This window comes from Trachinotus anak, unplaced genomic scaffold (assembly GCF_046630095.1).
Source record: "Trachinotus anak isolate AG129_WGS33_773 ecotype Australia unplaced genomic scaffold, CSIRO_AGI_Tana_v1 ptg000028l, whole genome shotgun sequence".
Taxonomy (NCBI): Eukaryota; Metazoa; Chordata; class Actinopteri; order Carangiformes; family Carangidae; genus Trachinotus; species Trachinotus anak.
Genome location: NW_027273879.1, coordinates 7867873 through 7989320, shown reverse-complemented (window position 1 = coordinate 7989320; position 121448 = coordinate 7867873). Strand labels below are relative to the sequence as shown.

The 121448-nt window shown below is 41.0% G+C and overlaps 5 protein-coding genes across 16 annotated transcripts; 3 read left to right on the top strand and 2 right to left on the bottom strand.

Annotated features, from left to right (window-relative positions):
* Window positions 1-786: 786 nt before the first annotated feature.
* On the top strand, window positions 787-62436 carry LOC139611923 (inactive phospholipid phosphatase 7-like). 6 transcript variants are annotated; one of them, XM_071466960.1, is made up of 36 exons: window positions 787-998; window positions 1756-1951; window positions 2101-2255; window positions 3142-3340; window positions 3438-3508; window positions 3617-3686; window positions 3893-3996; window positions 4486-4592; window positions 4745-4811; window positions 5404-5527; window positions 8401-8559; window positions 9474-9915; window positions 10004-10164; window positions 10354-10442; window positions 11380-11463; window positions 12106-12255; window positions 13350-13508; window positions 13644-13747; window positions 13833-14012; window positions 14446-14534; window positions 14624-14707; window positions 15265-15573; window positions 15732-15899; window positions 16302-16413; window positions 18449-18512; window positions 19301-19370; window positions 19594-19678; window positions 20286-20338; window positions 20452-22032; window positions 23176-23243; window positions 23357-23534; window positions 23714-23866; window positions 26335-26506; window positions 28572-28717; window positions 29408-29441; window positions 60858-61011. In XM_071466960.1, the coding sequence occupies exons 1-36, from the start codon at window positions 957-959 to the stop codon at window positions 60868-60870; spliced, it is 6042 nt and encodes a 2013-aa protein (XP_071323061.1). In that variant the 5' UTR covers window positions 787-956; the 3' UTR covers window positions 60871-61011. The 6 variants fall into 6 exon arrangements, with proteins under 6 accessions (XP_071323061.1, XP_071323059.1, XP_071323062.1 ...); XM_071466958.1 differs by lacking the exon at window positions 60858-61011 and adding an exon at window positions 31500-32339; XM_071466961.1 differs by having other exon boundaries at window positions 788-998; window positions 23360-23534; window positions 60858-62435.
* fam78ab (family with sequence similarity 78 member Ab) lies at window positions 41398-53702 on the bottom strand. 2 transcript variants are annotated; one of them, XM_071466966.1, is made up of 3 exons: window positions 53167-53702; window positions 51979-52282; window positions 41398-46482 (listed from the first exon to the last, which is right to left on the bottom strand). In XM_071466966.1, exons 2-3 carry the CDS (start codon window positions 52239-52241, stop codon window positions 45957-45959), a joined length of 789 nt encoding a protein of 262 aa, XP_071323067.1. In that variant the 5' UTR covers window positions 52242-52282; window positions 53167-53702; the 3' UTR covers window positions 41398-45956. The 2 variants fall into 2 exon arrangements, with proteins under 2 accessions (XP_071323067.1, XP_071323066.1); XM_071466965.1 differs by lacking the exon at window positions 53167-53702 and having other exon boundaries at window positions 51979-52365.
* A 4333-nt stretch (window positions 62437-66769) lies between the features above and the next one.
* prrc2b (proline-rich coiled-coil 2B) lies at window positions 66770-92172 on the top strand. 6 transcript variants are annotated; one of them, XM_071467033.1, is made up of 34 exons: window positions 66770-66935; window positions 70974-71151; window positions 71265-71439; window positions 71671-71773; window positions 72051-72114; window positions 72302-72445; window positions 73024-73337; window positions 73516-73640; window positions 73737-73900; window positions 74454-74541; window positions 74648-74816; window positions 75750-76095; window positions 76212-76402; window positions 77086-77287; window positions 77388-77592; window positions 77784-79832; window positions 80852-81015; window positions 81140-81255; window positions 81352-81493; window positions 81910-81986; window positions 82180-82467; window positions 82663-82764; window positions 82955-83147; window positions 83243-83340; window positions 83421-83548; window positions 83688-83928; window positions 84024-84191; window positions 84346-84425; window positions 84563-84644; window positions 84985-85194; window positions 85775-89542; window positions 90449-90587; window positions 90683-90787; window positions 91607-92172. In XM_071467033.1, exons 2-31 carry the CDS (start codon window positions 71037-71039, stop codon window positions 85940-85942), a joined length of 6711 nt encoding a protein of 2236 aa, XP_071323134.1. In that variant the 5' UTR covers window positions 66770-66935; window positions 70974-71036; the 3' UTR covers window positions 85943-89542; window positions 90449-90587; window positions 90683-90787; window positions 91607-92172. The 6 variants fall into 6 exon arrangements, with proteins under 6 accessions (XP_071323134.1, XP_071323132.1, XP_071323130.1 ...); XM_071467031.1 differs by having other exon boundaries at window positions 77385-77592; XM_071467029.1 differs by having other exon boundaries at window positions 71262-71439.
* A 230-nt stretch (window positions 92173-92402) lies between these two features.
* Window positions 92403-95205, top strand: edf1 (endothelial differentiation-related factor 1). Its single transcript, XM_071467034.1, has 5 exons — window positions 92403-92654; window positions 93518-93569; window positions 93814-93974; window positions 94407-94500; window positions 94618-95205. The coding sequence occupies exons 1-5, from the start codon at window positions 92577-92579 to the stop codon at window positions 94677-94679; spliced, it is 447 nt and encodes a 148-aa protein (XP_071323135.1). The 5' UTR covers window positions 92403-92576; the 3' UTR covers window positions 94680-95205.
* Window positions 95206-99521: 4316 nt separating this feature from the next.
* LOC139611449 (inactive tyrosine-protein kinase PRAG1-like) lies at window positions 99522-118382 on the bottom strand. Its single transcript, XM_071466146.1, has 6 exons — window positions 118213-118382; window positions 114223-114558; window positions 112374-114127; window positions 105945-106090; window positions 103979-104745; window positions 99522-102268 (listed from the first exon to the last, which is right to left on the bottom strand). The coding sequence occupies exons 2-6, from the start codon at window positions 114481-114483 to the stop codon at window positions 101108-101110; spliced, it is 4089 nt and encodes a 1362-aa protein (XP_071322247.1). The 5' UTR covers window positions 114484-114558; window positions 118213-118382; the 3' UTR covers window positions 99522-101107.
* Window positions 118383-121448: the final 3066 nt, after the last annotated feature.

The following is a 121448-nucleotide window of genomic DNA, read 5'->3' as shown; positions in this document are numbered from 1 at the left end:
TGATTTCTTTAAATGCAATACAGAAAAATCTGCTTTCTAATAAAAGTTCTAACTTCACCATAAACTGTCCTCTTCTTTCTTTTGTCTCTGTTTCAATCTTATTAACTTTTTTTTTAACTGTGTTGAGGTACCAGTAGAGGACACGTAAAAATGGCCATTCTTACAGCAAGTGCTATTTTGTGGTGTAATCCTTGTGAAATTAATGACGTCACTGGAATTCCCACAAAGACAAGTGGAGCTCTAAACACACTGCCAGAAGTTTTATTTCATGTGGAAACTGTGACTTAACAGACCTCCAATTTGTGATGCAATTATAATTGAAAAAATTCCCTTTAGGTATATGAGAACCTCTGGGAAGATATATGAAAAATGGAGATGTGATTTCAAAGTGGTTCAGATGAATTTACTGTAAGAAGTTTATTCAAAGAGAAATATAGAAGAGAAATAGAAAATAATAAAAAGAGTACATGCATCTTTGTAACTGTGATATCTTGCTAGAATGATCATAAACTATGATTAAAAATATCTCACACAAATAGGCTACATTCAGTTATACATAAAATATAGCAGGACACAGGCATGCAGCATGGAAATCATAATTAATTTTTAACATTTATTTATTTATTTATTTATTTTTAATGCTATTAAGTGACCACATTGTCATTGCAAAGCCTCTTGCCACTTATATGAATAGACTGATAATAATCACAGCAGCTAAAAGTATATTTTTTGTTGGCATGAGGCCTCGGTGTTGTGATCTCTGTGCTCTGGTATCTATTTGTCATCCTACGCAGCTGTGACGTTGTTCTCTTCGCCAAAATCGCGCCGCGGCGTGAGTTCAGCTGTGCTCACAGTTCAATGTGGCTCACCAGAAATTTGCCTCAGATAGAGAGTAAGAAAGAAAATTAACAAATACAACAGGTCGACTGGAAAAGCAACGCCGTCTGTCCCTCAAGATGAGTGACGACCCGGACTCCCCTCCTGAGAGGGAAATGAAGGTAGGCTCTGTTGTCCACAAAGTTATGTTGACAGGTTAGCATGTCTGAGCTAATGTTTGCTAGCCCAATGCCAGTTCATCATCTGTGGTTTAGGTTAGCTTAGCGTTAGCTGCTGAGATAGCCGGTTGAGTTTAGGTTATCTCTTTAGTTAACCTTAACACATAGGTATTGACAGAGCCACGTTTATAGACGAGGCACAATTAAAAGAGTTACGAGCTCAGTAATCGTTTAAAAGCCTCACAAGAAAAGGCGCGTATATTTACTTGTACCCTCTCAGTTTGTATGCTAGCACGGTCGTAGCTAGTAGTAATGAAAGTAAATGTGCTTTTTGACAGTTTAATGTGAACTTGACTATAGGCAAACGAACACCCGCCTGCGTGTGAAATATAGTGATCGGATACTTGTGATGGACCAAAACAGTTTAGCAATATTACCATCGCTAATGTGACACTACGCACTTCATCTTTTACCCAAGATTTTAATCTTCGATTTGAGGGTTTGCGTACCTGTAGTGTCAACAAACTAACTGGGTCAAGTTGACAGTAACCAAATATTTGTTTAAAGGCCACCATGTTTCACGAAGCTAAAGAAAATTAGATCTTGTGTCTTGTATCGCACAAAGTACATTACCAGGCATGTTTACAGTATACTATTGTTCAGTTTAAGTTTCATTTTTTTAAAAACTGGGCCCACTTTTGTTTACCACCCTTGACAGGTCACTATGAGGTATCAAACAGTGCTTGTCTTTGTTTTGTAGGATTTTCAGTTTCGTCAGATGAAGAAAGCAAGAGTTTTTGAGCCCACAGAGGAATTGCCAAAAGAAAGATCTAGTCTGCTTACCATCTCAAATAAATTTGGTTTAACTTTCGTTGGGCTTGACAGAAGATTCAAGGTTTACCTAACTCAAGATATACTGGCTGCTGATAAAGCTGACGGCAACTCCAACGAAATAGGTATGGGCAGTGAAAAAAATGTGAATACTTATCCATTCACCTTTACACTGCAATGTCATGTCCTTCACTGTTACTTGCATACATTTTACATTTAATTTCCTCTCTGCTCTCCTTCCCACAATTCACTCCAATTTTCCTTTTTGTTCTAGTCAATGGGATAGCAGCCTTGGCGGAGGTGACTTTGGAACTGGCTGTGCACCACTTGGCTCTCAGTTGTGATGAACTTACTTTGTCAGTATGTGGCATGTCTGAGGGGGCAGGTTTGTCCCTCACATTCTATGATGTCCGCACCTTCATGAACAAGGTGACTACCTTCATCAGTTTACCTTATGTAACAGTGTGTTAGGCACATGTAATCCTCATTTCAGCTTCTGGGGGCTGTATAACAAACATAAAGCACAATTTAAAGAGTGATTTGACAGTTTTGCTGTAGTCTACGTGATCATGTTGCTCTAGGTCTCTAGATTTTTAGATCACTACAGAACCCCACGAAGTACTGTGCAGATGGCTGACTGAAATGAACAGGGAAATTGCTGATCTCTTATCGTAAAAATGTTCACAGAGAGCTCTACACAGTAGACTCATTCAGAACAGGAAATGTCTGACAGGATTTTGTTATCTACTTATTTTTTCATGTGACCATTTAGTTATCAGTGCAGGGACATTTTGGTTTAAAAAAATATATATATTTACCAAATTCTAGTTAAGCAATTGACGTCTGAACCAAACTATGGATTTGGAGAATCATTACACCCTGAATGCAGTCTCATCTGTGGTTCTGAGTTAATGCTTCTCTGTGCCTTTTTGAAGCTTACATTGTTATTCACTGCTTTAGTGATGACAGCAGCAGACTTGCAGAGACCCCTAATATGAAGAAAATCTTGACATGCAGCCGACGGTTAATTTTTACTTGCTAATCAGCATAATTTGTAATTAAGTTCACCATAAAGTCTCCAAATTCATCTACTTTTTTGTATTTTCACCTTTATAAATACGCTGTTTCTAAACCTCTGCTGCAGATGGGCATTGTCTGACAGTTATACTAGGAACATAATAAAATAGTTTTTTGGAAATGGCAGCGTTGTGGTTTAAATTTGATGACTTTTCTTACCCAGGTATTCAGCTATCAAATGCTCTAGTATCTAACATTTGTAGTCACTTTAAGCATTGACCTGTTGATTCTTTTCCAGGCGAGACCACAGAAGTTACCTTTTGCCTCACTGCAGCCAGCCGTACCCTCTGGCACTTCAGTGCAGGACCTGAAGTGGAATCCCGTTCAGGTGTCCACTCTGGCTGCCTGTCTGTCCGATGGCAGTATGATGATTTTGGATGTGACTGACAGTGTCAAAGTGCAGGCAGAGCTACCTGCTTCAAGTGGCATCACATGCAGTGAGTGAGACTTAAGTACAAATGTTGAGTTTACCTGTACTTCATATCTTCAGTGTGACTCAAATGTAGTTCATGTACTTTTTTTTTTTTCATACAGTTTGCTGGAGTCCAAAAGGAAAACAAGTTGCTGCAGGAAAAATGAATGCCACAGTCAGTCAGTATACACCAGTGAGTGAATCCAATTCATTGTAATCAAAACTGAAACGCTTATTGCTGAGAACTGCATCACCCAGTTACTGACACGATGAATAACTGATTTTCTCCTCTGTTCAAAAGGTACTAGAAGAGAAGAAAGTTATTGCATGTCCACACTTCTACACTTCTTCCCCTGATGAACCTGTCAAAGGTAAGATGGCCACCCCCACATATGTAAAATTAAATGGGATCTGTAATGTATGGCCTTACACTGATCTGGATGTTTAATGGCATATAATGACAGAGTTAACCTGCCACTACTATATTACATATTCTAATTTACTTGCATTTTACTGTCATTACTGTGCTTTAATCCCATCTGTGACTAAAGGCTTTTTTCCCCATTGTCTCTCACAGCTCTGGATGTGCTGTGGCTGAAAACCTTTGTGTTTGCCGTGGTCTATGCTGCTGCAGATGGGTCCCTTGAGACCCCTCCTGAGCTAGTGCTGATATCCCTCCCTGTGAGTATATCCACTTAATTCACTTAATCAAGTTTGGATTTTTGCACTCCTTCTTACTCCTCGTACTCATCCCTTCAGTAGATAAATGCTACCATATATTTTTTATGAAACTCTCACAAATGTTACCTGAAGGTCAAATTATGCCTCTGTATTGTGGTAAAAAAAATTTGTGCAGTGGCTCTGTGGTTACATAGAGCTTCCTACTGCAGTCGTCATGCACATGCTTATCGTATTTTATGTTATTTGACTTAAGAAGTAGGTTATCACACAAGCGCTTACGTTTATCAACTGTGTCACAGATAATGAAATTTTACTTTGATATTGATATAGTATTTGTCAGGGCGTTTTTCTGATAATGATGATAAAATAATCAAGCAGCTAAAAATATGCTTCCACCATACAGAACTGTCATCATGTGTTCCATCTTGTTAATGTATTTAACCAAATGAATGTGACAAAGTGTGAGTTTTATTTATTTTATTCTTACAGAAAAAAGATGAGAAAGTGGAGACAAAGTATCTGAACTTCAGTGACACGGTGTATGGCAGCTGCACTGAGCGACTGCACCACTACTTCCTCAGCCATGTAGAGGACTGGTAAGACTGATCACAATGTACAGGCATTTGTGTTATAGTAGGCACTCAAAAGCCTTATCACTGTCGACTTTAAATGTGTTTCTCCAGCTTTGTTTTATTATAACGTCATGTTAACTTGGTAACGTTTTGCTTTGCTTCATTGTTTAATCTAGGGACCTTGTGTTTGCGGCATCAGCAGCTTCCATCGAGGTCAGCGTCATAGCCAGACAAGATGACAAGGTACCTTATCAAGGGAACATCTGGAGATGTTGATTTCTTATGTTTAAATGACATCCAGTTTAAAATATAGATAGAAATGAAAGGTGTTCCTCACTATGAAGGACTTCCATTTAAAACCAAACTATAATTTTGAAAGAAAAACACAACATTGTAATTGTTTGAGATGCTCCAAAGTATCAAAGAGAATTACATAACTGTCAACACTTTTCCTTTTAAATCATTTATGCAAGCAGAACTCCCCCTCTGCAAGTCAACAAACCCTAATGCCATATGCTTAACTAGCCCATGTGATGATAGTTAGGGCAGCTTCTGGATATATGTTTTTTTTAAGTGCTTTATTAGTTCTGCAGTGCAAAATGCATAATGTCATCTTGTGTTAATTTTGTTTAACCAACTGAGAGCTTCTTTTCAAAAGTAAAAAAGTACAGCTGAAGACACAAAGTTCTGATGCTCTGTGTTTTACAGACTAAACAGATTTTATTTTCATTGTTTTAATTAGCTTTAATTTACAGTTTGTTTAATGCTGAATAGATGGTGTGAGGAAAACCCACCAAACGTCTGTAGACTGACCCACAAATTATTGTCCTCTTAGATCTGGGAACTTTGGATCCTGGAAGATGCGAGTAGGGCTGAGCTTCCAGTGACCGAGACAAATGAAGACACTCTGCCACTTGGTTTAGCCATCGACTTCACCAGCCAGCAAGAGATCCACATCTGTAAGTGGATTTGGCTTTCTGTGTATTTCCTCTGCTTGATGCACCCTAATATTTTCTGTTGAATGTTTAAAGCCAACACTCAAAGATGGTTGTCATTCTGCACATTATCACCAACATTAGAGCCACTGACCACTAGAGTTATCTGTTTTAGAAAAAAAAAAAGTTACATTATACTTATTTTGTTTTTTGGGGGATTGCATTTGTGCAAAGGTCACAGTTATGTCATTTCAATCTAGTCAATCAAGATTTAAGTTCTACCAGAACCCAATTTGAATAGGGAGAAGTTATCTTACAGCTAACCCCAGTGTTATATCATGTCTATCATGTGGGATAGTGTTTTAAACCAGTGTGCAGGACAGCTTTATGGCAGGATTTGTTCAGTGAAGTGCTTTGATTTTACCACTTTGTAAGTCAAAAGACAGGCACTACCATCTGACTGTTTATCTGTGAAGATTATTCTGGAAAACATACTACAGCCCAATATAAATAATCTCTATCGTATATGAAATCTCATATACTGTCACAACGTAGGTAGTACTTAGATTTTTGACATATTGCATACTCTGTTTGCGGCCATAATTCAACTGACATCTGAGAGATTTAGAAGATATTACATTAGATCCCTCCTCCTTGCAATTGCCATCTATATGTTTTTGGATATCACTTTTATTTCACGGTGCCATTAATCCTAAGTAGTGTTGCATTTCTGAGGTGAAGCTTGCTCATTGGTCTGGGTTTTTGACAAAACAGTTCAATGTCAGTGTGGATGGTGTGTGGTGTGTTTAGGCAGGCTTGTACACAGTCTGCCACCCGCGATACTGTCCACCGCAATAAGCTTGTTTTAATGAGAATACATGCTACTTCATACTGAAACTGGTAAGACATACAGTGGAGTCCAAAAATCTGAGACCACTTTCGCATTCAATTGAATAGGAAAAGTTCAAAGCACCGTAGCCTTCTCAGTTTGTCTTCTCAAATTTCTACAAACTAATGGTTTCTGTGAAGTTCAGTTTTTTTTATAGGCTTATTTATGATCTTGTCTAATGGAAGGGGAACCAGAGGGTGTCTGTCATATTTAAGTTAACTCTCTATTTCAGTTTTCTTTATGCATACAGCATCCACTGCAGTGTTCTATTGCAGCATGTGTAAAGAATAGTGATAAGCTACCGTCTCAGTACACTGTTTTATCCTAACTGGCCCAGTCTGTCAGACATTCACGTAGAGCTGCTATTGCTGTCTAGTCACATCTCTCCCCCGCTCATTCTAAGAACTCTCCCCCTCAAGAAAAAAAAACAAAAACCTGCAATTTGAGCAGCATTTCTGACATGATTGTAGTCTGATCAAAACCTTTATCCGAAGCAAGACATTAGATACGGAAAGAGAAGGAAAAGTAACAAGAGTGTTATCTGTGGAGAAAAAAATGCACTCATTAAAATGGCTCAGACAAGCTAGAGGACCACAACAAACAACAAAGCCCAGACAATCCTGTTGCAGAATGCTGATGAGGTGTACCGTGTGCCTCTCCCTTCTGTTCACTCTCTCTTTCACCCTATATCTCTTTTCTTCTCACTATCTTCCAAACTATGCTTTCATAACTGAGATGAAACGAAACATTAGATGCTGTATTTTTGTGCTTTTGTTGTTCTCTGCATTTTGTGTTTATTTTGTGGAGAACTTAGGATCACTGTATTTCTGGAAAGATAATATTTGGTCAAATGTATGTTTCTATATGTATATTGATTGTGTAATTGTATGTTTGTGTGTGGGTCTATATATCAGTAGTAGATAGAGATTTGAGTTCATGTAGACAGTAAAGCATTAATATGCAGTCATAATAAGGAATATACAGATGCAAAATGTAGGATAATTGTCAGTGGTAATTAATGAGACACTGAGATGCACTGAGAAAGAACAGCCGCTGCTGTGTTCCCCTGATGGCAGTGAAAGTTGCACTTGAAGAATAGTTTTAAATGAGACACAACTGAGAGAACAAAGAGAACAGAGTGTTCAGTATACATTCCTGACTTATCTGAAATGACTAGTATCACCTCTGACTAATGTTTCTTTAATTTGGGGTGTGAATACTCAGTTTCATCCTTTAAATGTTAGTTTAGACTGGATTTGCCATTTTTGTCTGCAGCCCACAGCACATTGCGTGATTTGGAAAGTGCAGGAAAGTGGGTGTGAAGAGCAAGGAAGAGTTTTGGGGCTTGGCAAGAGGAGTAATGTTCTGGACTGTGTTTTACGAAATGAGGCATCTTAGGAATGTTATCTTTGTACATGACTACAGTGTGTCTTTTTCATCTGAACGCTGGTTGCTTATTTTAACCACTGGAAGGTGGAATGAGTCAAGGTAAATGAGATGCATACAGCACTAACATAGAGGCTTTGAGCCCAAATGCCGTCAACACTTTAACGATTAAAGTGACAAACCACGTTTTGTCATCATGAACAGAGAAAGCACAGTGGGCAGACAGCATTTTCTGGTAATTGTTTCTCTTATGCAGTGGTGTGAGTTGGAAACACAGAGCTGTGCAGAACGCTATATAATGTCTCACAGAGGTCTATTGCTGTCCAACATGGATGTGGCTCTCAATTAATAAGCTGTCTACAAAGTTTCCTAACAGAGCTGTAGAGATTCTCCCTGAACTGTGGAAGGTTGCAAAATGTATCTAAGAGGGAGGAAATAGGGGAGTTACGCTAGGGAGGAAGATGGACTGTGTATGCATGTGGGTGACAGTGATGTGTTTGTTCTGTTTTGTGAAATTGTTGTTAACATATTTCTAAGTCTTTTTCCACACATCATGTAAACAATTTCTCTCTGAATGTCTTTTTTCTAACTGTTTGTGTTCTGTTTTTCCACCCTCTCAAAGCTGATGAAAAGATCTTACCCCCTGCACCCACTATGCTCATGCTGTCCACGGAGGGATTACTCTGCCCATTTGCTCTGCTCAACCTCAATCCTGGGGTTAAGCAACTGGTCTCACCCCCCAATGCCCTTTCCTTGGAGGGGGAGAGACTGGCCAGGCCAGGTAAGAAAGCTGGTGAATTGAATTTTAGATCAAAAAAGTTTTTGACAGAGATCCAGTAATTTTAAAATTACACATTGCAATGATAATAATAAAAGTGATAATTATCTAGTATTGTGTTTGCGAACCAGAACTTCCCATGGTCTGGTGTGATTTCATCATAGGTTGTTAACAGACTTGACAGACATATGATTTTACATGTCATCCATTTATTTCTAAAGGGACATTTAAGTGTGGAGTTCATTATCAGCCTCTTTTTAGTTGTCTGTGGAGTTTAGTCGGACCACACGAGTTCAGCACCTCAGTTTAACAGCCTGAGTCAAATAAGTAAACACGCGTCCAGATATATCCCCCATTAGGATCATATTAATGTCTTAAGATAATAACATAGTTCTTAAACTACAAATAGACTTAAAATGTTTGGAGGTCTTATCCCAGTTTACATCATCGAATAGGGCCTACAAGTTATTTTGAAAACCAGTTGTTTTCACAACTTGTAGGTAGCAGAAAAGAATTGGAAATGTTTTTTTAATTTTAGTAAAACAAAATGCCCTTTACTGACAGTCGTTTTATATTTTCATTTTCCTGTTCCTGTTGCTGGAGTTTTTTAATCTAATAATTTTGTGTTCAGACGTTTTTTCACTTCACACTGACTAACATTTATTGAATGAGATGAATCATGCTGTCTGCTTTGACGAGACTGAACTTTTTTATGGAGCTAGAAAACCACTGTTTTTACTCAGTCAAACTCCAAAACAAAGAGGCTCCAAAACATTTGTGCAAGCTCCTTTGAAGTCTGACAGAAACGTGACTGTGAGCATCTAACCAACCATGTAAAATCGCTCATTCTTGTCTTTAAAGCTAATTCAGTTGCTCCAAGAATTAGATAGGGCACCTAATTTATTTTCTATTCACAGGTTCTTTGGCAGCCCAACAACCCAAAGTTGCTGCCTCCATCCCATCTGCCCCAGCAGCATTCCCAAACCTTGGTCTCACTTCAGCAGCTGCGTCCACTCCTCCAGCTCCTGCTGCCTCTTCCTCCACTGCTCCATTCAGCGTTGTTCCTTCAGTTCCTGTCTCGTCATCAGCATCAAGCTTCAGTTTCTCAGTCCCATCCACCTGCTCCACCTCAGCCGCTCCAGCTTTCTCCCTGGGGGGATCCACACCTTTTGGCTCAGGATCCTCAGTCTTCTCTTTTGCCTCCAAACCTCCCTCTGACACTCCATCAGCACTTTCAGCGTTTTCTTTCAGCACCCCTTCCATCAAACCATCAGCAGTGGCAGCCACAGCTCCAGCTGCAGCACCACAGAGCCTTGCAACTGCCTCCCCACCTACGGTGAAACTGAATCTAAATGAGAGGTACTGAAATATTATGTATAAGGCTGTTCTGACTGAGGTTTTTATACATACAGTCAAATACATACAAATCTGTCCGCTCTTTCCTAAGGTTTTCAGCTGTGGAGACCCCAGCACCAGCCCCAGCTCCAGCCCCAGCCCCGGCCCCACAGTCTTTCTCTTTCAATTCTCCTCTACCTAAAACCGTTGTCTCCAACTCCAGTACTTTGACCGCCCCTCCACTCTCAACCACTAAGCCACCAGCTGTATTAGGTAAGAAAGTCCTGCCTCAGGTCCTTAACTATTATACTTTACTATTTATTTTTAGGTTGGTCACTATAATTTCATTTTATTTTTTTTGATTTTTATTTTTTTATCAGAGGCAGTCATTTCTTTATCAGTTTATCAATTCTTAAACTTTGAGGTGTTCATGTGATTCTAATATTGTTGATTGTGCCTCAGCTCCAGTACGTCCAGTTCAAACCAGCACACCACCCACAGTTGTCCAGAAGCCTACTCCATCTGCCCAGGGCCGTGTCCAGACTCCACAGGTCCTGTTTGTTTATTATTGTTCTGTTGATATTAAGCTGAAAAATATGCCAAAAGATAAACATGTCCTCTACAGGGACCCACGGAAGGCAGGGAACCTCCATCTGATTTTTAAGAACAGTAAAATACTCAGCAACTTATATTTCTCTACTGTTTTTATCATGAGATCCCTTTCATGTAGCTTTGGCATGACTGTAAAATATTTTATTTGGAGAATACTACAGTTAAATTGATAAATATAATTCCCCTGCTCTCATTGTGTGTGTGTGTGTGTAGGTGCACAGTTATGCATAAGTGAGCTAAATGAAGGACCAGTATGACCTTAAAAGTTTTTCAGTCAGCAGTGATACTGATTGCATATTAGAAAAATGTGAGACGCCATAAACATGAGCTGAGACCAGAAGTCTTATCACATTAAGCATGAATTATTGGAGTTACAAGAAAACCAAATTAACTTTCGCATTAAAGTAGCTACATTTGCTTCTTCCTGTCATTTAATATTACAGGGAGAAATGGTAGATCAGTCCACATAGAAAATACAACACAGTCTTGTTTTTGTAAAATATATATACATACAGTCCACTTAAGAAAAATCAACAAATTCTAATACACTGTATTAGCAGCATGTTAGCCTCAGACAGCTAGTAGCTAACATTATACATAGTAAACTGATAACAGCTATGATAAAGAGTACCTATTTCCATGGTAACAGATCTGACACAATAGTGGATATAATGCCAGTTGAACTGTAACTGCTATAGAACTGCGCTGACAATGGTTGCTACCTAGCAACAGAATATTCCACTGCTGGTGGCAGAAGGAAATGTTATATTAACTAAGTAGATGACAAATCTTTGAAGGTGAGTGTAGGTTTTTTTTGTTTTCTTTTCTTTTCTTTTCTTACCATCTTAGATTTTGTTGATGTATTTCTCGATGCAGGCAGCTGTTAGTGTGAAGGCCCTGGAGAAGCAGCTTCAGCAAAAGAAAGACTCGGATCACATTATGGCTGGTATACTGGAAGAGGTGAGACATGTCAGACAATCAACACAGGAGTACCATGTACCACTTCTAATTGGTTAAAAAAAAGTGAGAGCCTCAGGGTCCAAATCATATTGGGGAAATAAATGTATTTGATAGATGCTTATGTTTATGACTAAACACTGCAGATTTCCTTGTTTAATTTAACTTAACTGTACTGTTGCTTAATTCTGTATTTTAATAAAAGATACACATGACTTTTTAGAGTAAAACAGATTGCACCACAGAAACTAGTTACCACATAACTGCTACCATATATTTACACCCCATTAGCTAACTGAACTAGCTAGTTGACAGAACTGATGTTAGTTGGCTAATACATGATATATATGTATATACACATCTACCATATATAAATATACTTATTATTTATACATAAACATCTTAATTAGCAACGGCATTTCTTAGCTCTAATTGTGCAACATTACATTTAGTTAATCACTAGTTTGAAACTAATTACTGCAGCAGTTACTAAGAACTTAGAAAGGACTTTGAATAAAAGTGAGGGATTTATGAATAACTGATACAACTCAGTGCTGGTTGGTATTGAGAGAGTTGAAATGAGTCTGGACAAATTTTCCTCAAATTTTTTTTTAGTAACTAAGCATGTCTCTGGCTCATCATCAGATTGCGCACTTCCAGAAGGAGATGGATGACCTTAAGGCAAGAAGTGCAAGAGCTGACTTTAAGGTTGGCACCAATGAGGAGATGAAGGAGTTGAGGAAAGAGTCAGAGGACCTCCATATTTTCACTCTGGAGATCAAGGAAACTACAGAGGTAAGACCATAGTTAAAAAACCAAAACTTGTTCAGATATTGTTTAAACAGTGTCTCCTCTGTATGCATTCAGCAGCAGCAGTAGTGTGCAAAACAGTTGCTCCAACCATTTTTGAGAAATTGAATATTAGAATTTGGCTCATGGAGTGGTCTTATTCATTTGTACATAATTTGTGCATGTTTGTACGAGCAGAACAAGCATCTGTGCTTCATTATTTCTCAAGTTATCACACTGTATTTATCTGATGTATAATACTCATAACTTGAGAATTAATGGAGCATACAGTTTGTTTTGCTTGCACAAACGAATGAGTCACCACTTTGGAGTCTTTTGGTTGCTGAGGCCTTAGCTCTGAAGTATAATATTTAATTTCTCAAAAACGATGCAAGCACAATTTTTATTTGGTCTGCACAGCCTACTCAAAATTATTTTTATTAATATCCTGATCATATGGGGTACCAACGTAGAATAAACTGGTGCAACATTGTCCTGTACCCTTATCTTGTTAGTTAAATTATATTTGAATTAAATTTTCAGATGAGTCTGAAAGAGTGGCCCATTAATTTTATATTTTATATCTCTATTTATTTTTAATAAAAATTATAAGTAAAAATAAAGTCGTAAGTATCTGGGCCTCCAGAGTGCCTCAGGTGTCAAAAACTCTCAAACACAACTCAAACACAACAAGGCGAACATGAATAACCCTATCTATATCGATTGTAAGGTTGTTTTAAGCTATTTCTCCACAGACATGCTCAAATACGGGTCCAGCGTCACGCACGGCACTGCTGCTGGTGATTGTAGCCTATATTCTGCTCTTCTCCCCTTTAACGTTTGATATTGTTTGAAGAGCAACAAAAATAGTGTTACAAACAAATGTAACAAAGTATATTGTGACTCAGACTTTTTAATCTATTATTCGTATCTATACTTGTTTGTATTTTCAGAATTATGACATGAGCTTTGCCCAAAACTGCACTGTCGTATACGTGTAGTTATTTTGTTGATTTAGAAGTTTGATCTCCTTATTGAATTAACCTAACTATGGCATGGCAGTCCTCTTTCAACCTTTTTTTTCTTTTTCTCGTTCTCAGTCTCTCCATGGGGACATTGGGACTCTGAAGACCACCTTGTTGGAAGGCTTTGCTGGGGCAGAAGAGGCCGTAGCCCAGAGTGAGCTGAGCAAAGATAGACATTACAGACAGCTGCTGTACAAAAAACCTCTGGACCCACGCAGTGAGGAACAGCTCAAGGTGAGACACAGAAAGACAGATGATTCAAATAATGTTTGCATGAGTGGATACTGAGAAGTATCATAAAGCCTTTGAATGTATCACCTACCTCACAGCATTTTGTCTGTTTTGTTTTAATGTTTTTCATTTATCCAGGAGATTCGCAGACTGTACCAGTATGTCATGTTTGCTGTGGAAGATGTCAATGATGTGTTGGATGTGGAATGGGAGAAACACCTGGAGAAGAAGAAAAAGCAGAAGTAAGCACAAACCATAGGAGTATTTGATACTGAAAAGATTTTGGGTTGAGATTCATTTGTAATGAAATAATTCTCCTCTTCACAGACACATGGTTGTGCCGGGGCGTGAGGGTCTGTACACCACACTGGCCAATAACCTGTACATCATCAACCAGCAAAAGAACAGATTGGACCAGTTGGTTAAGGAGCTCACTTCACTGCGGCTCTACAACAAGACTACCACGCCAGCTATAAACCGCAATACTGCTACAGCAACAACTGCTGGGTAGGGCCAGGCAAAGAACAAGGAGTAGGAGTGGAGGAATGTGAAAACCTCAGGGATAAATGAGATTTAAACTTTGTTCATTGTGAGAAGGGAGAACCTGCGGAGCGGCTTTGGGAATCAGAGCCTTCATACTTCAATTTAATTGTGACTTAAATGGGCTACAATTTGAATCTAGAGCAGTTTTTGAATAATTAAAACTGAATAAATTCTACTTAGCAGGTTCTTTTTCATAACTGGACGGCATAAAAGCTAACAACATAATCATCATAGTTCATGAGTAACATAAAAATTGCCCTCATTTCCTTCAGTGAGGCAGCCTTTACATGATAATAACATTCATTTCTAAATGATATGTCTTAGTACATTGCAAATAGGTCTTAGAAAAGATGTTGTTGTTTGCAATTTAAAACATCCTGTTACTGTGTTTTGACAGTTTGGAAAGCGAGCTTGAGAGTTTAAGGGATGCACTCCTGAAAGCCAGACTGGACACTACCCCTCCCAAGACCAAATCCAAATCTTCAGGTACTAATCTGTCTGTGTTTATGATATAAAAAGTGTAGCACACTTCGTAATTTTAACAAATACTAACTACAGATGTTTTTCTCCATCAGTCAAGATATCACCAGTGAAACAATCCCAGCTACGTAATTTCCTCTCAAAGGGGCAGATGCCTCCTGTTCGCTCAACTGCACCAGGTAAACATCTCTAACTCAAATTATTTTAACAAGGTTAACACTAATGTCCAAAGGTGGAAATCTTAATTGATTTCTCTTGTGCAAATTTGATTTACAGAATAGACATTTGTGGTTGTATGAATGTTTACACATGTATTTCAGCTTTGTCTCAAGTAAGGGCTATGAAACATCTGCTTAAGGGCTGGGAAAATATTCACATAAATTGGGTTGTTGAGCAAGAGTAGACTGTCTATTAAAGTAAAGAGATGTAACCGTTTATTTAATCAGTTTTTTCATCAAGACTCAGACATATGAGAGCCTGCTTGAAGCTCGCAGTAATTTTATCGTAACTGCATAAACATCTCAACTTTATGTCCCACCAGGGACGAAGAGGATTAAGAGAGTAAAGAGATAAACATCTCGAAATTCAGCCTCCAAAAAATTTGTGAAACTCCATGATCCCAGTGAGATTCATGTTGAAATTCTAATATTGATGATGCTGTATAAAAAATATAACCATAATGCAGCTCTGCCACAGATGTTGGTTATTTAGACGTTCTTCATCTTTTCTCTTCCAGCCAACCTGTCTCGCTCAGCCTTCCTTTCACCTAAATACTATGAGGACTTGGATGATGTGAGCTCTACCTCCTCCCTGTCCCAGTCCTTGGACCCCCACCCCCCTCACTTGGAGCTGGAGGAGGAGGAACTACAGCCAGAGCCCCTTCCAATGACTGTCATACCCCCAGCATTGTCCAATCCCCGCCACCCCACAGTAGTGAGGACCCCATCTATCCAGCCAGGCTTCGGAGCCATCCAGTCCACCCCTTTAACCAAAATTCACTCTGTGCCGGGTATGGGCTTTGGACTCAGCCCTATTGCCAGTCCTAGTAAGTAATTCATATTAACTAAGCGTTCAGTTTTCACATCACAGTTTGGCATTCAAAGCCAGGAGACGACTGTTTTTAAATGTCATGTAACCCAGAGTGTTGAACACTAGTAGACATGATTCATTTCATAAATGTTGCTCACTCCTGTTACATTTCAGTACCAACCAATAAGATCAACCTCAGTGGGGCTGATAGCACTGCTCTTGCCACAAAGACAGTCAAACATGGAGCCCCACCAACTGAGAGGACTGTACCTGTCACCATCCCCGCCCAGCAGGCTGCAGCCACTGCTGCTCTACGCAGGCAGATGGCCAATCAGAAGACAGGTAGGAGGAACATGCAAGTCACCGGCCTTGGACTGCAATTTAAAACTGTTGTTTATTTGTTTATTTTTAAATGGTGATGAAACTTTATAAACTTATAACAGGCAACACTATGTATAAGAAGCTGTTTGTGTAATATTGTGTTATGCCCACTGTAATTCACCAGGGGGAGACACAGACTAAGAGAACAAATCATGTAACACTGACAGCTTTATGTCTCAGCTCAAAGCCCCATCACATCTGAGAAACCCTTACTAAACTGTTATAGTATTATTCAAACCAGGCTTATATCACTATGGAAACATTCATCAGGTCATCTGTCTGTTCTGTTCTATTTTTAATATAAACATTGTTTGTGCATCTCTGTCTCTGACTTGCTCACATATACATTTGTGTGTGTCCTAGCTGTCGTCAGTGCTTCCTTGACAGAGTCCACTTTGAAGACTGTTCCTCAGGTGGTCAATGTTCAGGAGCTCAAGGACAAAGGGCCTCCTGTGCCAGTTTCCAATATCATCAGGTAAAACTCAAATGATACAGATTTTTTGAATTATGCTGTGGAATTTCCTTAAGGGACAGTCTCCACTATGGATTATCCACCATTTTAACATTGAAACAGGATTACAGTGACTAATTTGGTTCAGAAAACATGTCATTTGGCATACACAGTATGCATCCAACACTGCATCATGCGTCATCTTTTTCTGTAATCAGTTAATTAATTAGTTTGCTTTGTCTGCTTTCTGATTAAATGCAGCATCCCATTCCTTAGTGCAGAAGTGTGAAAACTGCTTAACACCTAATATGACAACCGTTTTTTACGTTCTGCACAGGTAATGTCAGGAATGCTGGTATTTTGTGGTCTGGATGCATCTCTTATCATAAAGTCGCAATGATTTCACTAAACCTGTTGTGATTTATGAGCAGTACAGAGAACAGACAAGTTTATCAGGCTGTAGAAGGGCATTAGGACTGATTTTGAACCTATAGGCAGAAACTACTGTTTTTCAGCTGCAAATAAGACAATGAAACAACAACTTTAAACTATCCCGTAATATTTGTAGTTTGCAGGCACTCAGTGATGTCTCATTTTGGCAATTTGCCCCTGAATCATTGTGAACCAATTGATCCTCAGGTCTTAGTTGAAGAAGGGCGGATGGATAATGTAGGTATACTTCAAAGCTTCATAGTGAAGATCTACACATCAATAAGCTAAAAGAGGTTGTGCCTCCCAGCTAGCTTCTATCCATTGTACTTTGGATTGGAGTCTTACCTAGGTACCAATAAAGACTGAATGAGGATTTTGCAATTTTTTTTTAATACAGTTTCCTATTAGGATTGATAAAGAAGTATGTCATGTCTTGTCCATTCAACATGTCCTATCTATATCCTGCTCAATATTAAGTATATCATATAATATTTATTCCGTTAAGTCATGCCTGTGTCTACTTGGATCTATTTCAGATACAGAGGGTAGACGGTCTGTCACTATGAGTCCTCAAGGGGTCTAGTGTTTGTTTTGAGTGTGTCTCTTCGGCACAGATTTATTAGGTCAATGACTCCACCTATTCTTAGCCACTGCACACGACTGGCAGAGGCCAGCAGTCTTTGAGGACTTCATATATCTGCATCCCACCTTGTTTCCTCAGTCATTACATATATTCCATATTCTCATATTTACATCATTTTTTGAATTTAGTCTTTATCTTTTTGGAGTCAAAAATAAATTCCCTTTCTTAACCTCCCCAAAGATAATGTATGTAGTACTGTTGTATGTCACATACAACTCAGATGTAATTATTAAAACTGTGATGTGTATTTTATTGTTTTGGCTCAACTCCAGCACCAGGACCCTAGATTTTAAATGAAATACTGGTTTAATGTAAAAACCAACAAGCTGGAGAATGGAGCCAAAACAAAACCGTGAGCCTGCACTGTATGCCTCATACATAATGGTCTGTTTTCTTACCATTATCCTCTTCACTTCCCTTTCTTCATGTCTTTCATTTGGCTCTTTAATTACTACATGATTTACACACTGGCCCTTTTTGGTCCTTTGCAGCCTCCTTCACCTTACTCTTTTTGCCTCACTGGGCTTGTGCTACACTTTTGTGCTTGATATTTTGGCAGGCCATCCCACCTTGGGGCTTTTCCCAAATAAAGCCTGCTCACAATAATAAGTAAGCAAAGTATGGCATTGTGAGAGTAGGATGACTATGAAAAGAGGGCTTTTCCCTGATTCTGCCCTAACATGCTGTACCCTTCCCCTCTGTCAAACAGTAACGCTTTAGACATTCCTTCAAATGATTACCAGCCCAATATAGAGACAATATGCATATTTTCCTACAGCAAAATCTTAAAGTTGTTATAAATGTGTGTGTATTCATATACAGTATATCTTAAGTATATCAAAACTTGGTAGCAGAGACCAGGTTTTGGGTTGTCCATGTAAAGGATTTGGACACTTCATTTTAATAAACATGAATAGCTCATTATGTTTAATGTGCAGCGCTCCTGAACACTTTCTTTTCTCCTTCGTCTGCTCTCTTTCCCAGTTCATCAGTACCAGATCCAGCAGCTCAAGTCTTTGCAACAGTTTCTTCCAACCAGGCTAAACGAGTGAGTATTGACCATCCATCACTCAGACAGCTTTCATTCATCTTTTCACATCCATGTCTCACCGTATTCCTTTCAGTTAGGCAAGACATTATTCACAAACTGTTCTTAAACACACAGTGAATGTCTCACACATCAAATATTTTTACAGAATTGATAAAACAATATGAAGATTTTATTTTTCACCATATGTACCACATATTCTTAAAAAAAAACAAAACGTTTTTTCTTAGTAAAGGATTAATTGGTTAAAATAAATCTGCAAATATCAACTTTTTACAGTGGCGTGATGCAGGCGGAAATAAATGTCTTAAGTGTATTTTTATCCATTTTAGAAGCTATTATTTAAATACTTAATATCAAGAAAATTCAGTGTATTCCTATTCCCTCAACTTTCAATTTGCAGAAATTCACAGATTGCTGACAGTTTTGTATGTGGAGACAGACCTTTAACTGCATGGGTGAGAAAAGTCCCAGTGCCCTCCCATGCTGATGTTACAAATTGCAGTTGGGTGACAGGGGAACTCCTCATACAATTCTTCGTACTTGTATGGGCCCAAGTTTAATCTAATAGACATGCAAACATACTGATCTCCAGCCTCGTGAATTTTTTCACTACGTCTGTCTCAAGATTACAGCTCACTGGACCTGTGCGGTAATCTGTAGTGATGTGGAAGAAGTTGCATATGGATTTTTGAAATTTCATAACAGACATAATATTGTTATCAAGTATTATGGCCTTGCAGAGTTAAACTACAATACTTAATGGCTATCTAAAACTGTCTCTGCAGAATCCTCCCCAGGGTGTTCAGAAGATGTCCACTGAAAGTACAACCACCCCACAATCAGGCTTTTTGTTTGGTAAGCACTGTTTTGACATGTGTACTGAGGTGCGTTTCCTCTTACCTATTGTCCAGATTTGGTCACACATAAACACAGTTACAGTCCAGAACATTGCTTATGATCCTTGACCATAAGTCTACAAAACTGTGACATTTTATTTTGCTGTGGGATGTGTGTCAAAATAAGGTGATGTTTCACTGTGACAGATTTTCACTGCCTTCATCAACTTTGTGTCCTTCAGGTCAACCGTCAAAAACTGATGTTTCCGTGGTTCCTGCAAGCTCAGTGGAGCAAAGCAGCAGCAAAGGTTTCTCCTTCACTTCAGTGTGAGTCATCTTATTAAAATTTAAGAAGTATTCTTAAATAAGTAGTATTATTTTGTAAGTTATAAAGAGCGATCATGATCTTATTTATCACAATGACACAGTGTAATTAAAATAAACAACTCTACATTCATAACCACATTTTTCAATTTTTTTTTTGGTATTCATGTATCATTATCCCTCTCTTCTATTTTCCTGTACAAGCTTGAAATATTTTCTGCCCTTATCCATAAACCATAGATTTTTCCACTCAAATGTGGTTTGAGGCAACCAGCTTACTCCATTTCATTATATTAAACTCCGATTGATCGTTCACTTGACTGCTCAGAGTAGCCACTGAAGCAATATCATTGGTCAAATATTTCAAAAGAGTGTGGCTTAGGTCTAATTAATTAATTTCTCCCTTTGCCTCCTGATATAACCACATGGGTGAGCAAGGTGTCAGTGGAGGTGTATAGTTATATGCAGCTCTGTATAACTATGATTCCTCAGAGACTCCAGTGATTTCCCAGACCCCAGATATTCTGTTTCAGTCTGAAATATGCCCCATTACAGAAGCCATAGATTCTCTCACTGTTGTTTCATTGTGACTTAAATTGTTTCTTTGCAGGTCCACAGGCTTCAGTTTTGCTTCAGTTACACAAGGAGCTGGAATGTCACAAGGTAAAAAAAAAACAAAAAAACAAGAAAGCAGCTTGGTAAAGGATAGTTGTAGATATTAAACATGCATGCCCTTATCGTTTTCTATTGTTTTTTTTTCTCTTATGTCTCTCCAGTGAAGGATGTGAATAAATTTGCCTTTGGTGGAAATGGCAAGATGGCGTTTGGCCAAACCGGAGAGGAGGCATTCTCCCTCATTCCAAAGTCCACCTCCCCTGCTCTAGGCACTGGGTCCCCCACCCTGCCTCCAAACCCACCAGGAGACACAGCCAAACCCACCTCTACCACAGCTGCCCTCAGGATAGACCCACAGCCCCCTAAGACAGTTGGAGGCGAGACTCTGGGCAGTTTCTCCGGACTACGTGTGGGCCAAGGAGAAGAAACTAAAGATTCCTCTGCCAAACCTACTCCTGCCTCATTTACCTTTGGGGAGACTGGACTTGGGATGGGCAAGGCACAGTTTGGCTTTGGTGCAGGTCTGCAAAAGTCTGCAGAAGATTCAACAGGAGCAGACTTGTCTAAGGGGGCGGCTTCAGGCAGTTTGTTCAAGCCTCCTGAATCAAATACCAAGCCGGCCTTCTCTGTTCCCCAGACGGGCCAAACTGCCTCAGCTTTACCTACGTCATTCAGTAGTCTTCTTGCAGCATCGTCGGACTCCTCAGAGGAGCCAAAAGCTCCCCCAAAACCTTCAGAACCCACACCACCCCCTGAAAAAGAACCTCCTTCTGAACCAGTTGTAGAGAGCACAAGTCCCCCCATAGTAGTTGAGTCTGCAGGGGATGCAGCCACCACAGAAATCACAGCAGCCAAACCAACACCTGCAGCACCAGCACCCGCACTCGCACCTCCTGTGGCCACAACTGCCTCAACGCCAGACCCTCCCTCCTCCATCACCGCACCAACTGAAGCCACCCCTCCAGCACCAGTCAGTGCTGCTCCCACGATGGAAGCCACCACAGACACCACCACAACCACCACCACCAGTGCTCCTGTGCCCACTTCAGCGGCTGCCACCCCTGCCGTGGCATCTGTCTCCCAGGAAGCACCAGCAGCATTTCAGGTTCCCAGTTCTGACAAACCAGGATCCATTTTTACTCAGCCTGCTCCTGCAACAACAGACAGCAGTTCCCTTGGAGTCACACCAGCTATAAACACAGTTGCCCATGCAGCCACCACTCCCACCCCCACCATTGTTACCAATGCAGCGACCACTACTACGAGCACTGTGTTTGGGCAACCTGCTGCACCTCCGGCTTCCTCGGCCCCCTCAGCCCCCTCAGCCCCCTCAGCCCCCTCAGCCCCAGCAATCGCTGGATTTGGCTCATCTGGGTTTGGTGCATCAACTGGAACTGGTTTTGGCAAATCTGTTTTTGGCCAGGTGAGTGGCTTTGGCCAGCCCACAAGCAACACTGGGACATCCAGTGGCTTTTCTTTTGGCCAGTCAGCATTTGGAGCAAGTTCTAGTAGCGCAACCACTGGAGGGGGGGGTCTTTTTGGTGCTTCTACTGCTAGCAATGCAAGTTCCTTCTCCTTCGGCACAAGCAGTGCCAACACAGCCAGCAGCACTGGCTCAGGGCTGTTTGGACAGAGCACAGCCCCAGCATTTGGCCAGAGCTCAGGATTTGGGCAAGGGTCTGTGTTTGGTAGTAATACCACCACATCATCCTCTACAGGATTCAGCTTTGGACAGCCCTCAGGTGAGTGTGAGTCTGTATTTGATCTCAGGGGAAAAATACAAGAAGAGCTTGTTGCTTACTGTTTTTGTTCTCACTGTATTTATTTCCATTCAGTAATGAAACCTATCATTTCTGCTGGATACATGAGTAGTATAGCTACTAACTATAATGTAAATTACAAATGCTGGAATAATTACCTCTTAAAGACTGGTTAGATTTGTACTTTGAAAATCTTGTGACATCAGTGTAGTTAATGATAAAAACGTTCTTTTTCTTTTTTTTTTATTTCCTTGTTTCTAAGAATGTAGGGAACACTGTTGAAAAGTTTTGACTGAACTCGGTCTTCTTTTTACCTGCTGTTTATCAGCCCTATTTCTTTCTCAAGTCATTCTCACCTCAGTCATTTGTTCTTCTAAATGTGATATGGCATATATAGCTAACATGGCATATTCAGTTCACAAAATTAAATTCTGTGGCTATTTTAAGATGACAAAAATGACACCATTAGGCCTGTAAAATAATGGGGTACACAGGGTTCTGAATTTATATCAGCCATAAAAACAACTGTCCACCAAGTGATATTATATTTGCTAATCGCAGGTACATGGATACAAACAGTAGCTACCACATCTGACAATGGTGAAGCTAAAAATGTCTGACAACCACTGAATTATATTGTTATATCCATAAGGACAGTGGGCAGTGAGGGAGGCTTTGTGAAAATGTCAACTCATTTGGCTGACCTGCACATGCTGCAGTGACTGAAGCCAAATGTGACACTTGACACCTTATTTTGTCTGTAGTTTACTGCCAGCCTGAGTGGGTTGGAGGTGTGGCAGTGGCCGTGAGATTTGGGGTGGTGGGCTCTGAGTCAGGGGAGTTGTCCCATTCCCAAAGATTCTCTAAATTCTCAGTATAGGAATGTCTCTCTCTTTGTGGACAGCTGATGTTAATGTATCAGCTCAGCAGTTACACACAGCTGATGTCTACAGGCTCTGTGAGGGGGCTCCAAGTTTTCAAAGTCAGCTCTTTCTGTTTTATGACACTGGGAAAAGAAGGGGAAGCAGTGTTGCATGGTGGTGACTCGAAAATGTGCATGGCATCATTGGCCATTCAAAGAGAACACCTCAGTCGTGACTATTTTTCTTTTCCTTTTTATTCCAGCATTTGGTTGCTCTTCTGCCACCCCTGTGTTTGGCCAACAATCGAGCAGTGGGAGTGTGTTTGGACAGGTATCATCCACTGATTATTTAGTTTGATTGACAGTATTGTTTTTAAGAATTGCCTTCTAAATCAAAATATTGCCCATTCTGGAGACATGATATGACTAATAATTGTCTCCCAGCAGCAACCATCATCTGGTGGGAGTCTGTTTGGTTCAAGTTCAGCCAATACAGCAGGCTCATCAGCTGGTGGAGGATTTTTCAGTGGCCTGGGAGGCAAACCAACAGAGGAGGCTGCCAACAAAAACCCATTCGGCACCACTGCTTCCACTGGAGGGTTTGGGCAGCCTGCTCAGACAGGTAGGCCAACAGAATCTATAAAAAAAATGTATATTTTTATTTTTTACTCTATCCTCAGTTTTACTACTTACTTGTATCATACTGAAAACCAAATGGAAACCATTAAGCAGAAGTACTGGAAACAAGCCCTTATTTTGGTGGACTTTAATGTTACATTTATTTGTCTATTTCTCCTCTAGGTACCAACAGTCTGTTTGGGAATAGTGGTGCCAAGGCCTTTGGTTTTGGACAGGCCTCGTTTGGTGAGCAGAAACCTAGCGGGACCTTTAGCACTGGAGGAGGGAGTGTCGCATCCCAGGGCTTTGGCTCCTTCTCTACTCCGACAAAACCAGGTCCAACTTTCCCCATATAGTTTTTTTTGTTCTAATATTACTGTTGTTTTTCAGTCCTTGTTTCATTCTCTTGATTCTCAAGAGTTGAAAATAGTGCTTACTTGTTCTTTGCAGTTAACATGTTCAGATCAGACTTGTCTCCATGTGCTGACCACACATTATTAAGGGACGGATTCATTCATTCATTCAGATAGGGTTTTTTTGCATTTTTTTCCAGGGTCTGGCTTAGGGGCTCTGGTTCAGTGATGGTGGGGTGGCAGTGATAGAAACCCAGGGCAACCATACATTATCATATTATATTCAGCAGCCAACTCTTGACATTGCTTTCTCCTTTATCATTTACGCTACAGCAAGTGTCCTTATCTCCTCCCCCCAGTAGAGCAGAAAGCAAGGTAGTCAGATGGTCTGTCATTTCCTGCCAGAATACTGCTGATGCAATGTTACATATCAGAACTGCTAAGTCAGAGTGCAGTGAATTAAAGTTTTGATAAATTTGTTTAAGTTTCAGATAAAAAGCTTTAAATTATTTAAAATATTATTTAACATAAGAGATCTTTAACTTGAATATCACAATTCATTACAGCTACAGTGTTATGTGTAGAGAGTTTAGATTTAAATACATTTAAATACATAGTGCACTGTATGTAACGTACATAACAGTTTAAACAGCAGTTTCATTGCAGCTCATTATTTCTTTTTATTTGTGATACAGAAAAGTTCAGCCAATAATTTCTCTGAGTCGTGCCACCTCTGTGGAAGGTGTGTGAATTAGTGAAAGCAGCTGATCGGATGTTTACATATGAGCTGGTAGAGTTTTGAGATAACTTTTTCACTTTCTGGCCCCTATTAGCAATATTAACTTAAAGATGAAAGATGTGTGTTAAAAGCCGGTAAAGCTACAACACCAACCCTGTGCCTACTTCTTGAGTTAATCATGCAGCGTCATGTGTGATTAGAATATGTATGTATATATATGTACAGTTTACCTTCCTTGAGTTTTTGTAACAGTTGAGAACATGTGAAGACAGCTGGACTTAAGAGGATACTGTGCTTTGTCCTTGTTGATTTGTCACATTATGCTTTATGAGCAAGAGTTACTGTTCATCAGATAAACAACATCCTCGTGTTAGTGTATTAGGTAATTTAGTTCATTTTGGTTATGGTCTCGATGTTTTGCCTTTTACTTGGAAGAGGAGTGACTATCATGTCAGACAATCCTTACTTGGTTTCAGTTTGTGTTTGTGTGAGTCAGGTTGTCATAAGATGTCTCAGACATCTTGTTGGCAAACAGAGGGTGATAAATACTGTCCCTTTTAAAAATGGACTTTTACTTGTATACCAGGACACAAGCAACATTAAGTGCAGGCAGAGGAAGGGAGGTAAGCTTCCAACAGCAGTCACGAACTAGGGTCACAAAATATTTTTTTCTTACAGAGCTGTTTGGGAGCCATAAACTACAGCCTCTAATATTAACCATAACGAGCACATGTTCAGCTTATTAACTTATACAACAGTAAGGACAGTCCTGTCCTTAATAAAAGCACAGTTAACCTGTTTAGATCCTCCACATGGTCAAAACTGTCTACTGTGCTTCTATACACAAAGCTATATAAGACTATATAGCATTAAGAATTGAAAGTGGATCACATGCAAATGAAATTAAACATAGAGCAAGTTTAAACATAGAGAATTAATGTACCCCTACCCAGACCGATTATTAGATTGTGAAGATGTTAATTAAGCTTATTCCTTGGACTTTTTACTATCTTTTTAAGAAAAATAATAACAGCCATCTGAGCTATCCCCTCCACTCCTCTGGGATATTGGTACCACTCAGCACACTAATGCCCTATCTCTGGCCAGTGTGCAGGGAATGTAATCTTGTTACATTAGCTCAATCAATTATTTACTGAAGCATGCTGGTAGCCAGGCTGTAATTTCAGCACACCCTTTCCCTCCTACCACTAGTACTTTTGAGCTCTCACATTCTGCTGTTCCAAAAACAGTAATGAACTTTACGCAACATGTCACAATATAGTAAATGTATTCATCATGTTTAGATGAGATACAGTGGGGAAAATGGTTGTGCTTATGAGAAATTATAACAAATACTCAATTAGTACACCTTTTAACTTCCTACTACCCTGTAAGCAGTGTCAGCCCAGGTTCAGACCACATGTGGAATGTATTAGTAGTAATATTTACACGGGAGGCTGAACATAACTCTTCTCACTGATGTGTTTTTCTGTCTGTAGCCCAGAGGCTTCCCTTAGAAGACAAATACCCTTGACATAGATGAAATACCCCATGTAAATGAGCTAAAGCCACCAAAACAACATAATGACTCACATTTTTTTTATTTGTCCTTTGTAGAAACAATGATGAGGCCTATGTACCTCACTGTACTGTATATGGTCCACTTCTTTCTGTCACACATTTTAAGAACATATAAATTTTCCTCTCCACAGGAGGATTTGGCAGCGCTCCCGTCTTTGGGAGTCCCCCTTCTTTCGGTGGTTCCCCAGCATTTGGTGGCGGAGCATCATTTGGCTCCAGCCCTTCATTCAGCAACACCATAGGTTCCTCAGCTGGTAAGGTGTTTGGAGAGGGAACAGCAGCTGCCAACATGGGAGGATTTGGGTAAGGAACTTAATATGTTCTGTGCAAGGTTTGAAAAAAAAAGTGCTATGAAAATAAATAAATAAATAAATAAAAAAAAAAAAAAAAAAAAAAAAAATATATATATATATATATATATATATATATATATATATATATATATATATATATATATATATATATATATATATATATATATATATATATTTTTTTTTTTTTTATTTTTTTTTTTATTTATTTATTTAATGAATGTGTACATAGATAAACATGAGACAAAATTGGACATTCATCGAGTAACTACACAAATTTTTGAGAAGCTTATAGGTTTAGCTGCTAGTTTAGATCCTTGTTTACATACGAAACTAAAATTGGTAATGGCTGGTTAGAGTGACAATGGCAGCCAACAGCCAACAGGTTTGGCAATTGTTTGAATACATCTGGTCTCATTTTGCATCATATGCACGTGTATTTATTTTTAAATGTGTTATTGTAATGGTTAAAATCATTGCCTATTCCAACATTCAGGCCATAAAGCAGCAAATATTTTATGTGGCACAACCTCTGAGTAACAAACAGCAGACCAATAGTTTATTTTTTGGTTGTTACTTTGCAGCAGTCAGAAATCATCTAAAAATGTCAATGTCACCAGCTGTTGTGTACAATACAGAGGGGGAAGTCAGGGGAGCAGGATATTGCCTGCAGCAAGCAGCAGCTTTTTTGGAAATCAGAACATCTGTGTTCCCTCATTCAACACACCATCACGCAAGCATAACACATAAAGTAACAGAAGAGCAGCATTCACGGCATTGTTAAACACTCTATTAACATTATAGTGTTGAAATAAAATAAAGTTGTTTCGAGGCTTGCTAGTTAGCCAAATGGAGCAGGGTTTGTGAGCCCTCACTAAAGCCGTGTCCAATTATGAAGTGAGGCAGCTTGCACAGTGTTGAATCCGCTGCTATTATAAACACATTTTTTTCCTTCTGACTCCAACAGATACAATTTCAGGTGGAGTTATAAATTGACAGAAAAATCATAACTCAGGGTCCACTTCCTAGCTTTTTCTGGGTCCTGCTGCCTTTACAAGCGCAAGAGGTTTGCTCAGTATTCGTCCATCTGACGAAACTGATATGCAACATTGAAGCCATTACCACTATACGTTCGATTTGTCCTTGTTTCTGCCTTCTGCACAGTTTATTGCAATATGAAAAGAAATTAGAAGCACTTGGTTTGATGTAACCAGCCTCTCTGCTAATGCAAATGCTGAAGAATCACTGTCATTTCTCAAATTAGATTGCACTGAGGTAGAGGATTGAAATTGCAATTTTGGCATAATTAATTGTGCAGCACAAGTGTAAAGCGCTGACATTTTACTATAAAGTATAATAGACCACATCTTTACTGCCCCCAGCAACTCAGCTTTAAACCAAGTGAAATTTCCGTTCAGCTACAGAAAAAAGGATTAATTCATCTTTTACATCCTTCCCACACTTTCCACACAAGTGATTTCTCCAGCTTTATCAACTTTTGTGTGCCCACCATGTGCATGTGTTTTGATATTAGTGCACCCAAAACTCAGGAGTTCTGTGTAGGACTAGATTATTCCCCTCAGATAATCTCACTCTGGGGTCATGCTGCCTGCAGATTAAACTGGCCTGGTCTCTCTCTCTCTTCCTCTGTTTTGCTTATTCTCTCTTTACAGTGGGTGTGGGTCCTGTAGAAGGGATTACTGCTTAAACCGCTGTCTCTCAATCCTCTAGTACCATGACACACACATACAAACACACACACACACCATCTGACACCTTCTGGCTTGCTTGCATGTTTACTTGGATGGAGCTAAGCAATGAATAGATCCCAGACATAGTTCCTTTCACTTCTTTCTTTTCTTCTTGTTTTCTTTTCTTCATGCTCTTTGTCCAAATAAATTGTTGTTGTGAAGCATGGCTGTTAAATGCCATCCACCCCTATTGCACAATGTTTCCTCTCATTTTGTCTCATCAACCCCGTTCAGTGTATCTGTTTATTTTAATTTCACCTATTTGGTTTGCCTTATCTCATCCTCTGGGTCTGCTTCTGTTTTCAGGTTTGCCTCACCTCCCAACGCCCCGTCCTTTGGCGCTCTAGCTAGTCAGAACGCTCCGTCATTCGGGAGCTTGGCCCAGCAGGGGTCTGGGTTTGGAAGTCAGCCCAGCGGCTTCTCTGGCTTTGGACAACAGCCACAGGCAGGAGGTGAGACTACTGCTTAAGTTGCCTTTTTTCTATTCTTCCCTCATCATCTGCAAATGTCCTCTTGTTTACCAGCACTTAGTTAAATACTGCAGGCAGGACGGTCAGTGGTTCAAGCAGACTCAGTAAGCAGTTGTTACAGCATTGATACAGATGTCTTCCACCCAGTGTATTTTGGTTGTCATATAACGGAGGTAGCTAAAATTCCTACAACCAACATGCACTTAAACACTCTATTAACATTATAGTGTTGAAATAAAATAAACCTGTTTCAAACATGTACTTGTCCTGGTGCACAATTTGCACTGTCAGATGAAGGTTTCCAAAAGATAAATTTGATGCATTTGTTGGTTTCAGCTTCTCAAATGTGAATATTTGCTTCTTTTCTTTGTCATATCTTATAATAAACTAATTAACTTTGGATTTTGGACCTTTTCCCTCTTTTTTTTCCTCCTCAACCTATTCATCTCTCCACACCTTCTCTGTCTCTATCCTTAATGGCCCTGGGCGGCAAAGCGTCTGTGTCAGGTCATGTTAGGTACACAGCACACAGACAGACGCATATCTGTCTGTCAAATGACTTGTATGCTGTGAAATGAGAATTGCATTAGAATCATAGATTTTTTTTTTTCCACACTGAGAATCATGATGTTTTATTACTACAATTAATTTAATTCACTTTTCATTTTGAAGGATTTTCTGGAAACACCTTTGGTTCTGCAAACCAGTAAGTGCGATCAATACATTTAGCTTTATTTCATGTCTTTTGTCTTTTTTTTTTTTTTTTTTTGGGTGTGTATGAGCTGATGAATGAGTAGACAGACCCACTTTTCTCTGTTCCTCCCTGGCAGCAGTGTGTTATGCCTGTGGTGTTTGAACTCTGCTGAAGCTCACATCTTTTCTTCCACAACACTGCTCCCCATAGACCCTTTCAGATTTAATACCACCTCATCTGCCCTCATTTATTTCTGATTTCCTCCTCTTCATCTTCTCTCTGCTTAGAGTCCAGTTCTGCTTTATTGCTATTTTACTGTATTAAAATGCAGTGAAAATTCTCTTTCTGACGTTTTCAGCTTTGGATACAAACACAAAGAAAAATGTATAATACATTAAATTATCTTTTAAAAGATGATCCAGTAAATACTAGAAAAAAATCAGTGCCACACATAATAAATACACAGTCAAGTGTTTGCCAGTATGGTTCATCATTCATGGGTGGTGCACGGTTTAATGCTCTAGTAGCACTTCCTTATTCCGTATCCCTATAATTCCCCACTTGTGATTAGTTTTTCATTCCCATCCTACTGTCTCTCCTTTTCATCCCTCAATCCCACATTTTACCTCTCCCTCTCTTATGCTGCTTGTCCCTCCGTTTGCTGCTGTGTGTCACATGGCAGCCAGTGTTCCCCAGGGTGTGTTCCAGTGGAATGCACTCTGAAGTGTGCAGGAGTGTGTGGAGACAAGGTTGAGCGTATTGGACACATTCACATGCTGTTAATAATCCTCCTTTCGTTCGTTTTTGCTTTTCTTTCATCCTCCACTTCTCTCACCAAACCTGCCAACCTGTACACACTCTATGGGTTGCTGCCACATCGTCAATAGTTGTAACTTATTTTCTTGCAAATATACAAAAACCCTCTATAAAGTGGAAATAAGCTGAATGAAAACAAATTTAAACAGTCCCAGTAATATTTGCAATGAACTTGCAATTATGTGTTGAACCTTTGCAGTATTTCTGCAAAATATATTCCGATTAGAAGAATTTTCTTTACCAATTTCTGCATAAATAAAAAATGTCACAAAAAACGCTCTGCTGACAAACCAGTAAAATTCAGCAAAACCCTGATGACATTGTGAAACTCATAAAAAACAGAATAATTGAAAGACAATTGCTGTTATTGCTCATAACCAGCCGATAAAAGTACACTCCTCTGTGCACTGCTGTGCCTTTGCTTCACTGTGAAGATGCGTTTTTTCCTCTGTATCTGCAGTGTGATTACAGCACAGTGCATCACATACACATGCTTGACATAGCTACCTATAAAAAAGCACAGACAAACAAAAACAAAATACTTCAAAATCAGATTAATGGAAGTCACTGTCCAGAGTAAACCCACTGTGGTCAACAAACTGAATCCTGAAATTTTTTATCAATACTATACTATTTTATCTGTATTATCCATGGGGAAACTCTCACATATTCATTGGTTGCTAAACCTGATTCATTTGAAACTGCATGGCCATTTCATTTACACTGATATTTGATTATTTACACAAAACCTGAGGGGGAAAAAAAACTAAATATTTTTTTCTGATTTATATTCATTTTTAATGTTAAGCTGTTTGTTCAGCTTTACTGCCTGTATGTTTATTCTCATGAATCCCTTAAAATTTCCAATTTGTTCTTATCGTCCTAAAAAAAACAAATACACCTTAGTAGCATTGACAACATCTGTCTGGTTGTTCCAACACTTTTATGAAGCCTATTATTGTTATGTTGACAGAAATATTCAAATCCATTATGCACTACATCATAAAGCCACCATTACACCATTACATCAGATGGAACGTGGTACTATTAGGTCATTTTATAAACATGTTCTTTAATTCAGTATGAAATTTGATATCTTGAGCCCTGAAATGGGTTTTCAAAAAAAAAGGGTTGTGTATTTGATTTACACATTAAAGAGGTCATTCTAATACTACTATTAGTACCTTTTCAAGCATTGAAACTTTTTTTCAGTAATCTCTCCCTCTCTGCTTTTTCTGTCATTTCTTCTTCCAGATCAAGTTCACAAACATTTGCCAGTTGGAGAAGCTAGTTTTATTAAACCTCCATGAGCCACAGTACTTTCTGCAATCAAGTCCTTTGTGCCACACAATGGGAGGAGGGAAAGGGGAAGACTGTGTTGCTTTTGGGTTGAAGGGGTAAATAAAGTCAATTAGAAAACTTCTGTATGTTTTAGAAAAAAAAAATACAAGCTTTCAAAGCAGCTTGCAGAGTGCAGTTCATTCTCCACGTACTATTATCCAGTTCATGCCGTATTATGTGGTCAGAAGACAGATCAATGTGAGGTACCTTGGAAAAAACATTTTCTATAATGCTTTTGAAAATCACAAAATAATACAAAAAATTATTTTGTGATGACCTTTTTCAGAAGTCATACGTTGTTACAGATTGATGCAGATTAGACTTCAGTATCATATACTTTATCATCATAACATTCATACTAGAATGATGTTGCCTTCTGTCTAGCATTTTAAAATTTTAGTTTCTGCACTTTGAAACACCACAGTGTACATGAAGGAGCTTTATGTCTGAACATTTCACTACAGTGGAATTATGTAAAATGGTTTTAATCAGCATGGCTATATAAAGCACTGATCAATCCAGCTCTGTCTAACTGTTCATACAGTCTTGAACAGAAATTTGTCAAAAATGTACACCCACGTAGAATGTACCAAAATTTAACAAACCCAACATGTTGAACTATGATAAAAGGAATTGTGCTTTGAATTTAAAAAACGATATATTTTCCATTTCAAATAATTTTTGCAGTAAATCCCCTCTTGATGTATATTTTTACACGAAAAAGTGGAAATAAACTAAATTTCTCAAACAAGTTATTTGTCTACTCTAAATGGTGATTCTCTTAATATCACAATTTATTTGTTAATGCGGTAATGTTAACAGCTCACTGATTTGTCTTTCCAGTGAATATGTTGTGTTAGGATTTGGTTTTCCGGCAGGAAACCGAGAACAAAGGTAAAAGTTGTCTGATCATCATGTGACTTATTCACTTATTGAGTGCTTCTTTATATTGTTGGGAGTACATTTAAGCAGTAGTAACTAAAAGTTTTGGTCACAGACCTTTTCCAAAGCCTTTAATCTTCACCCTTATATAACTGACAAATTATCTTGTGAAGTAGGAAGATATTATTTTTGATATTTTATTTTATACAGTTCACTGAAGTAACTGTATAGCAAAGAATCTTGACATAGTTTTTAACAGCACTTCACACTATCACTGTGCTCAGCATTTGCTTAATGCAAAGGGAAATAAAATCTAGTATTAGCCATATAAAACTAGATAGTTTAAATCGAGGAGGCATGAAGAATAGCATGGCAGCTAGCCCTAGGCTATGTTTGGATGGTTCACTAATTAATGCTAAATCCTTCTTGATATGCAGCTCATTCCTTCATCTTCAGTAAGGAATTCATTGACTCATACAGAGCTAAATTGGGCTGTGGGAGAATGCTGATGGGGATCTATGGTTTGGATCAGAGTCTTGATGCTGTGGCATGTGGCCACCATCAACAGAATTACATCCCCGGCTTATGGCTGTCGAGCATGTCACTGTCACTCTGTCGACCCTTATCTTGCGTCTCTCGCCACACGGATGGCAGAGGTCCTGGTCGTTCTGAAGTGGCGCAGGAATGTCAGGGTCATAATGTGACCTGTTGGAGACACCTGCTGAAATGGTTGAATCCACATTCCCCAGCAGTCTTTGATAGATATAACCAGTGGACTGGAGCCACTGAGTGTAAATCAATTTTATTTTTTAATCAACAGCTTTTTTTAGTTAAATTAGTCAATCAAGAGCGCAACCAGAATACTGTATATCCTATTAGTTTTGTATCTTTGGACAAGCAACAGCATTATGTACACGATCACAATGATGTGTGATCGGCACCAGATCTATGTGATGTCGCAGGTAAAGAATTACAGTTGGACGCATTGGCAGATTACAGAGGCACGGGGGCAGTTACAGAGCCCAGAGTCTGTAATGCTTTCAGTTAAAGCGGATGAGCTTATGAGATTTTCAGCACCAACTCCACAACTGGCCTCTATAAAAGCATTAAAGGCAGAGTTTTTTTTTTTTTTTTCTTTCTTTCCTTCTTCTACTTTTATAATGGCACAAATATAACAGAAATACTTGATAGTGAAATTCAAATTTAATGGTGCTTTATTAACATGAAAGTTTAAAAAAACAGTTGTTGCCAAAGCGTTAAAATACAATTTAGCCAAGTTCACAATAACAGAAAGAAAAAAAACAACACCAAGATCAATACACAAGCACACAGGCATATTATAGTTCTTATTGATACTGACAGTACATCTCTCATGTCACTATTCCTGATGATGGAAAGTGCAGGAAAGTCTCGCACTCTGGAGGGTGGCAGCTGTCTTCATGGCATCCAGATAAAAATAGCGTAGTCCAAACCACCCCTCCCCCAACCCCGTTCTCTGTCCCCCACCCCCACCCCCCACAGTGAGTGATGATTAGCGACTCTTGAGCACATCCTACTCGTGCTTTGCGAATATATTCATCATCTCCACATGTGGCACTGGACCCCCCCAACCCCCAGTGTGTGCATCTTTTGGGCCTGAAGGCATTTCAATAAACAATGTGCTGCTCCTACATTAAGATGAGAGTTATTCCCAGACCATATGTGGACCCCAGCTACTCTGAGAGAGCATGCTACAATTTTCCCTAATGGGTAATTTTGTCTGCACAGATAATCCAAATCCAATAATCCACTAACAGACGAGTGAGACCTCTCTCCCCTCTGGACGCTGTACTGACTTTGTGGTGCACTGCGGATCACTGCCTCCACGGCCCCCCTCTAGAACGACCCCTATGGATAGCCAGTGGACCATGCTGTTATGAATAGGTTAGATTTCTTGAAATTCTTACAAAAGAAAAGTAATAAGAATGAATGATGATGAATAGGTGAAATCAAAATGAGACAAATATTTAAGAGGTATTAGCTTTGAAATTTGAATTTTTGATGCCTGTAATATAATTCCATAAATCTGCATGCTGATACTGGGCTCCTCTTTGTCTACATAATGGTTAATTGAAATAGATATATCCATTACCAAGTTTTACTTTGGTATGTAAAATATTTTCACCTGACATAAGTCACTAGTAAAAGAGGTTGTTTCAGAAACCAAGCAAGTCAGCAAGTGATAACCTAGCCGTAATTTACTATTCTTTATAGTTGGCGGAGTTTCAAGTGGGACAAAGCAGAGCAGGACCTGCACTGAGTCCTTTCCATAGTAGCACTGACGCACATTATACTCGAGCTTTTTTTTTTCTTTTTCTTTAACTGGTGTCGCGCAGTGCTGGAACTGCTGCTACCATTAGAGGAGTTTTTTTGAAGTTTTGCTATTGCTACATAGCCAGTGTTAGCATTAACAGCTGTTTACTTACCAGTCGTAAGTGCAAACGTTGCAGGTTCAACATCATCACCTTTTTTCTTGCCAAGAGCTGTCTCCACTGTTGGAAACAGGTTTTCTTTTATTTCTATGACTACTTCTTATGAAGTTAGCACGCTGGCCAGCTAGCCCCCTACTGGCCCGGCCATCTCATCACTCAATACAGAGTCACTGCAGCATCCAGTCTGCTCCCAAGTAGCAGCGCTGCTCAGAGAGTGTATTATAACCTCTTGTCTTTTAAACGCAACAATTGCTGAGGCTCTTGGCAAGACTGTTAAGTAAACAGCTGTTAATGCTAACAGTGACTATGTAGCAATTTACAAATGGCTCCTTTAAGTTGCAAAATGTGAGGTCATCATCAGTTAGCATGCTAGTATTTGTGCTTAAATGCTAAGCCCAGCTTTGAGCATTGCAGCAGCACTGACATGAACATAATGCATGATAAATAACATCCAAGCCACTGTGCCAGTAAGTCCATCCCAGCCTCCCAAGCTTTAATTACCTACCTGCCTTCGTTCCTCCTCCTCCTCTTTCACTCTCTCTCCCTCTCTGTCTTTAAGTCACTCACGGGGATTATGCAGTTCAGTTACCCTGATACTTCAAAGGAGCTTTATACTGAAAGTTTTAATTTCCGTCAAGCACCATTTAGTCTTCCAAGAATACAGAAGTGCCCCTGCAAAGGAGGTTGGTTCTCCCTTTTCTGTTCACATGTGACACAACATAAACAAGTGCATGCAACAGCAATATCAACACTTGCTTTGCATGTGAATGGATTACTGACAATGGGCTTAACTTCTTATCTAATAGACTTGATCATGGATGTCAGGCATTATCACAGATGTCAGGGGTAAGGCTTTGAGCATCACCAGAGTCGTACAGAGTTATTGAAATTTTTGAAGAAAGCAGTTCTAAAAGGCCTTTAATGAAAACTAAAGACACACACCAAGGCAACAACTACTCTTTCTAGTGTTCCTGTGAAAAGTATTTTATACTGTTGATCCCACGATCTGCCACTCCTTTCCCATTATTCAAGTGTAAACATCAGAGAACATCTAAAATGAGACAGGCAGCATCAGGAGAGGGAGAACAGGTGCCATGTGGAAGGATATCAAATATCTGCTAATGTTACCTTTGATCCAGCCATAATAACTGAGGATAGGTGACACCAGATGTATCTATGGAAGCAGACACAGGAAATCTTATACTAGTAGGTAAATCATTTTGCATACATCAACATACCTGCAGTACTATGTTTTCACATTGCTGAAAGTATTCAGTCGGCTGCTCCTGACTGTTACCATAGTGAGAGTCCTTTATCGCCGGCAGCAGTTTTTTTTTTTTTTTTCCCCAAGCTGCTTGTGCCACTGATGTGAGAAGTCCTTATTTGTTTACACTGAAGTGCACTTGAGGTTGGCCCCTTACCGTGCCTACAAAGGCTGTTTTTCTTTTAAAGCAAGAGCTGAGCCACAGCTGGCTTCCAAGCATCACCTCTGAATGTCCCACTCAGGTGAGCATTTTCTGCTTCTACAGCACTGGAATCCAGTTTGAGCTGACGCTTTGGTCCCCGTTGTCACCCTGGTTTCATCTGCTTTGTCAGAACTGATCCCAAGAGTAATTACGTTGTCAGCTAATCCAGCCTCTTGAAGCATAATTTGATTGCTGAGATTTTTTATGTAATTTATGGGGTATGTTTTGCAGCAGAGGACATGGTTAGCTCATTATTTCATCAATATCCCTCTGAGTGTTTCATTTTGAGCTCTTGAGTCTCAGTCAACACTTACTGTGGTTAATTTTCTCATCTGCTGAATCTAGGACTTGCCCCTTTTCACTAAGCAAGCATCTTGAATTTGACTGCATATTAAACACTGCTGCTGTCAGCAGTTGTGTTGTACTGGCCAAGTTTTGGGTGCATAAATTGACTAAATCCATATCCACCTGTAACATTATTCTCTTTTTTTCAATCAACATTAAAATCTAAAGGCCTGTTGTGAGACATTGCCAGTGATTCATCACAAACCACTTGGGCTATTTAGACACTGTCATGTTTGTCGTACAGCTCTCTGGTCTGTTATGACAACACTGTCAACCCAAGAGCCTATACCTTGTTATCATCATACACTTGAAGTGCATGATCTCTAGAAAATAAGTGTTACTGTATGTGTAACACACACACACAGATTTAGAAAGTTCGTTGCCAACATCTGCATGCTTTTGTCTTTATTTTTATGTAGCCAAATTATCCGTTGCTAATGGCTTTCTGGTCAGTGAGAATAAGCATACAGTAGGGATCACAGGCCATGTGCTCGCTAAGCTTTTACCTTAATTGTATCCAAACGTGCGATTGCAGATACCGTGATGCCAGACTATATCAGCAGCTTCATAAAAACCTACAGATAATGTATAGTTTCTATTTTTCAGTATGTTTGAGTGATCTGATTATTCCTATATTTATATTAATTGTATATCAAAAACAGAAATGCAATGCAAGTGATTGAACAACATTTTGAGATCTAATAACTGAAAGTTTCCCATAGAAGAAAACCCTTTATAAATTACTTAATAACATTTATACCTGCAGGAATTATGATTAAAAGAAAGTGAAAATCCCATGATAATTTATCAATGCATTAACAAATGAAGAGAAAGGTTAAATACCAGCTAATAGTATTTTTAACAACTGGGCAACCTAAAAATGTGTTGTCATTAATGGCTTCCAACTGATCTGCAAGATTAACCATCACATTAGATAAGAGCCATTAGATTAACCATTATTAAAGCCATTAGTTACAACTTACAAACCCTTGACTAGAATTTACCACATCTTGTTTATAAATGGAGGTGCTACTCATGACACAGTGGTGTGGAATGACAAGACATGACAATCCACACCCATGGATTCAGTTTAAGCCAACTGGCATCAAAGAATGAAATGTTTTGGAAGAAATTATGAAACAAAGGGAGACTCCATCTTATGTTTTATTAATATGAGTGAAGGCATTAATATTCACAGTAATTAATTATGGACCAGACAAGCACTGGTCAGATGAGGTGCTCGGTTTTACTTCTCACAAAGTAGTTCAGCGTCTAGTTGTGTAAAGGCTCTATATGCTTCCCCTCAGGAGCTGCTTGTGATGTCTGGGTTCATTACAAAAGTCTTTGGCAGTGTGGGAGGTGTGGGATCCAGCTACATCACATGCTGTAATTACACAGATGGCAATTAAAGGTTGCCCATAAGTACCCCTGTCCCAGCTTGTGGGATGTTCGACGTTTAATGGCTGTCATTAATTTAAATGGAAGATTGCATTATACTGAATAGTGAGCAGTTATTGTCAAAGCTTAGTCTGACAGTCCAGATGCAGCACTGATGTCCATGTTGTTAAATCAATCTCTTATATAACTGTAGGGGTTGCAAAGTGACTGTCTGGCTTAAGTATAACAATGATTTATCTACTTTGCTGCTATAATACATTTAAATAAGTTACATAATATTGTCTGCAGCTTTGGAAAGTCTTGAAAACCAGTTTCCTCAAAATGGCCCGAGAAGGTTTTGAAAAGTGTAGTTCTTAAATTCTTAAATATTTTCTCTTGCCGACTGAATTATTAGTAAAGAAAAAATGCAAAAAAATGCGATGTATGTTATTGCAACTGAGACATTACCATCACTACTGCTAGCTACAGTAAACTCATAGTCTCATAATGGGCAAGTGACGATTTAGCAAAAATTTAAACTGATTAATGAATCCACCCATTTTCTGCCAGTTCTCCAGGTCCACGTTGCATTAATTTAATCAATTATATCATTAGAAATTATTGTTATACGCTACTGAAAAAGTGATATAATAATAAGGTTGCACGGAAGTCAGTCCTCCGTCTCAAGAGAGAGCCAAAATATGAGGGACAAGCAGCCTGTATGGAGGACTTGTTGCAGAGAACGATAACAAGCTAGTGCTCCATGGGAATATTATTAGTAATGTCTGGTGCCAGAAGATACAGAGGTGCAGTGATTACTTGGTATTACACATAGGGACAGGTGGATGTATGCAGGGAGACACTGCAACATACTCGCAGACTCTGAGCCATGTAAATATAGCTGCGAATGTGCAGCTCAGGAATGTGACAAGGATAGCATAGACAGTAGAGGCTGCAGGTCTGGAATTGAATCCAGCAAACAGACATATTCAAGCTGCAGGACTCAGCCACGTAATATTTTGAGACAATTTTGAGCAAAACAGCCATTAAAACAAAGTATAGTATCACTTTTAATTACCCTCCCTATCCCCTCTCCTTCATTGTTAACACAGAGTTTTCACAGTTCTCATTAGAGCCACAAGTGGCTAAATCCCAAGCCTGTCTAAAAATTTGTGAGTCAATGTCCTCCATTACATCTTCAGTGATTCTCTGGGCTGGGACTGAGAGAGAAAATATCAGCTTCCCTGCTTATGCTGTAGACTAGAGATTAATTTTAAGCCCTTACCTACGTGTTTAATGTGGTAATATTATATACCAAGTGATGAACAGAAATTTAAGGAACCCACTAGAGCACTTTGCATTTCTCTGAGAACTCCATAGAGAGTTGTAATGGAGGTGCAGTGCAGACGGGGTGGAAAAAAAGACTCCTCTGCTATCATCCCTGTTCAGCATACCTGTGTACCTGTCTTGCATTTCAATTACTTCATTCAGATGCATACATTTTTATTCCTTTGACCAAATGATTGTGTGCTGGTGGGAAAGGAAAGAGTTCCCAAAGCCACTGAGAGTTAGTTATTGCTCCATTGTGCCTAATCTTATCTGATGTAGCTCTGATTCTCAGAATTTAATCTGTCTGATAACCCTTTTATCCCCTTGGATAAGACAATGCATAAAAATGTGACAGATCAGGGTCACGCATATAAACTGTCAATTTCAACTTTAGAATGTTTGAAAGGAAAGGAAAGGATAAGGCTGTGGATTCTTTTTGTCAACAAATCCCATGAAAAGACCAAAACCAACAATGAATTGTTTCTGCATTATGATGATCATGGGCAGTGTAGTTTAATCAAGTCAGTCCCCCATGCTGTAAATCCTCACTAGCACACCAAATGTGTATTAATCCACAGTTGAAAATAGTTCCCATCAAATCCGATATTCCTGTTTCAGTAATATTTGCTAAAAGTCCCAGTGCCTAACTGTTTTTGGAAATTGCTGAGCACTTTTATAAATGAATCCATATGTTAGTGACCCATTTTGAAAGATTTATGTGCCACAGACGGGGAAGGGAAATTAAAAAGTATTGACAGATGAACACATTGTTAGTTTTGGTTGTTTCATGTTGGGATTTATTGACCAAATGTTGCCATCTTTATCTGTTAAATGGAAATGTGGCTGAAAGTATGAAAATACAGAAAGAATATATAATGAAATGGACTTGAAATAATTGTCAGTTCCTGACTGGTAGAGGAGTCACCGTTTTTACGTAATCCAAACATAGTCACACACTTCCAACATCAGCAACCAATGACTTATGGATTCAGTTGTTCCACAAATACATTTTTGAAATTGCCAGTTTTTACATTCCTATGCAGAATGACAAATTTACCCGTAAAATATAATCTTTTGCAATATACAGAACAGTCGCTCACTTATTAAAGTTTCCCTTTTATTTGTATACTGACTCTAAATTGTACTGTTCTCTTTGCGTGTTTCTTTTTATATCCTCTCTCTTGATTTTATCCAGTTCTTTCACTCTACCATTCTTTGCTGTATCGTCTTTTATGGCTTTCAATCACTGCCATCAACAAAAAGAGGCATATATATATATATATATATATATATATATATATATATATATATATATATATATATATATATATATATATATATATATATATATATATATATATATATATATATATATATATATATATATATATATATATATATATATATATATATATATATATAGCAGTAACATCCCTTCTGCTGCTATAGAAGTCTCTTCAGTGACTGAGACATAGACTGCTGAGCACATGATGTCCTGTATGTGTGGCCTCGGGGAGCATCATACGTATGCGTGAAAGCTTTCAAGCTTTTTCAGTTCGGCACTTGAGACTTTCTTTGTCCGGACTCAGAGGGTATCTGGTCCTTTAGTTTGTGCAAATTCACTGAACACAGAGCCCAACATGTCTGGAGAGAAACCCACCCTCAGGTGCACAGATGTAACTAGTGGATACATAAATTAAGGAAGGAAATGTGATGTGGATCTACCAGACAGAAAAGGGGTCATTGTTGGTTTTAGTTTGGATATACAGTGTAACTCAGACCAGTAAAGTAGGCTACTGATTAAAACATCTTGAATGGAAATTTTTTTTTACCAGACCTTAAAAAAAAATCTGATAACATTAACCTTGAACATATGTGATTTTCCTTCATAAAAGTAAGGCTCCACATTTAAGCTAAAAAAAGAAAAGGAACGACGATGGGTAACATTTGCACATTTTATTGATTCATGAAAAAAACATTTTTTATATCTTTTTTCAGGGGTTGTTTCCCCAATGTTGTGCATTTTCACAGTTTTAAATATCTGCCAGAACTGACCCATTTTCAAGTATTGTTGTAAAAGTCAAAGCTGAACACAAGAACACATACTGCTTCAACTATTTCAGTGCTGTATTTCCAGAAAACAAACCAAACAAAATGAGAGACAAACACAGTTGCTTATAGTATCTTATGTACTACATTTGGGGTTGTTTTTCAAACACTGTATTATGTTAAATAATTTCTGAAATAAGGAGAACAGCAAGATGAACTGACTTGTGGAACATCAATTTTTTTTCTTTTTCATGAGATAGAACCAATAGTTAAAGCTAGGAAACGAAAGCAGATGGTCCTGAGTGTGAAGTTGGGATGTTTTATTGGTATAAATAAAAGGGATGTCTCATGGGGGTTAAATAACTACATAAAGAGCTGAAGCAAAGGTAGCAGCCCTCAAAAGAATTGTAAAGGTGTGGGTTTAGGAGAGGAGGCTTTTGATCTCTTGGCACAGCTCCACAAGCAGAAAACACAACAACAAATAATGTCCCACATGGCTACATTTACATTTGTGATGTTTCTCTGGAAATACATTTGCTAATGCTAATTTAATTATCAAAAACAACTGGAAACAGGCCTATTATTAAGTGCCAAGAGGTTTTTGAATTCACAAGTTACTAACAATAGTGTACTGCATAGTTTTGGCTTTGTCCAATTTTGGCACTTTTTGTTTTCCATACAGCAAACAAACTGTTCGGTTTTGTTTTTCTGTGGCTTAGTTAAGGAAGCACATGAAGCATATATGAGTTATTTCTGCCTTGTGAATATAAAACACACATCAGTAACACAAGGTTTACAGATTCAGACACACACAGAGAAGACAATTAGTGCCCTTTTCCTAACATCAGAGTATCATAGTTAACAGGCACCCACTCAGTGATTTCAGTATTTCAATTTCCTTTTCATAAAAAAGTCTCTGTAGGCATCTCTGTAGTTCGTCGACAAAAAGAGATACATACATCGCTTCCTGTTTATTAGTAGAAAGGTGTGTCTCTGCATATGGCTTTGTAGCATGTGCATGTGTTCAGACAGTCCACGTGCAGGCCTGATAAATGAGTTCACACTGCCAATGTGACACTGCTGTGACAATCAGATACCACGCCGGGCCTGCTCCTTTCCCCTCAGGGTGTTTGTGTGTATGTTTGTGAGGGTAAGCTCTGTCCCTGCTTTATGACAAGGGCGTAACCTTTCCTGCAATGTGTGTGTGTGTGTGTGTGTGTGTGTGTGTGTGTTTGTGTTTGTGTGTTTGTGTGTGTGCGTGCATGTGTGTGAGCGAAAGAGAGAATCATGACTCAACAACAGCAGAAATGCATCAGTGAAACTCCTCATCCTCCCTAAATCCCTCCAATGGGATTTAGCACTGAGACTCACATGACAACACACACACACACACACACACACACACACACACATACACACCTTACGAATGCGGGCCTCTGCGTGTCAGGGTTTAATTACATTACATGTAGTCCAGCTTGAATACTATCCACCATGTCCAGAGGTCATCGCAAGACATTATGAGGCAGTCCACGCTACAGAAATGTCCCCGTACTAGATTAGGTGAAAGGTCACTGAGTTCTTAACATGAGCCCCACTTTTCCAAATAGATTCAGTTTGTTGTCACCTTCATCTTCATTCCCTCACAGCCACTCGACTTAGTGTAGGAATGTGGCGGCTCCTCTCACATGGACACGTTGCCCCCTGCCCTTTGCTATTTGACCTCACTTAAACCTCACCCATGACTCTAGCTAGCCCCTGCCTTGCACAGCACGACTCGGCACAGTTCAGTCCATTTAGGGCATGTAAGTGTGTCACTGCAGATCTAATTATGACGGCAGTCCCTAACTAGCCTCTTGCTTCTCTTCTCCCTCTCCTATCACCACGATGCACTGGGACTTGGCCCAGAGCAGAGGCTATCGCGGTTACGCATGAACCGAGTTGAGCAGCAGTGTCTAATGTAGCCACGTACGGGCTTCGAATGTAATTATAATATCAACAGAGCCTTTTGCTAGCTAATTCTCCAAAGACTGGAGCGTAAGGCTGTCATTCTAGTGAACTAGCACGCCATTAGATTTACACTGGACAGTATTTCATGGTTGAATAAATATTTAAATGTTTTGGATATTACAATTTTGTTTTCTTCGGAGATGTGAGAATGGTATCAATCCACTCAGCTAACCCTCAGCAAGAAAACAAATAAGCATATTTCTCAAAATGCTGAAATATTCCTTTAAGGTCTTGGTAGATATTTCAGCCACATGAAGGTACTGCTGAGTTAAGTCACACATAAATTCTGTTTTGTAATGGTAAAACAGACAGAATATCCTAAAAGACAGAAAGAAATGTGATCTGAACCAAGTGTGAAGGGTGAATGCTTTGTTCAGTCAGTAGTAAGGAGATGCTAATACACTGAAACAGCAGCCTACAAATCTTTGTGAAATACATGAGCAGATCAGACTTGCATGCAAATTTTTTTTTTTTTTTGGATTGGAGGCAAAACACAGGGACTTGGGGAGCACAGTGAACTTGCAAAAAATGTTTGTAGCTTCTGGAAGCTACAAAGCTCTGAAAGCCTCTGAAGAACTGGCCGTTAACAGAACAAACTCTTACAGAGCTCATTAGCAGATTAAAAAAAAACAGAGTTTTTATTTTTGAGGCTGAAGCCGCGCTCAAAGATTAACATTTAAATGGGCGTTACTTCATTTAATGTTGCTGTTTAGCTGACCAGAGCTGTTTGTTTATGCGTGTTTCTCAGTCTCACATTTGCTGGCGTAAAAATAAAGAGACGAGCCCCACATTTCTGCAGCAAGAGCTACAACTGGCAAAGCAGGGAAGTGGGTCATCTATATGCCAACCGAGCAGTTGGGATCAAACTCGCATGCCTCCTGCTCTGCTTTTCAGCCTCGACAACAGATAAAAAGTGAGAGAAAGAAGAGGCGAAGGCAGGGGAGAGGAAAGGAGGAGTTGGAGGAGGAGCGTTGGTGTAGATGAAGAGGATAAGGGACAAAAAATAAATATTAAATACTATAGAGAGAAAGGGAACAATATTAAATACATTGTGTATGATTGTCAGATGAAGGGATGACTAAAAGTGGACTGTGCACTGTTCTTATACTCCAGTTATGAAAAGTTATTTCCCCTGTCTGTGACTGCTTATTAATTTAAAGTATCGATTGTTTAACGTGAGCGATGCAAACACTTGCTTTTTGTGGCAAGACAGATTAGGCAAGAAAAAAGAGAGGGGAAGGAAGTGAAAAAGGGGCCCTGAGATGGAGAGATACAGAGAAAGGGAAACTTGTTTTCTGGCATTGAATGCTACAGCCACCGCTAAGTAGAATAAAATGAATGAAATGAGTTTAACTTTGCTTTTGAGTACCTTTTGTTTAAGTTGTTATTGCACATAGAGTCTCGTGTGCTGAGTGCTATTGACGACGTTTGGCTGAACTGGTGTTCTCTGTATGTCCATCTGCACAGAGCATCTCCTCTGTTGCATAATGCACTTGAAACACAACTAGTTAGCCTGGTTGTATAACTGTGTCTACACATAATGCTGGTTGTACTTGTGAGACAATACATTTGTCAGGTAAATGCAGCTAAACATGAAAAAAAAGCCTAAATTTCAGACCCAGTGTTTCTTCTGTGGTGTCACTCCTGTCCTAAACCCACACATGCCAGCACCAACAGTCTGGAAGAGACGGGACTAATGAGCAAAATACTGCATTGCACTTTGTTTAAGGCTAAAAAGTTTGCAGTGGAAAGCAAAGTAAACTTAAGGCAGCATGGATTGAATGTCTTGCATGTTAAAAAAAAAAAAAAAAAAAATCTAATATGTCACCCAATGCAATTCGCCATGTGAAGCACATGACAACAACAAGAAACAAAATTAAATGCACTCTCTCCAAACCCATAAATAAAAACACAACTGTACATGTACAGAACATTTGTGCATATCCATGTAGTAGCATATGCGCAAACATGGTCATGTAAATACTCTAATTCACCCACACTCACAAACCTCGTATCACTTGACCCAAAGAGCCAAAATATAAAATATTAAATAAAAAAAAAAAAAAAAACAAAGTAATACCCTTGTTTATTATTTTTGCAATTACTTCATTTAGCACAGTGAGACCCGACCCAGTTTGAAGGTAGAATGGTTGCAGTTTGTTCACTCCAGTTTCAAAAGTACTGTATGTTCAACTAGCCTCCGCCCTCATAGCAACAGCTGGTCTTTTTGTCAGAGCTGGTGTCATTTGTCTCTGTCTGTTTTTCTCTTCAAAGTAGTTTTAAAATGTAAGAGAGAAGAGGAAGGAGGCGAAAACAGAAGAAAATTTATGTCAACGAAAGGTTAACGCAGTGAGAGCTGGTGAGGAGCAGGAACGAAAGAAAAGAGAACAAATAAGAGATGATACTGTTTAAGTATCCAAGGCCAGTCTGGTCAGTGAAGCAGGTCAGTATTTGGGTGGGATGACCACCACGGAGTCACCATTCTTTGGCCGCCACATCAGCACCTGGGCGTCATTGGCATTGGGCTTGACCATGGCGTTAGGGGGAATGGGCTCATTCTTGCCCAGGATTTGGGGCTGTTCCTGGGCCACAGGCTCGTTCAGAACGGCCCTGTGACCCAGAGGCTTTTCTGGGTCCACTTTGATGTGAAGCCGCATCCTCCAGCGGATTGTCTGCAGGACAAGTGTCTCTGAGGTGGCCTGGTTAATGGCCACCAGCCAGGTCGTAAAGCTCTGATCGCGGTGGATGCTACTAAGCTGAGGCACATTGCTGTCACTGACCGGCACACCCCATGTCACGCTGGGGTAGAAATTGTCATTCATACTAACGGTGAACTTGCTGTCCTTCTTGGTGGGGCCTACGATAGTGCAGGTCTCCGTGGTGTTGCCGTACCATGGGTAGTTGACACCATCCGAGTCACTGATGGCCTGGATCTTGCCATCACGCAGGTCGGGGAGCTCCCAACTCGACCTGGAAGTTGAAAGGGATCATCAGTGATAGAGCTCATAGCAATTATGTGGTTCATGAGATTAAAGGATGATTGGAAGTTATCACAAGTTGGATCATTTAGTTATAGTTTTGATCATCATTTCTATGGGTTATGATAACACTGTATCAATTGAACCAGGCAGCTCTCTGTAAACTGTCATGGATATTTTCTTTTCTTTTCCAAATACCTTATGTCTTTCTTGACCTGTCTCACTTCTTTTTAGTGATATCAACATTCCTATTACTGACAGGAATGAAAACTACAAAAGTAAGGCCCAAGTTGTAATAAACTGGAATTACCCTGAAGGTTTAGCTCTGACACAATATATCATACCAAGGATTTCTTGTGTAAAAAGCTCTCTTCTCTAATTCTGTCTTCATAAATAGCTTAGCATTTGCATCTCAGTATCCAGTAACACATGATGCAAAATGTGGGAAGTTCGAAGCTCACAGTCGGGTCTTTCCACCAATTTTTAAACTGCTGAGAAAAAATACAATACAACACTAAAATATTGTGACACACAAAGCGGGTGATGCTGAACAGCTTAACTAACCTGGTACCTCTGGTCCATCCACCAATTGATTTTCTGCCAGCAGCAGGAAAAAGATTACCTTTCTTTCCCTGAAGCTGAGGACCAGCAGAACAGTGGAGATAACAGTGTGATCACAGCCACATGACTTACTGTCCGGCCTGGCCTCACACTGTGATTTATGTATTCACCCAGGGGGTGAAATTAGCATGTCAGGCATGATATCAGCTGGCATTTGTGTGTGTGTGTGTGTGTGTGTGAGAGAGAAAATGTGTGTGCATGCATATGTACATTACTTTTTCTGAAAAATCAATCCATTCTGTCAGTAGCATAAACTCCACTACTAAAAAAACAAAAACTTTTTATTGATGAGAAAATGACTGGATAGAAATATCCTTCTTTTAATATGGCTTCACACACATCGTACTTTATCATTAACATGTAACTATGTTCCTTCATCAGATGGTACTTTCCATCAAAAGTTAAAAACCTAAATGTCAGTTTTGTTTGACAGTAAAACCGAGACATGGTCCTGTACACAAATTTCTGTGAAACTGTCGTGGTAAAACAAAGTACATCAAAAGCCAGAAGATAGCAGCAAGGGCAAAACATCAAGTAGAGTAGACTGCACACAAGTACAATGTAGAGTCATCTACCCACTATGGAACTTTGATCATGACTGCAGAATGCATTGCAGAGGAATGGCTCACTTCCTGTTTTACACAGCCAAATGGTCTGCAGTATGTGGTGTGAGTATTTGTGACAGGACCACAATGATGTTAAAAAATGATTCACTACTTCACTACTAAAAAAAAAAAAAAAAAGTGACTCCCAAGCATGTCAGTTATTGTAAATGATGTATGCACCCTAGTACAGCGAGTCCCAACAAGGGGTACCTGTTCTTACTGTTACTTCTGGAGTTGCAGAAAAGATTTAAATTATACTTTGATTCAAATTATATATCCACATATTGACCAGAATTCTATTGCAGTCGAGAGAACATGAGGCCAGTTAGCAAATGTACAGATAAGGGTATGCAGTTAGCTAAAAGTAATGGATCAATAGTTGAAATAGATAGGTAAATGAAATGTAAAGAGTTCTCTAAAATTAGTGAATAAATGGTTGAAATAAAGCATAAAGAAACGACAGTGAAATAGATTTTTAAAAAGTAAAGTAATGGATGAGTAATCAAAAACATCTAGCTTCCTCAGTATGAATGCAAAAGATAGTTGAATTGTATGGAAATAATACCAATACCATATGCATTTTTATGTACTGTATTTTTAAGTAACATTGAAATGTTAAAGAAGAAAATCAGCCAATCAATATTTGGAACATGATGGTGTTGAACCTGAGTTAATCTGACAAGGCTGAAAGAAAAGGTTTGGGAACCACTGCTTTAGCACATGATTGCAACAATTTCCTGTTCACTTACGACTTTAAACCTCGAGTTATAATAAGCCCTGTGCTGTACACATTAAAGCTACGAGCTCTTTAGCAAAGGTTTAACTGGACCAGTATCAATTTAAGCCAAAAACAATATGTGATATTTAAAATGTGAAAGCTGTAGGCCGATTGACTGCACGAAAGTTACTAGAAGTTTGTAAACAGCTTCATTGAGAAATGGTGTGTCTTACTGTGAAAGTTTGATCATGACCAAACAGAGGCAATGTGGAAACAGCTCATTTCCTGTTTCTGCAGCTGTGTTGCCTCTATCATTTGAATGTTAAGAGTGAGTGGTTTGGAGAAACAAAATTCTGTTAATAAGACATAATAAGGAATAGAAGTGAAGAAATAGGATGCAAATGCAATAAATCAACCAATTACAGCATGCTTTATCCTCACCACCAATGAGTTTGTGAGCGTGAGTACAACAGTCCCACACTGCCCCACCGAGTTTTTATTTTTAGCACCTTTACATTTTTAGGGCAACACAGCAGGCCTCGTCTAATCACAACACACATTGGTATGTGTATTAGCATGTGTGCATGCCTGTTTATAAATACACACAATGTCCAAACCTACAAAACTGTACCTCAGTGAAGCTGCGCTAAAAGACAGGGGTGGGGGGAAGAGAGACAATGAATGTGTCCAGAATCCTGAGCAGATCATCCAAAGCCAACTGAGAAATCACCCACATTCCCATCCTCATCTGTTCTGTCTGATTACGGCACACTTAAGTTTTATTACTATCAAAGAAGCTACTTAGTATGAGAGTATCAGCAGCGAGAGCAGCCTCATCTCTTGCATCCTAAGAGTGACTTCAAAAATGAACATCAAGAATAAATGGCCTTGATAGGCTCGTGAAGTTCTGTCATTATCTGCCCTTGCTGGGAAGAAAAGTTTAATGACTTTAAGAATGGAATATGATAATATATGAAATGCATTTTTGAGCATGTGAACTACAGGGGCAGACAAAATAATGTAAACACAGTACGAAGAGGGGAGTTGGCTTTGCAAACACTACCGCAAAGGTGGATGGGTGCATTCCAACACCCCTATATACAGTGCAGTGCTATATATAAACAGTATCTGTTACATCCATATTAGTTCCAATTGGAGATCACTGTTCCTCTTTGTCACACAGTATTTCCCATATGTAGCCATTATCATATGTGAAAGTGCTGCTTACTGTTCCTCTTTAATGGCGGACAAATGTGACCCACCTTTGAAGCAGCATTTGTAATTTCAGAAATGAAATCCTTTAAAGTGATGCATTCATGTTATTTTGGAACCTGGTTGTCAGTAGTTCATGTGATCTGTAAAAGAATCCCTTCATAGCTGAAATGATTAGTCGGTCAATAGGTTGGTTGATCAACAGAAAATTATTTGACCACTATTTATTTGGTGGTTCCAGCCCTTTAAATCCAGCCCTGTTTTATAACTCAATATCTTTGGGTTTTTTTACATGTGGTCGAACAAGACAAGACACGAGAAGATGCAGACAGACATTTTTTGAAACGCTTAATTGATTAATTAAGCAGGCTAATCAAAAATGAAAATAATCATTAGTTACAGCCTTAAATCTTTCACAACTGATAAAATTAGAAGAAATGCGTAATACTCTTCACTCTTCTACTGTGAGCACAGTGAAGTACAATACACTAGGAATTAGTGACTATCTCCAGTTTTTTGTTTTGGGCTTCAAAATGGGAAACTATTCAGCTTTTTGTTTATATTATGTTTCTAGATTGGATGTTTTTTGCTGATTTTCTTTGTATGGAGACAGTCATCGTTAACTAAAAAGACAGAACAGTATAACAATTTGCAAGCTAAAAGAGTTAATATTCACAATACAGTCGTGTAGTTTGGATGAAAGAGGCAATGACTGTAAATTCAAATTGCATTTTACAAAAGGCATCGATCAGTCTGGACTTTGGGAGAGTAATTGGGGGCTCTCTCACTTTCTCACCATCTCGCTCACACCGACACACACACACACATGTGGGGCCGTAATGGGGCGGGGGTGTAGGGGAGGGGACTGGGTCTCTAATCTTAGACGTGCAGCACTCAAACATCCTCTGCTGCAGTGCCTACAGATAAAGTGTATTCTGGGTACATGTCGGCTTGTGGCTTGCCCACCACAGGGTATAAGATACGCTACTTGTATAACATTTGCCCCAACACACAAGGAGGGAAAAAAGCAACAGAGACAGTGAATGAGACGGTGTCATGACCCCATTTTAAAGCTTTTGAATAACCACTGGTGCAAAATAACTGTATTGACAAGCGGAGGGATCTGACAGGTCATAGCAATTATTTTCCATCACAATGTCCTGCTCCCATATCTGTCAGGTTTTGAAGTACTTTGTAGCCTGCAGCCACAGGCCCACATGCTGCAGACAGCTGAGCTACTGATTGAATTAAAGTGCACTCACAGACACAAGTCCATTTATCTTACTTCACTGTAAACATTATCTTCCTGACGACAGATGTTAATGTGTAATATTTTGAACACACTGCACAGAGTTATGCTGGATAATGCAGATGCAACCAAGTTTCACTACTCAATAAAATGTCCACTTTAGGGAAATTTTAGCATTACATGCACTAAAAAAACAGGAACTCCAACACTCTCACAATCCAGCCCAAAGTACACTGAAATAAAGGTTCTGTTTCAGTGGGTGGACATGACTTCATTTGGAAATAAGTGCCTAATTTACTTTAGTTGGGCATCTTTTCGCCATGTCGACACTGGTTAAATTTTTTATCTGCATAGCCTAACATCAGCAACTGGTTGTGGTAGAATTTGGCAGCCTAGAATTTTAGTATTCTCCATATTTTTTTTTTTTTTTTTTTTTTTAGATGAAGCACTTTTTAATCACTGTTTTTATCAGCGCTAGATGGTATAAACATAACGTGCTAGCTAGCTTTGAACAATTAGTTTATCAACATTCAAATAATGGGCAATTATTTTGATAATTGATTAAGTAACCAAGTAATTATTCCTCTCAAATGGCAGGGTTTGCTGCTTGATCTTTGTCAGACAACAAACTGCTGGTCAGACACATGTAAAGATGTCACTCTGGGCTCTTCGAAGTCACGAAGGCACTGTTCTTCAGTTTTTTTTGTTTTTTTTTGTTTTTTGTTTTTTTACAGTTGTAGACCAATATTAATCTATTCATTTCAAAGTAATTGGCTGATTAGTCACTAATGACAATAACTGTTAATTGCAGGCGTAATACATCTGTGTGAGAATTAAGAGGATTGTCTGAGTGATCCCAGTAAGAAACTCAGAGGGAAACATAAAAAGTTTTTGGCAAACCTTTTTTTTCCCTTGTATGTTAATTCATCCAGAGCTCAGAAGGCTTCATTCCAGTGTTGGGGTTCAGTACTCCAAACATAAAACCTCTGGGGACTCCAAACCAAATGTGCTCAACACATGCTCATCACCTAACAATGATGGTCAACATCAGTAGATGCAGGAAAAAGAGCCCATGATACTCACATCCCTTTGTTTCCATACGTATTGTAGAACTCCATGTGATTACACGCTTGAATCCAGCCGATGGTCCATGTCTCTTGCCCGGCCACTGGCGGCACCAGGACCTGGGCATGAGCTCGGAAGTGCGGTGTCCGGTAGCGCAGGACCACGCTGTTTGACTCGTCGATGCTGGTGGGGTTGGAATCGATGCAAGTGTTCACCTCCAGGACGATGATACTGTCTCGGAAACTCTTGGGCTTACACCTGATACTCTGGATACAGCCCATTGCATTAAACAGCAACACAATCCACAACAACGTCCAGAGGTCTGGGGGAGAAGAAAGACGCATGGAAACAGCAAGAAAATCACCACAGTTGGATCCTCATCATGATTCCCCCACCCCAAAAAACCCCCCCCACCAAAAAAAAAACAAGAAAAGCTTACCAGAACGAAAAGTGTTTATGTACAGAAGACTGTCTCATAAAAAACCCATGCATCTTTGATCCAAAACTACTTTCAGAAGAGAAGAAGAAGAAGAAGAAGGGCTTAGAAAATCTTCATATTTGCAGAGCGCATGCTTTCCGGTGCGTAAAGGCAACTTCACCGAATAAGCGCAGGTGCATTAACTTTCCTTATCCGTGCATTGATGTTTTCATGCTGTCAGAATACAAGTCACTGCGTCCTAAATGTGCTCTATAGCAAAATGACTTGACCCTCCGGCAACATGCACCCATTGGAAAGGTGCGCGTAAAAGGTCCGGGTTAATTATGAGCTAAATAATTAACAAAATGTACTAGTGTTACATTTTAGTGTCGAACTGTCTTTTGTGTGATTCTTTAGCCTATTTCATTAGAGGCTAATCCTCGGACTATCATCTAATGGTCAAAGCTCTCTACATCCAGCTGGTGACAAATCTGACTTGAAAAATGTTAAGCCGGACAGTTATAAACGACAAATGGCAGCTCGGATATGAGGCTCACACTCAGCAGAGATGCCCAGTGTCCGTTTAATCCACAACTGTCTCAATCCAAAAGTGTATTTTAACGATTTAACACCATTACTGGACGTTTTTGTTTGTTTGTTTTTTTTACGACAATACAACGTGTGGATTATAGGTCCATGTGATGCAACTGCATGAATCGTGGTCTATTTATAACCGACAAAAAACAACATGCAAAAAAAAAAAAAAAAAAAGAAAAAGAGGAGTCTACCTATAAAACAGTTCACTGGAAAGTCTCCAGTGTCTTCAGCAGGGCGAAGTCCCAGAGAAATTGAGAGTGAACGGCTGCTCGCACAGTTCCTCGGTCAGAGAGGTAATTCCGTTATCTCCTTTCGCGCCGGCTCCCGTTATTTCTCCCCAAGTCTATCGCTGCAAATGATTTCACCGTCCCACAGAGACACAGAGGGAGAGAGGTAGCATTTCCACCCGCACTGAGACCTACTCGAGCGCCGACACATCCAGAGGACACAGCCGGGTCAACTTTAGCACCCATTTCACCGGATGCATTCTTAAAAAAAAAAAAAAAAAAAAAAAATTTAAAAATAAATAAATAGAAAAGAAAACATAACGCCTCTGTAGGATGAACCGCCAGCACATAGTCACATAGTTCGAGCGGGCTTGGCCGTCGCGGTCCTCCGTGTGATGGGATGCGGTTCAGCTTAGATTCCTGCACAAGCTGTCATTCCTCCGAGCTCGTCCCATCGCTGCCACGGCAGGTTCACCCCGATACGCATTGGTCTATTTCAGCTGCCTGGGAAGCAGCTCTATAAGTATCTTTGAGACGACACTTCCGCCCTGAGCACCCAGGCATGCTGGGAAATGTAGGCACGCATGTTCGTGTTGGGTGCGGTGAATTGTCTCAGGGCGCGTTATTGGAGCTCCCATGTTATATTAAATAAATGCACATGTTGAGCCGACAGGAGGTGGAGGAGGGTTGGCCACTGCTGTAACTCAGCTTACAAAAAACTAACACACATAAGCCCGTTCAAACAACAACAGTAGACTAATGAGCATAGGGTAATAATTAGGCTAATATTAGTTGATTATTATCATTATTATAAGCCAGTAGACTAGTAGTAGTAGTAGTAGTATGGCAGTAGTACTTTCACTTTGACTAGATCATATTCCTTACCGGGTTTAACTTGCAGATAAATAACTTAAAAATGGCTTCACTTGTGTTTGATTTTGTTTAGACTTGTGAGTGTATAGGTTCTTCAGCTGTAATGCAGCGTTGGCAATACGACTTAACATCAACATTTATGTCAGTAAAGTTTGTTTGATTTCATTTTTACTCTGCAAAGAGGTTTTGGGGCAGATCTGATCAGTGTAATGATAATCAATATGGCTTGTGGTCTGTTCTGGTGTTAGCCTATTTGTTAGGCTTGGCTACAAACGCTTTGCTTTCCGCCACAAAACAACGACAACACGTTTACTTATTCATTCATCCACTTGCTCTCTTGCTTGTGTGATTTCTGTAATGGTAGCACGGCGGTGGGATATTTGGAAATCCTGCCTCTATGTCTCCCATAATGGTGGGGAGCTCCTCTGTCCCGCTGCTGTCTGTTTAAGCACCTTGGAGAACTCCGCTCCGCAGCAGAGCGCGACGCAGAGGCTGAATCGGGACTGTGCGTAAACTACGTCAAATCCGCACGGAAGCTCCAAACGCTTCACTGGCTGTGCTGCCTCGTCTTCACCCTTTGTTGGTGGTTTTGGCTGACTCTTAACTTCTTCACGTTTTGCCTGCATCGCTTTATATAGGACCAGAGCCGCCTCTCCTCGCTGCCGGGATAATCAAGGTGTTGTGCAGGCTGCAGGCGAGATTTACAGTGATGCTGTGTGGTTCATAGCTATCCATCCCTCCGCCTGGTAAGATGACAACACCATGTCTTTCGTATTTCTTGCACCGTCTCTACACTGAGCTTGTCTTTCACAGAGACACTACCTGTTAGTTGTGTACCTGTGCAGCGCTTTGCCGTAACAAGATACGCATGTTGTTATTTTATCTCCATGCTGTAGATCGGGTTTCTCCGGATTGGCCGAGGCAAATGCCATTCAGTGCACTCTCCTTGTCCGCATGGTATAAACAGCATGGCCATCGCACATTCCAGTGGGTCTAAATATATCTATTAAGGCCACAGGAGGGGGAGGACTGGTGGTGGGGGTTTATCCTGGGACATTTTACTGTCGTGGTGAACTCGCACCACTTGAATTATCTTCCGGAGATTGACAATCGGTTACTGCACCCTCAGAGGTGAACTTGGCCCTATCCAAACATGCCCTCGAATTATAATGCGAGATCCAGGGCGCGGGAGAGAAACAGCGTCCTGAGCAGACCTGAGTTCATGTCCTTGAACCATCAGCCCCTCCAAGGCGGCGGCGGCGGCAGCAGCGGCGGCCCTGGCCCCGGCCCCGGGCCCGGGCCCTCTAAGAGCCGAGGCAGCGCAAGGCGACCGGGTCAAAACAAGCACCAAACAAGCCAGCAGAGTGAAGAACCTACCGACAGTGGCAGCAAGGACAGGAGAGAGCCCAGCAGAATGCCAGAGGAAGACTGTATGCAGCTGAACCCTTCTTTCAAGGGGATAGCAATGAATTCCCTCCTCGCCATTGACATCTGTCTGTCCAAGCGAATGGGGGTGTGCGCCTACACGTCGTCCCCCTGGGGAGGCTGCCGCTCCATGGTCGCCCTCCTAGCGCTCACAGGGCATGGCATCACGTGGATCATTGGCACTATCGTGTGTCTCACAAGGAGTAACACTCTGGCCGGACAAGAGGTCCTGGTCAACCTGCTGCTTGGTAAATGCCACATCACACTCACCAGCCTGTGCAAAACAGGCAGCTCACCCACAAAGTGCACCCCATGCACCATGGCTGTATGAAGAAGTTTACACCAAGAACCAAACCACTAGAGTGACCTGCACCCCCAACATGCTTTTTACTGATACCCGCTTTTATTCTCACCTGGGCAAACGGTCAGCTGTGGCAGTCATGCCTCATGCTTTAGCCATACAGTCCCGTTTCCTGAGAACATATTTGTTAAAACACAGGGGTATACTTAACTTCTAAATGTGCTTTGTAACATGCAGGGGTGTGCATAACACTTTATAAAAAGACATCCTTTATAAAGGGCTTATAAGTTGTAATAAAATACAGCAGAGGATCTTTACATGACAACCATAATTTTCTTCAAAACGACTTGTTGCAGTTCTACAAGTCGCTAAAATGATTTATTAACAGTTATTTAAGTTAAACATCGAAACCCATCATGAGATATGACTTACTAGAGAGTGGTTGAGTGTTTGTTTTCAAGCGCATACACTTTCTAATGCAAAGTGGCCCTTGTTAATCTTTATTATGACTGACGCATGATAAATATTTTGCAGATTCTGCCTCAGCAACAGAGAACAAAAGCTACAAATTCAGACTTAGCAAGGAGTCACAACGGCAACAGTTTGTCTGTTTTGTTCAGTGGAGTCAACATTGTGTATTAAAAAGGAAGGTTTTTATGTTACAAGGGAGTTTTTGGGTTGGTTTTTGTTGTTGTTTTGTTTTTTAGAAGTATCCATCACAGTATCCCATGCAATGCAATCCATTGCAGTGATTTTTAGTATGAGGTACATACTATATTACTGCATGTAATGCAGTGATACAATACAATTTAATACAGCAACACAAATTATTGCTTCAGGATTACAGGAACTGGCAAAAGTTGTTTTGCAGCACTCTTTTATTGAGTTGCATCACACAGGGGTTGTTGTGGATGGATGTTGGATGTTGTGCTTCATAGTTTTAGCAACAAAACAAGCTACCTTTGATCAATGCTCATTCAGAAGCCAATGGATTTGCAAGCATTTCAAGGTCCGCCAAATATATTGAGACGTTAAGCTTGTTAACGGCCCTGGTTTGATAAGGTTTTGTCCCATGGGTCCATACATAGAAAGGTCTTTGTTGTTGTTGATCCAGTTTTGAATTGTTGTTCTGTCTCTGCTGGTGGTAATAACAGTGCAAAGCAGTGGCACAGCTCATTTTATTTCAACATATTTCTGCAGCAAATAGCAGATGACATGAAATTGCATTTTTTAGAATGACTGGAGGACCTTTGTGTGTGTGTAAGCAAGTGCACATACACACGCACATACACAGTCTTGACCCACACAGATTATTGACCAAAAAGCAGTACAAATCCCCTGTCTGTGGCAACATTGAGCGCTGATTGGAAGCCAGTAAATCTCTGGATTTGGGACACCGTTGTTTTGTGTTTAGAACATTGTTCAACCCCAAATTCTTGTTGATTACGTGTTGGTCCAGGATAATTTCTTGTCTGTTGAGGTCTGTCAGGAGAGAATCCACGAACATACTGAACAGTGGGTGGGGAATTAATATTTATTGCTTCTGATTTGTTTTCCTGTAGACTGGTCTATCAGGATTGGTTTAATTCAGTCCACTACTATGACCATATGAATTGTGCAGTGCAGAAATATTTCCCATATCGTGTTTTGAAAACAGTGCAGCCACACAATAACTGGGACTATCTATAAGACAACTGAACATATCAGTGGATCCAAAAGTAGACCTTGACTGTGCAGAGGATGTTCCCACCCTTATCAGCTGCAGTGTAGTCCAGCTGTGGTGTTTTCTGGCTTCTTTGTCTGTGCGACTTAGTTTCTGCAGTGACCTAATTACTCTAATTCTCAAAGAGTCCATGTTTACTGAGAACAATGCAACTCCATTCGAAGTGTAGAAGAGATATAAACAATTGCTGAAGATGATTGAAGCATCGAAATTAAGTAACACATATCAGCAATGACTGAACACTTACACTGGAAGTCTTTATAGCTTACACTGTGTTTTCAGTTTTAGTAGCTTTGAATGAGACTTTTAATGCATGTAAAATCAGATCTGTTGCCCTTAAAATTTAGTTTTTATAGTCATTCTTTGGTAAAATGGGTTCAATATAAAAAAAAGTGTTGCTGTTATTTCATTTTTGTTTCATTCAGGAATTCAGGAAATATAAGGATAGCACGCATTAATCAACACCTCTGTTAATGTGCCAGCTGGCAAAATTTCAAACTGCTGTCCTTTGGCAAGATTTTCTGAAAACCAGTGAAGTGATGATACAGACGACACAAGAGAGGAAGGCCAGAAAGATCAACAGCAACAAATTAAACATTCTTAAGACGGTGCACAAGCCATGCATATTTAGACATTTGCACAGCGAGGAGGCGGATGTGATTGCAACAATAAATGAGGCAGAGTTTGGCGTGCTCTGAATGCCCAGCTCCCTGTACTGTAGTTGAGACCTGCATGGATGGTGACAGTAACAAACAGACATGATTACGCCGTGCTCACACAGCTGTTGTCTCTAATTAATTTTTCATTAAGCTTTGTGGAACAGATAGCTCAGTATTTAGCATTATATTTCAAGTGGCTTACCGGTGTGCATCTCTTTGCTTTCTGTTGGTTGCAAGATTTCAGCAATACTACACCTGTTAAAGCAGCGCTAATCAATATTTCTATGTTAGAAATAGATCACATGACTACTTGCATGTGGAAGGAGTCGCTCATAGTGACAACTCTGCAGCACCCCCTCAGATCCACATAGCTTTGTAGGTGCTTTTACTTGTTCTCTGGCCCACAACTGTCCTGTTCTGGGTCACAGTCCCCGTTCTTATCGCTTTTTGCCACAGCAAGCAGCCTTTTTTCAGAGAAAAATACTCTAAAATCTGCCCAGCTCAAATGGCAAACGATTAAAGGTAGTGACTAGTTTGTGAACACTGTGGAGTTAAACAGCCAAATATCTTGAACAATTCACAACCTTTGAATTGCAATTGTATCTAGATAAGTGTGCAGTACCTTCGTTTGAAGGAGAGAGTGCCTGTTTCGGATGAACAGATGGGAAATCACACATCCTGACAGGGGAATTTAAAATACTTATCATCTCTGTAGTGTTAAAATCATTACTCAAAGTAAATTACAACAGCAGCAAAAGTAGAATAGATCAGAGATGGACTGCCAACCTCCCTTCCAATCATGGCCACCTTTAAAATGACCTCTGCTTATAACCAATGTGTTCTGTCCTGATATGGCTGTAGCCCATCCACAATATTTTACTGCATATACAACTATATATCTGGCACTAATTGTGTGCAAGTTCATCCAGTGAAATGTTTCCATCAGAATCAGTGACAGCTCTGTCATCCTTGCTGCAGCAGGAAAGAGGAAACTCTGATCTAGGCAAAGCATTATTGTGCTTGGTACTGTGAAACACAATGGGCATTGTGGCATTTCCTCACAGCGCTAGTTGATCTGTGGCATCATCTCACAACCTTTGAATTGCAATTGTATTTGGTTTGATATGTTGATGATGCCTGATCAGTTATCCTCCCAAACCTGTTGCACTTCTTGGAGTTGGAGTTTCCATTTGCAGTTTCGCAGATTCCCTTTGAACAGTCAATCTGAGTTCAGCGCTTTGGATCTGACTGAGTGATGGAAATTGTTTGAGTGTTATTGTGTGATCAATAACTCTGTGCTGACTGACCGGGGGCTGACTTCCAATGTGTTATCACACATTGTGGTGACTGCAGTTGTGCTGTCTGTCCTGAAAGAATCCTCACATTCTTGAAGACTTTGGTTTGATATGTTGATGATGCCAAACAAACCTACCAGGACAAACTGAATCGTCACTGTTGCTGCAGTCAGCTGAAGGGCACCACAGAGGGGCTTGTGCTTACAGCTGATAATATGATGTGTCATTGCTTGGCTCACCTTGTGCCTCCCCTCAGTAATTTTAGGAAGTCGGCTGCCACAGGGCAACACGGGACTGCACCAATCTCATTATGTTTTTACCTTTTACGAGCAAACTGCAAACTTTCCTTTGTTCCTCTGTCTCTTCCTTCAGTGTTTGGATTTTTTTCCCACTGGCCATGAAAATGACAGCACCTCACTAGCCTGCCTTTAAGGAGCTGTAATGGAATTTAAAATAATGCCCCCGTTAGGACGGCAGCCGGGCAAGTGGAATGAGAAGTAGGGCAGCATAACCAATATGTCAGAGAAGCTGACAGTTATTTAGTGCAGGATTGGTTGAGTGTGTGTGAAGATGGCAGACCTGAACAGAAGTTAAAGATGGCGATGGGAGGGATATTTTTGGGAGTGCGATGGTGCTATAAAAGGCATCTGCAAATGTCTGGTATGCACACTCAAAGCAAATTCTACTCAGTATTGTATGCCTTATCAGTTATTCTTGGTCACCAAGATATCTATGGACATATAAGTGCTATAGTTTTTTTCTGCTCAGTAACAAGTCCTGGTAAAACCACACTGTTCCACTCTGACAGTTTGTTCATTATTTGTCTTTTGCTGTTGTTACTGTTCTGTTTTGTAGAGACTACAACAATGTTAGCAGCAATAAGGGTTTACAAGCAGACATCACTCCATTTTAATCAAAAAATAACAATTAAGATAAAAATTAGGACATGTTGTTATGGCGAAGACTAGACCGGATTCATAAAAATAGTTATTAGTGCATAACTATGCTTTGTCCATTGGTGGAAAGTAACTGTACATACATTTACAGAAATACTGTTTTACTGTTCAATTTTCAGGACTTGAGTGTTTCACTTTACTTTGCTCTTCTACTCTACTACATTTCTGCTTTCGGACACTTTTTTTAAAATTGAAAGATAGAAAATCTTGCAATATGATGCACTTTCATGGATTAAACCATTGTTCCAAACCTTTTTAAATAACAACTGTTGATGTTGACATACTTAGGGTAGCTGTCACATTTCAGATGTCTATGATTTATTAGCATTTAGCAGTGTAATGTTACATTTTTCTATTGTTTCTATCTTAATACTTTTTCCACCTCTGGTATCATAACATGTCAACTTGCTTTTTCTGTGACAGCGCTCATCCTTGATGTCATGACTGTGGCTGGAGTCCAGAGACTGGTGAAGCGCAGAGGACCCTGGGAGATGACGCCAGGCTTCCTGGACTGCGTCGCCATGGACTTCTACTCCTTCCCTGCCGCTCATGCCAGCCGAGCCGCTATGGTCTCCAAATTCCTGCTGTCCCACCTGGTCCTGGCTGTGCCACTTCGCATCCTGTTGGTGCTGTGGGCCTTTCTTGTGGGCATATCCCGGGTGCTGCTGGGAAAACACCACCTAACCGATATGGTGTGTGGCTTTGCACTGGGCATGCTCCACTTTAGCTTGATGGAAACAGTGTGGCTGTCATCAAGCACCTGCCAGACTCTTATTTCCATAAGCACACTCAGCTGGAGCCCTCTTTTCTAAACCCTTGATATAAGGCTATGCTAGCACACAAGGCTTACTTAACACACTAACCCCACAATGTCAAGGACTTAGGTAGGTAGCTGAGTTATTTTTCCAAGGTTTTGAAGTTTCTCAGTGCAGACTGTGGACAGAGAAGCATTAATATCTTGATGCAGATGCTGGCTTGCATGTAACGCCCAAGACAAGACCTTTATAATGCTTCACAAATCCTGGTATCTTCAGTCAGATCAACTCACACACTCCCTTACTGCTCCTTCATAATAAAGGGAAAAATAAAACAACTGCAAAGTGGCAACAATTTGGTGAAAATGTACATGCACGATTAAGGTTTTTGTTTTTTTTGAAAGATTTTTTTCTTCTTTTTTAGATTTTTGATTCTCATACAGCATGAAAGCTGGTATTGTTCATCCATAACAAAATCCGGTCTTAAATCTGTGTGCCTCCTTCCCTTTACCATCTTACTTCCTTTTACCTCCACTCTCTTACTTCTTCCTGTTTTCCCAGTTTTTTTTTGTAATTGTTTTGCTTTTATATTGAACTAATGAAATACTTAAACCACGTCGAACACTGAATAGAGTTTGGTGTAAGGCTGTAATATTGGATGTGATACTAAAATAGATGATTGTTGTTTGAATATTCCGCATTGTTCCTAATTGGCATGACGATAATGTTTGTGTATTTCTGATCTTTTTACTCTATGTTTATCAAATATGAGCTTATTTTTGTGTAAAACAAATGTCACACTTGCACAGACTTTAATATTTTTCTTACAGGTTCAAATATGATTTCCTTCAATGTGCCATTTACAGTATGCTGGAATGAGTTGAGATCTTTTTTTTTCATTGCTCCTCAGCTCTTTGATTGCAGGCTGCTGCAGACAGCCAAACAGATGATTATGGTCTATGCCCCATTAAACAACTCGCAAAGCAAAAATATCTGTTTGAAGTATCAGTTTTTAAGAAATTATGCCTTTATTTTCTGAATGTGTTTTTTATGGACATTTGAATGAAACCTGCTTTTTTTTCTCCTTTGTGGCAAAAATATTTCAGTGCATTGGTTTGGTGTATAAATACAGTTTTACGTACATTAGTTCAGTTTGTTCTGTATTTCATGTTTTTACGTTACTTTTCCATTTTATTAATAAATGAGGTGGACTATCAGTAAAATGTGGATTCTCTGTATTTTAGATTGGAATTTGGAAACTGTCTGCCTACCAGATTGAGGAAAAACGCTGTTAAACCTAAATTGACGAATGATGTTTATAAATCAGCTGAATCCTAGTAGAAGCTGAACTGCCCAGGTTTAAGGCAGCTTTCTACAATAAATGGCTGCTTCAAACATCACTGTAAGGTGAACTGGACTGTAAGGTATCACATGGTGCACGACTTGGTCAGCAAAAGAACAAAGAAGTGTGGTCGAAACCTCACATTTTCATTACACTGTTTCCTGCAGTGAGTTTAACATTTGACTTCTCTCACTTTCCTCTGCTTATATTTCTTATTCTCGGTTTCGTTTGAAATATACACATGTATATATCTCAAAGAAAAAGAGTGCACTTCACACGGAGCATCTACAATTACATCTTGGCAGTTCCAGTGCAACTACTCTACAAGATTGCTCTTCACTATGCAGAGTTCACTTCAGATTACTCTTCAGTGGTTGGTTATGAACAGATACTGTTTCAGTTTTTGCCTTATGGTTGCCTAGTAACTGAATCACTACGATTTCTAGATCAAGATGTTTACCTGGCTGAGATTTGATCCTAGGCAGGCGAAAACATTCATGTACTAGTGCAACAGTATTTCTGATTGTCATCAAGGCTGTGAGTCTTCACAGCCTTTGACACTGCTTTCCTGTCACACCACTCTTACCACGGGCAACATGACAGGAAACGGCACCAGTGCAGTGGTGTGTGTTCTGAATCAGTTCAAATAGCAGGAACAGAAACTGCTTTAAAAAAAAAAAACTTTCAGAGGGAGTCAGACGTTGATACTTAAAATATCTTTCGCTGAATTTACAGCTGTCAGAGATTCTTATGCGTTCCCTGGTTGCATGTGTGCAGTTAGCGATCAGAAGAAGTTGGCAAATGTCTGAGGAACATTTGGACCATATTTCTCCACCTCATTATTTTAATCAAACAGCGCAGAGCAGACATAATAGACATAAACAGGAAAGAGTGCAGACAAGACAGGCACATGCTCCTAATAGGAACCATTTTCTTTTTGCCAATGACGATACACACTGACACTGACTACAGTATCCTAAGAAAAATCAAACATCATTTCTACCAAGAACATGGATTGTAGACAGGGAGCTGCACAAAAAGAGAGAATGACACACCTGACACCAATGTAGGACTTTTTAAAAAAATGTTTTCTTAAGGTAAAATAAAAATGTAATTGAAACGGCCTTGCTCACTCTGAGGGTTTCAGCTTTCATCCTGACCACGATGATTTACTTTCTAGCGAAACGTGAGAGACATCACAGTTTGTTACGAGATCCAGGTTTGTTTAAATTTTACACCAATATCAAGGCCCCTGCAAGCCTGCAAAACATGTACCCAAAATATCCCTGTGAGTAAGTGCTGATAGTGCTTGCAGGCCTGTTTCCACATGCACCGAATCAACAGACACCACACTCCCTACTGTTGTGTCCTTATGCCCTGTTTGTGTCATGCTCTTGGTTAGATATAAAATAGATGAGAGGCAACATTAGACATCACAACCGTACAGGTGCCACTGATCTCTCACCATGCCGTAGGTGTGTAGCTCTGCGCATGTTATAGGGCCAAACAGCTATTCTGGTGATTGTCACACATTTGCATTTTCTCATCTTCCTAAGTATATGTTCCTTCATCAGGATGAAAAAAAAAAATGAAAACGCTATTTAAAAGATTAGCCCTGGAAGCACTCCAAGCTTTTAAGTGTATTTGTCACCATAGTCTGCAAAATGGCTGCATACAAATGAAATAAACATCTCATGTGCTCTGATAAACATTTATGCTGCTTACACATTTTGTTGCGTGATCATCCATTGTTCTTTTTTGTCCCCGGTTTAAATCTGTATCTGTACATCCTGCTGTGAGATCTGCAGTCTGCAGCCTTTGAGAGAATGGCTGATGAAGGGTTAGACAAGTGCCCCCTCTAGAGGAATCTGCTTGATCATACTTCAGTGCTCCAGGAACCTGTCTTGTCTGAAATTATCATGAACTCTGGCAATGCTGTTTAAAGTTTCCTTTTTTTTTTTTATTCATGTTTTTAGAATTAGGAGAGTAGAGGTGAGTAAATGACTAAATAAATAGATAAATGAAAAACTAGAATGGATCCAACCATTTTTAGTGGGTAAAATCTGGACAGGGTTCTATTGTGGTTTTAATGCAATATGAATTTGTGCATTCGTTTCATGTAATTTCTAGTTCACATTAAATTCAGGGTTGCTTCTTTATTTTCTATAGTGTACCTGTATTCCCACACTGGAGTCACAGATCAGTGGAACATTTTTAATTGATTATTAGACACATTTCTGGTAGCATCACGCAGTTTAGGATGGAATTAGTCATACTTGAAATAAGATCAAAACCAGGATATGACTCAAAACCAGGATACTAATGGGTAGGTGAACTTACTGACATTTAGCTGGGTTCTTTACTATCAGAGAGGAAACACATTTCAGAGCCCATTTATCTGTTTGCTGTACAATCAAAAGACCGTTTTGCGGATGCAGTGTTGTAATTTGGGCATTAGAGATCACAGATCACAGTTGAACCGGAGCCAGACAGTCTCACATAAACCAAAGCAGAGTGAACATTTGCTTATTCTAGTTAATTACCTTTCCATCATTCTTTTTGGACAGGAATAATAAGGGCCTTTAGTGCCATTAATTTAACTCTGTGGAAAATAACATTTCTTTTGGAAGAAGATGGGAAAAAGAGGCAGTGAGGTAGAGCTGTGGCCACAGAGGCTTAGTTATGAAATCAAAGTAAATGCACCATACATCAGCAATCAAATCTCTTTGTATGATCCCTCAAATAATTCATTCTTGTATAACAATAATAGAGCTATGTGATAATTCCATTTCAACCAAATTCGCTGAAGTGTTATTGAAGACGAAACCATTACTTATCACTGATGCACTCAGGCTCATGCAGCGACAGAGGTGCTGGTCTTTGGTTTATGCATTCAGTCATGCAGACTTGCAGGTTATTCACATGTTTGAATGTTCCGGTAAATGCACCAAATGTGGCTAAATAGATTATTTCCTGTTGATCAGAAGTAATCCTACTGACACCATATGCTTGCTTGTACATCACAATTATACTGGCTTGAATCCATCATCTGAGAATAGGTCAAACTACACTGTCATTCAACCAGCGGTAGAGAATAAAATGTATTTATTTATATGAAACTGTTCAAAATGATTTCTTCAAATACTGAAAAGAGCAGATCAGTGTACTCATGTTCTTATACATTTTTGACATTTTAAAGCTTAGGTTTTTCTCTGATGTCATTTTCTGAGTTTCCCATTGCATACTGTGTAGGCAGGTGCTTGGAAGATGGGAACATCCACAGGGTGGGTATTTCCGTTGCATGCAAAGCAGAAGCAATGCATGCAATGCAGTGTTCTGAGAAAGAGGATACATGTGCTCCAGTCAGTTCCAGGTACTTTGGTGTGTCTGTCCTCTTCGTTCCCTCCAGTATCTGTTTTTATCTCTACTTGCATACTGCTGATGTCATAGTATCATGTCATAGAAAGAACTACATATATATAGTGAGCTGGTGCTGGCTGATCTGTACTTTTGGTCATTGTGAACTCTTATCAAATTGAACATATGGACACACAAAGACAATTTAATGCATGTTTTCTCAAGACTGTTGCCAGTAACAGACATAACAGTGTCACATGAGGTGATCACAGATGTCATGAAAAGTCTAATTGCCAAAATTGTTTCTGAGTTTCCCAGATACCAGGTGAAAATAGTTATTGGTCTGTCTGGCAGCTGTGGTCAACCCTCATCAAAGGCTGTGGGAGCAGGTTGGTCATATATTGCAGGGTTGGTGGTTTGATCCCCGGCTTCTGAGCAAAATACTAAACCTCAGTTGCTCCCAAATTGCAGTGCGTTGGTGTGTGTGTCTGAATTCATGAATGAATGCCTTGGATAAAAGTGCTTTATAAATGGAGTACATTTACCAAAGCATCCCCACCCAGAATGTATTCAAACTTTATCTGAGTACCATGCCTCATTCAGGGTTAGAATAGTAAAAGTGATTTACAGATTTACAAGCTGACACTAAGACAGCTCAAATAAACTGTGAAACAAACTGAGACTAAAGAGACTAAACTCAAGTGAACGCATTCTTTATTGATCAAAGTCACCTAAGTGTTTTTAACTAAATGATCACACAGAAGTTAGTGATCTATGCATCTATGTAGTTGTTGAAATCAACCAGCAGGGGCCGCTGTTTCGTCGCTAACGTCGCTCGGTGACGTAGGACGCCCTCAGCCGAGCTGATCCAGCCTACACTCTGCCCCGTTCATTCTCAGGCCGGGTAGGACCCAAGCAACAACACTGCTATCGGTTCAACCTATGAAGATTGGGCTTTTACAATCGCCATCCATCCTTCGAGTAGACAACATTTTGTGGAAATATATCACTGTCACTAATCAGAAGATACCCTAAGTCGTTGAATCGGTGAGTTATGGACGTGGATGGTTGTACCAAATCTGCAGTTTTGCTCGTCTTCTCCGCTGCCCAGTTTTATTGTTGCTTTGTTCTGGGCAGCAGCCATTTTTAATCGCCTTGTCCTACATTCCCATCGCTGTGTAAAGACCGTTCTGAAAGCCAAGCTAGGTTAAAAATGTTAGCATAGGTCTGAGTGTTTCGTTGAAGTTTCCACAAAAATACAGTGTATTTTGTCATGTCAAGCACAGACGTAAATCCACTGGAAACCACCGGCCTATCGGGGTTGTTTTCGGACCACTACATTGGAAGTTTAACGGAATTGCCGTTTCGCTAGTTTCCTACGAGCTGCGGCTGTCGAAGCTAGCTCATGCTAAGTTAGAGCAATTGGTTGTGTTTTGTTATTTCTGCCCGATAGCATAAACAAACAGAGAAACGGCAGCTTGCCTGTATCTTCTGTCTAAAGTATAGAAATGAGAATGATATACATCTCCACAGGACCTTGGCCACTAGCACTCGATGTTTACATAGCCATTTTCCTATAGCCACCAGCTAGCATATTTTGCTAGCTGGTGGCCAGCAACTACACCAAAGGTCCTTCTTGACGTGTATCTTGTTATATTACAATTTGCAACAGTCTTTAGGATCATATGACAGGACCAAGTCCGCTTATTTGTTTTATCTGAGCTACTCACTGAAATAAGTTGTGTTTTGTTTTCGAGCAGCGGGCAGGCTGGTGTCAGTTTCATGTGCTGGAATTAGCACTAGCTTTCAGTGAGGTAACGGCACCTATAACTACTGGTAACTTCAGAGAGGTCAAACGATATCTTGCGGGAAATATACGTTTTACTTGTAGTATACACTTTCAGCACTTATATTATTACCTCTTAGTTGGATATAACGTTTAAAATGTAAACAATGCCAAGAGATTGATTACATTAGCTGTCATTGCTTTAGCTTCCATAGCTAACCTAGCGTCAACTAAATTTGTAATTTGGTGGTCCTTGTCAAGATTCTAGGTTTTTTCTTTTAAGTTAACGTGGGTGAAATGGCGTGATTGGATTTAATGCATGATTAAATGGTGGATCGATGTTTTTCTTTAGAAGTACCAGTAAAAAAAACGCCTATGCGGAGATTTAACCGAGCGGCCTCCGATACGTAATTCATTGCCTGGTTTTCCACTCAAACGACGATATTTATTTGCATAGGTTTGTGTATAAAATATTCAAAAGAGCAGCTGTGCACCGATGTGTCTTCGCTAACGTCGTATACACCCAAAAAGATGATGATTTAGCCCACTTTTTAATGCTTTGTGTCACTCGTCTTTTCGCATACATTGTTTTGGTAGTTTGATGAAGCAATCACTTTTGAAATCTGAGCGCTTGTAGCTGTCATTAAAATGTTAAGCTTTAAGACCATGTGTGGCCATATAATCACAATATTAAGCCAGAAAAACACACACACTGGGGTATGCACTCCATCCGATTTGATTGTCGTTGTCAAACACATTTTACTGAAGATAAAAATAAATTGCTTATGTATAGCAAGTTGGTAGAGCTAGTGATATTGCTATTTCTAGAGAATGTCATTTAACTATTATGTGAGCTTTAAGTGTATATTATACAAAACCCCAGAAAACTTCATGATTTAAAATACTTTATCCAAAAAAGAGATACTTGGGTTTGAGTAACTTTGCTGTCAGCTGATAAATTGCATTATTTTTGTTTATTCATGTGTCTTTGTGTAATTGTGTAGTTAGTGTTGTTAACAGTTAAGGTTGTATTTGCTGTATTTTGCTGCATTAAGTGTGTGTATGCCTAATGAGGACACAATTTCAAGTTATTGAAGTATGTGGCTTTATGGTTTTGCATATGTGAATTGTGTATAAGCACAAATTTTATATAAGCTCAGCCTGGTTATTTAAGGACAAGGTTTCAAGTAATACATGAGAGCCACAAGTCAAAGCCATTTCTGCAAACACCACATCATTTCTACAAAGTATCTCAGTAGTGAGGGAATAATAGATGGAAATGGAGTTTCAACCAGGAAAGAGAATGGATTATTGGCATGGCAACATCATGACGCTTACTTCCTGCCTACAAGAACTTGGTCTGTCATACTTAATTTTAGTGTGAATAAAGTATTAAAGATGTCAGATGATTACTCATTTAACGTATAAGCAGTAGAGAGAAAATCCACTTGCGCAGTCTTGAAATTTGCTCAGTGAACATTAAGCCGTTTCATCTTGCTCAGTCTTACTTAAGAACTTTTCCTATGGACATATGGAGAGCAGCATGTCTACAGCATTGATTTTAATCACAGCAGCCCAGTGCAGTTTGTAAGGAACTAAATACCAGTAATGCCACACAAAGAACTGTGCCTCTGAAGTGTTTGGCTACTAGTTAGCTGTGATGGTTGTCTCTGCCCTCAGGTCAGGATGTGAAAAAAAAAACCAGACAGATGTTAACATGGAATAAATCATACTTTCATTTAAAGTCAAATTTTCATTTAAGAATTGGTGACAATAACTGCTTCAACATCATTTACTTTTTTTTTCCTCTAAATGTTGTATACCTAAACACAAAAGGTATTTTTGTTCCAAGCCATACTGTGGGACACTGTGCTCAGAGCTAACATACCGCAAATGGTTTGCTGTACAACTGTGATGTTGCTGAGGTTACACGGGAAATGCGTATGGTCACTGTGTGGCCGAGGGCCGTGACATATGGAAGTGCTCGTCCCAACAAAGGATGAATGCATCACCTTGCATTGGCTCACACCTTTTGTTAAAAGCTGCACATGAACACATTGCAAAAACTGCACAGCGTCCATCAGACCACTAACATGCAGGTGCATTCTACACCTTTGTGAGGAAATAACCAGTAAGTTTGTTACTAATTTAAAAACAGAACGGAGAGTCAATCCGAACACTCTATCCAACCATATTTACACCAGTTATAATCTGATTGAATATCCTTTTCATATGCTGAGGGTACAAACAGAGCATGTCTGATTTAAAGTTGCAGCTGATTTTATGAAGCTTTGCGTTGCCTTTCTTTGCTTTGCACTGGTGTTTCCAGACTGGCTTTACTTGTGGCAAATGAAAAAAATACTTAATGGGTAAACTACTGATTGATTGGGTTAGAGTGAAAAGACATTCAGAAAGCACTTTAATCTTCTGCACAGCTGTCGTTTCAGCCACTACTATGATGACACCGATTGCAAAGAAAGTTGAACTCTCGTTAAAAGTGTCAACTGCCAACTTTGCATGACAAGATAGAGGACATTTACTTGACTCTTAATTTTAGCTGCCAGTTTCATGGCAGATTTTATCAGCTGTAGCTAAACAGTCAGCTAAACATAATCACGAAAAAGTTTTATAGTTGTGACTAGCCTCACGGATTTTCAGTTTTATGAGCCTTGGTCTCGCACAGTTTTCCTCTGAAAGTAATGCTGCCATCTCAGTGCAATGGAGACACATGGAATTTTGTTTGTGGTGCTTAAAGCCTAGAAAATGACATTTGAAAAAAAAATTGAAAATACAGTGTCCTGGCCTCTCAGAATAATTTGTGACATTACGGTACATTTTGAAAATATGTCTAAGGTAGACAGTAGTAACAAAAATATAATATGTGTGAAAATAAGTAGGCCTCACTTCTTGTTCCAATATGATATAACCAATATTTAAAACACTATTGCTGCTCAGATTACTTGTAAAATTTACTTAAATTCACAAAAAAGCTGTTTTCAGGTCTTTATTGAATCTTGACGGATTTTAGGGTTGGTATTGAAATAAACTGTATATCTGAGCGTAGTGTAGAATTTAGGGTTAATTTATAGATAGCTTTTGGGTCAATGAACAGCAGTGTCTGTTGGCTACATTGTTAAGCCCATATAACGTAATGGGTATAGTTTCTTGATTCACCCTATTGTCAATTATTTGATTTTTACATTTTAATTAATTTAATTCACTTATACAAAAACTTTATCTGACTGACTCTATGAGGTCTATACTTAAGGTGGAAATGTCTTCTCCTCTTCTCTTGGTAGAATCAGAAGGCACTGGGAAGAGGCGCAAAGAAAAATTTCCATACTCGATGACATTACATCGCAATGTCCGATCGTTTGGGGCAAATAACCAAGTCCAAGGATGGGAAAAGCAAGTATTCCTCACTCAGCCTATATGACAAGTACAAGGGGAAATCAATAGAAACTCAGAAAAACACAGGTATGGCATGTTTGTTTTTGTGTCTCTCTTAATCAGTCTCTATTGCCCTGTTTAAATTGTTTTTTTAATCTCTGTTCCCTTGATTTATCTACTTGTATCTTCTCTCCCAGTAGTTCCGCGACATGGCTTGCAGAGTCTTGGCAAAGTGGCCACAGCCCGGCGCATGCCCCCACCTGCTCACCTGCCGAGCTTGAAGTCTGAAAACAAAGGAAACGATCCCAACGTGATTATTGTGCCCAAAGACGGTACAGGATGGGCGAACAAGCAGGAACAACCCGATCAAAAGAGGTAAGGGGAGAATGTTTTAAACATGGCAAACTACCCTCTCATCTAACCATTATGTCAATGTTCAGGTAAATTGACTGTGTTACAAGTCATTTTTAAAATTAATTTGATATTTTGATGCACTACAGTGGTATTCTGACAGTATTGGTTAGTCGGTATCATGTCATAGTGCCCATGCCTGCGTTGACTAAATTTTCCAAAACTGTTTTTCTTTTTTTCCTTTCATGTTTATAGTTCTATTGCATCAATACCACAGCTGCCGGAGTTGCAGCCGCAGCTGGCTTTACAGAAATCTGTCTCCAATCTTCAGAAGCCCTCACCGGTAGCCAACCAGGAGGTGTGTATGTGTAACTATGGTTATATTCAACTTGGGGCATTCTTTTGCTAATTTTTATAACCATAAAGATTGTGTTAAAACTTGTGTCACTAATTTGCTCTTCAAGAAGCCCTGCCTCTTTAACACACAACTGTGGGTCTAGTGCAGATTTCAATAATGACTTTAAAAAACGTCCCCTCTGTGGTCACAATGCAGATATACTCAAACTATGTCTCAAATGTCAGTCAGACCCAATGCAGATGTTAGACTGTGACCCTGGTTTTCTTCGTTTCCACAGAGCACAAACACAGGTGGACCAAAGCAATGGGCCCAGCTAAATGGAAAGGCAGTAGAGCAAGATGGTGAGTCACTTCAGATTTATCTCTAATTGAGAGTTGCATTAAAGATAAAATGACATGTTAATGGTAAAGAATATGCTGTCCAGATTGTGATCCCATATGTCCTTGCTAGTTGGTACAACATTATTCTGTTTGTGTAAGTCGGGACAAACATCTTTCTTTGTGTCACTTCTTATGATACTAACATCAGGTTCAAGGGCCTCAAACCGACTTCAGCCCTTCTCTCACGAGGAATTTCCCACGCTGAAGGCAGCTGGAGAACAGGACAGGGCTGGCAAGGAAAGAAGCGGCTTCGATCCGTCGTATGGGCCCGGACCAAGCCTCCGCCCTCAGAGTAAGTCTCAACTCTGAAGAATTGGCTGGCAGTCTAATAGATAAGCTAATGTCTGCTGGAAAGCAAATTATTAAATTGGCGGCAAGATTTTTGACTGTTTCTGGAAGCTAATGATACTGTTGAAACACATTAAAAGCTTGCTAATAAACTAAAAGAAACAAATTCTAGGAGGAAGAGAGCAGTTTGCTAAGCTTTTCTATATCCCAACGCTATATGTCTTTTCTTATCAGAACCTGTGCATCTATCAAGCAAGTAGAACTCCTTGACAGACATGCTGACAGATTTTCACTGACTCAGAGCTTCCACCCCTACGTTGGGCAATTGCCTTGAGTGGCAGAGTAGAGAATGGCTGCTAGTTTTCAAGTTACTATAGACAATGCTGCATGTTTTGAATTGGCTGTTTCTTCTAGAGAGGTTGAGAGATTGACTTTGCAGCGTGTAATTCACTCTTGTCATTAAAAACATGGGGATACGTTTAAAAACAGTCCGGTATCAGTTTAAATTTCATATTTTGTCAATTCAATATAGTGCATGTAGGATTTATTAATTAGCTCTAAAATCCCTCTCCCCACTTCAAGATGTGACGAGCTGGAGGGAAGGTGGTGGCAGGAACCTTCAGCCCTCGTCCTTGACCCTCGGCCTGCCTGCAGATCCTGAGGGTAAGGTCACTGCCCTGGGTGAGACTGGCACCCCTCCAGCTGCATCTCACCCCCCCTCTGCCACTGGCACCACCTCTTCAAGTGTAGTGACGGCTCAGTCACCAGGCGCTGACCCCAAGGAGCCTTCCCTACGACCCGCCCAGCCTGTCCGCAGAACAACCGTCCCTACTGCCCTGCAGTACCAGCTTCACCACACTTCAACTGCTGTCTACCACGACATGTTGCCCGCATTTGTAAGTACTAGGTGGCTCATATGACTTCTCAGGTGCTTGTTTAAAAAAAGCTTCAAAGACAGGGTACTTGTTTTACTTGTAAATAGTCAACTTTTGGATAAAGTCAGAAACGGCTCAGATCCTTTTGTTGGCAAATTGTATTTCTGCTATGAACACTTGTTATCCTTCTATTTTTCAGATGTGCTCTAAAGAGACACGTGAAGCCCCAGGTACAGAACATGTCCCTACTACCGTAGCAGCCCCAGCCCGATTTGAAAGCAAACCCACTTTTAGACAGAGTTATGCCAAACCTGAACTTGTCAAGTAAGTACCATAACAATATGAAATTCTGTGATTTGACCAAGAGGTTCATGAATTCTGGCAATTGCTAATGTGTCTTTTTACCATCTTCAATTACAGTGGTGATGTGAGAAGAGAGAACCGCTTTGTGCGTGCTCCACCTCGACTCTCTTCTCAGCCCATACGCAGACCTGGTGACAGACCACTGCGGCCAGCCATCATTAATCCAGAAGACCTGAAGGATCTGGATGAGCTTGACAATGAATGCGAGGATGGATGGGCTGGTCAGTATTTCTTAGACCTGTGTAATTGCCTTCAACCCCCTCTTTTAGTGAAGCCAAATAAAATGGTGACTTTGGTTTTTGAATATTCTGAATATTGCATAGTTTTTGTGCCAGCATCAATTACTATTCACTGCTCTGACTCCTCTAATAACAGTTCAACTGCTGTAATGTGCAGACATATTCTGAGCACCAAACCCTGAAGTTTTCTTGTCGAACAATGTACAATATCTACCCATTTCCACAGCCTGCCTTATAGGAAGGCTGAAAGATAAAAAATATGATCACTTGAGGTTTTATCTCACATATGCAACAAAAGTTGTATTGCATAGACAGAGAAAGATTTGCCCACTGGATCCAACTAAATGCAGTTCACTTAGATCGTTGTTGATCAATAATGTGAGCTTGTGTATTAGCATTCATTCATGAGTCATATTAGGATTGCAAATGGCTAATTTCTCAAACTATCATTCTATTTAACCCCTTTATTTTCTTAAAAATACTTAATAAGTGTGTACGCCACACCACACCTGCTGATGGTTTGTTGTTTTTCCAGGACTCCATGAGGAAGTTGATTATAGCGAGAAACTCAAGTTCAGTGATGATGAAGAAGATCACTTGCCCAGTGATAAAAACAAGATGTGGTGAGATCTCTTTACCCGTAGCTCATTACTCCTCTAAACACTATGGTTGGAGTGGAAACACATACTGTTCCAGTATTGTCATTACTTAAAGGGTTCTTGGTTTCAGGACTGAATGGGAGAGGGAGAGAGAGAACCAGCGTGACTGCCAGTCCTCCCTAAGTTCAGGTGAGGCGTCTTACCCCCAGGAGGGCCCTGAGGAGAATTATTCCTACCAACATCACCATCACGAGCCTCCCAGGAAGATCAACGGCAGATATCTCTCAATGGACACCCAGGTAACTACACACGATGCTGTGTTTTCCAGCTTCATTCTCCTCTTTTGAGATTACTTATCTAAAATCAACTCATTATGATGTAACTCACAGTTAAAACACATCTTGTCCTTAAATTCCTCTTTGGTTGGAGAACTAAACAATGCACAGAGCATAAGAATATCAGTGTGCCTTCATGAGGCTGTGGTTGAGATTTGGAAGAGATAACCTTGCGGTAACCATAGTGATGTGTCTGACTATGCTGTACTTGAGAAGTCTTTTTGCTCGGCAAGTGAAAAGGATGTGATAGACATAATGGAAGGACGGATCATGTGTCAGTTTTTTTGGCCATTTTCATGTGGAAAAAAAATCTGTTAGACCCTTTGACTAAACAAGTCCTTGAAGTTTATACGTTCTTAGTGAGAGTGGGTGGACTGGGCTGATTGTTTAATTCATGGTATTCTTAAGGACTCGTGATCTGTGGTGCCTACAATGTAATGGTTATTTCCCAAGTATAAATCTGGTTTTGGGCCTTAGTTTCTTGTCATTCATTCCCTTTTCCCCACGTTTCCATAATTTAGAGGAATGCAACATCTTATAAACACTTTTCGTGAAAGGTAAACATGAATTGAACTGTCAGGGTTTGTTTTTGAAGAACTGGCCACAGGTTTGTTTAATTTTCTCTGTTTAAAAAAAGTAAATAAGTTTAGTCATTCAGAGTAAAAATAAATGTCTTGGTGAAAGCCTTTTCTTTAAGGACACATTATGGATATTTTTCAATATAATGTGTATACTATACGCTGGAGAATTTTGAGCTTGATTGATCAAAGAGAGACACACTCTAAACAAAACAAAACCTTGCATATTTGAGGGTTTAGTCCAGTGTGTTTTCAAAAACAGAATCCATTACATAAATGAACAGTCTTGCCTCTTAAACTGCCTCTGTGACATCTCCAGGCCCAGCAGAAAAACCAAGGTGAGCCACTGACTGACCAGGAAGATCACCAGCGCCAGTCTCAAACTCAGGCTCCTGCTAGGGCAAAGTATGTGTCACCCGAGTTATCAGAGGCTGTTGAGAGAGCTCGCAGACGCCGGGAGGAGGAAGAGAGGCGGGCCCGTGAGGAACGGCTGGCTGCCTGTGCTGAAAAGCTTAAAAAGCTGGATGAGAAGTTTGGGAAGACTGAAAGGCAGACATCGAGGACGGAGGAGGGCCAGAAAGAGGGAGATGGCAAAGAAGTCCCACTGTCTCCTAACAGGGAACAAAGTAAAGTTCACCCTGAGAACTGGAAATACAGCACAAAAGGTAAAAAAGAACTGCAAAAAGATTTGCATATTTAGGCCCAAACTCTTACAAACTATGAGGACTATTGCAAATTTAAGTAGCAAATTCTAATCATTTTTGCTATCAAATGGTTCCAGATGGAAATGAGTGTCCCCCAGACAACTCTCCTGGCCACAGTTACCGTGAGGAACATGGCTTCTCTACCTACCGTGGTAGCGAAGATGATGGACAGGAGCCCTCCTCCCCCCCAGGAGACTACAATGGACGTCATCCCTCCAAACCCATCCCACCACGCTTTCAAAAGCAGCCGCAGCACCACCAGCAGCAGGTGAGTGCCAGCTGATGGCCCTTCTAAGCTATAAAGTCCTAATCCCAGTCTCATGTGTCCATGTATTAGTGGCTGCTTTGTGAGAAGAGGGCTTTCAAGAGTTCACTGGGATTTTTAATGTTGGAATCATCAACATGCAATATGAAAGGCAGTGAGCCATATGTAGGGTGTTAACCTATTTGGCTTGATTGGATTATCCAGTGTTAATTCCTGTAAGGGTTTTTTGAGTGAATATGCTTTGGTTCTCCCATGTAAGAAAACAACAGGAAAATGCAATAGATAAATGGTGAATTGATAAATTTTTCAAAATTTAAAAGTTTTTGCTTTTCACTTCATCATAAGAGGTGTAGTTGAGCATAGAATGGATTGTTTAACAGAGGGCATGTCCCAGCAGGAAAAGCACAGCTATAATTAGCAAAGATCAAACATTAACAACGGGTCCGTCTTTAATATCATTACTAACACTTCTGTTGTGTGTTGTGAACAGTGCCTACTGGTAGGCTAGTTAATAATGTTTTCCTTGACTGAGAACAGCTGCTGTGACAATGAGCATGCCACGCTCTTGCATGAGAGGTGAAACACAGTGGATGAAATTACTCTTGATTTTCTCGGTTAATCTTTCATACTTAGTCTATAGTGTATGTGAATTGTTGTGGTATTAACTTTAGGTATACCTTCTACAGGAACAAGTGTACAAGATGCAGCATTGGCAGCAGTCAGGTCACCCACCCTCGTCTGGCTCAAGCCATGGCCAGCGGGGCTACTATCCCCCACATGTGCTTGGGTTTGACCCTCGCTGGATGATGATGCCGCCTTTCATGGATCCCCGCATGACCCAAGGACGATCTCCTGTGGACTACTACCCTAATGCTGTCCACTCTTCAGGTGAGCACTTCCTCGAGAAAATGAGCATGTACCTTCCTCAAATGAGACTGTTTGCTAGCATGGAAAAACTCCCAGTTTTAAAACTGAGTGTTTTCAGCAGGAATCATGAAACCCATGATGCATCAAGACCACTTGAGCAGTCCTGGTTCTGATGAGGGATGTCATCCCAGCCTGCACCAGGAGAGAAGAGCCCCTTCCACAGAGCCTTACCCCATGTGGAACCAAGAAGGCTACCCCTTGCGCAGCTTCACTCCACCTTACCAGAGACAGCATGAAAGCTCAGACAGTGGCCAAGCAGATGACAGGTCAGTTACTGCGTTTAAAGATATTTGAGCATGTGAATTTTTCAGTTCTTAATTGAAACATTCTTTCATATTTTCATTAAAACCCATGGAAACTCTTGCAATGCAGTAAAACCCTGCTTAGTGATAAGGCTTCTCTTGATGGGCTTGTGTCTGTTTTTTTAATTCTTTTTGTATCCCCATTTTTCCTACAGAAGTGATATGGCCTGCTCCCAACAGGACTCCTATGAAGAGAGGGCCAATGAGTGCTTGACCCACCCCCAAGATGATCTCCCTCATCATACTTACCAGAGCCGAGGCCCAGACAGAGCACATCATGACCAAGGCTTGCTGACCACTGCTCAGAACCACCCTCAGAATCATGGAGATAATGAATACCCAAAACAAGACTGTAGAGACAAACATCTGAAAGATGGCCCCGAATCTCACGATGAGACCTTAGATGGCTCCAAGGACAATTGGAAAAGAGATGGAGGCCAGAAACAAGATGGAGAACTTAACAATACTCAAAGCCAGTGGTCTGAACCCAGTTCCAGCTCTAGTAGTAGTGTCAGCCAGCCATCTGAGACCAGTGGGCGTACCTTGATTCGCAGAACTGGGCCCATCAAGAAACCGGTTCTCAAGGCACTCAAAGTGGAAGACAAGGAGAATGAGAAGCCTAAACCTGAGCCTGAGGAGAAACCTGTCCCCTACCGCCTGGAGAAAGAAGTCCTTACTAACGTTTATGACTTGAAGAAAGATATCCAGCCTGCCAGTAACAGGCGTGCAGCCTCGCCTGTTGTTGAGAAACAACCCGAAGAGAGGCAGCGTCAGTCACCAGCTCCCACCAAAACAGAGAGGCCTTTGAGCACCCACAGTGATGACTCTCCCAAGGAGAGCACCTGGGACAGTGCCAAGAGCCAGTCACCTAGAGATAGCCAAGAAAACCGGGAGCCCCAGGCACCACGGCGCAATAACTGGATCTTTATTGATGAAGAACAGGCCTTTGGTGCAGTCAGGGGAACAGGAAGAGGCCGCAGTCGAGGATTTAGAGAATTCAACTCTAGAGGTGGAACCCGTGGTGGCAGAGGTGGAGACAGTCTCAGAGGAACTTATAACAATAATAACAACAGCAGTGGCATTGGCACTCAGCGGACAGGCAGAGGCCGAGCACCACCTAGGGACCTTGTCAAGGTGGAGGAGTTCCAGCGGGGCAAACCCCGGAGACGAAATGTCAGTGAGACCTTGAGTGAAGCCTCTGAGTATGAGGAACTGCCCAAAAGGCGTCGCCAGAAGGGATCTGAAAATGGAGAAGGTTACACAGAGTCTGGAGAGGTCCGTAAAGCTGACAGAGATTCTTGGAGGTCAAACAAAGTTTATACTGATGAACAGACGGCCACAGATTTCAAAGAAAAGACCAAGGCCAGCAGGGGCTTTGGGGGTCGCACATTGCCTCCCAGACTCAATACAACTGGAAGTTACAGTCGAAGCTTTGGAGGCTCCAGGGACATTTCTACATGGAGGGGCCGTGGGCCCCAGTTCGGTAGCAGTGGTGGCTCCATGCAAGAAAATGGTTATGGTCCTGGTGCTGAGACTGTTTATTCCCGCAGACTTCCTGTCGACCGTGAGACTCTCAAATACACCCCTAAATTCACTGGCTCTTTGATGGAAAATGGCACAGAGGACCGTGAAGGAGAATACTACTTTGATAATGATAACCCCGACAGGCAAATGCTAAGGAGACGGCGTCCACCCCGTCAAGACAAGCCTCCACGCTTCCGTCGTCTACGTCAAGAACGTGAACCTGGCTCAAACCAGTGGACAAGTGATGAGTACGTAAACGGAGACTTTGCAAACCCCTGGCCTGGTCGCTCCAAAGGCAGTGGGGAAGAAAGCTGGCCTAGTGGCCACTACTCTGGTGGGCGTTCTGGCCAGCATGGTCAGGTGGAGGAATGGGAGACAGGATCAGACAACAGTGACTTTGGTGACTGGAGAGAGAAGCGAGGAGGAGGTGGAGGTGCAGCTACGCAGGGACATGGTGATATTCCCTCTGATTCTGGCCATAGTGAACCAGGCTCTGGCGAGAAAAGGGAACTTTCCAAGAGAAGCTTCTCTAGTCAGAGACCATTGGTAGAACGGCAGAACAGGAAAGGGGAGCCATTGCTACTGGAAGCGAGCAAGATGACACGTACACCTGATAATCCCCCCACCTCCTCCTCTAACAGGAGCGACAGTTGGCAGAATGGAGGGACTTCTTGTAAGAGGTGAGGTGAATAATATAACAAACTTAAAGTTGAGGTTCATTGTAGGTTATACTGCCCTATACCCATATGTATTGCTCCTGGGAATTAAACATCCTAAATATGTGCTTGGGAATTATATTAATGCTCTAGTGTCTTGTTTCAGGCCTGGTTGTTATAGTTGCATAGAAACAAACAACATTGTGTGTCTTACACCTACATTGTTTTGAATTAAATGTAGTCTGGCCACCCCTTTGTTTTTTTTTTTTTGCTCACCTTTGTTTGAAGAAACACCACTTTATTCAAATGTATGAAAGTGAGTGCTTACCCTGCAAAGAGAAACTGTGAATGTTCATTAAGATATCTAGCTTTCATTTTACTGGCACTGATTATATTACTAGTCTGGACTGCATTGTTTTTTACTTACTTCCATCAATTAGCTTTTGAGATCCTTTTTCCATAAGGTTCATACAATTTCGTTGTGGCCTCCTGGGTTCAGTTTGGAAGTGCCACATGCTATTCCCACTTGCTCTACCAACATTTGTGTATTATTTGACCATAACTATGCTAATTACCTGTGTATAGTTTGTTCTGTCTGCTACTCCATTCTGCTCCATTGTTTAAGGAAATCAAAAGATTATTTATAGTTTGCTACTGTTTCCCCTGCAGTTAAAGTCTGGGGTACTGAACATTTCTCACTTTGTCCCAGATGAGGATATAACTCAGTTTCATTGAGATGAATGTAGGAAAAGGTGCCTGTGGCTAAAAGGAGGATTGACAAATTGAACAACACCGTAGATTTTCCACTGCATCCCCCTTGAGCCTGAATTTTAAGTCATTCTGTTTGTTTTTTGTCTTATTCAACGTGTTATCTGAAGCCTTTGCTTAAATGGCCAAACTGAAAAATATTTTTTATGCCAAAATTAAATGGACCATAAGATTCTCAGAAGTTATGGTAATTTTGTCACTTTTTTACGTTGATGTTTTAGCAGTGCTAAGAATACCCAATTAAAACCCTTTTGTCTTCACTTTTCTACTTTGAGCAGGAGCCCAGATGAGTCCGGCCCAGTCTACAGCATAGAGCAGCAAGAGGAAAGGGAGCCCAGTGAGCCCTCAGGGAAGAAATTAGACAAGGAGCTGAAGCCAGGACCTGTCAAGACAGACTTAGCTGAACCTCTGTCCCAGTATGAACTCAGCAGTTACCCAAGTGAGTCCAGTATATTAGAATTGTTTTTGTGTTCTTCATCTTGATTAAAAAAATGAGACATCCCTGGACAATTGGTGCTTGTGCATTTCTAAGTTTCTAAAAAAAAAAAAATCCTATTTTGTAGTTGAGGGGGACACAGGGGGACCAGTTACCACCCCTGATGGATACCAGGATGCCTTGTCCAAAAAGCAAAGACGCCCACAGGAAGATGAGAGGAGGAGGAAGGAACAGGGAGCTGCTGTAAGTTGAACATATGTTCAACACATGCTCAGTCCTCATGCTGAGGATGAACAAAATGTATGTAGTATATTAAGCCTTTTCTCATTGCTGTGTTAGGTGCCAGTAAAGAACAGGACAATCACATCCAAGATACCCCCACGCTTTGCCAAAAAGCAGGGAAGCATGAGCATTGAACAACCTGAGGAGGCACTTTCTTCCAACAACTTGGGAACTGAAATCTGGGAGACCAACAGTTCAGGTAGTAGACTGATCCAATTCTGTCAAGGCTCTATTCTCGATGCTTTTGTTGGTGCTATCAAGCAGAAAAACATGCCTTGTAATAACTTGAAATTGCCTGTAAAGCATATTTGCTTAATTAGGGCATATAGCAGAATTTACCATTGCAATATTATTGCTACAGCATTGCTCATATGTACTCTTTAAATAGTTTGACATTAAAACACAGAAAAAATAAGTTAGGAAGGAATTATTTAAAATGTGCATTTCTAGTCAAAGTTTTATTTTTTGAATGGGTACATTTGGTTTTCAGTGCAGGAATATGTTTGAGACATTTATCAGTTTTATTGATGAATTTAGGTTTTTGTGAATGGGAATTTTAAGAAAAAAGACAAACTGATTGCATTCTTTACTAATGGCATCATTTATCTTTTTCAGCTCTTTCAGTACAGTCCTCAGGTGGAGACTCATGGACTAAACAGGTGTCTTACACTGGGAGCGAGCCCAACTCTGAGGTAGTACAATACAAATACAGTTGCTCATTGAAACCTCCACCTATACTGCAAATATTCTGTATCTGCATTATATGTCTTCAGTTAAAAATATTTTGACATATTTTTTTTTTACTTTGACAAATACATTTTTGCAATTGAATTAGATTACTCAAGAAACATGGCCAAATTAATACCTTTTCTTCTTCTTGGCCAGGACTCTGATGCTGGGCCAGAGCAGAGTAAAGAACAGCACAAGCCAGGGCCGATTGGAAATGAACGCTCCCTGAAGCACCGCAAGGGCTCAGAGGGTGTTGATCGGCTGGAAGGTGGCCCCATCACGCCAGTCAATGGTGTGGACCTCCATGTGGACACTGTGCTGCCTGTGCCTCCTATTGAGTTTGGTGTCAGTGCCAAAGACTCTGATTTCAGCCTACCACCAGGTTCTACCCCAGTGCCCGTATCAAATCCTGTCAACAAGCTTCAGGACGCGCTTACCACCAATGTGAGTGATTTTATCTGTACTCGTGGTGTCTTGGAAATTGAACAACTAGATGTGATCTGAATGCATTGAAGATAATTAAAATTACAACAATGCTTCAAGGACACTTTAATAATGGAAGAGTGTCCTTTGTGCTTAACAACAACAGATATTGTCTTTCAACTGATAGATCCTGAACTTCTGCTCATTTTTTAACAGACTGCTCTCAATCAGAGTATCCCCATGCTGCGCTCCAACCACCTGCAGCCTGGAATTAACCTCAATCCCATCTCCTTCCCCAGTGCTGACCTTACTCTCAAGGTATTTGACTTACAATCCCATGTGCAAAAAGCTGTATCTTTTCATACATGTTTCCAAAAAGGGATAATCAGTGTCTGTTTAGGAAATATTTTCCTGTATGGGCAGAAAATATGGTGGCAACATTAAAGGGAAAACTGAATGATTTGGTATTCAAACACGCATATTAATTTCAAATGTTTGTTTTCTTCAGATGGAATCAGCACGCAAGGCCTGGGAGAACTCCCAGTCCCTCCCTGAGCAGGGTTCTCCTGGCGGAGGTGCTTCAGGTGCTCAGCCTCCCTGCAGTGTTGGTTCATCCAGTGGTGTCAGCTACAGTTCTTTTGGAGGAGTGTCCATGCCTCCGATGCCTGTGGCATCAGTAGCACCCTCCATGTCCATGCAAGGTAAAACTGCTTATTCTTTTTTCCCCTGTTTGATGGGGGTTTAATCTTTGAGGTACACTAAACCTAAAGACTGTTGTTTTCTGTCTCTTCTGTAGGTAATCATATTCCCCCATTGTATCTGGATGGTCATGTTTTTCCAAGCCAGCCACGTCTTGTGCCTCCCACCATGACCCAGCAGCAGACATACCAACAGGTAGAGAGATAAACACATAAACAGACAAGCTTGTTTGTGTATCAGCAGAATTGTCATGTTACATTTGTTTATCCATTCAGGCGGCCGCAGCTCAGCAGATTCCGATCTCTTTGCACACGTCTCTTCAGGCTCAGGCTCAGTTGGGGCTTCGAGGGGGTCTTCCTGTTTCGCAGTCTCAAGAGATGTTCAACTCTATTCCTCCCTTCAGGTACTGTCACCTCAGTTTTCCATGAAATTCACACTAGTCCTGTTAAAGTGCCTCACTTTAATGGTATTATCTGCTCAGGCACACATGAATCCTGTTCTTTCGCTCATTCTGCTGCCCTTCTTTGTCTTCCTTGTTTTAGGTCCCAGGTTTACATGCACCCCAACCTGTCACAGCCCAGCCCAATGGTGCTGTCGGGTGGAGCCCCTCTCAAGGGGCCTTACTCGGCTTTCCCTGGCATGCAACCTTCAGACATGGTCAAGCAACAGTCAGGCTCTCACTACCAGCCAATGAATGGCAGCCAGCAACTAGTCTATGACAGCCAGATGAACCAGGGGCCTGGTATGGGTTCTTCCCAGTTAATGGACTCTCAACTCATCCAGGTTAGTTAGTTTCCCAACAGCCAAAGATACTATGTTCCTCTTGGTGCTTGTCAGATTTTCAGATCTATAAACAAAAAAAAAATTCTTTTCACCAGGTGACCATGCCCCTACCTGGCTCTCAGCTGCGCTATGGCTCAGCTCAGCAGCATCTCATCCTCCCACAGTCCATCCAGCTGCAGCAGGGACAGAACCTTTCAGTGGGAGCCCCGCGTCGAATGCTGCCACCTGGCTCCCAGCCTGCTGTCATGACTGGCAGTCGAGAGGTGTGACTTATGAATGTAATGTTACTCAGCCAAAACTGCTTAGAGTAGTATAGACCGATCTGTATAATGCCACATATTTTTAATCTATAAAACCAGTGGTCCACAGTGGTTCATATGTATTGATAGTGCGTCTTCCTTGTTGCTCTATTCTCAGGGCTCGCAGATGGAAATGAAAGGCTTCCAGTTCTCTGAGAAGCACAACCACTCCCCAGGCATATCTGCAGGGTCCTATAGGTGAGTGGAAAATGGTTGTTGAAATACTCTGTATATAGCAAACACTCCTTTGCTCTGTTACTTAGATAATGGGGTATTACAATTTCAGGGCATGGAGTGAAAACTAACTTAAGTTTCCTTTTCCCCCTCTTCATCAGGCCTGGGTCTGCCAGCCCCAGTGGCAAACCCTCTGGTCCTGGGGGCCCTGTAGGCCCCTTGCCAACACATTTTACTCAACAGGTATTTTTTAAATAATTTATTTTAAGAAGTATTTACTTTAAAGGTTAATCAGGGCATTTTTAAACATGGCCAATGACAGAGGTTTTCCGCCACCTAAGGCTGGTGAGTTTGGTATGTTTGCTAAAAGCTGCTCTCCTGACCAGGTCAAAATGATGGTCCAGGGTTCACTTCTAAAAATTAAAACTGAATAACCTAACAACAAATCTGGTAGTGAAGTATTTGGACCAGGTCTGAAAATGCCCTAAAGAATTCTATACTAGCATGCTAATTATTCGTGTTTTCATTTATTTCCCACTCCCTCATCTACTTCCCTCCCCTCCTCCTCTCCCATGACCAACAGGTCCCACCTGCTCAGGGCAGCATGATGATGCACATGCGGCCCCCCACCACAGGCCCTTTCCCCAATCCCATCCAGAGACCAGTCATGCAGGTCAACAAGCCTGTCATCATCCGTTCCCCCCCTTACCCTAATCCTGGCCGTGACCCTTCCCACTCCACCCCTCCCTCGGCCCCCGAGCCCCCTGTCAAAGGGCCAGAGGATGGCATGAAGGTGAGCCACCCACTGTAAATATAGGTAATTTAATTTAATCAATTTTCTTTTTTCTCTATTTGAATTACATGTTTCATGTTTTTTTAGTGTGTGCCTTTGACTTTAAGTATACAGTTCTAGTTAGCATATCTGAAATGTATTAATACAATATATTTTTAGTACTTAAGACTTATCTGGGATAATAAAATTCTGTTCTATTCTTGTTTATAGCAATATTAGCCATTTTATCTATAGACTATTGTATACTGTAAATATATAATTTTCATTTGAACATGTTTCTTGTAGCATTTTGCATTCTTAGGTATAATTGCAGATTAAAAAAGGTTATAATTTTGGATAATCTAATGCTGATACTCAACGTAAAGGATTTAAGTGTATTGTTAAACTAGTTGACAGGTAATCAGCAGCATGGTTGGGCTGAGAAGCAGAGAATGGTTTTCTGGAAAAGTAACTTGTACAATAGTTAGAAACTGGAAAGGAAGGAAATTGTGAAAAACATCCAAATAAGTGTTTACTGCATAAATGTAAAGCTTGCCAGGCACTGCTGTAGATCTTAGTAATGCTGCCTTTTCTTTTGCAGAATAAAACCATACGAGAAGTGCGAAAGGCAGTGGGTGAGGGCAAGACACCATCTGGGGGCATGACCAGCAAACTCCAGGAGCCCCTACCCTCTACGGGGCAAGCCAAACCAGCACGCACTGGAGCCATCAAACCCCAGGTGGTCAAAGTAGAGGAGGGCAAGGCGTAACAATGGACCTCAAAATCCTCATCACCACCCAGCCTGCCAACACAAAGCCCCTTGACCAATGTCTGAGCCTTCTGAGACCCATCTTATCCCAAGGCACCGAGGCAAGGGGCAAACATGCTGACATCACGATGAATTACCCCCTTCTTGAACTGTCTGAACTGGACACTATTATTTCACACCACGTATAGAGATATATAAATATATTATAAATATATACATAGACACAAACAGTCTTTTAAGCAGATCTCTTCAAGGTCCTCTTTAATTTATTATTAGTCACTTTTAAGGGGAGATTGGTAAAGATAAAAGTTATTTGTTTTCTTTTGTGTTTCTCCTCAAAGCGGGAAAAAAGGAAAATGGCCAACTCAGACAGATGGTTCATTTTTCATACCATTTTGCCAAACTATTAACTCCCTGTTTATGGACTGTAGCCCTTAAGACCAGGCAGACACTTGATAAAACTTACTATGAGAAGCAAAGTCTGTTCAATTTTTTTAAACAAATTTGAAATGCTGTGGGGCACTTGTTTGTTGTTTTTCATTGGCATTCTTGCTGGTAAATAAAGTTTCAAGTCATCACCCATTCATTCTATTGGTAAAGGACTTCTTTTATTAACCTGGGAAAAATCCTAACTCCAATTTGTGGACATCATTGCATGTCAACATGGCAAAGGTCAAGTGTATCAGCCTAGAATTGCATCTTCTGGGTTTCCACGCCCAGCCCATGAACTGTGGCAAAACTGCTTAGACTGGTAGAAATGATTTCTTTTTCTTAAAACTCTGTTCTTTGCTTTTACATTCTGTTGCTTGCTCTCTTCTGTCTGTAAATTGAAACAAAAAGGTGGACATTGTACCAAAATCATGTTGCTTCCATGGGAACTTCACTGGCATTGATACAGCGTGTGCATGTGATGTGCTGAATGTGTGTAAACTTGCAGGACTCCTGCCTAGAAGCTAGCAACATTTCACAAAGACTGTACCTGAACTCAGCATTCATTATGCTGCCATCGACTGTATGGATTTTGATAAACCAAGCTGGCAACAATTTTGGCCTCATTGTGAAGTTTTGTGTGTGGGGTGGGGAGGTGCTGCATTCTCAATTGCTGTAAAGGACCCCAGAAATCGCTGATTGAAATGTTTGCTTTCTTATCGCTTTGTTTGGATTGTAATGAATCAAACTGTCTGTTTACGAAGATGTGATATAAGTGATTATTTTTACATCCTTTAACCTGTGGGCGGTTTGCTTTTTTTCTTTTAATGCTCCTGAAAGACTTTGCTCTCTAGTTCCGTTCAAATCCCACTCGACAGTACTGTGGGGAATTGTGAAGAAACAAACTCATCACCATTTGATTATTCAGCATCTGGTCTCTGAGGTGGCACTAGCAATAAATGCAGCCTAACTATAATCACAATCAGGGTCCAAAAAACTATATATATTTTTTTTTCTGTTAGAAGCTAATGATCACAAACAAGGGGCGTTTAGCATTGCTTGCTCAATTAAAATACGATCTTTGACTTAAAGCTTTTTTTGTGCGCACTGCAGTTCCAGTGGACTACGAAGGACTTTTAAAAGTGTTCTATTTGAAAATGTGAAGCTGTTGGAATCATCATTTATTTTGGGGTTTTTTTTGTTTGTTTTTTTTTTTTTTTTTCTTGGTAATGGACATTCATTTTGAAACTCACAATGCCAATGTCATAACTGGTTAAATGTTACTGCTTAATATAACGCTCCATGACACTACAAAATGTTGCGATTTATCTTTATGACAATGTTTCACTGGTATATATGTATATGCATACTTAACTGTACAGTCAAGCCTCGTCAGCGAGGGGAGGCTTAAACCCACATTTCATTTTAGATATTGTGGCACTATAAAGGATTTAACGTTGAATAGGTCACTGTGTTCTCAGAATGGATTGCTTTCACTTGTTGATAGGTTTATCGGGCTTGGAGTGTTTTTGCCTCTTATCCCTTTCTGCAAAAGATCTTGATGCTTCTCATCATTGTACCTGCACCAAAATGTTGCCCTGACTTTTTTTTTTTTTGTACTTTTAAGATGCATATTTCATTTTGTCAGAGGACCAGCGCTTTCTACAGCTGATCCAGCATTCTATTTATCCTATCTGATCTTTATCCTTTCAGATATTTGGTCATTACTCTCCCTTGTTAAAAAAAAAAAAAAAAAGAGCTTATTGAAAGAAAAGAAATAAAGCAGTTGTGATTTCTTAAATGTACTGTTGATTCTGTATTCTCACTTTTTCATATTAAAATCATGCATCAAATTCTTGTGAAAGAAATCGTGGGGGAAATGATTTCCGTCGTGGGACTGTTAGCTGAGGTTTGTGGGATATGCAGTGTCCTTGATAGGAGGTGCTTTCACAGAGTTCTTAATAATTAGAAAAATCAAGTGTAAGCATAGTTAAGTTTTAAAGCTGTCACCAGCTCGGTTTCCCAGAAACACTGGTCATTCACATGTTTTTGTTTTTACATTAATGTTCAACATGAAGCCAAAGATCAGCATTTCAGTGGATTCAATTATTCTCACTCTCTAAGAAAACTGGGAACGCAAGGTTTGACTTGGTTGTGCGGTTATTTTGAAATGCAAAGAGTGTCTTTCTCCCAATAGCTAGACCTTATAGCCTCCCTACCTTCTATCAATCACTGACCAAATACAATTTCTACCTGATATCAAAAACAAAATGTTTTATATGGATGTTGTTATTACTCCAGGTTATACTATAAAACCATATAACTAGAACTAACATGGTCCTGTTTTTTTCTCTCCCAGTTGGTCTGGATTTCATACACTGTGGGCGACATAACAGAAACTTTTTTTGTGGATGTGTTTGTGTTCTCTTAGGCTTATTATTTTTAAACTTTTTGTGCCTGTTTTCAAAGTAAAAAAAAAACAAAAAACAAAACAAGCCAGAGCGACACCCAGAAAACACTCACTCTTTTATTCAACCGCTCACTGATGCCATAACCTGTAAGGAGTAGCCACAAGCAGGCCTGCATCTAATAATTATTGTCATGAATTATTTATCAATGAATCATTTATGAAAGATCTAAATATTGTCAAAAGAATTCACTGACCTGAAAGTGGTGTCTTCAAATGTCCTGTTTTGTTGGACCAAACGGCTCAAACTGATGATATATATAAATGTCAATGAAAAGCAGTAAAACATATTTTTTGAGAGCATCTATTTGGCTTTTTTTTTTCAACTAATTTTGCTTAATTGATACTCAAAATAGTTGCTAATTGATAATAGAACGTTAAAATATCGATTTATCTATCAACTAATTGATTAATCGAATTGTTGCAGCAATTTCCCAGTTTGGGATCATTAAAGTGCTTTGATTGATTGATTGATTGATTGATTGATAAAAGATTACCGTAATACCGCCATAGCAACGCACCTGTGAAAAGCAGGGTGGGTGACGTCAGAAGTGTCAAATTCCGGGGCTTGTCTGGACGAAGAAGAAAGTTTCTCCTTTGTGCCCAAGGAGAGAGGAAGTCGTGAATTTAACCACAGGACTTACTTGCTTTTCCCCCCCAAACCTCCGAGCATCCTGAGAGTTTCGACTCACCGGACAAACACGGTAACTTTCACTTTTTTAAGCTTCGTCTGCAGCCCCGCCGTCGGACAGAGGAGTTGTCCCCTGGGATGTTTTGGTCGATGCTAACGTTTGGATAAGCGTCGTTTTCAAACCGGGACAAGTTTCACAGTCGAGAAAAATCCAATGCACAGTAGATGTCATGTCGATCGATCCAGATCGATGCAAATATGTCATCGAGACAACGCTCGTTTGTTAAACCGAGCTATGGTTCGCTCCGTCAGCGTTTGTTTCTGTCGCTGCGGGTTGTTCGTCGATCGCTCCGTTAGAAATGAATCATCTGCTGTGATGTGCTAATCGATGATGTGTTATAGACCACGCGGTTAACTGATTAATCGAGAAAAGCAAACACTGCATTAATCGGCGAGAACAGTTCCCAGCTGCACTTTCTGAAACTCGTATTTTTGTTAGCGGGTGTTACTTCAGGAGATTGTGAGGGCCTAACCTAAAGCTGTTAGGACTTGCCCTTGTAACTATCTGATGCTGATGAAGACCAATATTAATAGTGATGCACAATAATAGTGATTTTTTTTTCTGCTTATTATTATTCACTTGAGAGTTTGTAATGTTTCTCTAAAATAGGGTTTATGGCGAAGCAGAAACACCAAACTCTGTGAGAACATGAATCGTCAAGTTCAATATTGTGTCCAGGTTTCACAGTGTTGCTCTTCTCATCCAGTTGCAGGGAAAGCAACATAATTTGCTGATATACTTCCTTATTCTGTCCCCTTATTTTTTTTTTATTATATCCACCACACACTGGCCTTTCACCGAGCAATGTGAAATGTATTTCTCATGATCAGTGAAGTGGTACATTCTTATAGGCCTGGTGTTATAAGCCAGTACGTTTCAGTTCAGTTTTTAAATGACAGGTGTGTTCTGGTGACTCAGGATGGCTACCAAGGGCTACGTGAGGTCAGATGAAAGCCTGATGATGATGCAGGAGCTTGATGACCGGCTGAAGGAGCAGATTGACAAACTGGAGCACGTGCGCCTTGCTGCCGTTGAACTAAAGGACAACTTGTCCGAGGTACGGTAGCCATGCCACCTGCAATGACAACTGTTCAACCAAAGTTCATTTTCACTGAGCTCTCTTCTCTCTGACATTGTTTTCTTCTAATACAGTGCAACAGCGATCTGACCCAGTCTGTTGCTGACCATCTGGAATGGTTGAATCACTTGTCAGAACGAGTGGAGACGCTTCACATGAACACAAGTGTTTTTGTTCAGGTGAGAAATGCATAGTTTCTGATGGGTGATGTGCTTGTACACCCTGCGCCCAATTCCATATACAAAAAGCTTTGTTGATCAAGCGCGCAGAGATTGAATCACTATTCAATAATGTAATCACTTGCATTGTGAAGGAATAATGAGTGACTGTCAGTAGGAAGGTCCACAGACACTTCTGACACTCCATAAAAGTAAAACGGAACAGACCTCTATGATGAGAGTCTTAGATTTGTAGTAAAAATTACTGCACATATTGTTGAGAATCAGTGATTCATGGACCAGAAAGAGGCCAGTATAACACAGGGATCCATATTAACAAACAATTTCAAAATCACCACAAATTGCTACGCAGGCAATCTAGGGCCTTCTGAGCCCCGGCACAGTTGGCTGCTTTGCCTGGTTGGATGATCCAGCCTGGAACATTGGAAAATACATGTAGTTTTGAAAGTTTTATCAAGAGTTTGATTAAAATGTTTTGAATCCATAGAAAGAGAATCCTGAGACTGACCTGTGCGTGGAATCTGTAAATAATTGTGTTTGTCCACTAGCGTTCCAGTTTTGTATTGGATTGAGTTATGTTGCAAGCAGCATCATTAAAATTTTAGATTTTCTGAAGATTCATGAATTACACCCTGTCGTACATGGTGTCGCCAAAGTGAGAGGTGAACAAAAGCCAGCTACAAGAAAAGGTTTAATCTATATCATCGTACACTAACAGTCCTCCGTCCACCCAATTACTGAGATCTGGGACTTGGGAACACATTGGACGATGTGCAGTGCATTGGCGTCTTTGCTGATTTCAGCTTTATCTGTTCCCAGATGAATCCCAAGCCTCGTGCATGGGCAGGGAAACAGGGTTCCAAACACGGCTACCGCTTGGCACGTCTTCACCAGGCTGAGGACGCACAGTCTGAGTTCGGCTGGTCCCCCATCCGCACACGACGGAACAGCGATGCCGCCTCTGAAATGTCTTGTAACTGGTGAACTGGTAGACTGTGGCTAATACACCAACAGAGGCTGCAGCTTAATGCGACATATCGTACAACTCGCTCCACCAAATTTCGGTTTGAAACTTCGCACATTTCATCTTTTTCATCGGTAGGTTTTCACTCATTGTCATGAATTAGTTTGCATAACCTTTACATGTAATTTAGTGCTTCACAGTTTTATATGCCATGTATTGTTTGAAAATGTTCAAATTTTTTCATTAATGTTTGGCTGTCTGACCCTGTTAGTATATCCACATATACTAGTATATCCATATTACCTCTGTGTGAAGTTTGTGTCAAATTCTCCAAACTATGTTGTTTTAAAGAAAAAAAGAAATACTACCATTGCATTCAATTACACATCAACTAATTACTAATAAATTCTTATTTAGGCAACTTGTTACAGCTTGGTTACTTAAGCCTGGACTTCGTAAGATTGTGTACTTTGTTCTCAAAAACAGCCAACAGACTAATATTTCGCAACAACTAGAAAAGTTATTCCCCCCCGTCTGATGTAAAGTGTGTTTTAAATGTGTAATCAGTGGATGTGGATGTGGGTCAGTTCGCTCCCCCGGCAGAGGGCGCTGCTGAAGCTCCTCCATTATGTCACACTGTTAACCACACAGTTTTAAATAAAGCTTTGGCAGAACGCGTGGGTGATGATTCTGGAAGGGGCGTTTGAGTTGCTAAAGTAGCGCTAACATCCTCCGAAAAGGACTTCACCCTGAGCACACCGAGTTAAACTTATTTTTGTATCTATATATTAACCGTTACGGGTATCGAGTGAACCCCGGGAAAACATGGCTGAAAGCGACTGGGATACCGTCACTGTCTTGAGGAAGAAGGGGCCGACTGCTGCCCAGGCCAAATCCAAGCAGGTTAGCATGAACAACCTCACTTCGTCTGTATTGTGGATTTTGGTTGTTTCTTTATGAAGCATATGCTAAACTGTCGATCCTTTAAATGGGTCCTAATGGGTTTTAGATAACAGGGAACGCTTGTGTATTATGTGTCAGTAAAAAAAGGATCATTTCTGCACATGGTTCAGGGTTGAATTATCCAGTAAATATCGCCCATGCTTTGTGGGTTAACTTAGTTTAGTTAGTAACAACAGTGAACCCCAGACGAAGCTTGAGTTCAGTTAGCCAAACAGCTAACGTTAAAAGCTCCTCGGTCAACCGTACCTCACTCAAAAAACGGTGAATTTAGCCGGAGGGGGGGAGAGAGATATCGTTAGCTAGTGAGATATTTGACGGTGACAAAAATAGCAACTAGCTAGCATTGACCAGCTAACCTGAACACGGTTACTTGGCTATAGCTAGCTACTGATACCTAACGCTAGTTTTAATTTTAGTTTTATGCGTCTGTGTGGGGCAGGATAGGATGTCGTGTTATGTGAATGCTCGTCGTAAGAAATGTTACTAAACATCACGGAGCATGGTCCTGAAACGCCACCAGGCACACACGTACTTCGACAACTGTTGTCATATAAAGTTAAAATATTGCCTTTATTGCAAGCTCATGGTCCGTTTGGGGGAAGCAGCAAAGATTACAGCCTAAGCAGTTGAAAAGTTGGCTCGATTGTGTCAGACTTAGATAAGCAGGTCCATTACTTATTAACAAGACGGTTTGTGAAAATAAACTAAAAGCCACATGAGCCTGGTCACAATGTCGTCTGCTGTCGATTAAAGTGGAAAACGCTTTGGAATTGAAGGTGTGCACATGTCCATGTTTTCTCTAGGCTATCACGGCTGCTCAGAGACGTGGGGAGGACGTTGAGACAACCAAGAAATGTAAACTTCTGTTTTCTCTAAAACAAAATTTGGTAAAGACCACAGATCATTTGAGTGTTTAGTTAATCCTCTCTTCACCCAAATTGTAATTCAGCAGGCAAAACATGACATGCACTAAATGAATTTGTCATTTTAGAATTTAAAATTCTAAATGAATTTAAATGTTGTGATTACACTGTTTTTGTACGTTTACTACCTTTTAATGATGCCCCAACTTTACCTTGATCCGCCGCTTGTCTCACAGGGTCTGCAGGGCAAAACAAACAGCATCTTGTGACAAAGAACACAGCCAAGTTGGACCGGGAAACAGAGGAGCTACACCATGACAGGGTTCCCTTGGAAGTGGGCAAGGTCATCCAGCAAGGCAGACAGGAGAAAGGCCTGACCCAGAAAGACCTGGCCACTGTGAGTGTACAGACGTCTCATATATCATATATCCATATGCACAGCATGGTGGTACTGCTGGAAAAGTTGTCTTTGTTGTTTGTGAAACATTCTTTATCATGTGTGTTGAATCAATTTGAAGTTTGCTCACACAAAGTAATGCACCCAGGTTAAAAGACACTTAAATGCAGAAAATTGATCGCAGAAAGCTAGTTGAATAACTGTGACACATGTTTTAACAGATATTCATATAAGCTTGCATAGCCATTTCCTATGCAAACTGTGCAAACCATCATTGCTTTTTATCATGTAGTAAATGAGAGACTGCACAATGTGTTCTTTCCAAAAAAAAAAAAAGTTTCCCAGCTACAAGAACTGATTTTGCATACTTAAGTTGCTGGCTTTAGGCCTTGTGGTTTAATAAAAATGTTGTATTATAAATCTTTTCCTCAGAAAATTAATGAGAAGCCTCAAGTCATTGCAGACTATGAGAGCGGGAAAGCAATTCCCAACAACCAGGTCTTGGGCAAGATAGAGAGAGCGATTGGTAAGAAAACGCTTGGCTGTTATTTTCCATAACAGAATGATCATTTTCATTATGTCTCAGTTGTCAGGTATGTTACCCATGTATTCATCTGTATGTCTCTTAATCTGCCATGCACAGGGATGAAACTGCGTGGGAAGGATATTGGCCAACCCCTGGAGGCAAAACCCAAGAAGAAATGAACACAAAGCCTCGAAATCAGCCCCCCCCCCCCCATATTTCCCTATAACTGAAACCTGAAACCCGTCCCCACACCACCTCCGAGAACCCACGAAAACTCTCCTCATCTCTCCCCCTCCCCTTCTTCTAACCTGGGCTGATCTCACCTGTGTCCTGCCTGAGGACTTGGTGTTCACTGCTTTACAGGCTGCATACTAACAAGTCATAATCAAATGAATGATCGAATGCATTTTTCAACATCACAAACTTGGAAGTTCTGTGAATTTCTTTTCACCTATGTCTGCTTAGGCTTTGGCATGATTAAATTCAACTTTTTTGATAGTGATGTAAAGTCATTTAAAGGGTGGAGTCTTTTTCATGACCAAACAGATTAGAATGACCAACTTTAGTTCTGAGCATGATGTTAAGCCAAAAGTGCTTGATTGCATCTTTTTCACACACTAAAGACAGTGGGTGGATGTCATTACAATGTTGAAATGTTTTAATGCTGTGCTTTGTTTTGATCTAAAAATAAAGTTTGGCAGGTCATGACATTTTTGGGTGTGAATTCATAGCCACAGTGGCACAGGATATTTATACCAAAACCAGTGACATTTTCTTAGACATGCCTCAAAGGTAATTCTGACAATTGTCTTTGAGCTGATTGTCACAGAACTCTGATATTTCTTACTTGTAATCACAGACAGAATTCAATATTAACGGAGTTAACGCCTCATAATTACAAAGGTGCCCAAATGAGTGTTTTGAATGTATAAAACAATCAAAACTACAGCTGGATTGTTGTAGTGTATGGCAACCTGAAATCTGAATGTAGTAGAAGTGTTACGCCACTAGATGTCAGAATACTACAGGAAATTTTCTAGGACTATTGGTCAGCCAAAAATAATCCATCAATACTTTGAGCTGCAGTTGGTACTAAATTCTGACAATATAAAAGTGGTTCAAATTCATTGATTTTTTAAGTACAGAAATGACAATATTTTATAAAAAAACAAAAGAATAAAATACATTGGCCCTATAACTTCAAACTGTTATAGCACAGGTGTATAACTCAGATGTCAATTAAGAATTAAAATGCCGTTTGCAGAGGTACGTTGAAACCTCTTATTGCATGCTTCTTTTAAAACTTTAAGAATGAACCATATAAAATTCACATGTACAACACAAATTACTCTGCTTGACGAAACTTGGCTTTGGGTAGCTGTAAATTTAATGCTTTTCATTTCCATACAGAATCAATAACCCATGGTATGAAGTATACTATGGGTTACTGATTCAAGAGTTACTTGCTTGTGGTAAGACTGCCTTCTGTTTTTATTAAAGATTCATTGACCTAATTGTTGCAGAATTACAAAAGCAGACTGGCATTGGGGAAATGCAAGTGAGGCAGAGCACATTCAAGGACTTGGACATGATGCCAACAAAAATAGCAGGAGCACTTGTATTGACAAGAGCTTAAAGGCTGGTGGAGTGTGAAGGACTAGGATGGAAGCTGAACAGGTCTAGTTCATCAGTTTCCCTTTGTCAAGCCACTGCACCTCTATACAGGCCAGGGTTGCAGAGGGAGTAGAGGGCCTTCTGCTGTATCTCGATATTCTCATCTCTTGCTCTCGAGCTTTATGTAAGATATTGTGTTTTAGGCTTTGGTAATAAAGGCACCAGTTGCAGCACTGGACCAAAGGCCTCTTCAGGTGAGACCACCCGAGAGACAAAGGAAGTGTCTACCACGAGGTCCTCTGTCCTGCATGACCTCTGTCCAGCCCTACAGTGCAATCTCTGGTTTGATGAGACAAGACCTTATGGTGCCCCTGGCACATCTAGCACATCTGTAAATCAATGTGGCCATCATGAAAGGGAAAGAAAAATACGGCAGCCCCAGGGACTCTGCAGCTGTGACTTGCTTTTTGCTTGTGGTACACAGTCCCAGGGGATGCTGGGTAACATTAAGTGTCATTTTTATCTTTGTAATTAATTTGATAGTCGTGCTGCCATGTCAGTGACAGTTACTCTTGGGTTTCTTAATAGGCCTGCCTGTGGCTCCAAGCTTTGAGCGGTGTTTCAGGGAAAAGTAATTAACCTATAGCCTAATTGTAGAATCTGTGAAGCATGCTGTTGCTTTACTAGTGTTGGCAAATAGTTAAAAACAGCAGTTAACTGGAAGCCACAACCTATGTGGTTAAAACATGGAACTAAAAGAGCAAGGACACAGATGGGGGGCATCCTAACTGTCAAATCACCCACTGGCTGTACTTTAACAATGTGAACACAAAAAACCCCAAAACAAATAGACATAACAGAGTAGAACAAAATAAAGTGACAGCTCATAGAGAAAGTGCACATATACATGCCAGTCCGTACAATTACTGAAATGTCCACAAGTGGATTACGGGTCAGAAATAGTCCATGGAACCAAGACCAAGCGTGGACGAGGGAGGGCCAAGGCACAGGCTAAAAACCTGGAGTTCAGAACAGTACAACCTGATATGATTTGTTTCCAGGTCAACACCTCTCTTCCCTAATATGTCCAATAAAGGGTTCTCAAATCTAAAGAAACTCAGAGTGGGCGTTGAAACAGAGTACACAAAGTTGCGTCAAGGTATAGAGAGGAAGCCATGTTGTTTAGCTATTTTTAATAGCAAAGAGGGGAACCTGGTTTCTACTCTGTGAGGATATTCCTCTTTTCTATGACCATACCAAGACTGAGGGCTTGTTGTAATGCGGGGGAAGAGTCAAAGGGTATTTAGGACAAGCCAATTTCACCAAGAGACCGTGAGGGATTAACTGTATATGTTTCTGTACAACTGAAAAAGGCCATCCAAAAACTCCTGTGCTTGGGACATGGCCAGAAAAGTTGGCCCAGGGTTCCATCACTACACTTAAATGTATTACAGGTGGCAGAGACAGAGGAAAAAATATGTTTGGTTTGGTCTTGGAAAGTGCAGCTGATGGATGGCTTTAAACTGAATAAGCTGAAGTGGCAGATAGCTTTCCTCTAACCAGCTGAGCCAGTCAACAACCAAGGTAAGTACGTATGTGTTAAATATGCCATGTGCTAGTTTGTGCACCATCCATTGCCATTTAAGTAAAGGTACTTGCATGCTGTCGTGCTTATGGTTTCAGGGGGAATTTTAATCCTGATGTGTACATATAAAGGTATTTTGTATCTCTGCATCGGGTGCTCCAGAAGTATTTATTTAATGTGTGTGGTGCATGTGCAAAAATAGGGGAGTAGGTGCAATTTGTGGATAAATGCAATAGCGGGAGATAGTAGCAATCACAGATAATAGAGGCAGATGGTATAATAGCATAATGACAGTGCAACTGCAAAGTAATTATGGCCGGAATCACAGAAGTGACTACAAGAAGGAGGGAAATTGGTCATTTATACGTAGGCAGTATATTCCTGTAGTAATATATTTTCACATGGTCTCGTTGTGCACATGTTTAGACATTTATCTCCGGGAATAAAAAGATACTAACAAAGAAGCAAGTGAACCTAGAGGTACATCAGCAATGGTAAGGATGGTAACTTTCAGAGTGTGACTTCAGTTGCATTTATACCACATTCATTCTTAAGTTGCAGCAGGTTTGAGTGTGGAGTCCTCGTGTTTGTCCTCTTAGGTCCTGTGCTGAAGATGGTATACTGGAATGCATATTTGCACAAATAAAGTATGCAACCTCCTGACCGGTGTTCACTCAACAAACAAAGACAGGAGCCTTGCTGCTGTTACCAGGGGGGTTATTTAGATTCTTGCTCAACAGGCTGCTTCACTTGGTGTGTGTGTGTGTGTGTGTGTGTGAGAGAGAGAGAGAGAGTGCGAGTGAGACAGAGACTGACTGCGTTCCTGGAAATGCCATTCCATTGGTCAAAACACCATGGCAACATAGTTCCACCTATGACAAGGGAGCAGCCAGTGGTTTTGAAGGAGTGATGTGGAGCAGAAAGCTACATGGGGGGAGGGGGGGGGGGGGGGGGGGGGGGAGGGGGGGGGGGGGGGGGGGAGTCAGGGGGCAGCACTGGGGGAGGGACTGGGGTGGGGGAAAGTCTGTTTTGGCCTGAGGCTCCAAACTCAAATTGAGATTCCATAACACGTACAACCTGTTGTGCTGATCCGTGCAATGCACTTTCTGTCTCCCCCATGACAGCAGATGCTTCTCCTACAGTTGGCTGATTTAAGTTTCATTGCTTTCTCTGGCCATCACTTTATGCTTGTTAATATTCCTTACCTCACATCTCATGTATAAACCATGACAAAACTCAACCTCACATAAAATGTAACCTAAATTACTGGCATAAACTGTGTTTCATGCTTCACCTAACAGCAGAAATACTAGACAAAGGAATATATTCAGTTGCAGTAACTTCCTGCTCAGAATTACTACATCGCCTGATGCTAGAGGCTTCACACATTTCACCAGTTGTTACAGGGTTACAGTTTTTCTGCCATTACAATAGACACCACAGTCTTGCATAATGCACTTTAGAGAAAAAGGAATCCTAAGCCAGAAGATAAAGACAAGAAGCATAACAAAGACTGAGTCATTTTGTATGCAGTTATGCTCCATGTTCATCAAAATAACACCCTACACTTCCTCTGTCACAAAACAGGGGGACTGTTCTCCAGTCAGGCCCCCACTTCCTCTTATCTCTCTGGAGTTCAATGTCTAGTAAGGACAAATTGATAAGATTGATTCCTTCTATGTGGTAAAATTCATCAATATCTGCAACATGAAATGCTTTTGTAGAGGTTCATTTGTACTGGAAGCCAGTAATAACAACATAATAATAATAGCTCAATCAATAAAATGGATGCATACAAAGAAACGATCAAAACACTGGATAATACTGTGAGAAAATATATGCACAGTTTATTGATAGATGCAAATAAGTGAGTCACACACAAAATAATTCAAATCAATAATGTATTAGCTGTGAGATCAGACCACGTTTTTTTTCTCTGCAACATTAGAAACATCTGTCATGGACAAAAACCTGCATGCAGGTGGTTTAATTCTTCTCTCTGGGCTTTATTAGGAAAAATTCTTTGTTGGAGATAAAAAAAAAAAAAGCTCATAACTTGAAGCTTCCTCTGCAGCCTATGCAGAACACAGGAGAAAAAAAACCAAAAACAAAAAGCTGCCCAGCTGCTGCTGTGCCGAAAAACAAAAAACAAAATTTGATAATCTACATATGAAAATAAACACAGAAATTCCAGTGACTACTACAGGATAACAAATTATATCATAAATATTTTTTAACTGCTGCTCATATTCATGGCTTTTTAAGACCTGCTTGGGCTCATTTTTTTTTTCTAATATCATCTACAAATAACTGTACAAAGTTGTTACTAGAACATTCTGTGAAAGGCCAGTTTCACCAAGGACAAATGATCAGTAATATTTACATTTGGCGTCCGAGTCACTGTAACATATACAAAGAACAAAAGGCACTGTGACAAATGTTAAAACATTTAAATATATTAAAAGTAACCATACGGAAGAACTGGGCGTTGTCCATTCAGTGGAAGAAAACGCTAACGTTGAAAATTGTTTCGTCAATCCAATTCCTATTGAGTTGTGTTAGACAGTATGGATTATCATTAATTTATACTGAGCCCACTTATTATGCCGTGCTGTCTAACAAGGCCCGAGATTACACACATTTAGGAGAGGCTGCCTCGAACTAGTAAAACCAGTATCCACAGAGGAACAGGTATTGTTCTGTGGATTTGGTTAAAGACAAGTTTGTGTTGTCTACACAGTACAGCACAATGTGCCCATGGATAAACATACGACGGAGAAGGTGCAACACTGTAAGTCTGCTACTGTCCTCATATTTTTATTAAAATATCAGGCAAATTAAAAAGTTAGCTGCACATTTAGACGAGACACAGCATTACTTTGCAAAGCTGGCTGACATTATTTTTTAGCCTGTTCTCAGTGGTAAAATGTTTCAGTTGATATTTAATAAATACACAAAATACAGTGTCAAACATGAAACTTTGGTAAGTTTATCATATGACTATGAATACTGTCCATATTCTTCCTTTTTTACTGACATATTTCTCAACACAAAGTGATTCTAGTCCGTACGTGAATGTTTCAGTGATTTCATCCATATGTCTATGACTGTTTGGCTGAGTTTTCAAGTCATTTCTTCGTTAGGCTGACAACAGGCCTGTCGCAGGATACTGTCGGTGTAAAAGGGTCAGAGTGGACGGCTAGGTTGATGCATGGCTCTCGTGCATGTAGCAGTAGCGCAAACAGGTGGGTAGGTTTCACAGTATCTCCGAAGGATCACACTGTCTGGACCCATCCATAGTGTCTTTACATTAACTTTAACATTATTGGTCTTTCTCATACACACATTCCCAAATTCGCACATAACTTTGGCTCCACTTACACACACTTTTAAGCCCAAAGTGAGCCATTACTTTAGGGAGTACAGCAGTTCAGCAGTATGACAGAGAGACAGAGGGTGAGCCGAGGAAAAGTACTGACAGCACAACCAGTCCTCCAGCTCTGCGTTCCTCTCGGGCTCCAGTGAACGCTCAGCGAACTTCATCATCAGCAGGGCTCGTTTCACATCCAGCCAGTTCAGGAGACCCTCGTGTCGGGATCCGTCGACGAAGCTTCCTCCGTGTCCATGTCTCTCCAACTGCTGCTCCATCAGGTCCTTCCTGGGGCCCCAGAGGAGGCTCTGCAGTATGCGCTTGGCCTCCTGAATGTGGATGCGTTTGATGGGGTCGGGTTGGAGCAGGAGCTGTGCCAGCCTCCGGAGGCCGGCTGAGTAAAGGGAGACAGAAGGGATTGGGGGCAGTTCCTCACACCGGTAGTCCTGTTCCTTAAGTGCTGGACTCACTTCAAATGGGTTGGGTTGGTGGAGAAGCTCATAGATCAAGATGCCTGTCTGGAACTCGTCAAATTTGCGGTACTGGGCCGCTGAGACAATTTCAGGGGCCAGCCTGGCGTGGTCACGTTTGCTGCGAGGGTCCACATTGGTCGCGGCAGCGTCCTCAGAGGAGCGACGTTTGGCCTTGGCGAAGTTGCTGATGAGGAGCCGGGGAAGGTGGCGCTGATTGTCTGCACCACTTGAACCATTACTGGTGCTGTTGTCACTGTTGGTCTGTTGGGGGAACTGGGAGGGCCTGCGGAGATGAGGCACCAACAACAAGTTTTCTAGGCAGAGGTCGCGGTGCGTGACTCCATGCTCCTTCAAGTGCTCCAGGCCATTGCAGAGCTGCAGGAGGAGGAAGCAAACGCGGCGCTCGTAGACCTCTGGCTGACTTTTATGGAATGCCTCCCACTCCCGGACAAAGTCAGCTGCTGTCTGCTGGGGGATCTCAGGGGTGATGACCACCACTCGCTCTCGTTCTACCTGTTGGCCCGGTGCAGACGTGGAGGGCTGAGGCAGCGACGAAGCAGGTGTGGCTCGCAGAGAGACTTCGTCAGAAGGCAGCATGCTCTGGGGGACACAAGCGAGAAAGTGTCCACAGTCCTGCTGGAGGTTGAAGTGGGGAGGCATGCTCTGCTGCACTGACAGACCGTAGAGATGGCCCTGTTTGGCCTCCATGGATGGACTCTTACAGATCTGGCGAGGTATAAACACAGAGGGCAGTGGGAGGAAGGTATGAAGGAAAGGAGAAGAAAGGGACAGAGAGAGGGGGGAGAGAGGGATTCCACACAGAACGGAAAGGGAGGGGAGCCAAGAAACATAAGAAAGGAATGCTTGTTAGTGAAGTTCTAAGGTCAATGCCAATTCAGTTCCTGCTGTAATTCAAGTAAAACCAGTGTCCTTGATGCAGATTTAAACTTAATTCCCAACTGAAAAGCTTTTTTTTTTCTTTTTTTTTTTTTAAAAAAAAAAAAAGCATTTTAACCCATGAGTAGGCTAGGTGAGTCTAGGACCAGACTCAGCTTGTGTTAAAGTAAACGACAACAGCTTCTCAGTGTCTGTCTTTCCTTTGTAAGCTATGGGACAATTCAAACTAATAAACAACATACTGACTAAAACAAATCAAATGTGTGTACTGGGGTCAGATGAATACATATAATCTCTTCTTTGTGATTAAGTGGACTAAAATCTTCTTTCACTGGGTCCATGTTTCAGCCAGCAACACACTGGTAGACAAACACATCACGTATAACACTAATCAATCTTGGTTTCAGATCATATCATCCTCATTAGTATTATGCTACATTGTGTGTTTGAGGTTGTGTGTGTGTGTGTGTGTTGGCCTTGGCAACAGAGGTTTGTCTGACTGTAAATCCTGCCTGGAATGTAAAGATTAATTGGGCCTAGAGATATTAAGCAAGAGTGTGGGTGCCCACGCCGTGGCACAACACATACCGTACAAACGGCTGCTGTTTTGCACACCACTAATGACTTTGGGACAAAGGTCAGTGAGATTGAATCCACACCCTTCTTTTCTCAGTGGTTGTTTACACTGCATGCCCTGAAGGCTTGTGTTGTATTGGGGACCATCCCATCTGTAGCCCAAGAACAAACAAGACCACCAAGACCAATGTTAATCTCCTCACCCTATCCTCAAACTGTCAAATCCCTGTTTAAAGGAACAGTTTACACCCACTGTGTTAATTTTTCCTGAAACAACAGAAGATGATCCTGAGTTGCTCTGCCTGAGAGACTAAACACAATATGAGAGATTTTCACAAAGTCAGAGCCTGTTTTTGATATTGTTTGATTCAAATTGGGAACGGTGCGTGTGTCATTCAGTGTTGCTGTTTTTAATTTCATCTCACTCAAATCAGCTTCACTGTTCACTCTCCTAACGTTGTATCAGAGCTGTATTAGGCTATTGTCAATGCAAACCAAGCATTTCTTACTGCTGCTGCTTCAAATTAAGAGTGTTTCAGTGGTGTGGTGGCTTTTACTGTGAAGCAGTCACAGGCGACACAATGTATTTGGCACCAAGGTTAGCAATAACAGCAACAGTTCAACAAAAACTGTCTACAAAACAAGACATGGTCTGTTTCAGCATTTTTTTAAAACTGTGGGTCAGTTTCAAATATTGCCGAGAGTAATGGAAGAAAAAAGAAAAAAATCTAACAAAATTAGGTTGTTTGGCTACATAAGGTAAAGGTAAATAGACAGACCAGCTGCTCTGTCATTCTATTTCTGAAAAGTAGCTGCTGCCACCACCGGGTACCACTGGAGTGGCCAACCCAAACAGGACCAAAATATTAAGAGTTATAACGTGTTCTAGAAGAGAATATATCAAAACAAATTGACTCCATAAAATACTATTTCACAAATTAGGCTCAGTATTTTCAAGATTACCTTGACAGCGTAGGAGTTGCTGGGGTCGGAGGCACAGGCAGCAGAGTAGTACACAGCATCTCCTGCGTTGCAGCTTGGCTTGTTAGACGTGAGCCTGAACAGAGACCAGTTGCTCTCCTCAAACCTCAGCGGGTTCTTCTGGGAGCGGGTGAAGTGATCCTCACATTTTAGAGCCAAGCGCCGTAGAGACTCCGCATACAGGCCTCCCAGTTTGGAGTACACCCCCTCCCTACTGTCTATGTTACTCAGGAGGGTCTGGAGCTGCAGGCTGGAGCCCAAATTTGGTGCCGGGCCTGGTTCTGAAGCTGAGAAGGGCGCGCTGAGCTGAGGAGAAGAGGAGCAGGTGATGCTGCTACGACAGTGCACACCCAGTCGCCCGTGAGTCTTCAGCGGTTCATCCAGTGTCCGGGACCTCAATGGTCGGCCCAGCGCGGCGTGACAACGCTCCAGAGAGTCATTGGAGGAGAAAATGGGCCGTGGGTCAACAGGGCTGGACGGTAAACTGGACCGGGAGCCGACATCAGCAGGTCGACACACATTGCTCTCTGAGCCAGTGAACGGGAGGCGTGGGTAGGCTCGGACAAAGGGTTTCCCATTAGTGCTATCAGGAGCTGACACGGTGCGATTGACCATTTTTTTCTCCGGGAGCGGAGGTGGCTGGTTACTTAAGCTGTTGAAGTAGGGTGGGTGAGGAGAACCTGGAGCTGAGACCACTGGACTTCTGGTAAATGGAGAGGAACAAGACATCCGTGTAGCATCCCGAGAATCTAAAAAAAGAGAGAGAGAGAGAGAGAGAGAGAGAGAAATTACATCACCACGTCTGCCAACTGATTATTGAAAATGGAAGGAAGTCGAACAAACTTTGAGTATCCTGACGGGTAGTAAAAAGGAAGAAAATACTGTAGTTGACAAAACCACAGAAACATTGTATATTGTTAACAAAATCAACTGACACATGTCAACTTGGAGGACAGGAACTCAGAGATACAGAAGGAAACCAAACTGCTTTTGTGGATTGACACAATATATTCTGTGTTTCTCACTGTCCCTGTGAGTGAACTTCCCATACCTGAACAGTTCACACGGACTTCCATAATTCCTGGGTGACAGCTGTGAATTTGATTTATTTACTACTCCCCTTCTGTCACTGCCTTCTGCGTAGCCTCAGTACAAACACATACCTTGTTTCCTCCAAAGAGCTGGAAATTTCCACAATCCGGGATTCAAGCTGACGCTCAAAACGTCTTCCATCCAATTATAATCCATTTGTCAATTAAAGACTTAAAGTTGGAACTTGACATTACACTAGAGGAGACAGATACTGAGATAATTGTGTGGTGCACTCTTCAATAACTGCTTTCAGAGAGGGGGGGGCAGACTATACAGGAAAAAAAGTACTCTGTAGGATGTAGCCAAGCCCTTTTTCCCTCGTTATCATACTCCATAATTATCTCTTCAAACGACATTGCCCAGGAAGTTACAGCAATTACAAGCGTCTGAGCGTCACAGAGGTTTTAAAGCTGATATGTGACGGATGACAATTTCTAAACCAAGGACAGATGCCAGTCATTCTCAGCCACATCTCAGGTTTGTTAGAGAGAAATCAACACCAGGTCTAAACTATTTGTATACGTGAACTGGACGAAAGAAAAAGAAGAGATAAGCTGTCAGACTGGTGCTATAAAACCATGCAGCACTCCCTTTCCTCTTTTTAGTTCTGTTTCAGTCTGAACAAAGTACAGCTTCATAGTAAAACATGATGAAACAGGATCTGAACAGCAAGACTAACGTCCACAGTGACTCGTATAAATAGGCCTGCAGATCAGATAATGCCCTGGCATCCCAATTTATGCATGTGTCAGTTGAAACCTTGAACTCCCTGCGCAAGTTTTTCTTAGAGTAAATGGACCTGCACCACAGTTATTTTAATAAACCTGGCCAAAACATGAGCGTGAGCAGTATTTACCGACGTCAGCAGTCAGGTTGTCAGTAGAGGCGGTGGGTAGGCTGGCGCTGCTCAGGCCCCATGGAGACGAGGAGGTACTCTCCGCTGACCCTTGTTGGCTGCAGCGGGCCAGCTCCACGTTGCTGCCACTCATCTTACTCGACACTCTGGAAAAGAGGAAAACAACAGACACAGTCTCAGTGAATATGATGGGGGAAGAAAAAGATATAAACAAACATGCATTGAAGCAATATTTTTCTGCGTCTGCATTGCTGTCTGTCTGCCTGTGTACCGCAGTGTTCCGCGGTAGTTTGTCTGCCAGTTTGCTGCAGTGGTAGAATATTTTTCATGCGTCTGTTTGGAAATGTGGAACCACTCCACTTCCCCTTGAGGTTGTCTTATCTGCACTGTGTATCACTAATAGGTTCACGAGATTGAGCACATCGTTTCATTTTAAATGACGAATGAAGCTCTGTTAAGAGTAGTTTCACTTCCTTGTTAAAGAGGCGCACTTCTCGATTCAGTGGTAACTGTGACAAACAAGCTTTACCAAATCCCCTAATGATACGGATTTAATCCCGACATTTCCCAAGATCCACTGGAGTTAGTTGCTTTAAAGACACACCGTAACCCGAGTGAGAGCGATAGGAACGCTAACAAGTCTGCTGCTGAGATACAAAACGTTTACTGCTCGTTTTAATTTTATGATAAAAGCGAAGCACAGTGCAACTTCAGCACAGGAAGAGAGCAAGCAAAATTACCCCAGCATTGTCAAATATGGAGCAATAGCTAACTTCAGTTTGCTAATATTAGCTACCATTAGCCAAACTTAGCCAAGAGAACAAGTAAAGCTGCAGCAGCAAAACCCCTGTGTATACTGAATTCAGCAAGGGTGCATCTTATTTCTAATTCATTCTACCTTTCATTTGTGAGAGAAGGATTGTGTCATTTCAAAAGTTGCATAATCAATCAAAAACTGTTCATTTCATGTAATTCCCTAAACAGAAGCTTTGCATTCTCCTGCTCAGTTTCCCTGTCTGCCGCGATGGCCACTTATAATACCAATGAAAACTGTGCATGAGGAGACTATCTAATCAAGGTGACCAATTAGGCTGAGTGACAGCCTTTCACTTGTCTCATTATACACGCTAATGGCTCAGGGAAACACCGTCCCTATCCCATCCCTTCATCTCTCCTTCCTCTCCTCCATCACAAAATGACTCCTCTATCCATTTATCTGTTGGCCCATGACTTCAATTCCACCATAAATCAGCAGAACAAACAGACGAGGAGGAGAAAGGAGAAAGGGGAGGAGCACGGGAGGGAGACAAAGGGTTAGGTATTCTCTGTGGGCAGTTAGCTAAAGGATCTGCTATCGTTTTACAGACAAAAGAGCCGTGATGAAAGGCAGTGGAAATGCTGAGGCAGAGGAGAAATGGCAATGGGTGCGGGGATTATGGCGCTCATGTGTGCACCTGTGCATGTCTCGCTCTAGATCTCTGAGATTTGTGTCCAAAACATGAGATTTTCTGTAGTGAAAGAATGCCATTGCTTAATGTCCCGTGGGAGGATGTGCGTGGCTGAATGGACCTTCTGATTAAGGGCATGCAAAAAACCCCCAAAAAAAACAAACTTTTCTCTGATCAGGACAGTATATAAGAATGTACAAGCAAATAATACATACTTTAATTACAAATTAATCTGACAATCCTTTTCTTAGGACACACAGGCAAGCAGCAAGATGATTAATCGATTACTAAAACAATTAAATTTTCTGTTGATCAACTAATGGTCTCAGCAGTGAATGCACTTCTTATCTTCAACCTGGCAGTCAGTATGAAGACAGATGATTTTGGCTTTGTATTAAAATGCATGTTATCACGACACCATTCATCAGGATTTTAATCACTGTGCTTGGAATGCCCAGTTGTAGCCTAAACATCTATTAATAAACATCTTGATTGCCTATTTCCGCGGAATAGATAAAATGACGTCTACGTGAGACATCATGATTGCCGCAGTAAACCTGTCAGACGAGGTCTGTATTCTGCAATCAGCCTGGCAACGACACTAACCCAGATTTAGAATGTAAACAATCGTGCAACAGTAAATAACACACAGGGTCTGCTGACACATATGCTATCCTGACGTGTGGTGTGTGTGTGTGTGTGTGTGTGTGTGGTATTAATAAAGCTGTGTGAGAGGAGCTGGGAGAGTTTTTAAAAAGGGATCAGACTGGGGTTACAGCTAACTAGCTACAGATAGCAGCGTGACAGTGTAAAATGAGACACAAACTATACTGAAATGTTGTTGTTGTTGTTGTTGTTGTGGACCCGGTTCACACAACTGGTTTCACTTCCTGACTCTTATTTAGTGACTTCTCTGTGGTAAATGAAGACATGTGAGAGGCAAAGTACTGGGCGTCCATAAACTGCATCCTTTGGGTATGCAAAATTCTTACAAACACACATTTGCTTTTCTGAGGCTACTGTGCGCAAAGACAAGTCAGAATCGAAGCTGCTTATGCAGCATTAAGAGGGATGAAACGAAACACTGTAACCTGATTACACCCAACACGTTCATGCTCAGAGTTTTGTTACACTGAGGTGGGGTTAGCTAGGAAAGCGGGCTGACTCAGATTTTACTCATATAGAAGGTGGTGGTATAATGAACACCTGTACAATGTGATGTAATCCCCTACAGCAGCCATACAACAGACACAGCCTCTGTTAAGTTTAAAATGTTTTCAATGAGTCGGAGAGAAACTCATTTAACTGTACTTTGTTGATGTGCTGGACACAATTAATTATCTGTTATGTAAAGACTCACAAGGGTAGTTATCTATTGCAGAGCTATTGTGATGGATTGCATTCTGCTGTGCATATTGTCCAACCTCCATATGTTACAAGTGCAGAAAAGAAAGACCGGCATTGTTCCTGTCCCAGAATGGTAGGATAGTTACCATGGCCATATAGTCATATAAACCAAAGATCCATTAATGTTTGACACCAATTCTTTTTTTTCTCTTGCAACTTGCTCCAGCCTTGCCTTGTTATCTTCTTCTCTGTCAGCCAGCTCCTTCCCTTATTCATTCATGCAACCCTCTTTCTTTCTTTCTTTCTTTTTTTTGCATTATATCGAATTCTGCAAATGTAATTTTTGGTGCCCCTCTCCTCAACACACTTTGTATATTATCTATTTCACGCCTCGTACTCTTCATTTTAGCACAGTGTTAATCTGGGCTCAGGATGGGTTAAAATGAAGTAATAAAATAATCTCAGTAGACATGGATTATGAGAGAGTAGCAGAAGAGAAAAAGCAGGGTGGAAATACAGAATTAGCAGAAAGTTGACCACATGCCACTGTCACTGCACCTTTCTGAGGCACTTCTAGGGGTGTGAAAATAAGCCTCTGCTTAACGAAGAAGCCACTGTGGTTTATCGCGATCGTCCTGAAACACACCCAAACCCTGACAACTCTTTCCTGTGTGAAGAAGAACATCACCATTTCTCTTCACAAGTCTAAGGAGAGATGTCTTTTTCAATCGTAGTGTCTTGCTGAGGACACTTATGAAAAGAAGTTGCCATCAGGTGCCTACCTCATGCTGGAGAGGCAGAGGTCCTTGTCGGGCTGGCGGGCACAAAATGCCCTTGGATCAGACCGGCGGCTCTCTAAAGCCCCGCCATGTGTAGTAACACAACCCTGGTTCCACACGAGTCATATGTGTATTTAAAGTCCGTCTCAGCAGGAAAAGCAACAGCACCCATTAGATGCACAAAATTAAAGCACCCATATCCCATATGCAGCATTCACTCATTGACCTGGTAGTTTACTTTAGAGCAGCTTCAGGTCTGTCAGATGGCAACAAGATGCTATCTGTTCTGCAGCAGAGAGGGGATCAGGATGGCTCTGTGCAGGGAGGGGCTTGGAACAGTAGTTTAGAGAGCAAAAGGCAATTCACACCCAAGTCATACTCAGTGGGTTTGAATCCACATGGCCGATCTATAAATTCTACTTCTATTGGTGGCGACCGACTGCCAGCCTGGGACAGTTTGGGAGTTGCCAGGGGCAACAATCTGTTCGCTAAAGCCCCTCCCTTTGGCAACCTTCACTGACCAGTTGACACGCCTTCCTTGTTAAAGGGTACTTACTCACACACTCATGACACAGACGCATGCACAAACACGCACGCCTCTTAGGCTGACCCATCACATGATATGTAGGTTGACCTGTTACAAAGAATACAAGAGAGAACTTTTGGTGTTTTCCACAGTGATCAAAGGCTCCCGGAGGCAGATTTTTCAAACCATCTGTGGCTTTTAAATGATTCAGCACATCAAAATGCTGCCTCACAGGGTGCATGTACACATGTTTTTTTGGGGTTTTTTTTTTCCTTTCATTCCACACAAAAGCCTCCTTTCACTTCTTATGAAGTTTCGATTGCTTTGCAGACAATATTTAGATTCTTTTTTTCCTGCACCACTTTGCCATTGAGTTTCCAGTACATGCCCGGTGCCCAGAGACACTTGTTGATTAAACACACTAAACCCGCTGATAAACTTGGAACACCAGAAAGCCACAACTGTCGCTGGCTGGCTTGAGGCGTGTTCCCACATGTGTCTCAACAAGGTGTATTTTTATCAGCGCAGAATGTCGGCAATGTCATAACAGGAGAGATGGGCCCTTACTAGAATTACCACAAACATAAGGGCCCCTGAAATGTGATCGGCAATCTGTGTTTTTGATAGTAAAACAGTCCCACTTAGATTTTGCTGACTCTAGCAGCTGAAGATGGTAGAACATCTGCTTGTCTTGAGGAAGCCACAGTCGCGTGTTACACCTCATCATGCCGTCCCAGACAAAGCAAAGTTTATTCTGAGGAGATCATTTGATGCTCTAATAACTGCAACACAAGGCCTCTTCTCTGTTTCTACTTTGGGTAGCTGACTCAGACAGCGTGCGTATTCTTAGCCTCCTGCAGACTCAGGTTAAAGCACGTGTGCAAATGTTACCGATAATAAATGGCTATGTAGGCTAGAAGCCTCGTGTAGAATAGGTCATGATAGTGTAAGTCTTGAACAAAGGTCAAAATGTATCATTCTGCAGATCCTCTAAAACCAGCAGCACTTTGGACAGAAAGAATTTAAGGTGCAATCATACCAACAGTGCAAATATGAAAATTATCTTTCCTAACATGCATCTTGAACACCCGCTAATGACAGTTTTGTCTCTGTGTGACAATATCAATGAAACAAGGCTTGTTTTTTTGTTTTTTTCCCCCGTTCTGTCTATTGAGCTGCAGCCAAAACAAATTTACAGTAACGTGACACAGAAGGGGACTATTTAACAGACCCATTTTGCGTGTTAATCAGAATTGAAAAAGTCACGTTACAAGCATGAATAGAACAAGGCACGCATTGAGGGATACGCCTGAACAGTTTGAATGATCACAAGGCGCTAGAATGGAGGCTGATTCAAGGCTGAATAATGATGCTATGAAAGGAGAAGGCACAATAAGATTCACACAAATGCTTGCAGTACGATGCATGTATGTGCAGTCACAGGCAATGCACTGTAGCTTATATTCCTTCAGCAGCACCAACATTATATATATATATACACATATATATATATATATATATATATATATATATATATACAGTCCCAACAGAGAGCAAAATGCATGTATGCTTTTAGACTAAGTGCACCTTGCAAGTGCTAAATTATGTAAGATAAAGAAACCACAGTGTCATGACTGAATTACAGTCCCATTAATTCTATTGCAAGTCATTAGGTAGGAAACCTGAGGACAGGCACGCAAATATGTGCTATAATGGGAGGTTCAAGTTTAATAAATGCATAGCATACATCTTACAGCAAGTTTATGGTACGCTAGTCTGTAATTACACCTCTATTAGACTTTTACTTTGACATAGCTGTGTCATTGTAAACAATATTCGAGACCAGCTCTACCTCAAGATGACTGCTGTATTTTCTGTGCTCTGCCCTTATTTAGCATAAACACTTTTATGAGACATGTATGTTTGTAACAGCATTTAACAATAATTAGCTACCTAATTGAATAATGACAGTGAAGATTCTTGTCGTCATGTGGCCACAGCTTCCCAACTGTAAAGGACTGTTTACTTTTCACTGCATATTCAAACTGAATAACTTTCTGTTAGTCTGTCTATTGGTCCAGTTGTCAATGTTACAGCATAACACCTTGGGCTCTGCTAATCTCCAATTGGCATTTTGTCACTACCTCTGACATTTCACTGACAACATGATTAACTGAAAAAGATTAATCAATAATGAAAATGAACATCAATTTTTCTGATATTTATCAAATGTAGTCCTACCCAGATACAGTACTAGTGTTCTGTTCTAACTGAGAGGGACTAATTCATTGTGTTAATCCCAAAAATAAAAGTTCTTTGTAGTTCTTACCTGTGCAGTTTCTTAGGTGGGGGAGGCGGTGGATTGGGCTCATTGTTGGCAGTTCCCTTCCCTGCTGCCAGCAGCTCTGATGAGCCGCCATGCAACGTTTGCTTGGTCGGCATGCTCCCGTTGTGCTTGCTCTCCTCCTCTGCACCGGTGCCCTCAGTCTCCCCCTGACAGGCACCATTGTTGGGGGCAGCCGGGGGGGCCGTGCCTGGCTCTGTCATCGGAGGGGGGCTGCTGTGGGCCTTCCAGTCCCTGGCCTCCTTCCAGACAGCGGCACCATTGACCAGGCCTGTCACCCGAGAGGTTGTTCCCGGGTTGGCGGCCAGTTTCTTCTTCTCCCCCTCTTTCCGCTCCTCGTCCTCCTCTTCTTCCTCAATGCAGCAGTTCCAGCCAGAACTGTGGTGGTGGGGTTTGTGCCAACGTTCGGATGCTGCACCGTGTTGCTCTGTATGGACCTTGAAGTGGCCCTCTCTAGCTGAGACGAGGAAAAGCATGGGGAGTTCAGGTAGAGGAAGAGGAGATGAGATGGACGGTGAGAGGCTGGAGGCTCCCAGTTTGGGGAGATCAGGAAGAGGGACTGGAGAAGACATGGATGGTGAGAGGCTAGAGGTGCCCAGTTTGGGGGAGCGGTTGCTCCTCTTTGGGGGAATGGGTGGGCTAGACTGAGGCTTGGGGTGAAGAGTAGGGGCGAGGCTGGATTCTGTGGTCAGAGAGGGTGCGCTGTGGCTGGGGCTGGGCCAGCGGAAGGCTGGGCTGCTGGGGTCTTTACGTGCAGTGGGGCTGAAATGGCACTGGGTGCTTACGGCTGAATCTGGGCTGCTCAGGTAGAAAGTCCTGTTGTTCTCCTCTGTGTGAGCTGCCATTACACTGATGGTGGCCCTTTGACTGTCTCCTGAAAGCTCAAATTCAGAGCAGGACGAGGTCTTACTCTGGTTTGGGGACTCAGGATGCGACTGAACTCCATTTCCTTGTGGCTTGCGCTTTTTCTTGGTGCTCTCCGCATAAATGGGTTCTGAGCCTGGCTGTCCATTGGGAGAGTTGGGGGGTGACTTAGGGCTACCCATGCCTGGTGAACTTTGGGGGCTTCCTGACCTGACTTGTCTTCCTCCCGATCCCTCTGCCCCAGGAAGTGAATCTGTACTGCTACGATAAGAACAAGAGGAGTCCGATATGCTGGTCTGTTTTGACAGGACGGGAACAGAGTGGAGGACTGGTGGGGAACTCTGTCTAGTGGTGTCCAAACTTAAGGTTGTCATGGGGAAAGTGGTAGAAGTGCTGGAAGTCTTAGTGGTAACAGTAACAGTACTCCCACTACTTATACCATTGCTATGAACTGTGGCAGGACTGGAAGGAACAATATCCACTGACGAAGGTTTTTCCACAGATGCCTGATGGGCTTCCTGATAATTTGCCTTGGTAGTCAAACCACTTCCGTTGTAAGTGCTCTTGGTTGTAATAGCAGCTGTACTAATCTGCTGCCTTCGGGTGTCTCCATTGGCATTCTTCTTTAAACTCTGAGAACCTCTACCCTCCTCCTGGGTGACAAAGATATTGCCAATGATCATGGGGTCTTTGGGCAAGATACCCGGGGACAAGGGAGCAAAAGAAAAGGAGTTGTTATAGTCCATCTTGGTTTCAGGACTCTGAAGAACTGCACCTTTATGGGCCTTGTTGCAGCCATTGCTATCAATATATAGAGATGACAGGTCCAAGAGCTTCTTCAGGCCCAAACATTCAACCGGGCTCTTTGTGTTCTCCTGTCAAACAAAAACACAAATACACATTAATAACAGGTACAGACAGAAAGAAACTCCAAGGTTTAATACAGGAAAGAGACATTTAAGAAATTCACCTGCTCTATGTTCATGTTGACATCAGTTGACTCGGTGTCGAGGCTCATCATAGTGGGTTTGACAGCGATGGTTGGCTTGCTGTAAGGTGAAGGCGTTGTTACTCCAGCCTCTTCATCGCCTCCCAGACTGCTCTTCAAGCAAGCAGCTGGAACGCTACCATCCAGTCTGCCGACAGTCTTGTGCGCGCTAAGTGGGTGGAAGCAGTTCTTACAAGAGCCGGGTTTCCACACGTGTTCTGCAAAGTCACTGCACGCTGACATCTTTGGTTTACTAAATCAGGTTTGGTCAAAAGTGGCTGTGGGAGGATCTGGGAGATATAGGATGAACTCTCATGGCTGGGCCACAGAAGGTTGCAACAGAAGACGTTGATCCCAAGGCAGCATATGCAAAGGAGAGAAAAAGAAGAATGAGGTACACTGTTAGAAGAATGAAGTCTATGTAACTGCTTTTTGCCCATAGGTTGTCATCATTGTATCACATAAAAACCATCTAATCTAAAGGCCTCATCTATCCCATCATTTCTTTTTCTACACTTTACAAATAACATAACAATTCTGATCTGATTTTCAAAGCAAGCTCTCCAGACTGCTCATTTTGCCTAGAAATGAACCAAGCTTCTACATCAGATCTGTATTGTGCCTGATACTAAACTTATTAAGCGGATTGAGTTTCGACCATGACATCAGTAACCCCCATTAAATACAGTCACTTTGCCAATGTCACATAAAATTCTCTGTTTCCAGTATTCATTCAGTCATTGCAGGCTGCTGACTGTTTAGTACCACAGGATATTATTTCAATTAGGTCTACACAAAAAAGTAAGTTGGGGAAAAAAAGAGAGTATGGGTATCAGAGTAAAGATAAAAAAAAGTTTTTAAAAGATAATAGTTCTTTTAAATCTGAGATGTATGATTTACTTTCTCTTTTTAAAAATCAGGTAAATAAAAAAAGAAAGTTCAAACATCAACTTGAAACTGTAAAGGCAGTGATGAGTGAGTCCAAGCTGACAAGTGTCTCTAAGCTCATAGAAGACCTCCGTTAGGATTCAAGTGTCCTCTGCGGATGTAACTTAAGAAGAGCCGGTGTGTGCTGTGCTACTTGTTCCCATGGCCTCCTAAATTAGAGGGTATGTGGTTTCTGTTCAACCAAAGGGCCTGCCGGTGTGAGCCTAGTGACTTAAAAGCCCTCCAGAGTCCTCTGCAGCCCCCGACACGCTAAAAGACGACGGAGGAGCCTCAAGCATCCAGGAGGTCGGAATGTCAGGAATGTCTTAAGTCTCACCAGGGTGAATCTCACACCCACGACAACCTCCCTTCCCCCTTCCACACACCACACACACACACACACACACCTCTCCCACTCCACATGTGTGTTCTCCTTCTCTCACAAACAAACTGACCCACGCAACACACTCACACCTCCTTCTTCTAGCTCTCTTGTGTCCTGTTTAACTGGACTGACAGTGAGAAGATCAACAACATTTCAGAGGGATCGCTTGTTTCCTTGCATCTGGGTGTCCCTCTTTACGTTCTTTACACAGCTTTAATTGCCTCTCAACAAGGTGCTGCATTGACACACAGCAACATTAGCTCACAACCTAGACTCATTATCTGGAAAAAAACTGAGGAAGGAGAAAGATGAACAATTACTCCCCCAGGACAATGAAAAAGGGGTCTATATATGCACTCAGGCAGCCTTAATATTACTTTCATATTAGGCATTCATTTAGCCACAGTCATTCATGTGTCCTACATTTGCTTATTGACTAAAAAAAATATCAGGACACAAGATGAGAAATGCATGGGACTTGTGTTAAGACTGCTGGTAATGCATGACTCCAGTGTAACATCACTCCAGTATAACTATAGGAATGAGGAGTTTTCCTGTTGGCAAAGATAATGCATGTTTACATTTGACTTTGTTCAGTCTGACTCAGTTTGGGCAGGAAAGCACCCACTAACCCACTGTTTGTTTTAACTGTTCCTGCGACAACAGAGGAAACTGAGCCTTGCCTAACATCTTATGGCATTGCGCATGAGTCATATGAAATGATGACTGATCGGAGATACACAGATCTTTAGGCTACTACGCCTGCTGCTTAAGAGAACAGACTGGCTGCATGTCATGGGGATATTCTGTGACGACTGGACAATAACAAAGCATAGACAGACAGAGAACTAGTGTGGGAAGTTTATTAAGTTGCTGAACTGACAGCGTAGTCCCTGAACTGGGACAGTTTGGTCTCTGTTGTTCCGCTTTCCCTGCAGTGAATCACTGACAAAAACAGAGGAAGACATGACAGGGGTTCGTCCGAAACGTCCAACGTTTTTGTGCTCTGTGTGTGTTCTCGCATCTCAAACTGCTGAGGTGCAGTTATCCCAGCTTTTGTTGACAAGTTCAGCCTTGCTTGTTTGAACAGAGATAGACCCTGCTGTCTACATTCCCCACACCTTCTCAAGCTCAAGGTCCAACATTTCTCACTTCCTCTTGTAAAAACACACACAAACACACACACAGAACCACAAAAAAATTCAGCCATATGACAAAATTCAAGCCCTGCCTTCAATATAAAACGCAGGCTATGTAAAATATCTCATGAGCATGTTAAAAGTCAGGAGGCCAGAAAAATAAGATGAGCACAGGGGAAAATGAGTTGAGGGTGGATGTTGGTCTGATGTGGAATTTACAGTTTCGGGTCGCCTAATACAGACATTATGAACCTTGAAGTCAAAAGCCTGTGTCCCTATGACCTCTGTACATATACACAGATGCTTGGCCACTAGATGTCTCAAAAACACACCCTGTTTTGTTGAGGAATTAAAATCTAGCATCCTAATCTGAGGGAATCTGAACACAGCAGTCTGGAAGCTGAAATTGCATGGCTGCTTGAAACAAACCTGGGACTTGCTTTGAGCTAAGAGGCTGTAATGCACTGAAGAATGCAGTCGGGAGGCAATGGCAGACTGCATGGCAGTTTAAATAGCCCACAGATATGGTGACTAAGGGGGGGGGGGGGTAATTAAGTTTAAGGTTAGTGGGCTTATCAACAGTCAACAGCTGCTAGAACTGCACCTTGCCTGAATCCTCCTGCAGGAGCAGGCAACCACCAGCAGCAGATACATGTGACCCCCCCCCCCCCCCCCCCCCGCCCTAAACACATCAACACACAAGCTACAAGTGGGGCAGCGTTTATGAAGCACAGGTCATCTGATGGTTATTATGCTGGCCTTACTGTAACATAATTCACTGCATTAACCTACTGGACGCTTTTCACTAAATCGACGTGCATTGCCAGAACAAAGCCCACGAAGATTTAATTGAATGAGTGACCATGGAAATAATTAGACAACCTTTAGTCCACATTGCGCTCTGGTAAGCAGGTCAGATCGGCGTGTAGTCACCCACTTTGAATACAAATTCTTTTAAGAGCAACATTTGTCACGGCTGCCTCACTCACACAGCCCATTCATTCATTCATTCATTCATTCATTCATTCATTCATTCATTCAGGGGGACTCACAACCTGCTTTTTCGATACTCGGTAGGAATTTCCGCCAAAACTTCTTACCTTCTGACTAATATCTCAAAACTTCCACCTTAAGACAGCTCGTCTGAGCGTTTTACTATGCACCTACACTTGAACAAACATTCGGCATAGGCACAACACCCCCATGTGTTTCGGCTTGAGCCCCCGTTTTTAGATTTGAACACTGGCAAATACGGTTTGCGGCGGTTTATGGACGCTTGAAAAACATCCTTTCTTATTTCTGGGAAAATGGCAGTATTTCTGTTTTTCACTCGCAGCAGCCTAATACAACAAGATGGATACAAAAAAAATTGAACTGTAACAACTTGCCTGAACCTGTATCACTGAACTAATAAAAGAGGGTTATATGAAGGAAGACAAGGAAAACAAAAAGCCACCTACAATGTAACCATGCTGAAGTAGCCAAGGTTATCCACCGGCTATTGACTGACTGACTGCTTACCTGCTCGGACTTTCTCTTCCCTGGCAACACAAAAAAGCTCTCCAAAAGATAAAAAATAAACAACACGGCTGCTCTTCTGATTCCCAAGGGGAGCCGATATCCAGCTTTTCCGTCTTCACGTATCCCACATGCGACAGGTTAATGGTCAGGAGACTGTGTGCTGCTGCTGCCGCCGCCGCTGCTGCTGCTGCTGCAGGCTGCTGGGTTCGGCTCCAGCCGGACACGTTACTGCCGCCGCTGCTGCCGCTGCTGCCGCTGCTGCTGCTGTTGTTGTGCTGTGCAGAGGTGGAGTGGTGAGGCGGAGCAGGAGCCCTCTGCAGCAAGCATGTGGTGAGAGAGCACAAGGAGGTGGGAGGAGCTCCTCACTAACCATGCAGTCTGGCCAGCAGCCACACTCACAGATTTTCATTAAGGCTTTTGTCCCACTAGCTGTCATGAGGGTGTTTACACAATCCAGCTTTCAAGCATGTCAGAGAACTACACATGACTGTTTTGGCAAGTACTGTAAATCCCCTAGTATTTTTCTTTTCTTTTCTTTTCTTTTCTTTTCTTTTTTTTTTAAGTTGCAGCTTAAGGATACAAAGGATGCATGGTCTCACCAAAAAGAAAAAAGACACTTGGTTAAAAACACACCAGGCTGTGCAAGTTTATTCTGCAGGCAATCAGTCTTGTTCAGAAGCTCTTTAGGTGTGGGGAAGGTGGATGTGTACCAACAACCTGGGTTTTTGCTGCCACTTCCCTCCTGTGACCCCCTGGTTAGTTCCTGCCTCTGTTCATCATGGCTAGGGTGACGAGAGTGATAGGAAAACACTGCCGCTGCTGCTGAGCCAGGCCGGACCCCTGCTGGTTTCCATTACAGGCAGCAAAAGGAGAGGCAAAGCTCACAGACTGACACACACAGCCGCTGTGTTGGATGAAGGCAGCCATCCATAGAGATTAACCTTTTAACTGAGCATGTCCTCTGATGTCCTAGTGAGAAATAACACTCAAACAAGGTTTTATCTGTTGGCCTTTTGACTTATTCAAACAGAGCCCCTGAAACACCTTCAGATTCTGCTGTATTTTGTGTTGTGTTGCCTCTTCTGCTCTTTTCCTCTTGGTTCTCTCTAGTGTGTCATAAGGATGCCAAAAAAGACAGTTCTTGAAAAGATGGAGGAATATGGCAGAGAAAAAAAACAACAGTACTTTAACTACCTTTCCTCCACTCCAAGCATCCCGTTGGTCCAGTCTACCTCCTGTGAAGGAGACATCCATCCATATGAATTAATTGGACACAGAACCTGCCAGTTTCCTGAGCCTCATGCAAGGATTTATAGCAGAGCTGAGACAATCAGCATAAGTGGCAGAGCAGAGACTGGATCCTGGAAAAGTGATATCTTTTACAAGACCACCTGTTGAATTTGGAGAGCGTCACAGTCCTCTCAAGAGGATTAAGAGTTTGTTGCATTGCATCTATTTTTGGCAGTACAGAGCACACAATAATTCTGCTAATGGGGTGAATCAAATAGCTTGTGCTTTGCATAAAGATATGGAAGGAAAGCTTCGAGAGACATTCTGCTATTCAAACCAGGCCTGTTTGCTCAGGCATGGATTAAATTCTTGCAGCAAGTCGCATAATATCCTGTTCTTGTACTGATGTGTATCTGTGCTAAGAATCTTCTTGTTAGCTGTGTGCGGTGCCAGTCTGCAAACCCGCAGCAAAGGCTGCTATATAAAACTGTTATCGGACACAAGATATGGTAAATCTTCTGTCACAAGAGGTTGAGATTTTAGTGCTGAGATGTTGTGGGAACATCCAAATTAGAGGAGAAGCAAAGCAGAATGGGTGGAATCACTTATGAACAGTGCAGTAATGGAAGTCTTTGGGGAAGTTGGGGAAAATATAATATCATTTGGCTAGATTCCTCCTTAATTCATGTATCTCTAAATTATTCTTGATAAATTAAAGATTACTCTGCACATATTGCATGCATCATTCACTTGCACAGTTCTTGCTTTTGCTGGTATGAGGCTGAAGTTGTCTGTGTACAATGTGTCCCATAAAGCATTGGGAATTGCTTATCTTTTATAAGGTTCCCTTAAATTATGAACGGATCGCAGCCACTTAATGTTACACCGAGAGCCTCTGCCCCACCGTGCACACTGATGAATTAGCAGTTTGTTGACGTGCAGCAGGCTGCTGTGAGTGTGCGAGAGAGAGAAAGAGAGAGGGAGAGACTGTGATGGAGGCAACACTGCATTTTTCACACTGCAACATGGGGATGCTGTTGGAGCAGAGCCAATCATAAACTGCCCAGGTCCTGTCCTCAGAATCAGCGTCAGGAAGCTGAAATATGAGCAGTGCCCTGACAGCTCCACATGATGTGTGTTGTTTGCATCTCTCCTCATACTCCTGCATTTGTGCACCATAATCACTATCACACAATCACAGATGTCAGTGAAAAAAACGGAATATTTAATGTCTGATAATATATACTGCTCCAACTTTGAATAGAAAGGTGGATTTACATGCCTACATCCACGTGTCCACTGCTTCGCCAGCATTCAGACTGCTGTACCTGCTGTCTTTTATCATCAGCCTGAATGAATTATTAAAGGGACAATCATCTCAAATTAAATTCACTGAGGAGAGAAGTGGGTTTTAATGCATGGTGGCAAGAAACAGACTTCTGATGACTGAAGGCAATACTCAGGTCAGAGAGGACCAATGTTATCTCTCCCTCAGAGTCTGCTGTCAGTCATGATAAGCACAGTAATATAAAAAGTGCTGGGAATGATTCTCAGTCAAAGCTCAGCAAATTGAATATCTTAGAGTTTGAAGTTACAGTGACACTAATATGATTTCATTTTAAGTTTTCAAGTTTTGCTACATTCACATGTGGCGTCCACACTACACTGTCCTGTCCAGGGTGGCATTTTAGTCTGGACCAGGAGAAACAGAGACTTTAGGAAACAATGATACCCAAATGGAAGTTGCATTCAGTCTCACCTGTCCTGAGCAGAAGCAAAATTTAGTAACTGTTCCCCAAAGTGGGTGGAGAACCGTGGAAACAAAGACGAAGCCTCTTCATATTACTTGAGCTCTCCCAAAAGGAGAAGTTCAGAGTTTTTTGCCCTCTCACACTGTTTGTTTGGGCTAATTGACAAACCAGGTACTGAGCTGCTCAGGTTTCTGTCTGTTTCTGTGTGTCACTTCCCATTACCATAGGAGGCCCCATAAAAGATATCCTGTCACG

Coding starts and splice junctions, on each gene's coding strand:
- LOC139611923 (XM_071466958.1), top strand. CDS start 957: ATGAGTGACGACCCGGACTCCCCTCCTGAGAGGGAAATGAAG. Junction 3,341..3,437: donor TTCAAGTGGCATCACATGCA/GTGAGTGAGACT, acceptor TTTTTCATACAG/TTTGCTGGAGTCCAAAAGGA. Junction 23,535..23,713: donor TGGGCAGCCTGCTCAGACAG/GTAGGCCAACAG, acceptor TTTCTCCTCTAG/GTACCAACAGTCTGTTTGGG.
- LOC139611449 (XM_071466146.1), bottom strand. CDS start 114,483: ATGTCAGCGTGCAGTGACTTTGCAGAACACGTGTGGAAACCCGGCTCT. Junction 114,128..114,222: donor TCAACATGAACATAGAGCAG/GTGAATTTCTTA, acceptor TTTGTTTGACAG/GAGAACACAAAGAGCCCGGT. Junction 104,746..105,944: donor CAACCTGACTGCTGACGTCG/GTAAATACTGCT, acceptor CTCTTTTTTTAG/ATTCTCGGGATGCTACACGG.
- edf1 (XM_071467034.1), top strand. CDS start 92,577: ATGGCTGAAAGCGACTGGGATACCGTCACTGTCTTGAGGAAGAAGGGG. Junction 93,570..93,813: donor CGTTGAGACAACCAAGAAAT/GTAAACTTCTGT, acceptor CTTGTCTCACAG/GGTCTGCAGGGCAAAACAAA. Junction 93,975..94,406: donor CCCAGAAAGACCTGGCCACT/GTGAGTGTACAG, acceptor TCTTTTCCTCAG/AAAATTAATGAGAAGCCTCA.
- prrc2b (XM_071467027.1), top strand. CDS start 71,037: ATGTCCGATCGTTTGGGGCAAATAACCAAGTCCAAGGATGGGAAAAGC. Junction 74,542..74,647: donor AGTGATAAAAACAAGATGTG/GTGAGATCTCTT, acceptor TCTTGGTTTCAG/GACTGAATGGGAGAGGGAGA. Junction 84,426..84,562: donor ATATCTGCAGGGTCCTATAG/GTGAGTGGAAAA, acceptor CCTCTTCATCAG/GCCTGGGTCTGCCAGCCCCA.
- fam78ab (XM_071466965.1), bottom strand. CDS start 52,304: ATGCGTCTTTCTTCTCCCCCAGACCTCTGGACGTTGTTGTGGATTGTG. Junction 46,483..51,978: donor ACGTATGGAAACAAAGGGAT/GTGAGTATCATG, acceptor TTCAACTTCCAG/GTCGAGTTGGGAGCTCCCCG.